Source organism: Dendrobates tinctorius, unplaced genomic scaffold, assembly GCF_039654945.1.
Source record: "Dendrobates tinctorius isolate UK_male_01 unplaced genomic scaffold, ASM3965494v1 ptg000018l, whole genome shotgun sequence".
Taxonomy (NCBI): domain Eukaryota; kingdom Metazoa; phylum Chordata; class Amphibia; order Anura; family Dendrobatidae; genus Dendrobates; species Dendrobates tinctorius.
The window spans coordinates 18477654-18621832 of record NW_027361686.1 but is presented as its reverse complement, the minus strand read 5'-3'; the positions used below and the strand labels follow the sequence as shown (position 1 = coordinate 18621832).

Below are 144179 nucleotides of genomic sequence, written 5' to 3'. Positions count from 1 at the left end.
ATGGACTTGACAGTGACCCCAATACTCACCTATGCAGATTTCTCACAGCCCTTCATCCTTCACACTGATGGAAGTTTACATGGTCTGGGGGCGGGACTATCATAAATGCAGGAAGGAAAGAAACGAGTGATGGCCTATGTGAGCCAGTCTCTTCACCACTCTGAACAGAACCTGGACAATTACAGTTCCTTCATGTTGAAACTGCTGGCGTTGGTGTAGGCAATGACCGAAAAGTTCACAGTGTATTTGTCAGGGTCCGAAGTCCTGGTGCGCACTGATAATAATCCCCTAGCCCACCTGGAGAATGCAAAATTGGGGGCCTTGGGACAACGATGGGTGGCCCACATAGCAAAGTATCAGTACAAGATCGCTTATCTGGCCGGGGCCAAGAATACACACACTGATGCTCTCGAGTGATTCATGAGCGGCCTGAACGCGACCAAGATGAAGAATTGGAGGCAGAAGAGATTCCTAGTTTTCGGGACCTTGCTAGGTCATTGGTGGGAATGTAGGGACAGATTGGAGAGGCGTCTGGAGAATGGGTGCTTGGACAACCTCGGGATGACTGGGTGCAACTCTAGCAAGCAGATAAAGAACTTGCCCAGCTGAGACAGTGGCTGGCCGTGAAGCAACTTCCGAGCTGGCGAGAGAGACACTCTGTCCCCAGAGGCTCTGCAGATTCTGAGACAGTGGGAGAGGTTCCAGTTGGAAGATGGATTGCTATACAGAAGAGTACAGCTAGTACGGGAATTGGGGGTCACTTGGCAAGTAGTGCTACCAGAAAAGTTGACCCGTGTGGTGGCTACAGCGGCCCATGAGAGGGGGGTCACTTTGGTCTGAAGAAGACGTTACAGTGGTTACAGAAACTATCACCCACCTGATTGAGGACTGCAGTAGAGGAGGCCTGTCAAAAATGTCGGAACGGTGAACTAGCTAAACCTCCAGAGCAGAGAACCTCAGTGCAGACCATCGTGACTTCTGCCCCCTAGAGATATTAATGATTGACTACTTAGCCATAGACCGGGTACATCTCTGGTATGAACATTGTCTGGTGATGACCGACCACTTCACCAAGTTCGCTGTAGTGGTTCCGACCCGGGACCAGACAGCTGAGGAGGCCATTTGCCAAGAATTCATCCGGGTGTATGGTTGCCCGAAAAAGATCCATTCTGACCAAGGCATTTGCTTCCAAAGTCGAGTGATGGAGGAGTTACATCGTTTGTACCAGATTGAGAAGTCAAGGACTATGCCCTACCATCCTCAGCGGTATGGAGCTTGTGAATGCTTCAATCAGACATTGATCCAGATGTTCCAAACATTGGAGGAAGATCGGAAGATAGTGGCCTGAGGTCGTGGCTTAACTGGTGTGGGTATACAACAATCAACTGCTCAGTACAACGGGAAACACACCGTAGACCTTGCTGTTCGGGCGAAAGGGACGGGAGATCACTGAGCTGGAGTTAGACCCAGGAGAAGACTACCCGCAGACGGGGGTGTCTTTCTGGGTTTGGGAACACCAACATCGACTACAGGCCCTTCAGCAGCTGCGCAGACGAAGTTCCAAGAGGTCCAGCACCATGAAACGACGCCTACTCGAGGGACAGATCTGAGAGCAGGAGATCAGGTGTTGATCCGGAACAAGTGGCCCTGGGGAAAACTGGAACACCAAAGGGAGAAGACCCCGCATGGGGTGAAATGCCGAGTCGGTTCTGACGGGCAGGTGTATGAAATCCAGCCTTAACGAGAAGGAGCACCTACAAGAAAAGTTCATCATAGCATGTTGCGGCCCTGTCTCTCCCAGGCTCCTGAGGAAAGGGAAGGAGTGCCAAATATCACCGATGCACCTACTTCTACAGTTCTCGACTTTGATGAAGAAGAGATGTTAGTCTCGCCCCCAGGCCTGAATAATTTACTGTCCACCGCCCACAGGGAAGTAAGCACTGAAGTGCCAATGCCTGAAGCAACAGAAACGGCAGACTCATCAGATCAAAATATCCCCTCGCCTTCTTTCAGTCAACCCAGATTGCAGCAATCGGCCGCCAGCAATACACGGACAGGAGATTATTGCTCCCTCACTGTATCAGCTGATCATCTCTGTGCTGTCACTTATGGCACCGCTGCATGGGAAAGCTCTCACACAGCAGTAGTGCCGTAAATGAAAGGACCAGAGCTAATGAACTCCGGTGAACTCTCACGGCAGTGCAGTGATATACTACGGGAGGGATTACGGGTAGAGCAGTCATCTCCCGATGTGACTGTTCTACGCGTGAGATCATCGTGGGACACTCGGTAAATGGACTATGTTGGACAGGGAGTATTATATGTTGGTTTATTATTGTATTTTTGTTGCAGGATACGGGGTAGTCGGGGATTAGGCGTTCAGCAAGTATGTTTAAGATTATTAAAGGAGTCTGTGATTATTTCAAATAAAGGACTTTATTCTGACTGTGTGTTTATTTACCATATAACTATAGGATTAGTAATGGATAGGTGTCTTATAGATGCCTCTCCATTACTAAGCTGTGGGCTTGATGTCACCAGACAATACAAAGGTACCATCAACCCCACAAATATTACCCCACTTGCCACCACTACAGGGCAAGTGGGAAGCGCAAGGCTAAGTGCCAGAATTGGCGCATCAATAAGATGCGCCATTTCTGGGGCAGCTGAGAGCTGATGTTTTTAGCCTGGAGGGTGCCAATATCCATAGCCCCTTCCCAGGCTATGAATATCAGCCCGCAGGTATCTTCCTAGCCTTTGCTTGTTCAATTTTATAGGGGGACCCCATGTAAATTTTTCTCTGGGGTTCCCCTGTAAAATAGACAGTAAAGGCTAAGCAAACATCTGTGAGCTGATATTAATAGCCTGGGACCCTTTATAGCTATTGGTTCCTTCCCAGAATATTAACATAAGCCATCGGCATTCCCTCTGCTGGTTCTGAAAATTACGTGGGAGCCCACGCAATTTTTTTTTCTTTAGAATTTTTTAAAAAAATAAGCAGATATTGCATTCCACGCAAATTTTGTATGTGTGTGTCTTTATTTAACTCGTTATGTACCGTTTTATTAATGAGGGTATCTGGCTGACACCCGTTCATTACTAAACCTCAGGATTGGTATTACATACATACATACATACATACATACATGATATAGATGTATTATATTAATCACTTATGTTTTATGTGTGTAAACATTATATTTGAACATGGTATGTAATGATATTATGGTCTTCTATGGAGAATGAAAAAGAAGAGGTTGAAGTAGGAAATTACATCACAATTTTTTTTTTTCAATATATCCTTATTTAGCTTACAATTCCGCATGAAAATCTGCATGAAAGAGAGGCAGAATCCACGCAGAAATATCCACAGGCAAATCTGCAATGTGCGCACATAGCTTTATGGAAAAATAGATTTCCTGATACCTATCAATACTCACGTTATTCAACAACACAACCCCTTGTCATGTATAGGTTTAGTGCTGGGAAATATGGCTATGGATCACCTGGTGGGAGATATTCAATATTTGCCTAGAGTCAGTTCAGATCACAGTCCTCTTCGAGTTTCACTCAAATTGGGCACAAACTCATCTAGGCTCTGGAAATTAAATCAGTTATGGCTACAAATCATAAACGTAGAAAAAGTGGCCGTAGATTTCAAAGAGTTTTTCCAAATTAATATTGGAACAGCATCTATTCCAACATTCTGGGAGTCTATGAAGGCCTATCTGAGAGGGATATTTATTTATGAAATATGTAGGAGCAAAATGAAAACTAAAAAAAAGTAGATCAGGCAGTATTTCAAGAACTCAGGCAGGCTGAAGTTAACGTGATAGATGATCCTACACCGAAGGCCGGTGTCCCACTTGCAACTGCTGCGCGAGTCTCTCGCCTCAATACCTGGCATCACCACAGGCACTCGGGACCGGAGTGTGCGGCTGCATGCATTTCCATATAGCTGAACGCTCCAGTCCAAACCACAGGCGGCAGTGCCAGGTATTGAGGCGCGAATTTCTTGCATTGCAGTTGCAAGTGGGACACTGGCCTAAGGCTCAAAGTAAGCTTAAAACTGACCAGTCCCTTGCTACATGGACGTTATTGCAAAAAGCTGAGAGGATAAGAGCCTTTCAGGGAATCACCTTTTTGAAGAAGGTCAAAGAGTAGGGCACTTACTATCTCGTTACTGCAGCGCAAAGGGATTTGTCCCATACTTATAAGCTTTGCTCTCAAAATGGGGATTGTGCAGAGTCTACGGGAGAGATTCTGTAGGTTCTGCTTTCATTTTATGAGACACTATACTCTTCAAAGGTTAGGCCTCCGGAATGAGAAATTTCTAATTTCTTAGAAATGGCCAGGTTGCCCACATTGTCTGAAGGAGAGGAGGGCTCTGGCTGGTCCCCTGTCAGTGGAGGAACTAGTTAATGCTCTATCTTCTATGCCAAGTGGTAAAACGCCAGGCGTAGATGGCCTCCCTGCGGAGGTGTATAAACATTTTAACAAGGTATTACTCCCAAATTTGTTACAGCTATACAACCACTCACTTGCTGTGAGTTCATTACCACAATCCATGAGAGAGGCAATTACTATTATCCCTAAAAAAGGCAAAGATCCTCAGCTTCCAGAGTCATATAGACCTATTCCTCTATTGATGGTAGATATCAAAATATTGGCTAAAATATTAGCAAATAGGTTTTCAGGAATGTCTAAAGTGATACATCCAGACCAAACTGGCTTTCTGTCCAACAAATCCACATCAATTAATTTGCGGCACCTCTTTTTGAATATGCAGCTCCCAGCTGATAACATTGAGCATAGAATAGTGCTGTCGTTAGATGCAGCAAAAGCTTTTAATAGCAGAGTGGAGCTTTCTCTGGGAAGTGTTGAAGAAAATTGGGTTCGGACCCACGTTTATATCATGGGTACAGTTGCTAAACTCCTCCCCTACCGTTAAAATCAAAGCAAACGGTGAGCTGTCTCAACGCTTCAGATTATATAGAGGTACAAGACAGGGGTGTCCTCTGTCCCCATTATTGTTTGCCATTGCAATAGAACACTCTGCGGCAGTAGTGAGGAATTCTTCTGAAGTTAGAGGATTTCAATATGGGAAAATAGAAGAGAAGATGCGGATGACCTGCTATTTCTGGGAGACTATGGTAGATCCCTGAATAGTGTAATGGATATACACTATTGTCAGGTCTGACTATTAATTGGGATAAATCTGTACTATTCCACTTAGATGACCCGGTAGACCGTTCAGACATTCATCATACCCAAATAGAGGTGGTTTCCCAGTTCAAATACTTGGGGTTGGTAATATCATCCTCTCTTAGGCTGGTTTCACATTTGCGTTTTTTAGCGCTGGAAAAAAACGCATACGTGCGCATGCGATTTTTCCCCTATATTTAACATGGGTGCGCATACCTGCGCGCTTGTAAGCGCATGTATGCGATTTTTCATGCGCTGCGTTTTTTTGGGGTGTGCGTTGGTATTTTCCAGACGCTGCATGTTGCATTTTTTGGTCCTTGAAAAAATCGCATGCGCACGTATGCGCACGTTTTGCGCTAAAAATGGCCATTATAGCCTATGGATGCGCATACGTGCGCACTGGCATGCGCAGGTATGCGATTTTTTAGCGCTGCGTTTTTTGGGTGGTGTCCACTTTTTATCCTAGTTAGAATCTTCTAAAGTCAAAAAAAAAAAGTCTATATAAAGGAGGTGCCTGCCAAAACTCTGCCACTACTACACTAGACAGATTGAAGAGCAGACATTCAACCAAGAACCCATTATATCAGCGAAGAATGTGAGTATATTACATTATATGCCTGTCCTTTTAAATTATGTATGTACTAATGATTTTTATTATTTTTACATGCAGTATGTCTTCAGAATCTGAGTATTCCCCATCGCGGCAGGAATTGGCGCAAGCAGACCGTGAGGTGATTATTTTCGTGCATCTGGTAAGTATATCTGCTGCTTCTCCAAATCTCTTACGTTTTTTTCAACTTTCAGACATCGTCATCATCATCTGTGGACGGGAATAGTGAGGGCGAAGAGCAGGAGCAGCGAAGCCAAGTCCCGGTGGTGATACGGAATGTAAGTATCAAATGATTTGTAATGTTCTTTATTTTTTTTTTATCTTCTATTTTTACTCTTTTTTTTGTTTCTTTTTTTGTAACTTTTTAGTCAATTTAAATTTGATTATTCTAATGAATGTGTTTTGTCTAGGTTCCACAACGGGATGAAGACGTCTACCTGGATAATGAGCAGCTCATCAGCCTGGTCCAGGAGCGTTCGCCGTTGTGGGACAGCCGTGACCGGCTGTACAAGGACAATGTGGTGACCCGGCGGCTATGGAATGAGGTGGCCGCAGCGTTGATGGATGGCTGGGACAGCGCCACAGCATCCGCCAAAAAGGCGTTTAGTGAGTATTTCCCTGCTCTGTATTGTGCCGCAGTGACTGTTGTCCTTGACGGCACTGTTGGGTTTCGTGCTAGGCGTATTCTAGCAGGAAACCCAACAGTGTCATCGTGGTCTACAGTGACTGCTTTGAGTGTTGTATTGCTACATTGTGACGCAGTGACTGTTGTCCTTGACGGCACTGTTGGGTTTCGTGCTAGGTGTATTCTAGCAGGAAACCCAACAGTGTCATCGGGGTCTACAGTGACTGCTTTGAGTATTGTATTGCTACATTGTGCCGCAGTGACTGTTGTCCTTGACGGCACTGTTGGGTTTCGTGCTAGGCGTATTCTAGCAGGAAACCCAACAGTGTCATCGGGGTCTACAGTGACTGCTTTGAGTATTGTATTGCTACATTGTGCCGCAGTGACTGTTGTCCTTGACGGCACTGTTGGGTTTCGTGCTAGGCGTATTCTAGCAGGAAACCCAACAGTGTCATCGGGGTCTACAGTGACTGCTTTGAGTATTGTATTGCTACATTGTGCCGCAGTGACTGTTGTCCTTGACGGCACTGTTGGGTTTCGTGCTAGGCGTATTCTAGCAGGAAACCCAACAGTGTCATCGGGGTCTACAGTGACTGCTTTGAGTATTGTATTGCTACATTGTGCCGCAGTGACTGTTGTCCTTGACGGCACTGTTGGGTTTCGTGCTAGGCGTATTCTAGCAGGAAACCCAACAGTGTCATCGGGGTCTACAGTGACTGCTTTGAGTATTGTATTGCTACATTGTGCCGCAGTGACTGTTGTCCTTGACGGCACTGTTGGGTTTCGTGCTAGGTGTATTCGAGCAGGAAACCCAACAGTGTCATCGGGGTCTACAGTGACTGCTTTGAGTATTGTATTGCTACATTGTGCCGCAGTGACTGTTGTCCTTGACGGCACTGTTGGGTTTCGTGCTAGGCGTATTCTAGCAGGAAACCCAACAGTGTCGTCGGGGTCTACAGTGACTGCTTTGAGTATTGTATTGCTACATTGTGCCGCAGTGACTGTTGTCCTTGACGGCACTGTTTTTTTTTTTTATCAACAGTGGACAAAGTCCGAACACGTTGGCGTTCGATCAAGGACCGCTTCAACAGTGATGTTCGTGCTGAGGGCCAGGTTCGCAGTGGATCTGCGTCAAGGACCAGAACTAGATACCGTCACTATCACGCGTTGCAGTTCCTAAGACCGGTCCTTGCCACAAGATCGTAAGTATTATACATTTTGGGTTTTTATTTTTATTAATCTGTGTTTTTCTAATCCACAGCTGATGCTTCTTGTAAAGGCATGGTAGTAATGATTTTCCTTTCTTCCACAGCACCTGGAGCAGCACCCTGCAACCTGGCCCTGGAGCGGTCCTTCCTCGGACGTCCTCTGACCCGTCCCAGCCATCCGACAGCCAGGAAGCACCTTGCAGGTCCCACACACACACAGCTGGTGACCAGGAAGCTGGGCCATCAGGTGTTCCCCTGTCCCAGGTCTCTGCCACTGGTTATGCGGGCACTACCCGCCAGCGGCAGAGGGCCTTGGACAGGAATGTCTTGCCCGAGTTTATGCATTTGAGCGAGACATTTAATTCCAGCCTCAAGTCACTGTCCGACAGAGTTGAAAGCGGTTTTGCACTGATGGAACGTGGTTTTAACCACTTTGAACACCGCTTCAATTCTGTAGAACAGCGCCTTGACCGTCTGGAGGCCGACCTCAACAGACCAGCACACCATTTTTTTAGTAAGATTGAAAAGGGCATGGCGGAACACCTTAGTCCTGATCAACAGCTGAATGTGCTGCAGGCCTGCAACAATGCTTTCTTGCAGGCTATGCAGCATAATCGGTACGGTCAGCAGTCAGTGGTGTCCTTTCCACCTGTGCCACCATTGACTCGCTTCACCTCACTACCGACTTGTGCTGCATACCACTGCACGGACACCTCTCTTCAAAGCCAGGACACCCACCGTTACACCACCACAAGTCTGAGTGCAGCTGGTCACTTCACCGACACCACCATGGCAAGCGCTGCTCCTGTCTGGAGCACCACCGCCAATCCCATGCATGCGTGGAGCTCAGCCACCACTAGGCAAACATGGAACAGCCCTGCCGCTACAACAACATGTAGTAGCCCTGCCACCACCACTCTGCAAACCTGGACCATCACTGCCGCCACCAGTCCTCCTGCAAGGACGAGCACTGACAACGAAGAGCAGCAGCAGCCACCTCAGCAGCAGCAGCCACCTCAGCAGCAGCCACCTCAGCAGCAGCCGCCACCTCAGCAGCAGCAGCAACCACCTCAGCAGCAGCAGCCACCTCAGCAGCAGCCGCAACCTCAGCAGCAGCAGCCACCTCAGCAGCAGCCGCCACCTCAGCAGCAGCAGCCACCTCAGCAGCAGCCGCCACCTCAGCAGCAGCCGCCACCTCAGCAGCAGCCGCCACCTCAGCAGCAGCAGCCATACCAGCAGACGGGGGACCTGCATTCCATATTTGCCCCTAGTTCAAGGCGAAATCAATCAAGGCGGGCATTGGGCCAAAGTCGGTCCAGGCACACAAGCCTACGGCGACATGCCATTACAACTAATGTACCTGAACAGATTTCCTCTCCTACAAGTGTTCCTACTTTAATTCCCTTAACTGGACTACCTTCCCCCACAAGTTTTGTTGCCCCTTCCCCTCAAACACCGTCTTCAACTGCAAGTGTTGCATATTCCCTGCACACCCCCAAATTGAAACCATCTGCCCCCAAACGCCGTAAAAAATAATTTTTAGTTTTATTTTTGTGATAAAAAATAAATTTACATTTGTGGTTCACCATTAATAAGTTTCATTAATGTTGTTTGCGCCGCTCACACACACTGATGGGTAAATACATGTTAAAAACAAACCCAAGGGCTAGTATAGTCATATGTGAAATACCACGGCCTAGTATAGTCATTCCAAGGCCTAGTGTAATAACTCTATTTTTACCAACTTGGATCTGGTTTCATGAAAAACAAACTGTTGAAACTTGTCTAAAAAATAAGTTTCTTTCTAGTTTCACCAGTTTGTTTTTTGTGAAACAAGATGCTAGTTGTTAAAAATCGAGTTATTACAGTAGGCCTTGGTATGACTATACTAGGCCGTGGTATTTCACATATTACTATACTACTAGCCCCAAGGCCTACTATACTCATATTTGAAATACCACGGCCTAGTATAGTCATTACAAGGCCTAGTGTAATAACTCTAGTTTTACCAAATATAATCTGGTTTCATGAAAAACAAACTGTTGAAACTTGTCTAAAAAATAAGTTTATTTCTAGTTTCACCAGTTTGTTTTTTGTGAAAAAAGATGCTAGTTGTTTAAAATCGAGTTATTACAGTAGGCCTTGGTATGACTATACTAGGCCGTGGTATTTCACATATTACTATACTACTAGCACCAAGGCCTACTATACTCATATTTGAAATACCACGGCCTAGTATAGTCATTCCAAGGCCTAGTGTAATAACTCTATTTTTACCAAATAGAATCTGGTTTCATGAAAAACAAACTGTTGAAACTTGTCTAAAAAATAAGTTTCTTTCTAGTTTCACCAGTTTGTTTTTTGTGAAACAAGATGCTAGTTGTTAAAAATCGAGTTATTACAGTAGGCCTTGGTATGACTATACTAGGCCGTGGTATTTCACATATTACTATACTACTAGCCCCAAGGCCTACTATACTCATATTTGAAATACCACGGCCTAGTATAGTCATTACAAGGCCTAGTGTAATAACTCTAGTTTTAACAAACTGTTGAAACTTGTCAAGTTTTGTGAAACAAGATACTAGTTTGCCAAAATCGAGTAGGCCTTGTGGCCTTGTTATGACTATACTAGGCCGTGGTATTTCACATATGAATATACTAGTAGGCACAAGGCCTAATATACTCATATTTGAAATACCACGGCCTAGTATAGTCATTCCAAGGCCTAGTGTAACTTACTTGTATTCCCCATGGACTTTCATTGGGGTTGGGTTTTGAGGGTTGTGTTTTGAGAAAATCACATACTTTGTTTTAAACTAGTTGCACAATTTTCGATTGAAAAAAAAATTGTTTCATGATTCATGGCCTGCAGCTTTGCTCATTCCAATATATTTCACGCAGACTAGCAATGCTGAATTTTAACTCATATGTGTATTTAACTGCCCAGGTGTGTGAACATAAAAAAATTCAGTTATACATGGGAAGTTTTTTAATTAATTGGAGTTTAAAAAATATAGTGCACTCAGTAATGGTATCAAATAAGGATTTTTATTACCATAAACAACAACATTACACCATTTCATCTTGCCAGTGCACCCGTCCTACATCAGAAATAAAGTAGGCCGCAAATTTGTCCCTCATTTGGCCAACTTCAACGGATGACCTGAGAGTGTGCTGAGTGAATTCAGGCAATGGGTTAGGAGCATCATCGTCCAGTTCAAAGGTCGGGTGCTCTTTAGCCATCACAAAGTTATGTAGAACCACACAGGCCTTCACCACCTCATCGACTGTTTCAAGTTTAAGATTAATGGCCGTGCCCAGAATTCGCCATCTGGAAACAAGAATCCCAAAAGCACACTCGACAGTTCTTCTGGCCCTGGTCAGCCTGTAATTAAATATTTTTTTGGTGTGGTCCAAGTCCCGGCTGGAGTAGGGTTTCAGTAAGTTTCCGCACATTTGAAAAGCCTCATCGCCAACCATTACAAAGGGCAGTGGCGGAGCTTCGGTGTGAGGAAGAGGCCGTGGCATGGGGAAATTAAATTGGTTGCCATACAACCTCCGGCCCATGTCTGAGTTTTTAAAAGCCTGCGAGTCATTACCACGGCCAAATGCTCCAATGTCCACTGCTACAAACATACATCCGGCATCCGCAATTGCAATGAGTACTATTGAAAAGTACTTTTTGTAATTATAGTACTCAGATCCCGTTCTTTGGGGTTTGATGATCCGTATGTGTTTCCCATCAACAGCTCCCAAACAGTTGGGAAAATTGCATACTGTCCAGAATTTGTCAGCAATTTCCATCCACTTTTCAGCGGTGGGCAGGGGCATAAATTCTGGGCAAAGAACATTCCAGAGAGCCCGGCAGGTGTCAGCAACAATTCCAGACAAGGTAGAGATTCCAATACGGTACTGGAAGTGTAGTGAGGATAGGGTTTCTCCAGTCGCCAGGAATCTGTGAACAAAGAAGTAAAATTAATATTTATGTATATTATTTTTAAAAACTATAAAATAAGATATTAGTACATTCACGAAAACTAATTACCCAAGGTTTTGAATACTAAATTTCCATAAAAAAACATCAGACCACACCCCTTTGTTTTTAAAACATACCGTAATGTCACCAGTAGCCGTTCCTCAGGAGGAATCGCACGACGGAGCTGTGTGTCCTGTCTCCGGATGGATTGTTGGACACGAGCAAGCAAATCCATGAAACTTTCGTGGGACATCCGGATATAATCATTAAATTTCTCCGGGTTTGCACGTAGCTCGCTGTAGAGGGTGTGGTATGCCCCACGGCTCTCCCGGAGTTCAACAATCGGATGTATCCACATACGCCGCCGTCTTCGCTGCCTCTCTCTCTTCCTTTGTTCATGGCAAGCAACTGCATACGCCTGAGCCATCGCGATGTCCAAATCCAAGTTGAAGTGAAAACTCTTCCAGCGCAGATCCATGGTCACGAGAAGAATCAAGCAAATGTGAAGAATACTGTAGACAAGGTCTATATATATTAACATACCACACCCACAATGAAGTCCCATTGGTCTTGTGTGTTGTTGAATGGTTGTATTTTCTTTTTTGTGGGGTTTTTCCAAAATCTGTAAAAAAACGCAAACGCACAAAAAACGCATACAAACGCGCAAAAACGCTGCGTTTTTTTCCTGCATGCGCATTAAAATGCTGGAAAAAAACGCAGCGTTTGTATGCATTTGTATGCGTTTTTTTAATGCGTTTTTTTGCGGGAAAAACGCGCTGCAAAAAAAAGCAAGTGTGAAACTAGCCTTAGAGATTATAAAAAACAGAATCTACTGCCTCTTCTAGACAACATTAAGTGCAAAATAATAGCATTGTGTAACCTCCAAATCTCTATGGTGGGCAGGTTAAATCTTATTAAGATGGTGTTGATGCCTCAGATTTTATATATTCTACATAATGCTTCCATTTGGCTCCCGCTATCTAGATTCCATAAGAGACTCGCTTTTCATATACTTGATCTGGCATAGAGGGCAGTCAAGAATAAGACAAGAAACTTAGCAGATGCCAAAAGATGACGGTGGCACTATGCATTGTTATATTTTCTGGCGGCTCAATGACAACATATGAAGGGATGGAAAGAAAGTGAAACGGACAGTTCAGTCTGTAAAATTATTCAAGACACTGTGGGACAGGGGCCCCTTATGGAAAGTTTAGAGGCAGGCAGCAGGTTTGGGGGTCTCTCAGTATAGCCTACATTGGACTTAATTTCCAAGGTTTGGCTTAAAATCATACAAATAAGAGATCAAACACTTATCAATGTACACACCTATTTGGAGTAACGACTTACTCAGAATTTGCCAAACTGAGTTTGGGAACTTGAAGAGCATGGGTATACAGTACGTTCATCAGGTGTTCGGCAATGAGGGACTTAAATCCTTTGACTGTAAAGAGTTCTATCTACCTGATAGTTGCTTCTTTCAATACTCAACTGAAACATGCCTATAGAGCCCAATGCAAAGTGAAAGATTAAAACTCATAGAAATGTGGTATTAGACACTATTTGCTCAGAGGGAGCCACAAAGGGGATAATATCCAGTGTCTATAGTGACCTTTTCTTTGTCTTCCTTAAGAAATTCCCTCTGTTGGTTAAAAAGAAATGGGAGACAGAGACTGGTGCTATCACAGATGAGTCGGCTTCAGTGCTGGAATACATACCAAATCTTTCACTTAGTGAACCCAAATGACTCTCGCAGCTCTATGTCATTCACAGAATATACAGATCACCTGAAATGATGTTTAAAATAGGTCTTAGAAATTATTCTGGATGCCCGAGGTGCGCCCAACATGAAGCAGGAATATTGCACGTTATGGTCATGCACGCGTCTGCACTCATATTGGGAAGCAGTTTTGGGCCATATAGAATCAGCCTATGGCTGCACAGTGACTAGTAATCCTCTGACCTGCATACTGGGATATGTAGATGAACGGTATACTGTTGAGACTGGGAAACTTGCCATAGCTTGATTACTATACATGGCTAGAAAACTGATTGCTAAAAACTGGATTTCTGCAACTCCCACGACAGGCAGTGTTTACTACTCAAGTTGAGTCACTCATATCATTGGGAAAAGGGGTATACCTCAAAAGGGATGGAAGTAGATATTTTGATAAATTACGGGGTCCCTGACTTGGAGGTAGCCAGCAATCAGCCTTGATAGGATCTTGTTAGATGTGTATCAGTTGCTATGGATTCACTACACATTGCACTTACAAATGCCAATCGGCTGTGTGCCTTTAGACATGACTGGTCTTGACCAGCCTGATTTATTCTGTTTTGTATTTTCCTATATCTTTGATATGGTATTCTGCATAACAAATGTTAGGGGAGGGGGGTGTTCAGGGTATGGGGGAGAGGTTTAAACACCTTGGTTGAGAATGTTATTTGTATATGTGTAACTGTTATAAAAGTAATGCAAATTTACTCGATTAAAAAAAAAAAAAAAGGAAAAAACTCATGGCCTGACTCATTTCTGGCATAGTATGATGCCATTAGTCATAGAATTTGATTTGATCCTATGACTAAGGGCTTCCCGGTATACCAGAAATGCGTCAGGCCACGAGGTGTTTTTCAATAAAGGAAAAAGTCCATGTCCTGTCCGGGCCACATAATAATGCCGACCCCAGGAGCACTCTGACTTGGCAATTCAGGACACTGCGCACAACCTTTGCTTCTAATAAAGGTCCTGCATAAGCCACACGCTCTGGGCATGCAGGATCTTGTTACAGTGTCCACATTCTTGTGATCGGTCGTAGGAGTCGCATGGAGCGCCTGTCACCGGCTGGGACAGCGCTCCAATCTCATCTGCTCACCGTGGTTCCTCCACAAAGTCAAGCTACAACACGGAAGACTTGCACCCTGCAGCATCTACTACAGATCGGACATCAACTCACCACGGGAAAGGCAAATCTACTTTCCCTATATCTTAGTCAGTTAGTCAGTACATCTATTCGTAGCTCTTTGAACTCAGGGTTTTGCCTGGTTGACTTTCTTTGAACCTCCAGGAAAACCTTTTATCAGACCGGGGGGGGGGGTACTCAGCTGTACCCCATTTTATTGTACACCATTTTATTGCTTGCCACCACAGATTGTGGGACAATCAGACTTATCACATGGGGTGTACCTTTAATATTTTTTAAATCCTATAGCTTCAGTTGCTATTACTGGCCTTTTAGTGATTTATCTCCCGCTCACGTGCGGGCTCTAACACGGTCCTATATAGGTCCAGATTACTTTTAAACTCCCATCAAGAAAGGTATTCTTTGTGCAAGTATAGCTATTATCTATACACTGTTTAATCTTGACGATTGTGTCGTTATTGTCACACTTGCAGCTGAATACTCTCCAGTATATGCCAGTGCCACTAATTATTTATAGTACTTTCTTTTTTCAGTAAAAGCCATTTGATTTTACATGGAGAAAGAGGGTAGTTTTTCAGCACCACAGTCCAAGCCCTTCAAGCTATATAAAATTAACTGGTGTATTTTTTTTTATTACTTTTTTTACTCAGTCACTGTGGGCTGTCATTTTTATTTGCTGGTCTGCGCACTAGACTTCCACACAGTAAATCCGGCAGCCACAGGGCAGATTGCGGTTGGTGCCCGCTTCTAACTCCTATACTATGGCTGTGTTAGCTGTGAACTGGGTGTGCAGATGTAAGCAGGTTGCGGGATGCAGTGACGAACAGGAGGCAGAGCAAGGGTTAACAGTTTTATTTAACAGAGGGATACTCCTGGCAGGGAGGTAAACAGTTAATTGGAGGACAAAAAATAGTTCAGATGCAAAAAAAGACCTAGAAGAAGACCTAGTAAGGTCGAAACGCGTAGTCTGCACGCATAAAGCAGCAGTGTGCCCTTTTTTTCTTCTGACCCCCTGTATATATTTGGGTTTCTGCCACATGGAACTATTTTAAAAGATAAAAATAAAATGGATTTTATGGCCAAGTAGGAAGCATCCGCTGGAATTATTTGCTGGTTTTTGTTTCTATTGCAACATGGGTGTGCCTCTCCCATTACAACTCCGTGCGGCTTCCTGGCAGTGAGCAGAACCACTAAGGACGTCTAACTGGGTGAGCTGGCTATAATTTTTCTTGTTTGAATTTGTAGTAACGATGGTCCATCTTCTGGCAGCAGCTGTTGGTGTCCGGTACCGTCCGCTGAGCCCCTAGTCCATATGCTGCAGTGGCTGACAAGGGTATGGGCCACAGTACTGCAGACCACGACCTGACAACGAGGGCAGCAGCGAACAGTCCTGTCCTCTGTTCTCCGGCAGCGTCCTAGCATCTGATCGGCCACGTGTCATTGCGACCTGGCTGCGCACCCCACGGAGCACGCTGTGCGCGCACCTTGCCTCTGTCACTGCCAGCGGGAAACTGCCCAACGCTATGCGCACTTTTACTTATAACCGCTCCCCCAGCTTCCGGGTCAGAGTCTCGGTCCGGTCCTCTTTGCATTCCCCCGGGAAAAAGGGACAAAGCCTCAACAGTTCCGGACCCGGCTCCGTACAGATACCAGCAACCCGGTCCTTCCTCCATACCCTCCCCTTTAGCTCGTCATTCCACAGGTGAGACCCCTTTGTGCTCCTTTATGTTCTTCAGAAGTGGGTCAGATGCCCACAATTCTTGCACCCATTTCTGCCTTTCTTACACTACGTTTTGCCAAAGAAAACTGTTCTGCGCATACCGCAGAGGCGGGACACCAGCGTGGTCACACTGAGTACTTTGAGGCTCCTTTTGAATTTGCTCGTTAGGAGTACTCAGAACTTCAGGTTGAGTGGTAGAGTATTGTAGTACATGCTGGTTCAATGAAGCAGCTATCTCTGGAGTTTCAGGCCTACATACTTCCCTTGGACTGGCGGGCAGTGAACTATCCATCTCTGGGAGCGAGGCAAGGGATTCACCATCGGGAACATTGGGAGTGAGCATTTCAGGGACACTTGATGCTCTCTCCCCTTCTTTAGGATCTTGTGGCAGGCAGGGATGCAACAGACTTCTGTAGACTATTCTGGTAGGGGCCCCTTCTTCCCCTTCGGGTTGATCCTCATACATGGGACCCTTGGATCCAATTTAGCGTTTCACCAGATTCGCCTCCACGCGACTGAGCAGTGCAGACATCTCACTGTAGACAGACAACTTCTCCCTCTCTTCTCGGCGTCCGACGCCATGGCTCTGCCTTGTTCTGGGTGTGGTTCCCCTCTTCTCACCGTACCATTTCTTCCAGTGGCAGTATTCTCTCCAGTAGGAATGACCTTCGGAAGGGTGAGCGAATCTTCGCCGTCGGCTGTCTCTTGTAGGACAACTTCTTGACAGGTGTCCCATTCTTCCACATGTCCAACACCCACTTCTGCTCCTGTCTGGTGGTCATTTTGGTCGGGATCGCCGTCCTCCACAAGAGGCATACCCCCTCTGTAATCGCTCTTCACACCAAGATATGGAATTAGATTCTGGGGCTGCTGCTGGGGTTGCTCTTACGTTGTTTCTCTCCTCTAGCTTCTCTCATCTCTTGCTGTAAGTTACCCCGGGGTATGGAATTGGATTGGACTCCAAGGTAGCAGCAAGGGCTTCCTTCAGGCTCTTGCTTTCTGCCCTAATTTTCCGCATTCTATGCCATAATTCGTGGGACAACTCTGGCTCTTCCTCGTTCGGTATAGGTACTTCGCAGCTCCTGATCATCCTTGCAAGGTTGCGGTCTCCTGCTCCCTTTTGCGTGCTTCTGCCTCCACTTTTGAAAAAGTCATGTGTGGATTATCTTTCAGGCGCTCACGCAAGGCTTGCTTAAGCAGTGAATCTCTAAAGCCTGCCACCAACTGATCTCTCAGAATTATATCGGGAGTATAGTTAGTGATTGCAGCGTGAATCTCCTGCAGTGCATTCATGTATTGGGAAACGGACTCCCCTTCCCTTTGGACACACCTAAACAAGCGCATTCGCAATTCTCCAACGTCCATGGGGTCCCCGTGCATTCCCTCTAAGTTTTGTAACACCTTGGTAAAGGTGTCCCCCTTGTGAGGGGGGCTGAACATGACTGAGCTCTCTGTCCAGGGCCATCATGACAATCTCTGCCTTCATCACAGGAGTCATGGGGTACATCCTTAACATAATCCTGACTTGCTCAGTCCAGTACGACAGCAGAGCCTTGATCACTGAAAACTTTGGGAGGTTGCTCAATATTGCCCCCAACAGTATACTGACTCTTGGGGCACCCCTGACCGCTTGGTCTGCCACCTCTGCACCCGTGGACTGCATCCTGCTAATTACACCAAGTGTAAGCATGTTGCGGGATGCAGCGACGGACAGGAGGCAGAGCAAGGGTTGACAGTTTTACTTAACAGAGGAATACATCATGCAGAGAGGCAAATAGTTAAAGGGAGGACAAAAAATAGTTCAGATGCAAAAAAGATGGCAGCAGTTGGTGTCCGGTACCTTCCTCTGAGCCTAGTCCATATGCTGCAGTGGCTGACAAGGGTGCGGGCCACAGTACTGTATGAGCCCAACGTGGCTTGGCAAATATATACCATCAGAATCAGGGTGCAAGTGTCTGTCCCATACCATGTACCTTTAATGTGGCACGTGCGCTGTACTCACGGTCACGAAGCACACGGCACCTCGCTCTCCTTTAGCTACCAGGCGCGCTGCACTCCTCTCTCTGTGCTGGCGCTGCCTGCTCCCACCAAGACAGAAGTGCCGACAACAGCTGGCGCGGTTTCTCCAACGATGACGAAGGCAGCAGCAAATAGTCCAGAACTCTTTCCAGGTTCTTAGGCTTGCGTATGACACCTAGCTGAACAGAGCTCCTGACTCTTTCCTTATTACTGCAGTGGGCTCCGGCAGCAGGTCGGCCGCGTGTCATTGCAGCCCCACTGTGCACCCAGCGGAGCACACTGCGCACACATCTTGCCTCTGTCACCAAACTGCCCTACGCTGCGCACGTTTTTACTTATAACTGCGCCCCCAGCTTCCAGGTAAGAGCTCCGGTCTGGTCCTTTTTACCTTCCCCGGGAAACAAGGGATGCAGCCTCAACAGTTCCAGACCTGGCTCCACGCAGGTACCCACAGCCCGGTCTTCCTCCTTACAGACACTGCTGCAGCGCTGGTACACACACACACACACACACACACACTTGCTTAGCACTCACACAGAATTACAGTGACCAGAGCACTGCAGTGGCAAAGATGTCTTCTCTGCTCTTTGAAAAGACCAGAGAGCAGTGCAGCACCAACAAACTGCCCGCTCCCCACCGCCACCTCCTGTTAAAGCAGTTGAAGATTCTAGTATCTGTTCCTGGGATCAGCTTTCCAAAGAACAAACAGCGGATCAAGAACCTATTTGTTCCAGTGACAGCTTTCCTAGGAATAGGTACAACTAACAGCGGATCTGTTCTTGGGAAAGCTGTATTCATGGAAGAGATTAACAGCTCTCCCAAGTACACATCTTTTCAAGGAGCAGATACAGGGTAGGACTGGGTGTCTGAGGCCCACCAGGGGAATGGACTCCAGGGGCTCACCCTACAGCCATGTGCAAATATCTGTCAGTTGTTATCCCTATTATAGTGGAGCATGGGCTGTAAAACACAGGCATCTCCTGCAAATCTACTGTGCGCCCCCATAACTGGGATGTATAATTACTGTAGTTTACATTAATGCGGTTCTTTGGTTAAAACAAGTTATCACCGCTCCATGAGCTCAACAGGATAGGTGATCGCTTAGATCGACCATTAGGAACTTTCCGATTGAAAGAATGAGTGCGTTTTACCATTGATAGGACACTTACCCCCATTTTAAATGGTGCGACAGGTGGGATATCTGAGCGCAGCACGATTCATTCTCTTTGGGGCTGCTATAAAAAAAAAAAAAAAAAAAAAAAAAAACAAGTGCAGCCACTGAGGGAATGAATAGATCAGTGGTCAAGTCGGACATGCCACTCCAGTCTAATGGGGACAAAAAGTTCCACATTTTGTTGAATGGGTCCAAGTAGTTAAACCCCCACCAATCAATACGTTATCACTTATCTTGTGGATAGGCGATTACTTTTTTCCACAGGAAACCTCATGTAAGTGCATCTCTGCAGCTGTGTACAAAAGTATTTAATCTCTAATGGAAATAGAGAATCTTCTAATATCAGAGAGAACAAATGACTGCCATACACAACACAATCCCCTATACTAAGACCAATACCACCACATACAAGGGACAAATACCACCACACCATGACCAGACCACATATTACCACCACATAGCGACCGAATACTACAATACTGATCATTAATACAAACCCCAATACTAAAAACATTATTACCACCAGTGATATTATACACAGTACCTCTGTATATAGTGTCAGTGTACAGGTAATGCAGTGATCACCAGTGACATTATACACAGGAGCTCTGTATATAGTGTTAGTATACAAGTAAATCAGTGATCACCTGTGACATTATACACTGTTATGATTGAGTCACCGTAGGAGGCAAAAACAGAAATGCTAGCTAAGTCCAGAAAACCAGAGAAGTTGGCAGCTATCGGATTGCAGACCCCTGAACCTATCAACACAACTAGCAATAACCGTGGGGGGTTCCTACGATGCCCTAGACCCCTCGATCACAGCCGGAGAAATAGCTAGGCCTAAAGAAAGAAAGGGGAAAACTAAACTGCCCCAGAGCAGACCCCAAAGCAATAGGCAGCCCCCAACATATAATGACGGTGAAGCAAGATGAAAACACTAACACAGGCAGAAAGATAGACTGAGCAAAGACGGGGCCCAATCTCGCTAGATAGGAAAGGACAGGAAGGCTTCTGTCTGCAATCCGTGAAAAACCCTATGAAAATAAGAGCCAACAGACTGACAGTGAAAAAGGCCCTGAAGACGCTAGGCTTCAAAAAAGCTATGTCAGTACTCAGGAATATTCTGAAGACGGAGCTACAGGCAAAAGGAGATTCAGCTCACCCCAGCAGGGAATGGCAGAATCCAGAAAAGCAAGGAAAACAAAAACAAAACACAAAAGCAAACAGGCAAAGCAGAAAAACTTAGCTTAGAGGAGCAGGAATCAGACTGGTGTCCTAGAAGTCCACAGAGAAATCACCTGCAGGGCAGAAGGGCGTCGTCAGCCTTATATCCAGTCCGTGACTCCACTCAGTCAGTCATCCTCATCAGGCCCAGGTGCCTGATAATCAGGCTCATTACCTTCCTTCACCAGAACAGGGAGTTCACCAGACCTCATTGACGAAGGGGAAAATGAACTCACAACAGTACCTCCCCCTTGAGGAGGGGTCACCGAACCCTCAACCACGCCACCAGGGCGATCAGGGTGAGCCCGATGAAAGGCACGCACCAATCTTTTGGCATGAATATCAGAGGCAGAGACCCAGGAATTATCCTCCTGACCATAACCCTTCCACTTAACCAAATACTGGAGTCTCCGTCTAGCCAGACGGGAATCCAGTATTTTCTCTACCTCATATTCCATGTTACCTTCAACCAATACAGGGTCCGGAGGTGCCACCCCAGGAACAACTGGTTCAGCAAACCTCTTCAACAAGGACTTATGGAACACATTATGGATTTTAAATGTGACAGGAAGAGCCAAACGGAAAGAGACCGGATTAATAATCTCCAAAATCTTGTAAGGTCCAATAAATCTAGGCTTAAACTTAGGAGAAGCCACCTTCATAGCAATATTTTTTGATGATAACCACACCATATCGCCAATCTTAAACTGGGGACCAATGGTCCTATGTCGATTGGAAAACCGCTGGGCCTTTTCCTGGGAGAGGGATAACTTATCCACCACTTGGTCCCAGATCTGGTGCATTCTTTCCACCACAGTGTCAACACCTGGGCAGGCAGAAGGCTCCACCTGCCCTGAAGAAAATCGAGGATGAAACCCAAAGTTACAAAAAAAAGGTGACATCAAAGTGGCAGAACTAGCTCTATTATTTAAAGCAAATTCGGCCAAGGGCAAAAATGAAACCCAATCATCCTGATCAGCGGAAATAAAACATCTCAAATACGACTCCAAGGTCTGGTTTGTTCTCTCTGTCTGCTCATTGGTCTGAGGGTGAAAAGCAGAGGAGAAGGACAACTGAATTCCCAGCTTGGAACAGAAAGTCCTCCAAAATCTAGACACAAACTGAACTCCTCTGTCAGATACAATGTTCTCAGGAATCCCGTGTAAGCGAACCACCTGTTGCAAAAACAGGGGCACCAACTCAGAGGAAGATGGCAACTTAGGGAGTGGTACAAGATGAACCATCTTAGAGAACCTATCACAAATCACCCAAATAACAGTCATTCTTTGAGAGACCGGCATATCAGAGATGAAATCCATTGAAATATGGGTCCATGGCCTCCTGGGGACAGGCAAAGGCATCAACAACCCACTAGAGCGAGAACAAGATTTAGACCGGGAGCAAGTCCCACAGGACTGCACAAAATTCCTGACATCATGAGACAAGGTGGGCCACCAAAAAGAGCGACTCACCAGATCTCTAGTACCAAAAATACCTGGATGACCAGCCAATGCAGAGCAATGAACTTCAGACATCACTCTCTTCTTCCACTTGTCAGGAACATACAACTTTCCACTGGGACAACGCTCAGGTTTGTCCTCCTGGAACTCTTGCAGAGCAAGTCTCAAATCGGGCGAGATGGCAGAAACAACTACCCCTTCGCCTAAGATGGTAGCAGGCTTGGTCACCACAGGAGAACCAGCAAAGAAACTCCTAGAGAGGGCGTCTGCCTTGACATTCTTAGTTCCAGGAAGAAAAGAGACCACAAAATCAAAACGTGTAAAAAACAAGGCCCACCTAGCCTGTCTAGGGTTCAAGCGTTTAGCTGACTCTAGGTAAAACAAATTCTTGTGGTCAGTGAGGACCACAACTTGATGTTTAGCTCCCTCCAACCAATGTCTCCACTCCTCAAATGCCCATTTCATGGCCAACAGTTCCCGATTCCCCACATCATAGTTACGTTCAGATGGAGAGAACTTTCGGGAAAAGAAAGCACAGGGATTCATTTTAGCTGTTACAGGATCCTTTTGGGACCAAACAGCTCCTGCACCAATCTCAGAAGCGTCCACCTCTACCTGGAACGGGAGTGAGACATAAGGTTGCCGCAAAACCGGGGCGGAGGTGAATCTTCGCTTCAGCTCCTGAAAGGAAGCAACAGCCTCCGGAGGCCAATTCAACACATCAGCACCCTGCTTAGTCAGATCAGTCAATGGCTTGGCAATACTAGAAAATTTTGCTATAAATTTCCGATAAAAATTAGCAAAACCCAAAAACTTCTGGAGGGCCTTCAAAGAAGTGGGCTGAACCCAATCATAAATGGCCTGTACCTTGGCCGGGTCCATTTCAATAGTTGACGGAGACAAAATAAATCCCAAAAATGAAATCCTCTGTACTCCAAAAAGGCATTTCGATCCTTTGACATACAGGGAATTCTCCCTCAAGATCCGGAACACAGTCCGAATATGTTCCACATGAGAATCCCAATCCTTGGAGAAGATCAAAATTTCATCCAGATAGATAATCAAAAATTTATCTACAAAGTCTCGGAAAATATCGTTCATGAAGCACTGGAAGACAGAAGGGGCATTAGTGAGCCCAAAAGGCATCACCAGGTACTCAAAATGTCCCTCCAGAGTATTAAACGCCGTCTTCCATTCATCCCCCTGCTTAATGCGGATAAGATTATACGCCCGCCTGAGGTCAAGCTTGGTAAACCAGCAAGCACCTCTAACTCTAGAGATAGATCCGAAATCAGGGGTAACGGATACTGATATTTAATAGTAATTTTAAAGAGGGCACGATAATCAATACAAGGCCTTAAAGAACCATCCTTTTTTGGCCACAAAAAAAAAAGCGGCACCTAAGGGTGAAGAGGATGGTCTAATATGACCCTTCTCCAACGCCTCCTTAATATAGGACCGCATAGCCTCGTGCTCGGGTACAGATAAATTGAAGAGCCGACCCTTGGGAAATTTACACCCCGGGCTTAGTTCAATTGCACAGTCATAACTCCTATGAGGCAAGGACGCAGACTCATTCTCACTAAATACATCATAAAAGTCCGCCAAATAGTCAGGAACATCATGCGACTGAGGAGAGGTGGAAAAAAACGGAGCCTCACTAAAGGTACACCGACAACCCCAACTCACCACAGACACAGATTTCCAATCCAAAACAGGATTATGAATTTGCAACCAGGGAAACCCCAGAACAACGGCATCATGCAGACCATGCAACACCAAAAATCTGCAATTTTCTTGATGGTCTGGGGCGACCCGCATGACCACCTGGGTCCAAAACTGAGGTTTATTTTTCGCCAAAGGAGTAGCATCAATCCCCCTCAAAGGGATAGGCGTCTGCAGAGGTGTCATCGGAAATCCACAACGTTTAGCAAAATCCAAGTCCATCAGGTTTAGCGCTGCTCCCGAATCCACAAAAGCCTTGGCGGAAAATGTGGACAGGGAGCAGATCAGAGTAATTGCCAGAAGAAACTTAGGTTGAACACCACCAACAGAAAACGTGTGTGCAAAGCGTTTCTCTCGTTTAGGACAAACAGAAATAATATGCGAGGCTTCTCCACAGAAAAAACACAGCTTATTACGCCTTCTGAACTCCTGACGTTGCGCCTTAGACAAAACTATCACATTGCATAGGTTCAGACATCTGTTCAACTGGTGGCAACACCTCTTGTGCAATCCTGCGTTCACGTAAACGCCGATCAACCTGAATGGCTAATGACATAGAATCGTCCAGACCAGAGGGAACAGGAAATCCCACCATAGTATCTTTTACGGCTTCTGACAAACCCTTCCGAAAGAGAGCAGCCAAGGCATTATCATTCCAGGTAGTAAGGACCGCCCACTTTCGGAACTTTTGACAGTACAACTCTGCAGAATCTCGACCCTGGTTCAATGCCAACAGGGTCTTTTCAGCATGATCAATAGCATTAGGTTCGTCATACAACAACCCCAAAGCCTGAAAGAATGCGTTCACATTAGTCAGAATAGGATCATCTGGTCTCAAAGAAAACGGCCAATCCTGGGGATCGCCACGCAGCAAAGAGATGACAATTTTAACCTGCTGCGCGGAGTTCCCTGACGAGTTAGGCTTCAAGGCAAAAAATAATTTACAATTATTTTTGAAACTCAAAAATTTAGATCGATCCCCAAAAAATACATCAGGTGTAGGGATCTTTGGTTCAACAGCATGCGAACGAGCAAATTCCCCGCACTTCCGCAGCGAGCTGCTCCACATGATCAGACAATTGCTTTATCTCCATTGAGAGAAAGAAAAAAAAAAATTCCCCCTACGGCCTCAGAGATATAGAGGAAAGAATATACACACACCTTTTTTTTTTAACACAATTCTTTCCTGCTATTGAGTACCCTAGGATCTGCGGTATGGCGGGTGATTCTGTTATGATTGAGTCACCGTAGGAGGCAAACACAGAAATGCTAGCTAAGTCCAGAAAACCAGAGAAGTTGGCAGCTATCGAATTGCAGACCCCTGAACCCATCAACACAACTAGCAATAGCCGTGGGGGGTTCCTACGATGCCCTAGACCCCTCGATCACAGCCGGAGAAATAGCTAGGCCTAAAGAAAGAAAGGGGAAAACTAAACTGCCCCAGAGCAGACCCCAAAGCAATAGGCAGCCCCCAACATATAATGACGGTGAAGCAAGATGAAAACACTAACACAGGCAGAAAGATAGACTGAGCAAAGACGGGGCCCAATCTCGCTAGATAGGAAAGGACAGGAAGGCTGCTGTCTGCAATCCGTGAAAAACCCTATGAAAATAAGAGCCAACAGACTGACCGTGAAAAAGGCCCTGAAGACGCTAGGCTTCAAAAAAGCTATGTCAGTACTCAGGAATATTCTAAAGACAGAGCTACAGGCAAAAGGAGATTCAGCTCACCCCAGCAGGGAATGGCAGAATCCAGAAAAGCAAGGAAAACAAAAACAAAACACAAAAGCAAACAGGCAAAGCAGAAAAACTTAGCTTAGAGGAGCAGGAATCAGACTGGTGTCCTAGAAGTCCACAGAGAAATCACCTGCAGGGCAGAAGGGCGTCGTCAGCCTTATATCCAGTCCATGACTCCACTCAACCAGTCATCCTCATCAGGCCCAGGTGCCTGATAATCAGGCTCATTACCTTCCTTCACCAGAACAGGGAGTTCACCAGACCTCAGTGACGAAGGGGAAAATGAACTCACAGCAATACACAGGAGCACTGTACACAGAATATAGTGTATAGTATGTTTGTACATGTAATACACTGACTCGCCAGTGACGTCTGTAGTTCAAGTCCTTCATCTTCGCTTTTCTTCTTCAACCAGTACAGATCGCCGTCACTTCCAGCCAGGACTTGTCTCTGCAAAAAAAATAACAGTCATCAATAGCTGATCACTTCCAGAGCACTTTCCCTACATTTCCCTGATTTTTACATTACGTCAGATGAAGAAAAGTGATGTAGTGCCACCCTGCAGAGTAACAGGACCCCCCTTTTGTTCCCTCCATGGAAAGGTTTCCTAAAAAGTAAATTATATTACAGTAGTAATAATGTCCCTAATTGGACCCTAAAGAAATTATGTTCTCCACTTGTCACCTTAAACTAATATAGCATGTTCCTCATTCTAGCCCTCTCACAGTAATTAAGTCCCTCATCCTGGTCCCCTTTATTTAATAATCCAACCCCACCTGGCCCCCTACATTTTATAATATGCCCCAGCCTGGCCCCCAGATATACATACTGGTCCTTATATGTCCCTTGTCCTGCCCCACTATATATCTCTCCTGGACCCCCATATATCCTTCCTGGTCCCTTGTCCTGGCTCCCTCATATATCCATCCTGGCCTTTTCATATATATGCTTCCTGGTGTCTTGTCCTGCCCCCCATATATCCATCCTGCCCCCCATATATATGCTTCTTGGTGTCTTGTCCTGCCCCCCATATATCCATCCTGCCCCCCATATATACAGTTGTGGCCAAAAGTATTGACAACCCTGCAATTCTGTCAGATAATACTCAGTTTCTTCCTGAAAATGATTGCAAACACAAATTCTTTGGTATTATCTTCATTTAATTTGTCTTAAATGAAAATACACAAAGGAGAATGAAGCAAAAAGCAAAACATTGATCATTTCACACAAAACTCCAAAAATTGGCCAGACAAAAGTATTGGCACCCTCAGCCTAATACTTGGTTGCACAACCTTTAGCCAAAATAACTGCGACCAACTGCTTCCGGCAACCATCAATGAGTTTCTTGCAATGCTCTGCTGGAATTTTAGACCATTCTTCTTTGGCAAACTGCTCCAGGTCCCTGATATTTGAAGGGTGCCTTCTCCAAACTGCCATTTTTAGATCTCTCCGCAGGTGTTCTATGGGATTCAGGTCTGGACTCATTGCTGGCCACCTTAGAAGTCTCCAGTGCTTTCTCTCAAACCATTTTCTAGTGCTTTTTGAAGTGTGTTTTGGGTCATTGTCCTGCTGGAAGACCCAAGACCTCTGAGGGAGACCCAGCTTTCTCACACTGGGCCCTACATTATGCTGCAAAATTTGTTGGTAGTCTTCTGACTTCATAATGCCATGCACACGGTCAAGCAGTCCAGTGCCAGAGGCAGCAAAGCAACCCCAAAACATCAAGGAACCTCCGCCATGTTTGACTGTAGGGACCGTGTTCTTTTCTTTGAATGCCTTTTTTTTTCTCCTGTAAACTCTATGTTGATGCCTTTGCCCAAAAAGCTCTACTTTTGTCTCATCTGACCAGAGAACATTCTTCGAAAATGTTTTAGGATTTTTCAGGTAAGGAAAACTCCAGCCTGGCTTTTTTATGTCTCGGGGTAAGAAGTGGGGTCGTCTTCCTGGGTCTCCTACCATACAGTCCCTTTTCATTCAGACGCTGACAGTATGGGTTGACACTGTTGTACCCTCGGACTGCACGGCAGCTTGAACTTGTTTGGATGTTAGTCGAGGTTCTTTATCCAACATCCGCACAATCTTGCTTTGAAATCTCTTGTCAATTTTTCTTTTCTGTCCACATCTAGGGAGGTTAGCCACAGTGCCATGGGCTTTAAACTTCTTGATGACACTGCGCATGGTAGATACAGGAACATTCAGGTCTTTGGAGATGGACTTGTAGCCTTGAGATTGCTCATGCTTCCTCACAATTTGGTTTCTCAAGTCCTCAGACAGTTCTTTGGTCTTCTTTCTTTTCTCCATGCTCAATGTGGTACACACAAGGACACAGGACAGAGGTTGAGTCAACTTTAATCCATGTCAACTGGCTGAAAGTGTGATTTAGTTATTGCCAACACCTGTTAGGTGCCACAGGCAAGTTACAGGTGCTGTTAATTACACAAATTAGAGAAGCATCACATGATTTTTCAAACAGTGCCAATACTTGTGTCCACCCTCTTTTTTATGTTTGGTGTGGAATTATATCCAATTTGGCTTTAGGACAATTCTTTGTGTTTTTTCATTTAAGACAAATTAAATGAAGATAATACCAAAGAATTTGTGTTTGCAATCATTTTCAGGAAGAAACTGAGTATTATCTGACAGATTTGCAGGGGTGTCAATACTTTTGGCAACTGTACATGTATCCTGGTCCCTTGTCCTGCCCCTCTCCCCTATAAATCCATCCTGGCTCCCCATATAACCATCCTGGTCCCTTGTCCTGCCCCTCCCCCATATATCCATACTGGCCTCCCATATATGCATTCTGGCCCCCTCATGTATATCCATCCTGCCCCCCACCATATTTCCATCCTCATCCCTTCTCCTGCCCCCCATATGTATCCATCTGGCCCCTTGCCCTGTCCCCCCAATATGTATCCATGTGGCCCCTTGCCCTGTCCCCCCATATCTCCATCCTGGCCCCCATATGTATCCATCCAGCCCCTCTTCCTGCCCCCCCCATATCTCCATCCTGGCTCCCCTCGTATGTGTATCCATCATGGCCCCCCGGAAGGGGCATCCATCCTGGCCTCCCGTATGATCGAGAAAAAAAATAACATTGCTCTTATCTGCCTGCGCTCCCAGCAGCGTCTTCCTCCTCCTCTGCAGGTCCTGCGTGCTCATAGTAAAATGGCCGCCAACATAGCAGAAGACGGCGTTGAATGTGGGCGCACACTTACCAGTATCCATCGGACGTACGCCGTGGCGGTTCAGGCAATGAACACTGAATGCACGCGCCCCTGCACATACGCGGCCTGCGCTTTTAAAGGGTCTGTGACCCTAAAAACCGATGACTTTTTTTCCTTCTCCTACTCTCCTTCCCACAGCCAAGGGCCCACCGAGGATTTTTCCGGAACCTTGCACGTTGCAGTCACCAACAAAATGGTGCTGCTCGTTGATCCTTTCTTGTCCTTATGCAAACACCAAGAAGGGAGGAGTGGAGATATCACACGTGATCAGACCCCACCCACATTTACTGCAGTCATAATGTGAGCTAGATGTGTTGTACACTAGGCTTTCATGACAAATTTCAGCAGCTGCTCCCCCTAGCGTTTAAAAGTGGAAAACTTTTTTTTTAATATTATACCATTTAAATAAAGTATAAATATTAAACAAAAACCTTTATTTCCAATTGCTGAAATACATATTTTTATGGCACAGTCCCTTCAATGAATTAGACACATCTTGCTCAATGCCCCATCATTATGGCTGTACAGTGCCAGAGTTAATAATTGGGTCCTAAATGTTTATGCTGGGTCTGGTGTGGGGGTAAGATGGCTTTACCTTTTTTAGCCTTTGCCATAAGGAGTTTTGGCACAAATATTACACTGGATAAATCTATGAATAGTATTCTATTTTTGTAAAGAAAAGGTTAGTAAAGCAGCTTAACTGAGGGGTACTACATATGAAAACAACAAATCACAAATGTCATGTGTTTATATTTTCCTGTAGCTTTTTCCAATTTGCAAGTAACACAAAAGCCCACCCAACCATATGCATATAAAAAATGTTTACTGGCATAGGTTTGTACCAATATAGAATTATGCATTTATTTGTACAAAATATGCAGAGATGCTTTAATATCATAATCAATTTGTAACTTCGTACATTGGCAGTATATTTTCAAACTAGTACAGAAAATACAAATTAACAAGATACCATATAGAAAAGTAAAAACATTTTGAATTGTTTGAAAAATAAATGTATTCCATATACAATTCTCATATGATGACATAACTCTCTATCTTCTTTATGCCTGCGCTCCCAGCAGCGTCTTCCTCCTCCTCTGCAGGTCCTGCGTGCTCATAGTAAAATGGCCGCCAACATAGCAGAAGACGGCGTTGAATGTGGGCGCACACTTACCAGTATCCATCGGACGTGCGCCGTGGCGGTTCAGGCAATGAACACTGAATGCACGCGCCCCTGCACATACGCGGCCTGCGCTTTTAAAGGGTCTGTGACCCTAAAAACCGATGACTTTTTTTCCTTCTCCTACTCTCCTTCCCACAGCCAAGGGCCCACCGAGGATTTTTCCGGAACCTTGCACGTTGCAGTCACCAACAAAATGGTGCTGCTCGTTGATCCTTTCTTGTCCTTATGCAAACACCAAGAAGGGAGGAGTGGAGATATCACACGTGATCAGACCCCACCCACATTTACTGCAGTCATAATGTGAGCTAGATGTGTTGTACACTAGGCTTTCATGACAAATTTCAGCAGCTGCTCCCCCTAGCGTTTAAAAGTGGAAAACTTTTTTTTTAATATTATACCATTTAAATAAAGTATAAATATTAAACAAAAACCTTTATTTCCAATTGCTGAAATACATATTTTTATGGCACAGTCCCTTCAATGAATTAGACACATCTTGCTCAATGCCCCATCATTATGGCTGTACAGTGCCAGAGTTAATAATTGGGTCCTAAATGTTTATGCTGGGTCTGGTGTGGGGGTAAGATGGCTTTACCTTTTTTAGCCTTTGCCATAAGGAGTTTTGGCACAAATATTACACTGGATAAATCTATGAATAGTATTCTATTTTTGTAAAGAAAAGGTTAGTAAAGCAGCTTAACTGAGGGGTACTACATATGAAAACAACAAATCACAAATGTCATGTGTTTATATTTTCCTGTAGCTTTTTCCAATTTGCAAGTAACACAAAAGCCCACCCCACCATATGCATATAAAAAATGTTTACTGGCATAGGTTTGTACCAATATAGAATTATGCATTTATTTGTACAAAATATGCAGAGATGCTTTAATATCATAATCAATTTGTAACTTCGTACATTGGCAGTATATTTTCAAACTAGTACAGAAAATACAAATTAACAAGATACCATATAGAAAAGTAAAAACATTTTGAATTGTTTGAAAAATAAATGTATTCCATATACAATTCTCATATGATGACATAACTCTCTATCTTCTTTATGACTTTTTTAGCTACAGCAGTCACAGTTTCTTCTTCTGCTGGGTCTAAACAAGTATTGGGAATGCCAGGTGGAGTGTAGCAGTCCGGATACTGAGTTCTTTCTTTGTCCACGCCAAATGCTTTCAATTGACTCACTTCATTGTGAATGCTTTGAAGGCTGCTACAGTAAGAGGATACCTTTTTGGCTAAACAAACAATAGTGTCATCTTTGTTTATTTTTCCTACCTTAATGTATTGTGCGGCAAATAAAGCTTTCTTTACAGCCTGGTGCACTTTGAAGAACACCCACTCGGTATGGCCATGACCAACATCATGTTCTGCAGCTTTAAGATCACATACTGCCTGCCTTAACCACCTATCCGCTTCTTTAGGTTTTGGGTGGGTGTGTGTACTGTGGTATCCCCAAAAATCATAATTACATCTGGTTGTTCTGGAGAAGTGTTCACGATGGTGCTTGTGGTTGGATGCTTGACTGTCCCATTGTGCCCAAAACGTAGAAAAACCACCAGCATTTCTAGAATAATTAGTTGACGATGGCGAGCCAGTATGGCTTTTTCTGGATCCCATTTCCTTAATTCTATTCTGAAGATATTTGCACAAGTCTGTGTAAAGTTTCTCTTGGGCCATGTTTTTGTCTGGATGGTATTTTAGGTAAAGTCGTCTTATGGCTCGCTTGCGTTGACTTTCAGGCAATCCCCATATTTTGCTCAAATAAAGATCAATCTCTTTTTTCATGTGTTCAATTGAATAATTCTGAATCTTTGACTGCATTTGAGGTTGAGGATTTCCAAGCAACAGAAGAGCTTTCCAGCTTTGGCCTTCAGATCTTTTGAACTGATATAAATCAAGAACACTAACCTCAATGTTATCATTTTGACCGATGTCTACGAGATACATTTCAACTTCACAGCTTCCAAAAGTCTTCTTACCAAGTTCCTCAACAATCACAGCATATAAGTAAGATTCCTCTTCAGTGGGAATCATGTAACCCACATAGTCACCAACTTTGAATGTATTCATAATGCTCATATCCAAACAATCATACCATTCAGTAGAAATTTTGTCACCTGGGCTCGGTAAAGAAAAAGTACTTTGAGTACTAATCTTATTCCACAAACCATTTTCCTCAAGCAAATCAGTTATTTCATTGGGATTATCACAGGAGAGCATTTGTTGAACAACATCTAATGATTTTGGCGTTAGTACATTCTCTATCATATTGTTTATTTCTTGTGCAAGAACTTGTACAACTTGAATCAGCTTTGTGGCCCGCAGTGAGTCACTATGTTGGAAATAGATTTGACAACCATTTTCATTGTTTTTTGCTGCAAACACAGTTTTTTTCATTTGAGTGCCAGCCAAAGGTTTGTCTTCATACATTAATACAGTTTGTAACTCAGAGCAACATATTATTTCTATTGTCTGAAAGATAAGGTTCCAGTTCTTTGAAGCTTCCTCTTGCACAAGTTTTCCTTTGTTTTGGTTTTGAAGAAGGCAAACCAAAGCATCTTGAAATACTGAAGAGAAAAATAGTTTTTCAAACCTTAATTTTAATGGGCATTCATTACCATAAGAACACAGGTTTTCTGAATCAAAATTAAGAGACTCCTTTGTAATGTCTGAAAGCATCATAGGACAAATCTTTTTTGGTAAACATTTCAGAAGTTTTTCATGTGACTCACCTTCACCTGGCATGCAAACAAATTTAAATGAATATTGCAATTTGTCTTGTACAATAGGACCTCGGCAATTATTAAAGACCAAAGTACTTGACTCATAGAGTTTACCATCCACTGCTAAAAGATGCAGAGAAGTAATCTGTGGAGTATCTGGATTTTCTCTGAATAAATTGAAAAGCTGTATTGTAGATTCCTTAACAGTCTTTTTTAGATTTGCATGCAAAGATGTCTTATCTAATGTCTCTGTATAAATTGTTGAAAGTATATTGGCAAAATGGAGGACAGTCGGCTCAGCTTCAACTCCTACTTTTTGGAAGAGCATGCTATAACATGCACTGTATGGAGACAACTTGTACAAATATGGTGAAAAATGGTTTTCCTTTTTGAGGCTGAAAACTACTTGTCGTGGCAGTGCAATATTTTTTTCTTCATTTACTAAAATGAATGGAATATCCTTTAAAGGAGTAATGTCAAATGTATCGCCTTTGCTTTGAAGGAAGGTATAGGTTTTCTTCAAAACCTCACTTCTGGTTTCCTGCAAGTCTTTGCTACCACATGAAACTTTGCATACATTTTTTATGTTGTCAATTAGTTTTCCAATAGGTGGCTCAAGCAGCACTCCACATTGTTTAAGAAATTCAGTGATCTTCTTGTTGCATTTAGAGCTGTTGTTAAGTAACGGCATGGACGTCCAAGCCAATGAATCATAACCTTTGCAATTCAGTAATGAACCGTTAAGTGCAACTGTAGCAACATTCTCTGTACATGAAGGGTGAAAAGCTTTTAGTTTAGTGCTTACTTTTAATGGATTGACAAAAGCAATTTTCCCCACTTGACGAGCAAACGTGCAGCTCATTTCATCTAAATTCATGGAAATTAAATACTTATACAAAGCTTCAGCCTTAATATGAAGGGACTTCAAAGAAGGAATAACTGTTGCATTTGTCTCAACCTGAGTTGCAAGTTCAATAAAATCTGTTTCTGTAAGTGAACATTTTAATCCAAGACTTAGAAGAAACATATGTAAATTAACAATCTCATGCTTTTCAAACATCTTCCAGAAATTATCAGGGATGAAACACTCCTGAAGCTCTAAGATACAGAACAGTTCTACTTTGTGATAATAGAAATATGACACCTTTTTAAGTACGCCACGTTTATCTCTGATCAGCGGCACAGATTTGAGTGATGTGATAATCTGATCCTTCTTCTTGTGGAAACCATTGCAATGTTGCAGTTGTAGTACCATTCGTAATATTTGCACTAACTGATTTTCATTGAGGATAGCAAGATCCAAGAGGAGATAATCAGCAAGTAATTCCAAGTCATTAATGTTTGGGATATTCATATACTCACTAACCCTCAAGTTAAGATTATTACTTTCAAGATAAATTGTTGAAGGATGGAGATCAGAAAGTTGAAAAAGTTTCAAGTCAAATTTTGTGTTAAGCAGAATAATCTTTTTGCAGCCAAGCAAATTCTGCCTGTTGCCTTGAATCGTTTCAAACAAGGGTAAAGACTTGAGCTTCTGTAATAAAATGCCCTTGTTTTTTTCTGATGGCAGTTTATTTAAGATGCAAGAAAGAAACCCATCAATTTCTATTGCCTTCATAAGTTGCCAGTGAAGGTCATTTCTAGAACCTAGTTGTTCTAGCACCAGTTCAAGATTTTCTGTGTTCATTGTATAGGGCTTAAAATGTGGAATAATATGAACATCAATTACAGAAAAATCTAATTCAGGAAATCCTAGTTTCAAAAGGCACTCATACATATAACCGTCGCTTGGAAAGCAAATATTTTTGAGATCAGCAAAAGGAAGAACACTTTGGTTACATTGTTTACCAGATGACATTTTAAATTTGACTGGTATAATTGCCCATTGCTCAAAAATAGCACAAATCTCCGCAAAAAGTTCCTTTTCCTGACCAGCTTTCTGCAATATTAACTCACTCTTAAAGAATAACCATAAACCTTTCAACCAATCTGCTGTATATTGTGAAAGTGGAAGATTGGGTACATTTGTTTTTGAAGAAATTTCATATGTTGGGCCCAGGTGTTTCTTAACTAAAGGAACAGAACTCTTTACATCCAAACGTTTTACAAAGCCATATTTTTCTAAAGAACTATCCTTGTGTTTTATGAATTCACTGCTTGCACCAGGAAAAAGTTTAGAAAAATATGAAAAAAATGTTGGTTTTTCTTTGTCAAAGTAATGAAGCATGCTGTCTACAGTAATTAACAGAGGAACTCCTTGAAAATCAATTTTTTGCTGGGCATCGAATTTCAAGCAGAATTTTAAAAGGGAGATACAGTTTGCCTCATTTTTGAATATAGAACTACCGACAGGGGCAGGTAGAGAATCTCTACTAGGTAGTAAAGGGATTTTCCTTAAGAAACAGCACAGATTTTGTGGGTTTAATTCAGTGACATCTACACCAGCTTCTTTAAAAGCATTACACACAAAACTTCCATAAGCTAGCAGCATGTTTATACTGAGCAGTACATGTTCAATCTCTCTGATTTTTTCTGGCACTACAAAGAATGGTTCTTCAGTGATGGAGGATTTTCCAACATTTGACCACTCAACAACTATACTATTTTTCTTAGATTTTGTTTCTGTACTAGATTCTTTGTAAACAGGAATTATTTGCAATCGTTGCTCAAAGATAGTCAAATAGACTTGTTTAACTACATTTTTCCACAGTGGTGGCACATGTTCATTATTAGTAGGGAAAAATGATAGATAGCAATCAAGAAATGGCTTGCAAGAGTCAAAACATTGGAAATGCAGTGATTTTTTTGAAAATAGTTCATGTAGACACTCAAGAAGATAGCAGTAAAGTGGTGCTGTAATGTTTGATAGCAGAAATACGTTCCATGCGGTCTTTGGGCTGTCACCATCTTCTTTGCAGATATCTCTACGTGCTGCATCCACAATAAAATTTGCATTTATGTGTACTGGGAGACCCGTTTCTAGAGGAAGGGGCAAAGTGCAGAACGCCCTACCTTTTGTTGGTTTATAAAGACAAGCAGCTATTGAGCCATGCGGGACAAGGACTTGACGTAAATTGTGTGAAATATCCTCCAAAGTGTTGAAGCCTCTTTCGCCTTCGATCCCCTGTTGTCTAACTATAAGCCAGCAGGTTGTAGTGTTTGAGCTGCTGCGTTTTACTTCAACCACTGAAGATATCCTGAATGGTAAGCTTCCAGACAAATGACCCTCACTCTTATTACTGTTGGAGAGTCTTTGTTGAAACAAAGATATTTTCTTTGAATGAGTCTCATCAATTTTAGTTTCAACATAAAATTTTTCTTCCACATTTCCTGTGCTTGAAATCTCAGAGAAAGTTATTTTTCGAATATGATTTAAAAACAGAATCATGTTAGCATCTTTATCAAGTTCTTCACACATACTTCTGATCTCTTCGATTGATGAAGTTTGGTCACTTATTTCTGATTTTGACACGGTGTTTGCCATTCTAAGTGGTAAACGGAAAACTGTTCCTTTTTGTAGACTGAACATGGATGGTAAAAAGGTGTCATAAACGTCCTGAAATGTCACCTTGAACTCATTATTAACAGTAAACATTCCACCTGGGCTGGTATCCTCAGAGGATTCCAAAAACATAAGGTTGGGATCAAAGGCACACATAATGGTATCATCACTTACAAAAGAAGGGCAATCTGTTATGTGGTACACAGAATTAAAGCCAAGCCCAAACTTTCCTGTTTTGTCTAAATTATTTTTCTTGCCACCTATGCCAAGCTGTTGAATTCCATCAATATCTTTAGAAGAAAATGTGTTGTTGTTGTAAACACAAAGGGCAGGACCTTGCAGTGGGCGCCATTCATGTCCAAACACTCTTTTTGTTTCATGCTTTCTGCAGTCCAACACAAAATGAATTTCAGTAGCCTCTGCATCATCTGCATTCTGAAGCAACTCTTTAAGTATGTCTTTTTTTAAAGAATATTCCTTCAAAATATTTTTGATGCGTGTAGTAATCTTTTCCTTTGCACCAAATTGGGAAGCCCATTTGGAAAGATTTGAAAGTTTTAATTTTTGAAGTGTATGATGGATTCTTGTTCTGATTCCTAATTTCGACACCACTGCTCGAGGAATTCGGTCATTACAGAAATTAAGTTCTTTGTCGCAGGGTAGCCATGGAGTGTCATTGTAAAAAATTTTGTCTACATGGCGTAATATACACTTCTGGTCTGGCACAAAAATGGGTCTTGTGTCAATTGAATTACTATCTGGTATCTTCTCAAGGCAATGATTTATCAAATTTACTACCATAGTAAGTTCACTTTGTGAAAGTGAAGTTCCTTGATGATTAATAGCCATTTGTTCCAAAATGGAAAAGTATTGGTGAAAAGAGAATTCTTTGCAAATTTCAACACTATCCCACAGTTTTTCAAAATTTTCAAAATGTTTTGATAACCTGTACAAATAAGGGGAAGCATCAAAAGGAATTCGGTGTGCAACCACATTCACTGGTACAAAGTCATTATCAATGAACACAAAAGGGAAAGCAGAGGCTTGTTCCTTTATAAGGCCAGCAAGGTTCGGTTCCTTTTTTAGGAGTTTATTCAAATAACTGTAGCACTCTTTTGCAATGTGAAAGGACTCATCATTATTCAGCAAATTCACTCCCTCAGAAGCTTTCTGCAGTTGAGACATAACAACCTGGAAAGAAGGTTGACGATCAATGCCAAGGAAAGACATCACATTATTAGTCAATTTAGGGTTTATCAAATATAGTTGGCCTAGAATTGGGTGAATCATAGATACAAGAGCCTTATGTTTGTAGTGATAAAGATCTTCTGCTTTCATTAAAGTTAGATCTTCAAGATCAGTAGCATTGCTTTGTGGAGGCACTGCAGGAAAGAAGGCAATGACTCTAAAGTCTCTGTTATCAATGGAGCCATGCTCTTGAAGAAGATCGTTTAATAGTTCCAGTGTGCAAACAATTTGTTTTAATGCCTTCTTACGATCATATTTCCAGGTATTTTTGATTCTACATGCTCTCAATATCAGTTCTTTTAGAGGTAGTTTGTCCTTCAGTAAACCTAGAGTACACAGATATTCTAACCTCTCCATTTCAAGGAACTCTGCACCTTGAGGAAAACGTCCTTCCTCTGGGTCATACAGTGCTGACACTTTTCCTGTTGGGTGTACCAGATTAGTTATAAATTGTAAGTTGTCGTGTAAAGACGATGGGATGCAAGGTTTTAATAGCAATAAACTGTTTAGCTGTTTATTTTTAAGATCGATTGCATAAATGATTAAGGCATTTCGGTCTTCTCTCTTTAGATGGTCCAAGTTTTCAAATACTATCTCCCTGTAGAATCTTTCACAGCTGTAAAAGTGTTTTTCTAGTTCGCTATGGCTGTTACTCATGCTGAAGCTGTGTTTTACCCAGCCTGGGAGGTCAACTGCCAAGTAAGGCTTTTTTAGATGCATGGAAAATACTTTTTTGGCAAGTTTTTGAATGGTTTCATCTTTGAACATTTCTAGATCTAGAAAGCATGCATGTTCTATTGTACAACATTCTTGCCCGTTGTTAAACAGATGGGGTAAATTGTTCTCTAACCCAAAGGCTATTGCATGGTAAAAGCTTTTGACCATTTCCATGAAACGAGTGTTCACTTTTGTGATGTCAGGCCAAAATGTGTAATAGTAGTAGTCCTCTATATCACCATTTTCATTCAGCGCTTGTAGCTGCAGTAATGCAGTTATAACAGCAACTATCAATGCATCACAGAGTAAATGTTTATTCCATTCACCTTTTGCTGTTGTCTCCCATAAGGTTTTTCTATTTGACATCACAGAGAAGGATCCATTAATATGAAAAGGCAGCCCGGTAGAAACTGGAAGGGGGAGGAAACAGAACACCATCCCTGTAAAATCTTCTAAATCAGAGGACCATTTTCCAGTACTATCATTTTTCTTTAAAGGAAGAGCAACTCCAGCAATCGGTGGACAAAATATGTTTTCATTTTTCATTATACTCTTGACAGATTTTTTTACTCCAAGGCCTGACTGCATAATGTAGAATTTAGTGTCAGTTGTGTTACTTTTCTGCATGCAAATTGACACTATGTTTGTGCATTTAAAATCCGAGCTATCCATATGCTCACATAACTGTTCAGATACATTGAGCTGCTCCTGTTGTAGTGGCAAACCTTGAGAAACTTGCAGTTTTTGAATTATTTCTTTTTCAAGATGTACTTTTGTGGTCTGAAATCCAGGACATGTGTCATTAGACAAATAACCTAAGCTTACTTCTTTTACATTTTTTAAGAAAATTAGAAGAGTTTCTGAAGAATTGTCAAAATCCAGCATAAACAAGTTTATTTGTTCTTTCCCAAATGTTTGGTGACAGATTTCTGATTTTTTAGCTTCTTCTTCTGTTCGAAATGGTAAACGAATAAGTGTTCCATTAAAGTTAAAAGGCTGTGAAAGTTTACAACCAAACACATTAGAGTATGGCTGAAATTGGTCAGAAAACATATAAAGCAATTCAGAATTATTTTGGAGATTCAACTTCATGCCTGGACTTCTCTGTGAAATGTGTTTTTGCAGATGGTTTGCATTTGGGTCAAATATGAGAAGGTTTGATCCACTCATTATAGAAGGTACATCTGTGATATGGTATACAGTGTTAAACCCTAAGCCAAATTTGCCAATTTTCTGCACCTGGGTTTCTTTAGTAGCTGCTCCAATGCGTATAATATTGGTAAAATCAGCATCTGTAAATTTACTGTTGTTGTAAGACCATAGTGCTGGCCCATGACAATCGTCCATTCCAGGGTCTATTAATTTCTTCCTTACTTCAGAATTCTGTCTCATATCGACCAAAAAATGGCAGGCTGTAGCATCTGCGTCATCTGCATTCTGAATCATTTCTTTGAAAAGTTCTACATGTTCACTGTATTCTCTAAGAATATTTTTTATTCTTAGAGTCACTGGCTCAGATGGTCCCCAGGGCTCAAAAAACTCTGGCTTCAATACCTTGGTGCTTAGAAACTGAATATTCAGGTATTTGGCTGTGGCCATTGAAATGTCTTCATGTACAATATCAAAGTCTGTACAACTACCAGAAGAACTGGTTAAATACTGTTTCTCCATGTCACAGAACAAAGTTTTAGACAGTGGTTTAAGAGTAAAACAATTTTTGTCAGACTGCACTGGTATAGGGAGCTCATCTGTTCCATTTACAGAGTTAACCTTCATCCAGTCCAAGATGGAAATTACAAGCTTCAAGCCTTTGGGAGATCCAGAATTGGGATAGTCCTTGTCAATACAATCTTTTAATGTATGCAGAATGTCAATGACTTCATTGGGTGGTAATGTGCTTTTTACTCCACATCTAGAAAAAAGATTTTTGTAAGGTAAAAAGTCAGGTGACACTTTATTGACACAGGAGGAGAGATCCAAACCGTCAGGGTAACATAAAACAGTCTCATGTGGGCAACAAAAATCATTTCCAGTCCATATCACAACTTCATTGAGTGTATCACTATGAAAATCTTTAATATGATCCTGTAGATACTTGTAAATGTCATGGAGTTTCCTATAAAAGGAGTACTGGTCCATAGACTTGTACTTAAGACTGAGCGCTTGAAGATTTTCCACAACTTTTTCAGGGGGAGGAGGGTCATTTAAGCCAAGAAGATCATTTGCTTTTGCAGTAAAGTGATTGGTTAGAGGCATTGATAGGTCAACTATATTACAGTACATCATACTTCTAATATTTTTTGGCTCAATTAGTGTAGTTTGCAAATCCTTACAAACAGGGACCCAAGAAAGGCTACAGAGTACCTTTAAGTTCTGCGAGTTAAACTTTGTTAAAACCACAGTGTTGTTGCAAACTTCAATAAGAGCATCAGCTTTTTTAAAGGAAGAAGGCACATCCTCTTCTTGATTTAATTGTTCAGCAATTTCCATCACTTCCTTCGGTGTGATCTTATGAATGGAATCTAGCAAGCCTATCATTCTTAGTGACATTAGTATTGAATCTTCATGGTAGTTTACTGGTGGAAATTTATCAGACTCAAACAAAACTCTCAATGTCTCGATTTTTGGATCATAAAGGACAGATGGTGGTTGAAGTCGTCCATTGCAAGGTATGAAGTCAAGGTATCTGCACATAGATTTCAGTTGTTCATTCTGAGTGAATAATGCATATCCATTTCTCAAAATCCAGAACATCACGCATTGAAATTCATCTTGATTATTAATGTAAGAGCCTTTTTGACCAGCTTTAACCATCAGCACAGCAACATCTTCTGCATTTAGAAGTTTAATGTTCATTAGTTGTAATAGCCTTCTATCGGATTCATCTCTACATTTTATCATAACATCTGGGAACACTAAGGTGTCTGGCACAGATGGAAGAGTGTTGGAGTCCAAAGCAGTAAAGCACCTGGAAGCCGCCAGCTTTGTTTGAGAAGATGTAATGGTTTGGACACTACAAAAGATGGGCAACTTGTGTAAAATATTCAGTTCAGGTGAGGAGAATTTGTAAGCCTGAGAAAACAAGTCGCAAAACATCTTCATATTTTCATTTGAGCCATTCTTGAAGGCTTCCAAAATTTGATTAAGATTTAAGCTGGAAAGTGCCTTTAGAATATTATTTGGTGTTGGAGAAAATATAAACAAATGTAGGTTTTTGTGCCACATCCAAGTATTCTTGTCTTGTATTACAGTGCAACCGGCTTTCTCCAATAGTACAGTTGTGCTTTCAGTGATGCTGTAGCCATCATGGTTTTTAAAAAGAATCGTTCCCCTTTTCAACTTTGCAAGTAGAATGTCATTTGAACTTTCGTTGATTAGTGTTAATGGTACAATTGGCTGGTTCTCAAAGAAATCTAAAACGTCATCATATTGCTGGAGGAAGGTCCAGATTTCAACAATCCATTGTACAGGTGGGTTATCTGAGTTTCCTGGATACCAATGAACTTTGTCAGTAGAATTATGCCATTTCAGGGGAAGGGCCTCATTTAGCGTCTTGCATATGACATCTTTAGTCAAGCACACCAGATTCTTAAATGTCCCTGCAAAAAAGAAAACAAAGAGACTAATTTAAAATGTGCTAAATAAGTCATTTTTTAGACTTTAGCTAATATTGACTATGATAGCAAATGGGTATTATTTAAACACAGCTACAATTCTAAGTGAGATCGCACTAGGTGGTATGTAGTAAAAATGTAACTTAATATAATAACTTAAAATATATAGATCTAAACAATTAAAATAACCTTCTGTACGTAAAGTGCAAATACAAAATAGTACCTACATAGGGATACTGCAGAGGACTAGGGTTTAATGTCCCATATCTTATCTGAGGCAAACAAAACCCAGAAATTATTGAAAATGGGGGAAAACAAAAAATAAAAAAAAAGTCCTCAGACACATCAATACCCTATAAGATAAATGAAGATGTGGTGAGAACAATCAGGTAGCCAACAGTGATGAGCGAGCATACTCTGTAATGCTCGGTGCTCTCCCAAGCATCCAGGTTTGCTTGGCGGGAGCTCGGGTCCCGGGCCTGCATGTTTGGCGCTCTTTAGAGAGCCAATGAACATGCATGGATTGTCTGCCATGCACTGTAATGCCACAGACATGTTGGTTGTGGCATTATAATGATTGGCTGTCGGCACAGCGTCGTCAGGTCTATATCAGACCTGGCGCCACCCTGCTCGTCTCATTCAGCTCCGGTATCAGATAAGTGTAGGGCGAATTGCTGCCGAGATAGGGTCAGATTTGGGGGTTTCAAAGTTAGTGTAGGTATACTATAACACTGGTCAACAGCATTTTTGGTGCCAAAGATATTTAATCGAATTTAGGGTATTTTTGGGGTGCTGATTCTGAATATGTCATCAGTTTTGCCAGATTGGCTCAAGTTTTTGAGATTTTTGGTATCTTATTTATAGCACTTGTTGGTAAATGCGACGCATCATCTCATTAATTTCTTTGGATTAGTACTTGAACTGAGCAGTTCTCAATATAGTTTTGTGTTAATTAGTGTTCTAAAAGTTTGTTCATAGCTTGATTTTTGCACTAACTTTATGTTGTTGTCTGTTTTCCAGTGAAAAGCATGAACTCATCAAGAAGAAGTTGTCTTAACGATCCAGACTCATTCTGTTACATTTGTGGTGAATACACACTGCCAAAACATAGAAGAAACATAACAGACTTCGTAAAAAAAGTGTATTTTGCCTATTTTGGGGTTATGCTTGGGGACCAAGACAAGTTTTGGGCACCACACATAGTGTGCAAAGCATGTATCGAATTATTACGAAAATGGAGCAAAGGACAAAGAAAAAGCTTCAAATTTGGTGTTCCAATGGTGTGGAGAGAGCCAAAAAATCATCATGATGACTGTTATTTATGGTAAACACAGGTACAGGCACATCTTCACAATGAGGGACAGGCCTTCTTGCAGATTCCATGTTACTCCCATTTTCGTTTCTTATGCTTATTGAATCCTTGCACTTGCACTGCACAGAAATAACAGTCATCATGATGATTTTTTGGCTCTCTCCACACCATTGGAACACCAAATTTGAAGCTTTTTCTTTGTCCTTTGCTCCATTTTCGTAATAATTCGATACATGCTTTGCACACTATGTGTGGTGCCCAAAACTTGTCTTGGTCCCCAAGCATAACCCCAAAATAGGCAAAATACACTTTTTTTACGAAGTGTGTTATGTTTCTTCTATGTTTTGGCAGTGTATATTCACCACAAATGTAACAGAATGAGTCTGGATCGTTAAGACAACTTCTTCATGATGAGTTCATGCTTTTCACTGGAAAACAGACAACAACATAAAGTTAGTGCAAAAATCAAGCTATGAACAAACTTTTAGAACACTAATTAACACAAAACTATATTGAGAACTGCTCAGTTCAAGTACTAATCCAAAGAAATTAATGAGATGATGCGTCGCATTTACCAACAAGTGCTATAAATAAGATACCAAAAATCTCAAAAACTTGAGCCAATCTGGCAAAACTGATGACATATTCAGAATCAGCACCCCAAAAATACCCCAAATTCATTAAAATATTTTGGACACCAGAAAAAAAATTTTTTTTCGTTGACCTGTGTAATTGAATACACAAATCCAGCTAAATCAGCAGTCTTTCTAAGGACTAATTACAGGGTATATAGATTACAGTGCTAGAAAGGCAGGGAGTGTATGTAGGTAGGAATATACATACCAGTGCAAAGCATGCAGGCACTGTATGTGGGTATATAGATATCACTTCTAGTCAGGCAGGCATTGTATGTAGCATACTTCATTGCATACATCAAGAAGGTCCATTCAATTACTGTCTGCAGCTGCCTATTACATATATTGACCGTATTTACATAGCCCCTGGTATCATTGGCCAGAATAATTTTTTTGCCTCTTAATCCTGATTATTTTACTCAAAAGCAATCCAGAGCTCCTTTCTTTTCTCCATTTGCTTGTTTATACTGCAGAATACAGCCAGATCCTTTTCATAGTACAGCATGACAATCCAGTTATTTTAACCCCTTAAGCCCCAAGGGTGGTTTGCACGTTCATGACCGGGCCAATTATTACAATTCTGCCCACTGTCCCTTTATGAGGTAATAACTCTGAAACGCTTCCATAGATCCCGGTGATTCTGACATTGTTTTCTCATGACATATTGTACTTCATTTTAGTGGTAAAATTTAATTCATATCACTTGCATTTATTTGTGAAAAAAATAAATTTGGCGAAAATTTAGAAAATTTCGCAATTTTCCAAATTTGAATTTTTATGCCCTTAAATCACAGAGATACGGCACACAAAAAAACTTAATAAATAACATTTCCCACATGTTTACTTTACATCAGCACAATTTTGGAACCAAAATTTATTTTTGTTAGGAAGTTATAAAGGTTAAAAATTGACCAGCGATTTCTCATTTTTGCAACACTATTTTATTTTTACGGACCACATCACATTTGAAGCCACTTTGAGGGGTCTATATGATAGAAAATACCCAAAAGTGACACCATTCTAAAAACTGCACCCCTTAAGGTGCTCAAAACCACATTCAAGAAGTTTATTAACCCTTTAGGTGCGTCACAGGAATTTTTTGAATATTTAAAAAAAAATGAACATTTAACTTTTTTTCACAAAAAAATACTTCAGGTTCAATTTTTTTTTATTTTACCAAGGGTAACAGGAGAAATTGGACTGCAAAAGATATTGTGCAATTTGTCCTGAGTACGCGGATACCTGATATGTGGGGGGGAACCACTATTTGGGCGCATGGCAGAGCTCGGAAGGGAAGCAGCGCCGTTTGACATTTTTTGGCTGGAATTGAGATCGGACGCCATGTCGCGTTTGGAGAGCCCCTGATGTACCTAAACAGTGGAAACCCCCCCACAAGTGACACCATTTTGGAAACTAGACCCCCCAAGGAACTTATCTAGATATGTGGTGAGAACTTTGAACCCACAAGGGCTTCACAAAAGTTTATAACGTACAGCGGTACAATTAAAAAAATCATATTTTTTCCACGAAAATGATCTTCTCACCCCCAGTTTTTAGTTTTCTAAGGGTAACAGGACCCTAAAAGTTATTGTGCAATTTGTCCTGAGTGCGCTGATACCCCACATGTGGGGGTAAACCACTATTTGGGCGCATGGCAGAGCTCGGAAGGGAGGCAGCGCCGTTTGACGTTTTTAGCTGGAATTGAGATCGGACACCATGTCGCGTTTGGAAAGTCCCTGATGTACCAAAACAGTTGAAACCCCCCACAAATGACACCATTTTGGAAACTAGACCCCCCAAGGAACTTAGCTAGATGTGTGGTGAGCAATTTGAACCCCCCAGTGCTTCACAGAAGTTTATAACGACCGGGCGTGAAAATAAAAATATCGTATTTTTTCAACAAACATCATCTTTTAGTCCCCATTTTTTTTTTTATTTTCCCAAGGGTAACAGGAGAAATTGGACTCCAAAAGTTGTTGTCCAATTTTTCCTGAGTACGCTGATACCTCATATGTGGGAGAAAACTACTGTATGGGCACACGTCGGGGCTCGGAATGGAAGTAGTGACGTTTTGGAATGCAGACTTTGATGGAATGGTCTGCGGGTGTCATGTGCGTTTGGAGAGCCACTGATGTACCTAAACTATTGAAACTCCCCACAAGTGACCCCATTTTGGAAACTAGACCCCCCCACGGAACTTATCTAGATGTGTGGTGAGCACTTTGAACGCCCAAGTGCTTCACAGAAGTTTATAACGCCTGGGCGTGAAAATAAAAAAATCATTTTTTTCCACAAATTATATTTTTGCCCCCAATTTTTTATTTTCCTAAGGGTAACAGGAGAAACTGGACCCCAAAAGTTGTTTTGCAATTTCTCCTGAGTAGGCTGATACCCCATATGTGGGGGTAAAACACTGTTTGGGCGCATGGCAGAGCTTGGAAGGGAAGGAGCACCATTTGACTTTCAACGCAGAATTGGCTGGAATTGAGATCAGACGCCATGTTGCATTTGGAGAGCCCCTGATGTGCCCAAACAGTGTAAACCCCCCAATTATAACTCCAACCCTAACCCCAACACACCCCTAACCCTAATCTCAGCCCTAACCCTCGCCCTAACGGTAAAATGGAAATAAATACATTTTCTTTTAGTTTTATTATTTTTCCCTAACTAAGGTGGTGATAACGGGGGGTTTGATTTACTATTTATGGCGGTTTTTATTTTTGGCAGCTGTAATACGCTAAAAGACGCTTTTTATTGTAAAAATAGTTTTTGCATCACCACATATTGAGAGCTATAATTTTTCCGTATTTTGACCCACCGAGTCATGTGAGGTCTTATTCTTTGCAGGACGAGTTGACATTTTTATTGGTACCATTTTTAGGTGCGTGACATTTTTTGATCGCTTTTTATTCCGATTTTTGGGACGCAAAATGAACAAAAACCAGCGTTTCATGAATTTCTTTTGGGGGGGTGCGTTTACACCGCTCCGCGTGCGGTAAAATTGATAAAGCGGTTTTATTCTTCGGGTCAGTACGGTTACAGCGATACCTCATTTAGGTCTTTTTTTATGTTTTGTCGGTTTTATGCAATGAAAACTATTTCATATAAAAAAGAATTATTTTTGCATCGCTTTATTCTGCGAGCTATAACTTTTTTATTTTTTTGCGGATGATGCTGTATAGCGGCCCGTTTTTTGCGGGACAAGATGACGTTTTCAGCGGTACCATGGATATTTATATGCGTCTTTTTGATCGCGCGTTATTGCACTTTTTGTTCGGTGGTATGATAAATAATTTTTTGCTTCGTTTTTTATTTTTATTTTTTAAGGGGTTCGCTAAAGGGGTTAACTAATGGGACAGTTTTATAGGGCGGGTCGTTATGGACGCGGCGATACCAAATGTGTGTACTTTTATTGTTTTTTTTATTTTAAAAAAATGAATTTACTGGGGAATATTTTTTTTTTTTTACTAATTTGTTTAGCGATTTTTTTAAAATTATCTTTACACTTTTTTTTTTTTTTTTTTAACTTTAATACATTGTCCCAGGTGGGACATCACTGTCCTGTGACAGATCACTGATCTGTCACATCACAGATCACTGTGACAGATCAGCGATCTGTCACAGGCAGTGCAGCAGACTTCCTCATGCCTGCGCTTTGCAGGCAGTGAGGAAGTCAGCTCCCTACAGGCCCCCAAAGGTCCCCGTCGCCATCTTGGTTGCGGGGGCCTGTAGGGAAAGAGCCCCCCCCGCAGCAGCGCTGCACATTGCGCTGATATGGGGGGCTCAGGGAAGCACGGAGGGAGCCCCCTCCCTGCCGATGCTTCCCTTTAACCCCCGGTACACCGCGATCGTGTTTGATCGCGGTGTACAAGGGGTTAACGTGTCGGGGGCGGTCCGTGACCGCCCCTGACACATTGTGCCGGGTGTCAGCTGTGGTAATCAGCTGACACCCAGCTGCGATCAGCGGCGCTCACCACATGAGCGCCGCTGATCGCTATGACGTACTATCCTGTCCCTGGGAATTAAGTCCCAGGGCACATGGACGGGATATACGGGATATTTTACAGCGTGGTATCTCCGTCACATGCCTCACCTAGCTGTGGGCTAAAAATTGGGGCATTTTTGGGCTAAATTGAACTGTTTTTGTTGAGTCTTAGTCTAGCTATTGATACCAGTTTGCTTACAAAAAAAAAAAAAAAAAAAAAAAAAAAAGTTACCTGCAGGCCAGATGTTTTAAACTCTGGATTTTCCAGCAAACGGATCACATAAGTTTTCTCCAAATTCATTTTTAGTGAACATGCAAAATATTGTAGTCCATTTAAAATGGGCAAGGCGCGTGGCAAGGGACGGGGAAGTGGACGTGATGGGGCATGTAGAGGGTGAGGCAGAGGACGTGGGCAATCTGGGATTGGCCCACAACAAACACCCACATCTTCTCACTTGACCTTCCCTGTCACAATTACTAGGGGACCGCAGCAGCCCACCACTATTGAATCCAGAGCAGTGTCAAAAGGTTGTTGGTTGGATAGCGGATAATGCTTCAAGTCACTTTGCCGCCACCACCCTGTCTTCCACACGGTCAAGTCTCAGTAGCCACGAGTCTGGACCGCATGTTCCTCACCTTGACCCTCCTTCCTCCCACCATGCAGAGTGCCCAGGAACAACTGATCCAACACATGGACACTCTGAATAGCTGTTCGCTTTTCCATTTAGAGATTCAGGCCTCTCTCCTGTTGCACTTGAAGTGGGGAAAGAGGAGATCACATGTAGCAATGCCCAAATATTTGAGCAGCCACGTTCACACGAAGGTGACGGTGGGAACGTGTCACAAGACGTGGACGATGAGGAGACATAATTGCCAGAAAGTCAGGAGGAGGACCAGGGTGCTGAAGTGCAAGAGGAGGTGGTGGACGCTATAGTAACTGATCCAACCTGGCAGGAGGACATGCACAACGAGGTAAGCAGCACACATGGGGAGGGATGCGTAGCACCCCAACATGCAGGAAGAAGCAGTGTAGTGGCCTCAGACAGAAGATGGGCAACCGATCCCTGTAACACCAACACGATGGAACTTGCCAGTACAAGTGTTAGGTCTTCCCGAGACTGGGGTTATCGGCAGAGTTTTTAAAAAACAACCAAACAGGCCATTTGCACCACCTGCCATGCCCGCAGCAGGAGTAGCAAAACTACCAGCTTGACCACCACCAGCATGATCAGGCACATGGCAGCAAAGCACCCAACTTTGTGTGCCGAACCTCAGGGTCCAGGATCACTGTCTGCGGGTGACACCACTACTTCTTCCGCTGTTGTGCGTGGAAGCCAATCCCCTGTCCATGGTGCCTGCGAAGATGCCTCCTGCCCTGCAACTGTCGTTGCACACACTCAACTAGCACCATCATCAAGCACATCCACATCCTTGTCCCAGCGCAGCATTCAGTTGAATATGCCCCAGTCCTTGGAACGTAAGCAGAAATACACTGTAAAGCCCCACAGGTCACTCTACTAAATTCACATATTTCTGATCTGCTTGCGCTCGAAATGTTGCCTTTTAGACTCGTGGAGACGGAAGCTTTCCGCAACCTGATGGCGGCGGCCTTCCCAAGGTACTCGGGCCCAGCCACCATTATTTTTCCTGGTGTGCTATCCCCACATTACACAAGCACGTGTCCCATATTAGCTGTGCCCTCAACAATGCTTTTACTAGGAAAGTCCACCTAACCACGGACACGTGGACAAGTACTTGTGGGAAGGGAGGGTACATCTCGCTGACTGCACACTGGGTTAACTGTTGTGAGTTCATTCTCTGGTTCTCCAGTTGTGAGTTCTCCTTCCAGACTCCCTCTGGTGGTAACAGGAGGTAGTGAGGCTGATTTGATCAGTGGAGATCTGCCACCTGAGAATGAGGATGACGATTGGACCTCAGGAGTCTCAGATTGGATTTAAGACAGCCGACGCGCTATTCAGTTGATGGCGATTCCTTCTGGCTTGTCAGCTCTTGGTTTTCAACTCTGTTCCAGTCATCTAAAGCTAAGTTTTTCTGCTAATGTTCACACTTGATTTTGTTGGGTCTATTCAGTTTTTTTGTGTGGTCAGCCAGCCCCGGCTGGGGGCTGTGCTGAATTTCCACTCTTATTTATCAGTATTTTGCCAATTTGCTTTTTGTCCCTTACTAGTTTGGTCTCTTTTTGCTCTGTCTCAGAATATTTCAGAGTGCTGATATAGTGGGAGAAGTCTAGTGCCTTCAGGGTTAATTTTGCTATCAGAAGTGTTGGACATTATTTTTGTAGGGTTTTTTGCAGGTTGCAGACAGTGTCTTTCCTTTCCTTTCTTATTAGTTAGGCCCCATCATTTGCTCAGCCTATTTTCCTGCCTGTGTTTGTGCCTTCATCTTGTTTCACCATCAATACATGTGTGGGGGGCTATCTATTCCTTTGGGGTCTGCTCTGGGGCAGTTAGTTTTCCCCTTTTCATGCTTCAGGCTTATTTAGTCCTCCGGCTGTGACGAAGCATCTAGGAACATCGTAGGTACGCTCCACGGCTGCTGCTAGTTGTGTGGTAGGATCAGGGATCTGCAATCTGCATAGTTACCAACCTCTCTGGTTTTCTGTGACTTAGCTTGTTTTGCCTTTTTCTCCTCGGTGACCCCTTCATAACAGTTAACATAGTGGAGGCCAGGGCCCTATTGGACCTTGGGATAGAACACATCCTCCCAACACCGAGGATTGCGGGCCCTACATCAATCAGGGTTGCCCCCACAGTCTATAGCTCCTGCACCTCCACCTCTTCAGCCTCAATCTCTGAAATGACCACATCAGTCACAAGCTGGAAGCACTGCAGCACTGCCTCAGCCAAGCAGCAACAGGCTGTGCTGAAGCCAATATGCTTAGATGACGAACCGCACAATGCTGAAGAGATGTGGACAGCTCTGAAAGAGCAGGCAGATCGGTGGCTGACACCACTGAACCTACAGCCAGGCATGGTCATGTGCGACAATGGATGGAACCTTGCAGTGGCTCTGAGGCGAGCTCACATACATACCATGCCTGGCCTATGTGCTTAACCTCATGGTTCAGCGGTCTCTCAAAACCTACCCGGAGCTGCTGGATCTGCTTGTGAAAGTACGCCACCTGTGTGCCCATTTTAGAAAGTCAGCTACAGCTTCCGCTGCCCTTGCCGTGCTTCAGCAGCGTTTGCAGCTTCCGGCTCACCGACTGTTGTGTGATGTACCCATGAGGTGGAACTGTACACTGCATCTGTTGGAAAGCATTTGTGAGCAGAAGAGGCCAGTTGTTGACTACCAGCATCAACAAGGCCATCGGTATTCAGTTCAGACTCCACACATAAGACCTCAGAAGTGGACATGGATGTCAGACATATGTACCATTCTGCAAAACTTTGAGAAAGCCACCAAGATGGTGAGCGGCAATGATGCCAAAATTAGCATCACCATCCCGATTCTCTGTGTTCTGAAATGCTCTCTGCTCACAATAAAAGAGGATGCATTGCAGGCGGAGCACGAGATGGATCAAGGAACCATACAGGGTGATTACACACAGCCCAGCCTCAGGTCATCCCAACGTGTATTGGTTAAATCAAGAAAAACACATCCAGCCCATAAACGGCAGCGCTTCCCAGGACTCACATCCAAAGATGATATTCCATATTTTTTTATTTCATAGGTCCTGGGAAGCGCTGCCGTTTATGGGCTGGATGTGTTTTTCTTGATTTACTCATCCTGTGTGAGCCTGAACCTGGCTCTTTCACTTGGATCCACCCGAGGCAAGCTGCAAGCCCTGTCTTCTGAGAAGTATCCCAAAAGGAAGGATTTTTGAGGATACATAATCCAAAGCTATATTAGTCTATCAGGTGAGTGCATAAAATTGTGCACCCTTTAAAGACTACAATATTGTGTTTACGCACTTAGGGCGCCGCAAATTGTCTGTTCTTCTCTCCCAAACAGGGGTTTTTTTGCAACGTGTATTGGTTGACAATGAGGAAAAGGATGAGGAGAACAGGAGCTACTTTCATGCGCTATAGACAGTACTACAAGCACAACTGTCAGCGTGGATGGCCTGAGGACAGGGAGGAGGAGAGCATGGTCAGTCATCCTCTTGGTGACACTCATGGCTGACTTTATGTTGTGCTGCCTTTCCCATGACCCTTTTATTCGCCAAATTTTGGGTGACAGTCATTACTGGCTGGTGACACTTCTAGACCCACGCTACAAGCAGAACTTTCAATCTCTTCTTCCAGAGGCAGACAAGTGTACTAAAATGGTGCAGTACCAGTAGTCCATTGTTGCGGGAATAATTTTAAAAAAATCCCATCTGAAAACGCTGGCGGCAGAGGTCACAATTCGCTGAACAACCAAGGAGTACAGGCGAGAGAGACAACTCCAATCCATCAGAGGCAGGGGAACACTGGCAAAGTTCTGGGAGAGTTTTCTCAGACCCTCCCATCGCACTGGCCAAGAAGCAAGGGGTACTGTCACAAGAAGTGCAACGTTTTGGAAGATGCTGAGGGAGTACCTTGCTGACCGTACCAATGTCCTCCGTGATTCCTCTGTGCCTTATAATTATTGGGTATCCAAGCTGGACACGTGGCATGAACTGGTTTTCTACGCCTTGGAGGTCCTGGCCTGCCCTGCCACTAACGTTTTGTCAGAACGTGTTTTTAGTGCCGTTGGTGTGATTATAACTGATAAGAGCATCCGCCTGTCAACTGAATATGCTGACTCTTATAAAAACGAACAAGGGCTGGATTGGGCTAGACATCTCTACACCACCGTATGATAACAGCGAAAAATAACATCAAATCCGGTGTCATTTTTTGGGAGGTATATTCCCATGCACCTCTTCACACCCACACATGGGTATACGCTTCCTGATTTTGCCTATTTCCTGCCATCCTCCTAATTCTCATCCTCATCAGCCACCACCACTAGATCACCATGGTGACCGTGGTCTGTGATGCAACAGCCATGTTATTGTGTTAAAGGGTGTTTTGATGCCTGTAAAAATTTTTTTTTTTTTTTTTTTTTTTTTTTTTTTTTTTTTTTTTACACATTAAAGTTGATGTGTACCCCCTTGTTTGTGAGCCCGTATACTTATTGTACGGTCATTACAACCATAGGAGACCAGCTCCTTTAAATTGGTGAAAGATTGTTAGTAGGCCATCCTCCACGCCTCTTCCGACACCACCACTAGGTCACCAGGGTCAACGTGTTCCGTGATGCAACAGCCAGGTTTTTTTTTGTTTTCCCAAGGGTGTTTATGATGCCCATATACAAAAAAAAAAAAAAAAAAAGTTTACACAGTATGTTGATGTGTACCCCCCAGGGGAAAATGTTTGTCAGCCCATACACTTACTGTATGGGCATTACAAGTATAGGAGACCCGCTCCTTTGTAATGGGAACAGATTTTTAGGAGTCCCTCCACGTCTTGTCGAAGGGATATTGGGGTGCATCCAAATTTGTGGCAGGCCTTGCATTCACTGCATAGGCAAACAGTATGAGAGACCCATTTCCTAAAAATGTGAACTTTGCTGTTTCATCAGCTTCAACAATGCAATTCTCCACTGTCAGTTCTTCAGCCTCAACACAAATTCTCCATTGCTGGTTCTTCAGGCTCAACTATGCAATGCTCCAATGCAGGTTCTTAGCCTCAACACTTACATTCATTTCATGGGAAAACATTATGGGACTACCAGATGAATAATGGGAACTTTGGTTTCATGTGGCCATCCAGTACGTTGGTTCAAAGGACTATATTGGTGCATGTAACTTTGGTGCAGGGCAGGAGCAGGCCTTGCATTCAATGCATAGGCTAACATTATGGGAGTAGCTAATTAAGAAAAATGGGAATGTTTGTTTCATGTGGCCATCCAGTACGTTGGTGTCCAGGGTTATTGGGGTGCGTATAACTTTGGTGCAGGGCAGGCCTTGCATTCTAAGCATAAGCAAGCAGTATTGGAGTACCAAATGAATAATGGGAGCTTTAGTTGCATGTTGCCATCCAGGACATCTGTTCAATAGTTTATTGGGGTGTGTAAAAATTTTGGGCAGCCCTGCCACTCACTGCATACGCAATAACAGTATAAGAGACCCACTGCTTAATAATGGGAACACCAAACATAGCCGGCTGATGGCTCTCTAAGAATAGTGAGGGCCGACTGCTGGCCCTATAAAAATAAACTTTGTGACATTCAGAGTCCCTCCTTCATAAATGAAACAGGATGTGTGAAGTGTCACACACCACATGGCCAAATAAGGTTGTAAAATGTTAAAATGACATTTACCAGTGAACGCATTTGTCTTGGTTGAAAGCAATGCTAAAGTTGAAAAACGCTATGAGTGAACATAACCCAAGTGGTGGAGGAACATTTTTATTTTGGGTTATTTATTTTGCCTTATATACAAGTCATTACCCTGGAAAGGATGTTGCTTAACATATTTCCCAGGAAAATCCATTTTGGTTTCATTTTTTATGTTTTATTGTGCGTCTATAAAGTGACGTAAGACTCTGACAACATTGTTCACAGCTGCAACCTGGGAGTCACAAATGCTTCCAGGGGTCTTCCCCATGATGTTCCCATGTCATTTGAGCACCGTTCCCATCAATTTCCGACGTTTTTAGACCCTAGAAAGACCCCAGAGAGAGGGGTCACGGCAAAAATGCTCGGGTTTCCCATAGACTTACACTGAGCACGGGTTGAGCACCCGAGCATTCCAATTTGCTCGCCCATCACTAGTAGCCAACAATCAACCATATAAAATACAAAAGTTGGAACAGTCTCACCTACAGTGGTGTGAAAAATTGTCCCTTTCCCGATTTCCTTTTCTTTTTCCAAAACCTGTTCTCACCTCCATGACCTGGCCAATTTTTACAATTCTGATCACTGTCAGTTTATGAGGTAAAACTCTGGAACGCATCAATGGATGCCACAGATTCTGAAACTGTTTTCTCGTGACATATTGTACTTTGTAATAGTGGTAAAATTTCTTTGATATGGCTTGCGATTATTTGTGAAAGATGGAAATTTGGTGAAAATTTTGCAATTTTCGAACTTTTACATTTTATGCCCTTAAATCAGAGTCATATCGCACAAAATAGTTAATAACTAACATTTCCCACATCTACTTTACATCAGCATAATTTTGGAAAGAATTTTTTTTGGGTTAGGAAAGCTGACCAGCGATTTCTCATTTTTACAACAAAATTTGCAAACCATATTTTTTAGGGACCACCTCATATTCGAAGTGACTTTGAGGAGCCTATATGACACCATTCTAAAAACTACAAACTTTTATACCATTGGGCAGTGAAGAAAAAATTATTTACATTTTTACCATCAAGATTGTGTGCTAGCCCCAAGTTTTGCATTTTCACACTGGGAAATGGGTCAAATTGGCACCACAATTTGTCCCACAATTTCTGCTGAATGTAGAAATACCCCATTTGTGGCTGTACAGTACTACTTTGCCATACAGAGTGACTCGGGAGGGACAGAGTGCTATTTGCCTCCTGGAGCGCAGATTTTCTTAGACTAGTTTGTGGATTCCATATAAAGAGCCCCTAAGTGCTAGAAAAGCAGAATCCCCCCTCAAATGACCCCACTTTGGAAATGATAACCCTTTGGGAAATTAACTACAGATGTAGTGACAATTTTGATTCCATGTGTGTTTTCCAGAAACAGGCAGCAGTGGCTGTTGCTGAGTGAAAATTGCAAACTGCCATTGTAGTGGCCAGCACGTTATGCCCAGCTCATGCTTCTTGAGACATGCACCTGAAAATTAGTTGGGCGCACATCACTACAGAAATGCCAAACATGTGGGAGCTAAATGTTGTTTTGGCACACTGGGGCTCAGAAGGGAGGGGGGCATTTGCTGTATTTCTTTTGGTGGGTGAGGAGCCATTTCGCTTTTCCAGAGCCTTTGTGCTATCAGTAACGTGGAAGCCCCCTATATTTCTATTAACAGATGATAGATCTGAGTGGGTCTTGGGTTTTTTTGTGGATTGAAAGGAAACGTTTATTGAGAACATTTTACATAACATTTGGGATCAGTGTTATCCAGCACTCAACGCTGACCACTTACCGTACTTTGGGGTTTCCATTTAAATCTCTGAGTGACGTGATTCAGATGAAACCCCCAATGGATCCATTCACTATAATGAGGCAGTAGAGTTACTCTGGTCTCCGTCTGGCCTCTGTTCCACCCTGTCCTTTTCAGATGTGCAAAAAACTGTGGCTGACGGCACTTTTATGCAAGTCTAAAAAGACGGCTACTGCCGGATCACAGGTCCTATGACATCCACAGTGCCTGCATCTGCCTCATAATAGGGCATCTTCCACCAGAGGTTCTGTCTGAATCACGTATTTCAGAGATTTACACGGAAACCCCAGTGTAAGCGCTCAGCGCAGAGTGCAGGATAAATGTGCGCCAAGCCTTACTGCGATCTTTGGGAGGTAGAATGAAAAAAAAAAATCAACAGCATATGAAGAATTGTGTTATTTTTTATACCGTTCTTTGTGCGGTATAAGTGATTAGGCGACTTTATTCTTTGGGTCGGTGTGATTACAGCTACACCAGATTTATATCGGGTTTTTATGTTTAACTGCTGTCACACACTAAAAGACGCTTTTTATTGTGAAAACTAGCTTTTGCATTACTATATTTTGAAAACTAATTTTTTCATATTTCGGCTGACAGTCATTGTGAGGGCTAGTTTTTTTGCGGGACAAGCTGATGTTTCTATTGGTATCATTTTCGGGCACATGACATTTTTTGATCCGGTCGCTTTCTCTATTCCGATTTTTGGGAGATGGAATGAACATAAACCTGCAATTCAGGAATTGCTTTTTTTTATTTTTTTTTATACCGTTCTGCGTGTGGTAAAATTGGTAAGACAGCTTTATTCTTCGGGTCAGTATGATTACAGCGATACCTCATTTATATTTTTTTTAATTTTTGGCACTTTTTACACAATAAAAACTATGGTATTTTATAGAAAAAAAATAATTATTTTTGCATCTCTATTCTGAGAGCTAGAACTTATTTTTCCGCTAGTGACGCTGTATGGCGGCTTGTTTTTTGCAGGACAAGATGTTTTCAGCGGTACCATTTTTAGTTTTTTTTATCACGTTTTATTGCACTTTTTGTTCGGCAATATGATAAAGCATTGTTTATTGCTTTGTTTTTTATTTATTTTTTATGATGTTCATTGAAGGGGTTAACTAGTGGAACAGTTTCAAAGAGTGGGACGTTATGGACTTGGCATACCAAATGTGTACTTTTTTACATAAATAAATGGATCCATTGGTAAAAAATTTTTTTCTTTATTTGGGGATTTTTTTTAACAAATCAGCAGGCGCTCACAAGCCACCTTCCCTGCAGGACCCGGAAGGAACCCGCAGCCATCTTGGTGCCAGGGATCTCCATGGAGACCATCAGGACAACACGATAGCATCGCGTTGTTCTGATGGAAGCGCGCAGGGAGCCCCCTCCCAACACAGTGTTTCACTATGCTGCTGTCACTACTGATAGCGGCCAGCACTGATCGTGGGTGTTGCTGCGGGATGTCAGCTATGACATACAGCTGACACTCACATGCAATCGCCACGGCGCTCAGCGTGAGGCCGCACGATCGGTGTGCCATACTAGCACTGCTCTTTGCGCGAACACACCTCATGCAGAGTAGTACTACTATGGCGCATGTTGCGAAGGGGTTAAATATTTCAGATCACCAAATTTCAATATTAGCATATATTCCTAAACAATAACACAGATGTTGTGTATCTACTGGAATTATACAACCTTAAAATATGATAATTTAAACTTGGATGTGTAAATTTTCATTTGGTTTCAAATTACATTTTGATAAACTGAGGAGGGAGAGGAAAAAAGGAAAAACCAACAAGTGGGAAAAAAAGTGCAGGATGATGAACATGCACAAAAAATGGATATAAGTAGCTACAACAAAAATGAATACATGATCCAAATGGATAAAAAAGTGATAGTAAATGCAGTATTTAAATGCCAATCTAATCCAATAAAGTTAATAAATAAATAAATAGCAATTGATGTGATTAAAAAGCAAGCACAATAACTCAGCACAAATAAAGTGCATCATGTAAACGGATCCATATACTGTAAGTAGAAGCTTGAAATGTATAATGTAAGATGTGCAAAATAACAATTAGATATGATCAGCAGCTGAGGACATGTACCCATCTATGGATTATAAGTCGCACACAGTGATGGTTCCCCAGTCTAGTAGGCAGTATTTGCTCAGCTTCTGTAAAGGTAACAAAATGCAAAAATTATGGTTGAGTCCATATGAAAGACTGCTTACATGGGAGAAAATGCATCTGTATGATCGTGTGTCACCATGGCAACGATCAGCCCTCTGACGGCTCCTGGAAAGCTGCAATTGCGTTCAATTGCAGCATTTTGAGTGTTAAAGTGCCGGGAGCGGTGGTGCATGATTGCTCCTGGCATTTAGTGCCGGTGTCAGAATAAATTGTCATCAATCAGTTAGCAGTGCTACATCACACTCTGACCTGCCTACCTTTCTAAAAGTTAGCTGACGTAGTTGGAAATGGCATAAGAAAAAAACAATATTGCAAATAGTGTGTGACAATTCAAGGTTTTTATTTTTACACTAGAATTTTGGTGAAAACACTGAGATAAATTTGGCAACAAGGACTTAGGTAGTACGAGTATCCAGTTTTATTCCTACATTGGCGTTGTACCCACTGCAGCACAATGTCTCAAGGTAAACGCCCTAAATACCAGTGTACGTTATATTCCTACATGGCTAACAATAGCGACTTTTTACGGTTCTTCTTTTCTATATTAATCATTACTGACAATTAATCCTAGTCAAATCCCTGCTCTTCGGTCAGTCAGGATCACTACTAGATTTCAAGAATGTGTAATATAATACTAGGCAGTGATACATTTCTGCTTTTTTTCCCCCTCATCAGATTCCTAGAGGATGAGCAGTTTGCAACGTTTTTCAAAGCTTTGCCTATAAATTGTCTAACTTGGGTCAAACATTTCAGATAGCTTTCCACAACCTACCCTCATAATGTCAGAACTTAGTTTCACCAGTATTGTGAGGAGAAATTAACCAAAGTCCGGCTTGTAGGACTCCTCGCTCGTATCTGTTTTGCCCATAATTTTTCTGTAGTATTTATGTAAAAGCTGTTTGATTGTCCATTACACTCCTGTGCTTAAAAGGGGTTGTACAGGCTGTAGAGCAAAATCTGCAGACTTCTTGATAGCGTGTAGTGCGCATACATGTGGTCACGTGCCAGCTAAACGAGTTCAGATTCTCTCAATTCACTTCCATTGAAACAAGCTGGAGGAGACAAGTCAGCTGTTGACCCCTAACTCACACCATCAATCCCAAGGGATCATAACAGCATGCAGGCGCACCAGAGACACTGTGCTCTTAATCCTTGACAGCCCCTTTAAGCCACTGATGTTCTTAGTTTCTATTAATTGTGTCGAATCCCTCAAATACGATGGGATGTTGAAAACATATTTTTGTAAAAATAGGTCAACATAATGAGAATGTGAGCTTGTGTGTATAGATCATTCAGATCAATATGACAAGGAACATAACAAATTGATTGAAGACGCATACAAATCACTTTTGCATTTAATTATATTTTAATTAAAAAAGAAAAAAACATCTCCTTACTAATTCAGCTCCAAAATGGGTAATATTCCATCATCTACCCAAAAGTACACAAATCATCAAAAGTATTCCCCTGGACATTCTATTATTTCGGTGGTAGGCTCACTCCCGAGCTCCCTTTCGCATTGGTATTATCATCTATCAACCCTTTTGCGACCTCCACTGTACTAGTACTGCGCAGATCGTCTCCCTTCCTTTGATGTGGGCTCCAGCGCTGTTTTGAACAGCTGACATGTGCCCGCAATAGCCACAGGTGGAATCGCGATCCACCCCTCGGATATTATCTAGTTAAATGCCGCTGTCAAACATTGACAGCGGCATTTATCGCGCGCTTCCAGCCATCGGGCCGGAAATCCTCCCACCGGTGACCCCCATCACGTGATCACGGGTTACCAGTTTGTTGGTATGACAACCAGAGGTCTCCTGGACCTCTATGGTTGTCAGTTACGGATTGCTATGAGTGCCGCCCAGTGGTCGGTGCTCATAGAAAGTGAGTAATTCTACTACATAGAGGCGGTGATCATCGCCTGTATGTAGCAGAGCTGATCAGGTTATGGCAACTTCTAGTCACCCATGGAGACTATTGAAGCATGCTAAAACTAGAAAAAAAACAAAAAAAAAACCCTCTCTGCCATCTGACGCACGATCCCGTCCATGTGCCTGATCATGGATGAGATAGTACGTCATGGCAATCAGCCGCGCTCACGGGGGGAGCGTGGCCAATCGCGGCCAGGTGTCAGCTGATTCTCACAGCTGACACCAGGCACTAAGTGCCAGGAGCGGTCACAGACCGCTCCCGGCGCTTTAACCCCCGGACCACAGTGCATGTCAGGAAGTCTCTCAAGTCAGTGTGCACCGAGTGCAGCGCTGACAGCTTCTATAGCATGCAGATGCTACTTCATCTGCATGCCATATATGCGATCAGCCTGCACAAAATGATTGTCCCATAGTGGCACAAAGTGAAAAGCTTAGAATTAAAAAAAAAAAAAAAATGTTTAAAATGTAAAAATATTAGGGAACTGAAGGTAACTGGATAGTCACTGTAAACAATGTTTAGGTTTGTTTTCACTCTGACCCCTATAATCCTTCACTTTCTGCTAACCCCCCTAATTCCTACACCAAGTAAGGAACTGTTCATCTCTTCTTCAATCCTCCTCATTCATCTCACCTCTTCCTCAGTTCTGTTTCTCAACATACAATCCTCTGTCTCCAAACACAGACAGCCCCCTCATGCCCTCCCCTGCTCCCACCTGCTAACACTCTCCCTGGTCCTCCTCACCACATTCCCACAGTCATTCTACATCCCATCCACGCTCAATCACAACTTTCCAGTAACCTCTCCAACCTTATACCCATTCACCCGGCCCCAGCTTCTCCAGTCCCACTAACAGGAGCTCTGTGGAACACTCGCTCTGTCTGCAACAAACTTTCCTTCATCCATGATCTTTTTATTACTAACAAACTTTCCTTCCTTGCCATCACCAAAACCTGGCTCACCCCCTCTGACACAGCCTCACCTGCTGCACTCTCGTATGGTGGATTCCTCCTTCCCCACACCCCCCGCCCCAGCAGCAAGCAAGGTGGAGGAGATGGTTTTCTCCTGTCATATAATTGCTCCTTCACCCCAATCCCACTCCCACCCTCTGTTACCCTCCCTTCCTTTGGAGGTGCACTCTGTGGGCATCTACTCCCCCTCCAACCTCCAACTAGCTGTCATTTACCGCCCCCCAGGGCCAGCCACCACCTTCTTTGACTACTTCACCACCTGGTTACTTCATTTCCTTTCCACTGACATCCCCACTATCATCTTGGACGACTTCAACATCCCCATTGACACTTCCCTCTCAGCTGCCACTAAACTTCTATCCCTCACTCAATGGTCTTCTGCAGCCACTCACAAAGATGGCCACACACTAGACCTCATCTTCACCCACCTCTGCTCCCTATCTAGCTTCTCTAACTCACCTCTTCCTCTTTCTGACCACAACCTACTTACATTCTCTTCCCTCTCTTCTCCAGGTCCACAATCCCCACCCCACAAACTTGCACACCCTCGCAGCAATTTTCGACACCTCGATCTACATTCACAGTCTGAATCCCTCCTCCATCTTACAGACATTAGTTCCCTACACAATGCGGATACATACATCTGTGACCTCACCTACCGGTACTTACCTACACACAAACTCCGATCCTCACAAGATCTCCCTCTCTACTCCCCTCTTATCTCCTCTTCCTACAATCGCATACAAGATTTCTCCCGCTCATCCCCCCTACTCTGGAACTCTATACCACAACATATCAGACTCTCGTCTACCATGGAAAAAGATCCTGAAGACCTACCTCTTCCGACAAGCCTACAACCTGCAGTAACCACCGATCCACCAAACTGCTGCATGACCAGCTCTACCCTCGCCTACTGTACCCTCGCCTACTGTATCCTCACCCATCCCTTGTAGATTGTGAGCCCTCGCAGACAGGGTCTTCTCTCATCCTGTACCAGTCGTGACTTGTACTGTTTAAGATTACTGTACTTGTATTTATTATGTATACCCCTCTTGACATGTAAAGCGCCATGGAATAAATGGCGCTATAATAAATAATAATTTATGAAATAAAAATTTTAACGAGAGTTACTCTAACGACGGTTACTCTAAGTTTTTGATCTATACAAATGTACTTACTTGACTTTCCAATATTCATGAGAAACAAGTGAAGATCATCAGGCAGGTCTTCTGGAATAAATCTTTGCGCAAGTCTAGGTAATAAGGTCCTACCAAAAAGGAGAAAATTAATTTAGCTTAACATTTACACTTCAGCTGTGATAAAACAAGTTCTATTTTTTCTATACTTTTCCCTCCCAATAAAAATCTTCGTCATAGTTACTGCCTGCACTCTAGCTTGTTTAAAAGGAGATTTTCCCATAAACAGCGTACATCACCCATCTACGGGATAGATGATAACATGGGCTTCAAATAATAGGGCTCCTATCAATCCTAACATGGGTCCTGAGACACCTGTGTATACGAATAGTGGTGCTCATACATAACCATCATTACATTCACTTCTGTAGAATGACCAAGATAGCCACGCAGGCAGTCTTTTGAAAGCGGTCACACATGCACACTATCACTCCATGCATAAGTAAAGAGGGTCAGGGCCTAGCCCTGTAGATGTTGTTGCTACTAGTTACCTGTACATGATTACCATATGTGTGTCATGTGTATAATATATATAAAAAAAAAAAAATATATATATATATATATATATATATATATATATATATATATATATATATATATATATATATATATATATATTTGTGTGACGTATTTACGTATGTGTATTGTATGCAAGTTATGGACAGTGCAGTTAGGGAAAAGGCCCCTAGATGGGGGAACTGAGTACACTGCATAATAGAGCACAGTTGTAGGACACTTTAGAGGTTAATTGTAGGAGTGGTAGCTGGGAATTAGCTGGAGAGATTTCCTGATTATAGTCAGTGCCTGAGCTGTATAGCTGCCACACGGTGTGAAGTGGAATCCCTAGCCATCCATAGTAGATGTGGAAGAATTGAGCAGTGCAAAGAAGAGTGAAGTGTAGGACACTTTAGAGGTTAATTGTAGGAGTGGTAGCTGGAATTAGCTGGAGAGATTTCCTGATTATAGTCAGTTGGAAGTAGACCCCTGGTGCGGCTCAGACGGTCCTGTGCCTGAGCTGTATAGCTGCCACACGGTGTGTGAAGTGGAATCCCTAGCCATCCATAGTAGATGTGGGAGAATTGAGCAGAGCAAAGAAGAGTGAAGTGTATGGTATTTGCGGCAACGTAGTGAAGAAGTCACTGATGAAGTGTCAACAGAAGTCTGGGTGCTGAAGTAGTAGTCGAGTGGGCCACCAGCGAGTGTGCGGGCAAGATAACCAAAAGGGGGTGGACGACCTAGTAGATTATTTCCGTGTCTGGAGTGAAGTAGGTTCCAGGGAGATAGGTCAAAGTGCAGTTTTCATGGGCTCCTTGTCCCGTAGTGACTTTTTGTTTTTAGTTGAAGAAGCTAGGGAAAGCTGAAGACATATTGCTGGTACCATATCAAGTGTGCTAAAGGTGTATTGGATGTGCTGTGCCCTGAAGAGAATAAATCTTTAATGTTTTAAGTTATCCTGGGTTCTGCCTCCAGTCCTTTGAACTCCAGGAAGAATGTGGGACGCACCAGGGAAGAAGCAGCTGCCAGCACAGTGAGTATGGAATGTGCTGATGTGTCTACCCCCAGCCGTATTATTACAAGTAGCGTAGTCAGCAGGATCTTGCTGCCCCAGAGATGAAGAATATGGAAGGAGCGAAACTGAATGCAGTGAAGCGTAATGTACAGATTGAAGAATGTGACGAAAAATATTTCAAATTGGACGTGACTAAAGCAACTGATTTGACTAAGGAAGAGCTGTAGAGTGATCCTGTAGACCCCAAGATGGCGACCACCAAGATGGAGGGCTGTGATACCAAAAAGGACTGTCCCTGTTTACAAGGTGCGCTTCGTGGGCGTGACAGCATTTTGATGGAGCCAAACATGAGCTGTCAATGTCGGGTTCACCCCTGAAAGTAGTGGTATGTGCAGATGGACGTTCGTCCTTTTCCACCTAATGCCCGAAAATGGGTGGAGAGGACGGCGAGGGCCCCGACCTGGAACGGGAGTGGCCCTGCAGAAAGTGCTGAGTGCAGCTGTCTGGCGTCATTAGGACACGGGACGTTAGACACGATGTAGCAGTGTGCGGCTGCAGAGGCATCGGGCGAATGGAGTGGCGGTGGCGGCAAGAAGAAGAGGCTAGATGTCTTATCCGCAGTTTGGAATAGAAGGAGCACCTACCACTCACCCGAGGTGAAGACCCACAGCAGGAGATGGAGCCCCCGACAACTGGGCCTGTTGAACCGAAGTCAGACGACAGAACAGAGATGCGTCTGCCGGTAGCACAGGCTGTGTTGGAGACACGGAGGGATGAAGCGCCGCTTACTTACCCCGAGGAACAAGTGAGCCCAGAAGTAGTTCCTGCCATACAGCAGGAAGAAGAACACCAGCGCACCCCAGATGCCAGTTCCGGTAGTGACGGCGAGACGATGGAGCCCGCCTGGCAGGAAGAGGCCACCGAGGCGGTGGAGACCATGGCCTCCCGCATGCACGAGTACTTGAGGGGACAGAGAGCAAGCCAGAACGGGGCAGCCAAGTCAATGGAGGTGAGTGAACCTCAACCCCAGCTGTCGGCAAACCATGTAGCCCCTGTGCTGTCACCCTGTGCCGGCACCAGGCCCAAGGTCCGCATCACCACGCCCCAGCGCACCTGTCAGGCATCCCCAGAAACTACCGGGCCCCTGTCATCCGTTTATCCGTCTGTGTGGATCTCGGACATTATTGCTCAGAAAAAGGCCAAGGAGCGGGAAATATGGGCGCTCCTCCATCAGAAGGGGGAAGCCGCAATGCCTGCCCGTCGCACCTATGGCCAGCTCGTGTACACCAACGTTGAGCATGGCTATGGCTTTATTGAGGAGGCCGACACCCGCAAATAAGGTCTACATTAATGCCGCTTCCATCAAGCATGGAAGAGCCCTGCAAGTGGGAGATTGGGTCTCCTTCTATAAAAAGTACTGCCCACGAGGCTACCACACCGTGGCAGTCATTCTGTGCCCGGAGGAAAGCGAACCCTCCGGAGAAGATGCAGACCCACGTGCAGAGGCAACTGAGGATGCCTTTGCCCCTGATCCTTCTCCTCAGTTTGGAGACACTGCGGCTGCAGAGTCCTCTTTGGCCCACGCCAGGGCTTTAAGCGAAAACACAGCGCAGGATGTGCGCCGCTGAACTCTCCTTGGCATGCTGCACCTCTCAGGGACTGTTCCACGTCCCCCCAGGGTAGGGAACCATGCAATGCTCCAACAGAGAGCTGAATATGGTGCACGTGACCTTCTGAAATTTTTTTTTTTTTTTTTGGCGCCTGTTGCGCCCCTGTAGCAGAACTGCTTCTGGAAAAGTGGACACTACCAGTACTTCGAAGTGAAGTGTGGACATATGCTGTGCTCCCCTCAAAGGATGGGGGAGGGCACCTTTTCATGTGTGGACATTGTTTTGCAAGTTTTCTACCTCCCATTAAAAAGAAAAAAAAATACACTATTGTTTTTCTTGTGTGAAGTATCTATGTGAAGTATAGAGGGTTTGATATATTAAAAAAAATGTGCGGTATATTTATCTTTTGTAGGAGAAATGTTAGTATTGCTTTTACATTGTCGGGGACGACAATGATTTTAGGAAGGGGGTATGTAAGAGGGTCAGATGTTCCTACTAGTTACCTGTATGTGATTATATTATATATATATATATATATATATATATATATATATATATATATATATATATATATATATATATATACACACATACATACATACACACACAGTGCCTACAAGTAGTATTCAACCCCCTGCAGATTTAGCAGGTTTGATAAGATGCAAATAAGTTAGAGCCTTCAAACTTCACACAAGAGCAGGATTTATTAACAGATGCATAAATCTTACAAACCAAAAAGTTATGTTGCTCAGTTAAATTTTAATAAATTTTAAACATAAAAGTGTGGGTCAATTATTATTCAACCCCTAGGTTTAATATTTTGTGGAATAACCCTTGTTTGCAATTACAGCTAATAATCGTCTTTTATAAGACCTGATCAGGCCGGCACAGGTCTCTGGAGTTATCTTGGCCCACTCCTCCATGCAGATCTTCTCCAAGTTATCTAGGTTCTTTGGGTGTCTCATGTGGACTTTAATCTTGAGCTCCTTCCACAAGTTTTCAATTGGGTTAAGGTCAGGAGACTGACTAGGCCACTCTAACACCTTGATTTTTTGCCTCTTGAACCAGGCCTTGGTTTTCTTGGCTGTGTGCTTTGGGTCGTTGTCTTGTTGGAAGATGAAATGACGACCCATCTTAAGATCCTTGATGGAGGAGCGGAGGTTCTTGGCCAAAATCTCCAGGTAGGCCGTGCTATCCATCTTCCCATGGATGCGGACCAGATGGCCAGGCCCCTTGGCTGAGAAACAGCCCCACAGCATGATGCTGCCACCACCATGCTTGACTGTAGGGATGGTATTCTTGGGGTCGCATGCAGTGCCATCCAGTCTCCAAACGTCACGTGTGTGGTTGGCACCAAAGATCTCGATCTTGGTCTCATCAGACCAGAGAACCTTGAACCAGTCTGTCTCAGAGTCCTCCAAGTGATCATGAGCAAACTGTAGACGAGCCTTGACATGACGCTTTGAAAGTAAAGGTACCTTACGGGCTTGTCTGGAACGGAGACCATTGCGGTGGAGTACGTTACTTATGGTATTGACTGAAACCAATGTCCCCACTGCCATGAGATCTTCCCGGAGCTCCTTCCTTGTTGTCCTTGGGTTAGCCTTGACTCTTCGGACAAGCCTGGCCTTGGCACGGGAGGAAACTTTCAAAGGCGGTCCAGGCTGTGGAAGGCTAACAGTAGTTCCATAAGCCTTCCACTTCCGGATGATGCTCCCAACAGTGGAGACAGGTAGGCCCAACTCCTTGGAAAGGGTTTTGTACCCCTTGCCAGCCTTGTGACCCTCCATGATCTTGTCTCTGATGGCCTTGGAATGCTCCTTTGTCTTTCCCATGTTGACCATGTATGAGTGCTGTTTACAAGTTTGGGGAGGGTCTTAAATAGTCAGAAAAGGCTGGAAAAAGAGATAATTAATCCAAACATGTGAAGCTCATTGTTCTTTGTGCCTGAAATACTTCTTAATACTTTAGGGGAACCAAACAGAATTCTGGTGGTTTGAGGGGTTGAATAATAAATGACCCTCTGAATAAACTTTTCACAATTTAAAAAAAAATTAAACAAAGAAATAACATTCTTTTTTGCTGCAGTGCATTTCACACTTCCAGGCTGATCTACAGTCCAAATGTCACAATGCCAAGTTAATTCCGAATGTGTAAACCTGCTAAATCTGCAGGGGGTTGAATACTACTTGTAGGCACTGTATATTATATATATATATATATATATATATATATATATATATATATATATATATATATATATATATATATATGCGACGTATTTACATGTCTTTGCATTATATGTAAGTTAGGGACAGTGCAGTTAGGGAAAAGGCCCCTAGATGGGGGAACTGAGTACACTGCATAATAGAGCACAGTTGTAGGACACTTTAGAGGTTAATTTTAGGAATGGTAGCTGGGAATTAGCTGGAGAGATTTCCTGATTATAGTCAGTGCCTGAGCTGTATAGCTGCCACACTGTGTGAAATGGAATCCCTAGCCATCCATAATAGATGTGGGAGAATTGAGCAGTGCAAAGAAGAGTGAAGTGTATGGTATCTGCAGCAACGTAGTGAAGAAGTGACTGATGAAGTGTCAGCAGAAGTCTGGGTGCTGAAGTAGTCGAGTGGACGCACCAGGGAAGAAGCAGCTGCTAGCACAGCGAGTACGGAAATGTGCTGATGTGTCTACCCCCTGGCCATATTATTACACATACAGGGGTTTTGAGGACCCATATCCTTAGGATCAGAAGTGATTCTAGTTTGACCTCAAACAAGGATACGTTTATCTGCTATCCTGTGAATGGATGATACATGTTGCTCATGGAGCCATCCCTTTAACAGAGCATCATGCATATTAGTCCAACTCTAACAGCAATGGCTGCACTACATGAAACCAAGGGTTCCCCATGTGATCTGTGATGTCATTCTTGCAACCCTCAACTATCTGGTCACCTACTTGTCTATGGCTGATACCTGCTCACATGTATTTTCAATGGAAAAGATAAAGAAGCTGGGTACTCAGTGTTAGAGCAGAGACACTTCTGTATGGAGCAGGTGATGTTTAGAGAGTTAGAGGTGGCCATACACATATGCAGCTACCATCTTTGTTGTTTAATGGGAGTAATTAAGCTCTTGGACTGTTCAGCAGCTCGCTTGGTTTACAATGGAGAGAGCTGCATGCAAGGTCTCTACCTTTGTGCAGTATGAATGGGGAAGAAGAGGACCCTTATCACTCAGTTCCAGGTTGGAGTCCTGGAATTAGAACCCTCATCTGTTATATATTTAGAGCATATTCTTCAATACACAAGGCCTCAGAAGGAAATATCCTTTTAAAATTTCATGGGGTTAGAAGATAGAGGCATCTGGTTACACGAACCCCTGCACTAATTAGAACTTTTTCACCAGCCTATTAGACAGGTCAGGTTTTCGTTGCTCTGTCATTGCAAGGGTTAATCAATTCAGTTGATCTCCTGGAGCTCTCCATCCTGAATAGTCTCAGCTGTTCTGTGTTGCCCACTCTTCTCTGGTATATTTCCTGACCACTGGCACTCAGGAGTTGCCAGCGATAGCTACAACTTCCTGGTTTGAGTTGGAGAAAGCTCAGCATTTGGAGTAGGCAGTTTAAGAGTTTTTCAAAAGATATCTGCATGGAGTTGATTTGCGTGTTTATCCTTATCCTCTCCCTAATTTTCCTCCCCCAGTTCCCACTCTGTTTTGTGAGTGTATTTGAATGATGTGTTTATAAAGATCTGTAATGCAGACACACAGTCATGTACTGAATGAATATTACAGATCACTAATACTTCTAGAGCGCCTCGTTGAAAAACAGATGCAACAATGATGGCTCATGGATCAAATTTGGATGCATCTGTTTTTTTAAACGTTTTCTGCATGCCTCTTTATGAATTTGGCTCCTTTTATTCCAGCGCATTCTTCATCAAGGCCATCTTCATGAATCAATGACAGTGGTTTTTGTCGCAAAATATTAAACACTTAGTTGTGGCTTTGCTGAATTTTTGTATTTTGGTTTATGCTTTTTTTTGCAAAATGCACATAAGGAGCCGTCTTGCACCACATGCCCATACTAGAAAGCACCTGTCTTAATCCTGCTCATTTAGACACTGTTCATATGTTCAGGTTTTAAATACATTAGATAGGGACTGCTTCAATACGGGTTACCTTGACGAGGTGGAGCAGCTTGGCATACATTTTTTTGCAAAAAAACGTATCGACTCAAATACCCTGTATTTGTTATTACCTTTTATCAGCACTTGCTGACTACTATCATATGTCTTACTGCAAGGTATTTTTGCACATTTGTCATTCTGTGCTTTGTTTGTGTTTTTTTTGCCAAATGTAGCACGTTTTGAATATGTATGGCTTCTCTTTAAAGCATGTTCCTAAAGGCTCCTCTATAAAAAAAAACAAAAAAAAACCCACCACAATATGCTTGTGTAAACAAAAAGTCCCCAAAAAGGCACTGAAAATGCTTGTAATTGTTGAGAAATTTCTTTAATTCAATACCCATGAATTCATTGCCAGCCTTTCGTCATCCCTTAGGCTACGTTCACACGTAGCGGAACGCTCGTGGAAATTACCGCGAGAATTCCGGATTCCATTCCGCGGGAAAAATCGCATTTTAAATTCCCGCTATTTTCCCGCGGAAAAACTAGCGTTTTGCAAGCGCAATTGTCTTGCAGAATGCTAGCGTTTTCCAAGCGATCTGGAGCATCGCTTGGAGAACTCATTGCCAGGTTGGTCACACTCGTCAAAGTCAAACAAGTGTGACCAACTTTTTACTACTGAGGCTGCCTATGCAGCCTCAGTAGTAAAAGATAGGATGTAAAAAATAATAAAAAAAATAAAATTGTTATTCTTACCTTCCGGCGTCCCACGCAGCCTTCCCGCCTCTCTCCACCCTCCCGGTCCCAGTAATCCTTTGCGAGAATGACCGCGATGGCATCCGTTCTCGCAGGATCGTGACGTCTCGGTCATTCGCGCTCCGACGTCATCGCGAATGACCGCGAGATGTCGCGATCCCGCGAGAATGGACGCCATCGCGGTCATTCTCGCAAAGGATTACTGGGACCGGGAGCGTGGAGAACGGCGGGAAGGCTGCGTGGGATGTCGGAAGGTAAGAATAACAATATTTTTTATTTTAAATTCTATTCTTTACAGGGATATGGTACCCACAGCCCGGAGGACAGTCTCCTCTCCTCCGGACCGTGGGTACTATCCGCAAATGTTGTGCTTATTTTCCGCATGGTGTGCACAGCCACATGCGGAAAAGTAAGCAGAACAATGCATTCCTATGGGTGCGGGATCTCCGCGATTCCGCTAAATTAATGAGATTGCTGCGTTTACCGCGAAGCAATTCCGCCGCGGAAAAAAACGCAGCATCAGCACAGCATTGCTGAACCCCATAGGAATGCATGGGATGCATTATTTTTCGCGGCAAAATCACGCGTTTAAAACCGCCGCGAAAACGTGGAAAAAAAGGTTCCTGTGAACTTATCCTTACAGTCTGCAATCTGCAGCTAGTAGTGAGCCAACTGCAAACAGGCAACCCCTGTCCATTCCAATACCCCAAGCTGGACCCTGACAGAGATAGTAATTTTACAGTAGCTGAGTATAATGCAACTTAATTTATGCATATAGGAAAATTAATATCAAGTGTACAAATCATGCTTTACCTTGGCAACTCTTTGCTGTCAATGTAGAAAACGCCGTTTAACTCTGTATTTTGGAAGCATGTGAATGATCCATCAGATAGTGGCAGCAGTTTCAGGTTCAGTAGTTCATCATGTCGTCCATCACTGATTGTGTACTTCAGAAGCAACAATTTCTTCTCAGCTGGAAGCTGGAGCCAATCATCCTTATGCAAAAGGTTTCTCACAAACTTTGGAGACACAATATTCAAATCGGTCCTGTCTTTCATAGCCAACTGAAGAATGTCAATGACATGACTTGGAACTTTAACAAGAGGAACATTTAAAAGGAGAAGCAATTCCTCTAAACAATTATGGATGTCCATGTTTTCAACCATCAAGAACACAGCTTCCTTTGCAGTTATCCACTCGGCGGTATCCATTGTTTGCAGTACTCTTTCTTTTTTGAGGCAAAGGGCAATCTTTCCTACTATATGGTGCCATCTTGATTTGTGTGTGGTATTTTCAGGAATTGGCCAAATGCTGTATGACATGTCCACTGTAATCTTTGATGCCTTCACTAAAGACACACTATTTTTTACTGCCTGTAGATAAATCAAAGGTAAGACTTTTTCTACTAAGATCTGGTTCCATTTAGCACCTTCATCATGCTGTTGGTCAATTTCAGGCCACTTCAAACTTCTCCTGTCATCAGTAAGGTCAAAACATCCATTAATAAGGCATGGCAGTCCAGTTTGATTTTCTTCTTTGTCAGGAAGTGGGAGAATGCAATGCAGGCGACCCCCAAATAAATCCCTATCATGCTTCGATAATGGGAAGGCCAGATCTAGGACAGGTCTGTTGCACAGTTTGTTGCTTAACTCTGTCAGTTCTAGAAACACATTGTCTTGATCTTTGCTGGTAGTTACCAGCCATTTACATTCTTCCACTTTGTTGTCCATGTGCTTTAGAGAAACAACTTTACAAACTGTTTGTATTGGAAATCCTGCACATTCTGTGCCTAGTAGGTTTTCAGAACATACATTAACGGTAAGAAGAGTTTCCATTATTCCATTTTTTCCAATTTTCTTCAAAGAAATGCTTGTAACATGTCGAAGAAAAAGAAGGGCAATACCAGAATCTTTCATAAACGATGCAAATAGTTCTTCAACCCTTTCGAAACTATATAAGTTCTCAGATATCTCTGATGAGCACAGTCGAAGAGGAAAGCAGAAGAGAGTTCCATTAAAACAGCCCGACTCAAGGATTTCCTCCCAACAACCTAAACCAAGTTTGTCCAAAACATTTTTGAATGGTTGAAATTGGTTCCTTAAATCTTCTCTATACTGATCTTTTTTTTCAAGGTTCCATAAACGACCTCCTCGGTAGAATAGATTTTCTTGTGGATCAAGAATCCCTATATTTTTTCCACTGAAGATGGCTGGATAATCTGCACAAGACAAAAGTCAAAAGAATATATACAAATCTTTAGAAAATGTATGTAATAACACATGCACCCTGCGGACTACTGTATGGTGCCTCCATGAAGCCTTGTATACTTTCTTATAAGCAATGCTTTTTGGGGAGACACCTGTATTTGCTAGCATAGGATGAAAGATGACAATTTCTTTGTTTTCATAGATTATGAAAAAAAAAAAAAAAAAGTGTGCACAGTCATAGGAAAATGGAGGCATGGGTGCAGCATGGACCCATAGCGGTCTATGGGTGCTATATTACTTGAACCAATCAAGCTTTGTAATACAACCTAATGCATCAATCATAAAAGTATGCAATTTTTTTTTAAACCAACAAAAGGCATTAGAGAAAGAAGTGCAGAAATTTGGCATGTCCACGTCACATCTCATCAAACTTTGCTGTTATTACTGTACATGCAGGTAACATCAGTAAGGTCCAATAGGTGGGATGGAAGTCAACTATTAAATGGGTTTGCCACTTTATTACAACATTTCTTAACAGGTCATGAGCTGCCATGTTGTGTCTCTCAAAGTATAAATTCACCTAACCCTAAAACCTGTTAATGTATAGGGTCCCTGTTGCCTGTAACAAGGCATGGCAATGGTCTCCGAATAATCTGATGTCAGTGGCAGTGAATCATAGGACTGCTTCCCAGTTTTTCTTTGCGGTGACCATTTCTGCTGTCTGTCCATGCTAGATGCGTCCTGCGCCTATGGAAAAGTGGCCTAATCCACAGCCAGCAGGGGCCCTTAGGCTATGGGCCCATGTAGCGTTTTAAAACGCACAATGAAAACCGGACTCCTTCCCAGAAATCGCGTGTTTTTTTCCGCGCGATTTCACAGTGATTCTGTTCGCGATTTTGCCGCGATTTTCTCAAGCACTTTCCAAGCGATTTAAAGCATCGCTTGGAAAGTGATTGACAGGTTGGTCACACTCGTCAAACATAGTGCTTGACAAGTGTGACCAGCTTTTTACTATTGAGGCCGCCTATGCGGCATCAATAGTAAAAGATAAAATGTTAAAAATGATAAAAATATTAAAAAAAAAAATAAAATAAAAAAATCTGGGTATATTTACCTTCCGACGTCCCGCGCTGCCATCCCGGGCCTCAGCGTTCCCAGCGATGCCTTGCGAGACCTGTGATGACGTTGGTCTCGCGTTACTATAGCGATCTCGCGAGACCGCTAGAGTCTCGCGAGACTTCGTCATCACAGGACCTTGCCACAAGGCATTACTGGGAACGCTGAGGCCTGGGAATGCAGCGCGGGACTTCGGAAGGTAAATATACCAAGATTTTTTATTTTTACAGAGGTATAGTACCCAGGGCATGGAGGAGAGTCTCCTCTACTCCACACCGTGGGTACCAACCGCACATGAGACGCTTAACTTCCCGCATGGTGGGCATAGCCACATGCGGGAAGTAAGCGATTCTCATGCATTCCTATGGGTGCGGAATCGCGGCAATTCTTTGCGATTCCGCACAAAAGAATGATCATGCTGCGATTTTTTCCGCGATGCGATTCCTCCGTGGGAAAAAGCGCAGCATTAGCACAGCATGTGCGGAATGCCATAGGAATGCATGGGGTGCGTCCTGTACAACATTTTTAAACGTTTTCGCGCCGAAAATCACATCGTGGGCACACAGTGATCACTTGGAGTAAGAGATACTAGAGGAAAATCCGCAACACTGGCAATTTGAGAGCGTAGCTGTACACCTCTATAGACTTGATCCTGCAGCCATCATGTGACTTGTCCTCTCCATTAAGCTGTTCACATGTAATAGAAAAGCTCATTTGAATAGAAACTTTGAAAGGGAGGATAAGTCATTTTATTTTTTTTTCCCACTGGATGCGTCATTTTCCTATCCTTTAACCTTTATTCTGCAAACGGCCAATTGGGTATTTATACGATCCTTCGGGGGCTCCACAAAATCATCAACTTGACAATTATCCTGATATATTTGGTCAACCATTTAATTAACTCCACCTTAATGTGATGGCTGGAACAGCTTCACTTTGGTGCAGCTGTGATGTTAGACAACATTGATGATGTTTCTACTCGTAACTCATTTTCCAAGTTCATGTCAGTATGGAGTGTAGGTGACTTTGTGATAAGTTTTGTAAAGAACGTGCCACAGTAAGTTGTACCAAACTCGAATCTATTGCACTGCAGGTCCCTCACTGCTCACGTTACATATATAGAACTCAAGCAGTGGGAGGCCTTCAGTATATACATCATATAGGAGACACCGATCATGTCATATACACATAGGAGACACAAAGAGCGTTGTATACATCACATAGACAAAGACTCCTGTATATGCATCACAGGAGATGCTGAGGCTGTAGCATAGACATCATGGGATACATCTGTAGGACGGGAGTGCTCTGTCAACAAAGTACATCTTGACACTGGCACCTGAGGACATAATCTTTCATTGCATGTGCCGCAAAGTTCAGTAGTAAATTCTGTGTGTGCGAGCTCACAGAGCAAAATGAAATTAAGGGTCTGGCAGCCTTCAAATTGCAGCTGTCACCCAGAGCAATGAAGTCTGCGTGAATCTGCCCGGGGGCCAGCGAAAAGATCATCTCAGGCCATCCCCACCTCTGCTTTGAGAGATTAGGTAAGATAAAGGCGGATGGGTGTGTATTTTTGTGAAACCTAACTTAAGACCTGCGCTCAATGAGTACATGGGGGGGGGGGGAGCTGTGACAGAGTGGAGTCATATGGGTATGGATATCTTTGGTGCTGGTGCTACTTTGAGTTTGCTATAAACAAAAGGCTTTTCCAATGGGTATGTTAGGAGGCTTATAGCAAACTCCAATTACTAGCTTAATTTGCCACAACGCCACTACAAAATGCAATAAGAAGTGATGTACACTTCATATGTCGCACATTTTTGTATCACCAAGAACTCATACAGCCCAATCAACTGAAAAACTAAAAAAAAAAAAAAAAAAAAAAAAAAAAAAAAACACAACACCTTTATGGGTCTCGAAAAAAGGAGAAACAAACCAAATGCTGTCACTGCATAAGGAAATAGTATGGGAGTACAAAATGCATAATGTGAGGTGGATTTTCCAGGGCCCATCCTGTATGTGGGTTCCAAGGCGTATTGGAGTGCATATGACTTGGCAGCAGGACATGCCTGTCAATGCCTACAGAAAGAGTACGGGAGTACTAAATGCATAATGTGAGGTGGATTTTCCTTGGCGCATCCAGTATGTGGGTTCAAAAGCTTATTGGGGTGCATATGACTTGGTAGCAGGGCAGGCAGGCATTCAATGCAACATTTTTTATGGAGGCCCTCCTGGACATCTCATGAAAGGGGTATTGGGGTGCATCGTAATTCTTAGCAGCCCATCAACTAACTGCATAGGCTACAAAAGTTTAGGAGACCTACTGTTTAATAATGGCTCTTTAAGCAGATTAATGCTGCCTGATGTCCCTGTAAAAATAGCCTTTGTGACTTTAAGAGTCCCTCCTTCATAAATGAAACAAGATATGTCTGCTTATGTGTGTCACACACCACATGGCCAGCTAGGGTTGGTAAATGTTACAATGACATTTCCCAGTGAATGCATTTGTTTTGGTTGAAAGAAATGTTAAAGTGGAAAAACGCTTTAAAAATGCTGCGTCTGAACATAGCCCAAGTGGGGGAGGAACATTTTAGTCAGGGGTTATTTTGCCTTATATACAAGTCATTACCTGGAAAGGATGTACCTTAACATATTTCCCTGCAAAATCCGTTTTGGTTTCATTTTGGTATGTTTTTTGGTGCACCAGTAAAAATGACATGAAACAATTGGTTAAAGCTGTGAACTAGGAGTCAAATGCTTCCAGGGACGATCCCCATGATGTCCCCGTGTCATTTCAGAAGTGTTTACATCATTTTCAGATGTTTTTAGAGCCTAAAAGGACCCCCGGGGGATCGCGGTAAAAATGCTCAGGTCTCCCATAGACTTACATTGGGCTCGTTGTTCTGTCCAAGTACCCGAGTATTTCAATTTGCTTGACCCGAACAACAAGCACCCGAGCATTTTAGTGCTCACCCATCACTAGTAGCTATCTTCCTTAAAAATAGCTTAAAACTGCCAGGCGTTCTGCACGCTGTTGGGCTGTGAACACAACCCCCATCTGTGGACGTCGGGCACTCAGACCATCCTCATGGAGTTGGTTTCTAACCATTTGTGCAGACACATGAACATTTGTGGCCTGCTGGAGGTCATTTTGCAGGGCTCTGGCAGTGCTCCTCCTGTTCCTCCATGCACAAAGGCTAATGCAGCGGTCCTGCTGCTGGGTTGTTGCCCTCTTACGGCCCCCTCCACGTCTCCTGGTAGCGCCTCCAACCTATGGACACTATGCTGACAGGCACAGCAAACCTTCTTGCCACAGCTCGCATTGATGTGCCATCCTGGATGAGCTGCACTACCTGAGCCACTTGTGTGGGTTGTAGAGTCCGTCTCATGCTACCATGAGTGTGAAACCACAACCAACATTCTAAAGTGACCAAAACATCAGCTAGAAAGCATTGGTACTGAGATGTGGTCTGTGGTCCCCACCTGCAGCACCACTCCTTTATTGAGGGTGTCTTGATAATTGCCAATAATTTCCATCTGTTTTCTATTCCATTTGCACAACAGCATGTGAAATTGATTGTCAATCAGTGTTGCTTCCTAAGTGGACAGTTTGATTTCACAGAAGTTTGATTTACTTGGAGTTATATTCTGTTGTTTAAGTGTTCCCTTTATTTTTTTGAGCAGTGTATATAGAGTCATTACACACAGAGTGATCTATATCAAGTGTTTATTTGTGTTAATGTTGATGATTATGGCTTACAGCCAAAGAAAACCCAAAAGTCATTATCTCAGTAAATTAGAATACTTAACACCAGCTTGAAAAAGGATTTTAAAATCTGAAATGTTGGCCTACTGAAATGTATGTTCAGTAAATGCACTCAGTACCTGGTCAGGGCTCCTTTTGTATCAATTACTGCATCAATGTGGCGTGGCATGGAGGCAATCAGTCTTTGGCACTGCTGAGGGGTTATGCAAGCCCAGGTTGCTTTGGCAGTTTTAAACCAGGAATTGGTACTTTTGGCAGTATGGACAGGTGCCAATTCCTGCTGGAGTGTAATGAGGTGGTGGAGTACCTTATTGCCTTCCCACTCTCCTTCCCGTGCACTTTGTGGGGTACTCGGATAGTATACTTACGTTTCAATGTCTTCCTGGGAAATGTCTGTATATTATTGATGTGCTCTGTTTGCATTGTTTGACTATGTAGAGTTCCCCTTTAATTGTCTTGTAATGTATGTGCTGTGATGCCTTTTGTGTTTGCATGGGGGAGGAACAAGAAGTTGCTTGAAAATCTACGTATAGGTATTCATATACCACATTGCACCTAGTGTGAAAATGTGGGTAATGAGTATGATAATCTGGGAACCGTCATTTTTTTATAATGTATTTCATTTAGTATGCACTACCATTTTTATTAAATGCTGTAATCAAATTTTTTGGTTGGTGGCACTTTCATATTAATTTAATTATATTGCACCATCACTTTAAAATTGATATATGCATAGTTCCATGATTACTCATGTTTTTCTTTTGATTAAAAATTAGACTCTTGATATATTTTTATGCTTAATGGCACTGTATTTTGTCTATGTTAATATTAATTTCTTTGCACTATCACTTTGCAATGCTCCATGATTATTCATGGGTCTCGCTCATTAAACTTTGGATTTTCTGCTTATCATCATATTTAATGACAATATGTTTTTATTTCAAATGTCACTACAGCGTTGTTTTCTATAGAACCCATTTCAGGATTTTTCTTCATTTATCTATCCATGGGAACGCCCCCCCCCCCCCCCCCCCCCCTATTTTCTACTACATCAATACACTGCAAGTACAATTCCCCATAGTTCGTTACCGGCATATCCGTTTACTTCATCCATGGTAGCGGCCCTTTTTCACGATACGACTGCCGTCTATCTCCACAATCACCTATAGACGCTCACCTCTCATTGGTGTCAGTTTATGCGCATGCCTGCTCTAACGTCGCCATGACTTCCGGTCCTGTGCATTATGAAATGCCATGCGGTCCACGTATGCGTTCCAGCGCGGCACTACCGGAAGTCACATTTACCATAGGAAGGATGTTTTGAACTGACATGCGCCGACATCCGCTGACCACCAATGTGTTAGCCAATCACTACACTTCAATGGGATATTTAAAGACACGTTATTAGCTGAAATACCACGTCCCTTTTGAAAAAGCATTAGGCAAAACGGCGTTGTCGGGGTAGTGGCTTGCTGTACCTACATTTAAAAGACACTGGGCACGCTGTAAGTATCTTTGCTTTATGTGGCTCTATTTAACCGATCTTGTACCTTACATTAATACTTGCAAACAATCTAACTTTATATAGCCTCTTAAACTAAGCACTTGCACTTTAACACTACATGTTTATGGTAAAATTGCTTCATAGCATGGTACTTTGGGGTGGACTGAGTCAGGATAAATACAATTTTGCTCCACTATGAAGGCTCCATACAGGATGCACCATTGAATTCCTTTGTTAGCAAGAGATTTTTGTTCCATCTGCTTGAATTTTTAAGATTTTGATTTAATAAAATTATTTAATTGTAAAATTAATTATTGTGCATTGGACCCTCTTTTCTTCCCTATATGTATTTATGTGGGAATGTGTTTTGATACAATGTTATATTTAGTGTAAATTAATTATTTTAATTGCCGGGAAAAGGACAAATTAACGAATACAACTTTGTTGCCCGTGAAGGCTGGTTAAAAGCTTGAGATGTAGTTGCTTATTGATTGAGGCAGCTGTGCCGATAGACTTCACCAAAACTGCATTGCATGACCTGAGTCACACTGTCACCGAGGTTGTCTGGTACCACGCTGACGGCGATGCATCTGCATATACCTGTTGAGACTTCTGCATGATCGGCCGGTCTCATGCATGCAACCTATTATAATGAAAACAATAGCTGGACAATCCCCGTCGATTCTGACTCCATAACTAGGCTGTGAGTGTGGGGTTCTTGAGACCGCATTGCTATAGATTTCTGTATTTAACTAGTAGTCACACCAAGAACGTCATCAGATAGCTGTAACTCGACTGCAGAGGCATGTATGAAGATTCCAGAAGTTTATTCTCTGGCTGAATTCTTGTGTTACGCACAATAGTAACAGCAGTAGCTGCAGTAGATAAAAAGACAATTCTGATCCAGATATATACAGAGATGAACCTAGCAAAATGGGTGACAAACACTAAATGGGGAAGAAGGGAGGGGCTATATACATCAGAGCTAGGCTACAGGGAGAGAGACAGGACAAACCTCTAAAAGGGGCAAACTGGTTCAAAGCAGCATAACAATACAATAGGATTCCTAGTCATGGGACAAGACAGTCGATTGTACACGTGTCCCATAATTGTTTTTTTTTTTATTTTGTCCAGCAGAAATCAAACAATTCAGGAATACACATGGAATAGATTTCAGACTAACCTGTCATGTGATATACAGAGTTAAAGCCCAGTCCAAATCTCCCCACAGTGTCCGGGTCTTTGCGTTTAATGCTGTTCCCGGGTTTCTGGATTCCTTCCCAGTCACGGTCACTAAACATCTCATTATTGTAAACCAGAAGTGAAGGACCTGCAACAAAAACAAATCTCAGAATTCAACTCTTTCACTTATAGGGTCTTTCAGCTTTCTCTTGATTTAGAGAATCAAACATTTAAGTGGCGATGTGTTACCAGGAAAGTCAGCATTAATGGAGGGCATCCAAGGTGAGCTTTACCTGTAAGTGATTGCATCATACAAAAACTGTTGCATCATAGCAAGTCAATGCCGCTTGTTAGAGGGAACAGGAACTAAATATTAAGCATGACTGTACGTTTGATTGGCGTGAGTTACAATCATTGCTGTTTAGCCATTTATAAGATGCAGCTAGTCACTAGCACGGGAGCTAATGGGTTGCAATGGCAGCCAGGAGCCCTTGGTGCTTCTATGAAGGTGATCTCCTTTTCATAGCAGATCAGTAATATTCCTATATACTGTAATATTATGGACTTGCAGTATATAAAACAAATTAATATATATCCCTAGTTCAAAAATTTAGAAATAAACATTTAACAATGTTCATAAGTCAGATCAAAATATCAAAATGACAAACTGCACATTAGATGTTTAACAAAAACAAAAAAAAAAACAATTGAAACTTTTAGTGGCTATATTTCGGAAAAAAAATATTCAATAAAAAGAAATCCGAGAAATCCGTCTTGCATTTCTTTTTTTAATCTGTGGTTGAATTTTTAAGTTAATGAAACGCTTCATTCCAAAGAAGTTCCTGATACTGGGCTCCCCCTGCAGTCTGTGTCAGAGGGTGGTCTGTGTCGGCACGGTAATAGTCATTCCCAGCTTTACAAAAGGCGATAACACCATAGAAATGATAAGAATAATAGATCTCAGTTACCACAACTGTCTACAAAGAAAACTGTTGCTCATAGCAACCAATCACAGCTCAAATTTCATCTTTTAAACAGCTCTGGTGAAATTAAAGATGCTTACTGATTGCTTGCTATGGGCAACACAGGAAGTGTAACCTGTTGTGGTCAAGAAGATGTGCCTATGAAATATATATATTAGATATTTATTATACAGGGCTTTGCGTGTGGAGTGAGTGGGGCTATGTAGAGTGGGCGTGGCTTGATATTCAGTTTAATTTATATAGATTACATAGTGGAATGTGCTGAGAACAAAGATTTACAACTGGAATATTTTATTCAGCAATATCTAGGATGTGGCATTTAAATTGTAAAACGTTTAAGCTGCACTTACTACAGATTTCTGACCAATATGACAACTCACAAAAGATTATAAAGCAAGTCTAAGTTAGGCTGGGTTCACATTTGCGTTTGGGGGCTTTGCGGACGGCTGCATACTTCCTCTCTGAAGCTCCGCCCACTTCTGCATTTCTTCCGTTTAGGTCCACCTACTTATGCATGCGTCCTTATGCTTAACATTGTGTATGTAGGACATACAGATGTATGTGGATGCATCGTTTTGACGTGCCCGCCGACCGCAAGGGAATGCAACTTGTTGCGTTCCCGTGTGGTCGGTGGGTGCGTCAAAACAACGCATCTGCATGTCCTGTGTACACAATGTTAAACATAGGGGCGCATGCAGAAGTAGGCGGACCTAAACAGAAGAAATGTGGAAGTGGGTGGAGCTTCAGGGAGGAAGTACGCAGCTGTCTGCAGAGCCCCCGAACGCTAATGTGAACCCAGCCTTAAATCATTTACACCAACAGATATTCTCCTCTTCCTTATCTGTTGTAGTCATCCTAAATGAATACCCCTTAGTTCCCTTATAATGTTGTTGTCTTTCAGATATTTATTTCTATGCTACAATCATTATGTTTGTCAGTCAGATTTTTTTTCTTCTATACACAGCCACCTTCAGACAAACTATCAGCAGATTTTGGAAAAGAAAAGGGTGGTGTCACACCACTACATGGCTTGGTGGGAAAAACAATTCTTCTTTGTTGATTCCAATCCATTTTTTGATGACATTTTTTGGTTTGGCAGATAAGTGGACGACCTGATATTTATCTGGCAGGGTTCCCCATCAGATTTGGTTAAATTTCATAATTATTTGAATTCTAATGATTTAAATTTATCTTTTACCATTAGTGATATTGGGGACAAAGTTCCGTTTTTGGATACATTTATAACGCGTGACACAATTGCACAGAAGATACACACTTCTGTGCACAGAAGTGTGTAATTCAGGAAATGCCTTACTCCTTTCTTCCTCTTCCCATCCCAAACATACAATTAAAGCGATCCCTTTTGTGAATTCAGTAGGGTTAAACAGTTATGTTCTGATCAAAGTATTTTTTCACAAGAAAGCCAAATTGTTAATAAACAATTATAATCTGACAGAGGCTATAGTAGTTATGATATCAAAGCGGCACTTAATAAAGTATGCAGACAACCTAGATCTTTATTTTCCAATAGATCTTATTGCAGAGTCTGAATATCTGGAAGAACATGCTCCACTCCATACAGTCCTCAAGTTCAATTGATTAAAAATATTTATCGGTGATGAACCAAGACGATAAATTACGCCAGATCATCAGCACTGGCTGCAGATATATAGGGGTTTCAGCTTAAGCAATGCCTTTTTTCTCAGTCTTCTAAAACAGCACTCAAGTCCCAAGACATGGTTATCCACAACCGGCTTTTACAAATGTGCCGGTAACCGCTGCAATGTATGCGCTTATGCAATGGATAAAACCAAATTCATTAAATCCTCTTCAGGTTTTTCACAGGATATCACGTGTTTTATCAATTGCAATACGTGGTATATTGCATTTATTGTTCATTATGCAGAATGCAATATGATGGTTACACCACACGAAAAAAAAAAATTAAAAAAAAAACGCATAGCCGAACATCTTACTAATATTCAAAATAAAAATGTTGTTTAGGCTGGTGCTTCTAAGCACTTTGTAAATGTCCATCAGGGGGATAATACAGCTCATTTTACTTTTTTTGCTTTTGAGAAAGTTTATAATCCCATTCGGGGTGGAAATAGACAAAGACTGTTAACCACACAAGAGGCTTTTTGGATCTTAAAGTTGGATATGAAATATCCGAAGGGAATGGACTCAAGAAATGATTTGTTTTAGATCTATTAACTCTGTTTTCGTAGCAGTGTTTCACTCACACACCTTGCACATATGTAATTAATGATATAACATTTTTTTGATTGGTTCTATGTTTTTATATATTCTCGCTGTTATTTTAGTTTTATATCCTATGAGTAAAGCTGCATCTCACGCACCTGAAACGCGTCAGGTTCACTACATTTTATCGTTGGCTCGATATGCCTGAATAAAGTTTTAGGGATTTTACCTATAGTGGTGTGCCGCCACCTGTGACGACTCCTGGAGTGGACCCTTTGGGTCGTGGCACCAACCCTCCCAGGGCGAGCTGACCTGGTGAGGACCACCCCCTATACAGGGAGTGTCAGGGGCAAGGCCATGGGGTAAGGTACCACCACTGCTGGCACCAGGTGGCCGGCTCACAGGAGACACGAGTGAGTGTATAGCAACAGGGGATGTGCAAAGCATGGACACGTAGGGTACAGGGCGAGTGTATGGAAGCACGGAGAGTACTGGACAATACAAGGTGTGTACACGAGTGCGCGCTAGAAACAGGGTAGTGCAAGGTGGGTACACGATGGCACGTATGGCATGCACAGACAAGCACGCCCGTGTGAGAGCAAAGCAGGGCACGTGCAAAGGAGCACACCAGAGTACTGAGTTAGACAGAGCACAGAGCAGAGGCAGAGCATGTGCAGTGATGCACAATAGAGCACAGAGCAGAGTGTATGAACGGAGCACAAGGCAGAATTCAGGAACAGAGGACAAGGCAGAGGACCCGAATACAGCGCACAGCCAGGCAAGGACCCAAGCAGACAAAGCCATGAAGCACAACAATAATCAGGCACCTCCCATAGGAAGAGGTAGCCTGATATAGGGCAGGAGCACAGGGACTTCCTTATCAGGTCCTCCAGGACCATAGAGAGGACAAAGCTGCAGCTAGAACCAAGAAGAGCGCACTAGTTACTTTGTGCAGCCATGGAACTAAGTACGAGAGGTGCGCGCTCGACGGGACCCCCAGAGCGGCCGTGGCGCCAGAAGTGGTTACGTCGGACGCGGGGTCCCACCCCCAGGTGAGAGCGGCGTGAAACCACCCTTTTCTTTTCCATGGTATGCTGTGGTCGCCAGAAGGATAGGCACCCACCTGCTTTCCTGATTGAACTCGACCTATTTGGCTCTACATGGTGATTCCGTTGAAGCTCCCAAACCTCCATCAGCAAATTTGGCTTGCAGTCAATGCATACTGCCAATGGTGGCAGGCCTCGTGGCTGTTATAGGGCGTGCGAGTCGCGGGGCCCTGTGCCACAACTGGCACGGGACCCATCCCCACCCATCATTGCACATTCAACTCTATTGGTATGCTGGATGCCTAAACAGTTAAAAGAAATTATGGAAGAGGAAGCATCAGCTGACACTTTTTCCTTAATAATCATTCTTGCTGGGCGTTTGACGTCTCAGCGCAGTACACGCGATTACATATCTACATGAAACCTGCTGCTCTGAGGTATGTGGCACTTCAGAACGAGAGGCAAGTATTGCATTTTTTTTCCCCCAGTTGTGGTGGCCATAATACTATGCGCACTATGGGGAGTTAAGTATACTATATGGGGAACTATGCGGAGCGCAGTATACTATATGGAGGACTACAGGGAGCGCAGAAAACTATATGGATAACTACGGGAAGCACAGAATACTATATGGATGACTATGGGGAGCGCAGTATACTATATGGAGGACTATGGAAGTGCATTTTACTATATGAAAGGCAATGTGGGGCTCAGTATACTATATGGAAGGCTATATGGTGGCCATAATATTTGGAGTGCTATGTGGGAGCCAATATAATATTTGTAGGGAAATGTGGAAGCCTTTACTTTATGGAGGGCTATGTGGGGGGATTATACTGTATGAAAGCAGCTATACAGTGTGAAGATTTATGTTGGGTTTATCACACTGAGGAGGGCTAGAGGGGGCAATTATACAGTGTGGAGAGGTGTGGGGCCATTATACTGTATGTAGGAAAAATGGACCAGGTTGCAAAGTTTTGAGGCAGATCTCAACAGCGATCAGGACAGCGACGACGCAGGTAACAAGCGTGCACATCGCTTAGTTCCCCGCTATGTACCTTAGATACCAGCGTGCTGGTGCAGGGAGCTGGTATCTAAGGTAAACAGCGGGTTTCTAAGCGTCGCGCGGTGCTTAGAAACCCGCTGTTTACCTTAGATACCAGCTCCCAGCACCAGCACGCTGGTATCTAAGGTACACAGCGGGGAACTAAGTGACGCGAGCCCTTAGTTACCCGCGGTTTACATTGGAAATCAGCGTCCAGCTCGCTGATCGCTAGTCTCCCGTGTTATGATTGAGTCACCGTAGGAGGCAAAAACAGAAATGCTAGCTAAGTCCAGAAAACCAGAGAAGTTGGCAGCTATCGGATTGCAGACCCCTGAACCTATCAACACAACTAGCAGTAGCCGTGGGGGGTTCCTACGATGCCCTAGACCCCTCGATCACAGCCGGAGAATTAAATAGGCCTAAAGAAAGAAAGGGGAAATCTAAACTGCCCCAGAGCAGACCCCAAAGCAATAGGCAGCCCCCAACATATAATGACGGTGAAGCAAGATGAAAACACTAAACACAGACAGAAAGATAGACTGAGCAAAGACGGGGCCCAAGCTAACTAGATAGGAAAGGACAGGAAGGCTGCTGTCTGCAATCCGTGAAAAACCCTATGAAAATAAGAGCTAACAGACTGACAGTGAAAAAGGCCCTGAAGACGCTAGGCTTCAAAAAAGCTATGTCAGTACTCAGGAATATTCTGAAGACAGAGCAACAGGCAAAAGGAGATTCAGCTCACCCCAGCAGGGAATGGCAGAATCCAGAAAAGCAAGGAAAACAAAAACAAAACACAAATGCTAACAGGCAAAGCAGAAAACTTAGCTTTAGAGGAGCAGGAAACAGACTGGTGTCCTAGAAGTCCACAGAGAAATCACCCGCAGGGCAGAAGGGCGTGGGCAGCCTTATATCCAGTCCATGACTCCACTCAGCCAGTCATCCTCATTAGGCTCAGGTGCCTGATAATCAGGCTCATTACCTTCCTTTACCAGAATAGGGAGTTCACCAGACCTCAGTGACGAAGGGGAAAATGAACTCACAACACTCCCGCCTGCCACACACAGCGATGCGTGCTAGCCAGCAGGAGACCAACGATCCAAAAAATGTCCAGGGCATTCGAGCATGATCAGCAATACCCAGCGGGGGGGGTAACTGTATTTTTTTGCAGCCCATGACAGCACCATGAGAGAGGGGATCCGCCATTCAGTGACAGGAAGCCTACAGATATAAAAGGGCAGCACCTCTCCCACGCATCAGTTGGATTACGGAGCCTGAGAGGACCTCCATGGTTTATGGCAGAAATATATACAACAAGATGAAGAGCCCAGCGTTGCCCAGGCATAGTAACTAACTGTGATTAGTTATAACAAATTATAATGGTTATATTGCACATAAAAACATTTCACATCATATATTCAACACTACAGATTTGCAACACAAATTAACTAAACAATTACTTAAGTATTGATCGTATTTTATTTTCAACTCATTCAAGAGCCTTTTGATAAACATTTTAGGTTTTTCCTTTTGGTGCAAAGATGAACAGATTTTTGGCAGTTCCAACTCTTGAACAGGCCACGTAAGGCTGACCATGAGAAAAGCATGGAGATTGCAAATCGATTCCTACTACTTTCAAGGACTGTCCCTGAGCCTTGTTAATGGACATTGCAAATGCAGGTCAAAGTGGAAACTGGAGGCGTTTAAAATTAAAAGGCGAATCAAATGTAATGAGTGGAATTCTTGGAATGAAAGTGTCCTCTCCTTTGGCACATTCTGTTGCTGAGCTGTGTATCTAATCCTATGTGATACCATCTGCTGAGCAGTGTACGTGTATCTAATCCTATCCCGTGTGATACTGGGCTGTGTATCTAATCCTATCCTGTGTGATACTGGGCTCCCCCGCGGTCTGTGTTAGAGGGTGGTCTGTGTCGGCACGGTAATAAATTGTGTTATTTCCAGCTTTACAGAAGGAAGATAACACCATAGAAATGGTAAGAATAATAGGCCTCAGTTACCACAACTGTCTACAAGGAAAAATGTTGCTCATAGCAATCAATCACAGCTCAGCTTCTTTTAAACAGCCCTGGTGAAATGAAAGATGCTTAGTGACAGTGGAGTGGGCGTGACACACATATATATATATATATATATATATATATATATATTATATCCTAACACCCAACAATTTCACACACATGAAAACTTACAAGAGGAAGTAGTGCACACCCACACATGAAGGGAGAGAATGTAAGGGTGCTGTCATGGGCTCCGAAAAATACCGTTATCGGTAAGTAACTAAGACTTTATTCGGTCTCCCTTGACAACACCACGAGAGAATTACCAAGAGATAATTTCCTAAGGGAGGGACCACAGCCTGCAGCACTCTTATACCAAAGGTGAGATCTGAGGAGGCACCCATATCTAATCTATAATTATTATAAAAGGTGGAAGGAGAAGACCACGTAGCTTCCTTTCTATCTGATTTGTAGGATTGGGGAGGAAGGAAGAGAGAACTATCTCTTGTGACCTGTGGAATCTGGAGACTACTTTGGGCAAGTAAGCTGGATCTGGCCCAAGCACCACCCTCTCATCCAGCAACTGGGTATATGGAGGGAGTTTATAAAGAGCCTGGATATCACTCACCCTCTGCGCCGATGTTAATGCAACCAAGAAGGCCACTTTAAGAGAGCACCTTCACCAAAGCGGAGATAATGGGCTCAAACAGGAGCTCTGTCATAGATGTGAGAACCAAGTTCAAGACCCATGGCATAATCTTTCTTTACGAATGGGCCTAGATCTACTTGATGCTTTAATAAATATGGACACCCAGTAATTACCTGTGATGTCACAGCTAAATACAGCCCCCAGGGTATTTGTGGAAAGACCCATCTCCAGACCCTTTTGCAGGAAGTCCAGAATTTGACCTATCAGAACCGCCTCCCCAACTCTAAATTCTGAGGTAGCTAGGAATTTCCTCCAGGTCCTGGTGTAGATCCTGGTCCTAATTACCTTCCTACTCTATCAAACTGGGGGAAAATCCCTTATCCCTCAGTAATGATCTCTCAAATTCCACGCCGTCAGGTGAAGCCCCACCATTTGTGGATGGTAGAATGGCTCTTGGGAGAGGAGATCTGGATGCTCCGGAAGCACCAACGGATCGGAGACCGACATGGTCCTTCGCCACAAGAACCAAGCCCTCCTGGGCCAAAAAGGAACAATCACTATAATTCTTGCCCTGTTCTCCCTGATCTTCCTCACCACTAGAGGTAAAAGGGTCAAGGGGGATAGGCATAACCCAAGTTGAAGTCCCACTTTCTTAAGAAGGCATCTCACACCAGTGGCTTCTCTCTGGGGTTCAGAGAACAGAACCGCCTCACTTTTCTGTTCTTCGTGGTGGCAAAGAGGTCTGCATCTGCACAATCTGGTTGAAGATGGCACTTTTCAGCATCCATTCTCCCTGCCTTAGTAGTTTGCGGCTCAAAAAGTCTGCCCTGATGTTGTCCTTTCCTCTTATATGCAGAGCCATCAAAGATAGCAGAGGAGCATTTTCTATTTGAAATAGCTGCTCTGTCACTTCCATTAGGGGTCTGGACCAAGTTCCACGCTGTTGGTTGATGTAGGCCACCGCAACCCGATTGTCGGAGAGGATCCCAACGTGATTACCCTGCAGGTATATAAGGAGCCCCTTAACTGCCAGTTCTACTGCTGTCAGCTCCTTCAGGTTAGATGAACTCTAACTGTTGCTCCTATTGGCTCTGGACTACGACCTCCCCCCATCTGTGCCCTCCAACCTGTAGGGCTAGCATCTGTGGTGATCACCCAGGTTAGGTGATTTTCCCAGGGACCCCCCCCCCCTGGACAGGTTATCCCGGTCTATCCACCATCTCAAGGAACGTATAGAAGAAGTGGACAAGGTCACCAGTCTCTGCAGGTACCCCCTAAGGGCCCTATCATTAACCAACATGTCCCATTGTGAGGTTCTTGCATGAACTGCGTCCACCAGACTGCTGGAATGCAGGAGGTTAACGAACCCAACAGGGACATAGCCCGCCTAAAGGACATAGTGGGATGGTTTGATGCTCTTAATACTTGGTGCCGAAGGTGAACCAACTTATCAGGCAGATGACACTCCTGCCTGAGTTCAGAAAGAGCCCCAGAAACTGCTTCTCTTTTCAAACCATTCAGAATGCAGGAGCCAAGTTTAATTTTCTGTCCATACAGCATGTTAATGACTCCACACTTTGCCAGTCACTATCCTAGTTGCCCATTCAATTTAAAAATTCTAACTCCATATCTTTGCCTGCCGCAGAGCGCCCAACTCTACACCCTGCCACCAATCGAATTTTTTTCGTGCTGCCCCACTTCCCTGGATAATCAAATTAATTCTCAACATCCAAATTTTTTAAAGGGAATCTGTCACCCCTTTTTTGAGATATCATATGATATCATTCAATTGTGTGTCACATAAGGATTCTCTCAGTACTTTTGCTTCCCCGTGACCCCGCACCTTTCATGCATAAATACCTTTTTTATATCGGTTCAGATGTATGTAAACTGCCGCTGTCCGGTCCGCTGGGCGGAGCTTAATCACCTGCTCCTCCCCTCCCTGTCTTGCTCTATGCATTTCTTCTTGTGTAGAGCAGGGGAGGGGGGGGGGGAGCAGGTGAATAAGCCCCGCCCATCGGACCGGACAGCGGCAGTTTACATACATCTGAACCGATATAAAAAAGGTATTTATACATGAAAGGTGCGGGGTCAGGGGGAAGCAAAAGTACTAAGAGAATCCTTATGTGACACACAATTGAATGATATCATTATATGATATATCAACAAAGGGGTGACAGATTCCCTTTAAGGTCTTGAGCATTTCCTAGAACGGTCTTTTATTATATTTTATGTCTATAGTTTTGGTGCAGTTTGACCCGCTCCACAACACAGAATTAATATAGCATACTGGTGGTTTGGGCCCGCTGCCATCTCTAAACCATTTTTGGATTTCCCACTGCTTATAATAATATACCTTGGATGACGTGCGGGTCCATTGCATACAGAACATCTGTCCCATATTCCCCTTCATTATAAACAAAGATGACTTCGCTGGCTTTGGCATCATCAGCATTCTGTATTAGCTCCTGGAAAAGAATCAAATATTTCAGAATAATTTCTGCAGACATTTCTATGTCAGCAAACTATAAGTAGAAATACATCATAGAGATCTGCGGAGATGCGTGCACGATGGGCAGGTATCATTCACATGCCTTAGGCTGGTTTCTCACTTGCGTTTTTTTGTGCTTGCTTTTTGCGCAAAAAATGCATGCATTTTTTCCTATACTTTACATGGGTGCGCATACACATGCGTTTGTACGCGTTTGTATGCGCATGCGTTTTTTTTGTAGTGTGCGCTCGGGCGCACAAAATGCATCCTGTTGTATTTTTTGTGCGTCCGACTTGTCCCAAAAAAACGCATGCGCACGCAATGCATTTTTTTTCACCCAAACACCCATTATAGTCTATGGGTGCACTGACGTGCGCATGGTAATGCGCACGTCAGCGCAAAAAAAGCATGCTTTTTTTAAAAAAAAAAATGCTCAAAACCGCAAAAAAAGCACACAAACGCATGATGCGTTTTCTATGTGCGTTTGCATGCGCACGGTGCGCAGCACAAAAAAACCGCAAGTGTGAAAGCAGCCTAAGTCTAGTAAGCAGGACGTGCTTGATACTTGTACATGTGTCTCAGCCACATCTGTGGCGTTGTAACTTTATGATGTGGAAATGAGCAGATCTAGATGGCACAGGACAACCAAGACTCTCAAGACTTATCTTTCAAGACTCTCCCTCCTCCTGTATGTAGGAGACAGGGCCAGTTTTAGGCAAAGTGGGGTCCTGGGCAAAAGTTTAACCCCTTAGTGATGGGACCAATTTTTTAAAATTTTGACCAATGTCATTTTATGTGGTGATAACTTTGGAACACTTCAACAAACCCCAGTGATTTTGAAATCATTTTTTGTGGCACATTATAATTTATGATACTGGTAACTTTAGGATATGTTGTGCTTATTTATAAAAAAAATCAGAAATTTTACAAAAATGTAAAAAAAAAAAAAATATTTCAATTCTCAAATTTTGAATGATTATCTCTTTAATCCAGATAGCCATACCACAGAAAAACATTAATAAATAACATTTCCCACATGTCTGCCTTATATCAGCATCATTTTTAAAACGCTAATTTATTTTTTTAGCCTTTTAGGTTTAAAAGTGTAGCAGTAATTTTTCATTCTTTCAAGGAAATTTACAAAGTTTATTTTTTGAGGGACCTCTCCAGGTTTGAAGTGACTTTGGGGGTGCTATATATTGGAAAACCCTAAAAGTTATACCATTTTAAAAACAGTGCCTCCTGACATCTTGAAAACTTCTGTCAGGTAGTTTATTAACCCTTCAGGTGTTTTTTAGTAATTAATGAAAAGTGGAATAGCAGGAATGAAAAAGTGTTTTTTTACCACCTAATGTCACCAACTTCTGAACAGGCCACTATAGCCGGGAGACTCTAAAGGCCCCGTCACACTAAGCGACTTACCAACGATCCCGACACCGATATCAAGGTGTCAGGATCGCTAGTAAGTCGCTATGTGATCGCTGGTGAGCTGTCACACAGACAGCTTCACCAGTGATCAGCACAGCGATGCCGAGCGCTGTAAAAAATAGAATCAAAATAAAAAATATAGTTATTCCCACCTTCCGACGTCCTGTTCAGCCATCCTGCCTCTCTCCACGCTCCGGTCCCAGTGATCCTTTGCGAGAATGACCGCGAGATGTCACGGTCTCGAGGGATAACAAAGTCTCGCGGTCATTCGTTCAACGGCTCACTGGGACCGGAGAGTGGAGAGAGGCAGGATGGCTGAACGGGACATCGGAAGGTGAGAATAACTATATTTTTTTAATTATTTTTTACACCTGATCGCTGGTCTCCCGCCTGTCACACGCAGCGATTCGTGCTGGCCAGCGGTAGACCAGCGACCAAAGAAATGTCCAGAGGTTTCATCCAGCGATCAGCGATACCGGCAGGGGGGCCACTCGCTGATCGCTGCCACACACAGCGATCTCGCTGGTGAGATTGCTGTTACGTCACAAAAGTTGTGACTCAGCAGCGATCTCGCTACCGAGATCGCTTAGTGAGACGGGGCCTTAAGGCCGCTATTTGGCCATGAACTGCTATGGCAAACATCAGGACCACACAATCATGATCTCGGTGTGTCAATTAGATTAAAGCAGAAGCCCCCACAATCTATTAACCATGTATTTGATCTAGTCACTTTTAAAAAGCAGCAAGGGGTTAAACAGATATGGACGGTGCCAACACTGATCATTTTGATACAGCAGGTTGTCAGCTATAGTGTACAGCCGACCGCTGCTGGATTGTCACCTGTATGGGGATGATATTCTCATATCTTAGGTCAGTAAAAAGACATATTGGCTGTCATTAAGGGATTTAAATGGGCCCCAAATGCTGACATATTGCACATCACACAGAAGCATTTCAGTTGTATTTACACTAGCTGAGTTCAGGCCGCTAAATAAGAGTGATGGACAATATTGAAGTCGTTCGACGCTTGTTTCCTGGCCTCTTTCCACCGGCTGAGTAATAATGATGGGGACAGAACAATCACTAATAAATCAATCTGTCCCCATATTGGGCGATGTGCTGTAGAGAACAATGCTTTTTGTTATGGCATAAACAAGCCAATTACTAGATGAATAAGCAGTATTTTGCTTGTTTAGTATAATACACCCCATTGTCCTCCATATACCGTAGTATAATTCACACGCCATAGTCCTCCATATAATATAATGTGCCCCATAGTCCTCCATATCCTAAAATACTTTCGTCATAGTCGTCCATATATTAAAACACACTTCAGTCCGCTATAGAGTATAACACACTCCTCAGTCCTCCATATAGTAAAATACACTCCTCATAGTTCACCATATAGTATAATGCACCCCCATAGTCCTCTATGTAGTAAAATTCACTTCCCATAGTATAATGCACCTCATAGTTTTTCATTTAGTATAAATGTATTTCCCATAGTCCTTGATACAATATAATGCAGGTCCCATATAGTACATATAGTATAATGCACTTCCCATAGTCCAATAGAGTATAAAGCAGCCACACCACATAATATACTGTAGCCCCCTCATAGAGTATAGTGCAGACCCCGCATATAAAATAATGTAGCCCCCTCACAGAGCATAATGCAGCCCCATAATATAATGTTGCCTCCTCATAAGGTATAATACAGCTCCCCCATAGAATGTAATGTAGCACCCCTCAAATAGTATAATGCAGACCCCCCCATAGAATATAATGCAGCCCCCCTCATATAGTATAATGCAGACCCCCATAGAATATAATGTACCCTATATACTCGCATATAAGCCGAGATTTTCAGCCCATTTTTATGGGCTTATACGCGAGTCATATACCGGGGGGGGGGGGGGGGGGGGGGAGTCGGCCAGGGAGGGGGAGCGGGGGGTGTCGGAGATCATACTCACCTGTCCTGGCATGACTCTGCAGCCCCCCGTGCTTGTTCCATGTTCGGCGCACTGTTCTTCCTGCTTTCAGTGGCCACGGGTACCGCTCATTAGACTCATGAATATGCGCATATTCATATGAGTGAGCGGTACCACATGACCGCAGAAAGCAGGAAGAACAGCGCGTTGAACATGGAAGCAAGCACGGGGGGGGCTGCAGAGTCATGCCAGGAGAGGTGAGTATGACGGGGGAGCCATATTCACCTGTCCCCCGTTCCACCGCTGCGCGTCGCTCTGCTGTCTTGCATCCTCTGGCAGTGATGTTCAGGTCAGAGGGCGCCATGATGTAGTTAGCAGGCGCCCTCTACCTGAACAGTCACTGCAGAGCCGGCAACGCTGACGAGCAGCAGTGACGAGGTGAGTATATAGGTTTTTTTTTTTTTGTTTTTTTTTTAAATTGAGGCAGCGGCAGCAGCATTATAAGGGGCCACTCATCATTGTGCAGCATTATAAGGGGCCACTAATTACTGTGCAGCATTATAAGGGGCCACTCACTGTATTTACTTTTATTCATATCCATTTTTATTTTTGAAATTTACCAGTAGCTTCGGCATTTTCCACCCTAGGCTTATATGCGAGTCAATAAGTTTTCCCATTTTTTTTTTTTTTTTTTTTTTTTACAAAATTTGGGGGGGGGGGGGGGGTCGGCTTATACACGGGTCAGCTCATACACGAGCATAGACGGTAACCCCCTCAGAGTATGATGCAGCACCCCCCATAGAATGTAATACAGCCCCACAGTCCTGTACTTCATACTTTCCCTGATGAAGCTATCTTGTAAAGTGATACACGTGGGCTCTCCCCCACACCCCTGCTTTTCATTTTGACTGCCCATTATGGCAGTGCCTCGGCATCCTCCACATGCTCCAAGGTAGATATGCCTGCTGATACTTCTGCCCAGCTTACTGGCTTTTTCCTACAAAGGTGCTTGACCTCCCACTTGATGCATACACACAAATTCTTGTGATCACTATTTTTGAGTATAATCTCTTTATTGCTCCGAGACCGCCATACCATGCAATCTTATATATAACCTGTATACAGGGATTTATTTTGTACAATATTTCCCCAGATTTGTTGGGCACTATATGCACCTTATAGACATATTGTGTGGGCTGTTATTTTGTATGTAGGTTATTTTGCATACTCTGGGACTAACCTCACATATTAGTCCCTGACTGTTTGCATTTATTATTGATTGTTAATTGTTTACTGCTGGCTCAAGCTTCATATGTGTATTTTGATAAGGGATGCCATGTCTCGACCGTTAGGGGTATTGGCTGATCATCGTGTTGTATATGTGTTTCAATTGTTTTTATGCGTTTGTGGTTTTGTATGTTCCAGGGTTCCACTAAAGTCATACATTTTATGCTATCTATTTACATCACTGAATCAGGTGTGCACACCAATGTGTTTGGTCTTTTGTGTCTCTTTTCAAATCAGATATCAGGGATTTTTCTGGTATGCCAAAAAATGTCCTGAGAGCGAGGTTTTACTGTCTAAACTTCATCAGCGATTTTCACATATGAAAAAATAAAATAAATGACAAAGCTTCTGCTGTACATCAATGTTAATCACGGCCAGCACATGGACTGTACATTAATGCCCCCATGTGTGGTCCATGATGAATTTTGATCTTTTATGAATATTTAGATACTAGTAAAAATAAGACATGTCCCAGTGATTTTTTTTTTTTAATTGCAGACACATGGTCAGCAAAAAAAGTTACATTTGAACAGCCCCACAGATTATAATGAGTACATAGTCTGTGAAATTACAATTCCTTATAACACCAGCTTCAAAAATGATTTTAAACTCTGAAATGTTGACCTACTGAAATGTATGTTCAGTAAGTGCACTCAATACTTGGTCGGGGCTCCTTCTGCATCTATTCCTGCATCAATGCGGCGTGGCATGGAGGCGATCAGCTTGTGGCACTGCTGAGGTGTTATAGAAGCCCAGGTTGCTTTGATAACAGCCTTCAGCTCGTCTGCATTGTTGGGTCTGGTGTCTAATCTCAATCTTGACAATACCCCATAGATTCTCTATGGGATTAAGGTCAGGCAAGTTTGCTAGCCAATCAAGCACAGTGATGCTGTTATTTTTAAACCAGGAATTGGTACTACCGGCAGAGTCCAAGTCCTGCTGGAGAATGAAATTTCCATCTCCAAAAAGCTTGTTGGTAGAGAAAAGCATGAAGTGCTCTAAAATTTCCTGGTAGACGGCTGCGCTGGCTTTGGTCTTAATAAGACACGGTGGACCTACACCAGCAGATGAAATGGCTCCCCAAACCATCACTGATTGTGGCAACTTCACACTAGACCTCAAGCAGCTTGGATTGTGGCCTCTCCACTCCTCCAGACTCTGGGACCTTGATTTCCAAATGAAATGCAAAATTTACTTTCATCTGAAAACCACAACTTGGACCACTGAGCAACAGTCCAGTTCTTTTTCTCCTTGGTCAAGGTAAGACGCTTCTGGCGTTGTCTATTGGTGATGAGTGACTTGACACAAGGAATGCAACACTTGTAGCCGCCCATGTCTTGGATGGATATGTCTGTGTGTGGCGGCTCTTGAAGCAATGGCTCCAGCAGCAGTCCACTACTTGTGAATCTCCCCCAAATTTTTGAATGTTCGTGGAACGGAGTCTGAGCAACAGCTAAAGACGTTCCACGAACAGTTTAATCTATTTCATCCCACCATCAACTTAACGCTCAACTACTCCAGCACTGAAATTAACTTTTTGACACCATCATTAAGCTAAAAAATAATGAAATAGAGACATCTCTGTATCAGAAGCCAATCGACCGTCCATCATACCTTAAATGGGACAGTTTCCATCCAAAACACATAAAGAACTATTATCCATAGCCAAGCCATCAGATACAATCGTATATGTTCCAACCCCATGGATAGAGACAAACACCTTGGTCGCCTAAAAATGACCTTTTTGAATCAGGGCTACCATCCAAGAACAATTGAAAACCAAATTACAAGAGCCACCAGAATGTCAAGGAATCACCTGCAACATTACAAAGCTAAAGAAGAAAATAACCGGGTGCCTCTAGTAGTCACCTACAACCCAAATCTGGAAGTGCCAAGGGGACCTGCACGGAAATTACAACCTTTACTACAAAAAGATGCCCGATTGCAATCCATTTTTCCAGACCCCCCCCACTACTGTGCTTTAGGCAGCCCCCAAATCTAAGAAGCATCATTGTCAGAAGCTCCCTGTCCTCTCAGCAGCTGCAGGAACCTTTCCTTGCAACCAGAAAAAATGCAAAACCTGTTCATTTATAATGACCACGGACACGATAAAGATCCCCAATTCACATCAGGCCTACAAGATCCCAGATACTTTTAGCGGCAATACATCTAATGTGGTGTACTTAATTATTTGTACTAAATGTCCAACTGGGGGTCTGTATGTGGGGGAGACAGGGCAAACGCTTAGAACAAGGATGAATGCTCATCGTCACACAATAAGAGAAAAAAGAATGGATCTACCTGTGGCAAAACATTTTTGTATGCCTGATCACAACAACACCATGGATATGAAATTACTGGTATTGAAAAGTTACTTCACATCTCTGAGAGACAGGAGGGTCTGGGAGTATAAATTTATGACTACCTTTGACACTCTCAGTGCTGGAATGAATGTGTCGCATGGATTTATGTCTTTTTACATCAATTAAGGAATTTGCTCCTAAGACCTTGTGGGGGTATCACAACACTTTAGGAGACCCCAGAGGACAATAAAACATCCAGACTCTTTATCTATGAACTAGTCCAATATTTATGTTTCTCCCTATCCCATAATGATAATTCTGCTTCACGTCACTTGTCTTATCTATTGCATTTTTTTCTGTGCTGTGTTGTGCATATATATATGTGATTCTTCAGATGTTGTATTAGTCAATGCCTGATGAAGAGACCTGAGTAGTCTCGAAATCTTGCAATGTGTTACCATCTTTTCAGTTAGCCATTAAAAGGTATCAACCACTGAGGACTCAATTCTGAATATTTTTCTATGCTTGGATACAGCACTCTTAACAGCAAGCTTCTTTAGCAATGACCTTTTGAGACTTTCCCTCCTTGTGGAGTATGCCAATGACAGCCTTCTGGACATCTGTCAAGTCAGCAGTCTTCCCCATGATTGTGGAGCCTACTGAAACAGACTAAAGGACCTTTTGAAACATTTATGAAGCCTTTGCAGATGTTTTTTGCTAATTATTCTAACTTACTAAGATAATTACTGTTGGATTTTCATTGACTGTAAACCACAATCAACGTTAACAGAAATAACCACTTGAAAAGATCACTGTTTGTAACGATTCTATATAATTTATGAGATTCACTTTTTGTATTGAAGAACTGAAATAAACTAACTTTTTGATGATATTCTAATTTTGTGAGAAGCACCTGTATATGACTCACGGATGCATGATGGAGGCCCAATGCTGTATTTCCACAGCACTCAGCAGTACATACTGCACTATTTGGGCCAGATTTTGCGGCTGCAGATTTTCCAGCATAAACATTTTTTAGGCTGCGTGCACACTATGCATTCTTATGGCGTTTTTTCCGCATGAAATTGGCCCCAAAACACTAGGGAATCCTTCTGCTAGCAAAGTCAATGAGAATCCTGAAGTACTGTGCACATGATCAGCAATTTTCCTTTCAAGATTTGTGCTGCTTTTAAATCCACAGCATGTCAGTTCTTTGTGCGTTTTTGCCATGTTTTTCACCCATTGACTTCAATTGAGTAGGTCAAATACGAAGCAAAAATGCAGGTATAAGATGGTTTGCGGATTTCCTGACTTTTTGCTTGCAATTTTTACAAAATTCATATCCCATACTGTCACCTGTGTGACAGCGAGAAGAAACACCAGTGTGGCTGTTCTGATCGGAGGTAACGTTACCACCGGCAAGATCCTTATTGTTGGTCAGAGCGCATGTCACTGGTGTCAGCTGATGAGACTACTACTCCAATCAGCTGACACCTGCTGTTACTGATTATAGAGGGAGCAGGCATTGGCTGATGGGCGTAGTCAGCTGGAGCCTGTGCTTAAAGTCAGGATCGTTGAGGGACATTATGGATTATTATCTTCACTTCAGACAGGTGAGGAGCATTATTGTTTATTATCTTGATTCATTTACAGGAGACATTGGCTTCAGTGGACTGGGCGATAACCTGAGTATGGTTTAATTTAGATTCAATAAAAGGAGTCTGTCATTTCAAATAAAAGGGACTTTATTCTGGTTGTGTTTTTTTTTCTTCTTCACTATGGGGTTAGTAATGGGGGGTGTCTTATAGACGCATCTCCATTCCTTACCTCTGGGCTTGATGTCACCTGACAATACAAAGGTGACATCATCCCACTTGCCACTGCAGCAGGGCAAGTGGGAAGAGTGAGGTCAAATGCCAGAACAGAATTGGCTCATCTTATAGATTATGTTTTTAGTCTGGGGCGGGGCCAATATCTTCTCAGGCTACTAATATCAGCCTACAGCTGTCTGCCTAGCCTTTACTGGTTATTAATTATAGAGGGACTGTCTTTTTGTGGGTCCCTCATTTTAATAGCCAGGAAAGGCCAAGTATACAGCTGTGAGCCGATATTAATGGCCCGTGAAGCTCTGTGAGTATTACCCCCTTCCTAGGTTATAAACCTATGCCTCCAGTTGTAGGCTTTCCCTCTGCTGGTTATGAAAATTACGCGGGAGACCACGCCAATTTTTCCGAAAAAGCATTTATTACTTAAATACATGTACAGTAAGCTGGACACACTGTACTAGTTGTATATGTCACTGACATCTTTATATCCCTCTATGCTATGTGTATATCCATTCCATTCTGACTCGTTGCGCTCTGATTTTAGTGTACGCGATTTTTCCCTCATACCCATTGACTCGCATTGGCGAGTCTCGTCCGATATGGAAGGACAATCGCAGAATGCCAAGATTCAATATTTTCGGTGTGTATATTTATTTAACTTTTAACTTACAAGTTTAGTAATGAAGGTGTCAGAGAAGTGCCAGAACTGGCGCTTCAAATATGAAGTGCAATTTCTGGGGCAGATGAGGGTTGGGCAACTAATCAGCATGAAAAAGAAGGTGTTTAACAAGGAAATTACACTACAAAACTTTTTTCCCCAAATATCTCTATTTAGCTCCAAAAACTATTGCATTGCTGTACAAACAAAAAAAAAAACATGCAAAAAACACGAGGTTTTTACCGTTGCGTTTTTGCTGTAAACAAATAACGTGTGCACATAGCCTTGATATTCAAACATTTCTTGGATCACAAGTATTTTGAGCAGATTACGCATATCATAAGCATTAAATATGACTTATGATGTAACTGCTTACCAATATGGTCTACAACTACACAACAGTCCAAAAAAGGGTAGACTTAAAGGGAAACTGAAAGCATACATATGATGGTCGATCCACAGGCAACATGTATCAGACATTGGCTTTATAATCTTATCCATACGTGTTTGATTCAAATGCTGCTGCATTTCAGAGAAAAACACACTTTAAAAGCTGCCAGGGGCAAAGCTGCACAGTAGACTAGTCAGATGGGCGGGTCCTTGGTGGCATTTCCACACCCATTGCCAGTGACTGACAGGTTTCTCCCTTTGTGCATGTATATATAGAGAACTGCCACTCTAGTGGAGTGGGTGGGGAGAAGTCACCAAGGACCCACCTATTTAACTAGTTTCCCTTGTGGCTAGGTCCCCACGATACCCTGAGAATTAATAACACACGGTCAAAATTGCTGGTACCCCTCGTTTAACCCCTTCGCAACCCAGCCTGTTTTCGCCTTTCTGAACAGGCCAATTTTAACAATTCTGACCACTGCCCATTTATGAATTTATGAGGTAATAAATCTGGAACGCTTCAACGGATCCCACTGATTCTGAGACTGCTTTCTCGTAACATATTGTACTTTATGATAGCAGTAAAATGTCTTCGATATGACTTGCGTTTTTTGGGGGAAAAAAAAATTTGGTGAAAATTTTGAAAGTTTCTCAATTTTCCAACTTTTAATTTTTATGTCCTTAAATCAGAGAGTCATATAGCATAAATTGGTTAATAAATAACATTTCCCACATGTCTACTTTACATTAGCACAATTTTGGAACCAAAATTTCTTTGTTAGGAAGTTATAAGGGTTAAAAGTTCACCAGCGATTTCTCATTTTTTCAACAAATTTTACAAAATCATTTTTTTTTTTTTTTTGAGACCACATCACATTTGAAGTGACTTTCAGGGGTCTACATGATAAAAAAAATACACAAAAGTGACACCATTCTAAAAACTGCTCCCCTCAAGGTACTCAAAACCACATTCAAGAAGTTTATTAACCCTTCAGGTGCTTCACAGGAATTTTTGGAATGTTCAAAAAAAAAAAAAAAAAAATTAACATTTAACTTTTTTTCACAAAAAATTTACTTCAGATCCAATTTGTTTTATATTACCAAGGGTAACAGGAGAAATTGGACCCCGAAGGTTATTGTACAATTTTTCCTGAGTACGCTGATACCCCATATATGCAGGTAAACCACTGTTTGGGTGCATGGCAGAGCTCGGAAGGGAAGGAGCAACATTTGACTTTTCAATGCAAAATTAGCTGGAATTGAGATCTGACGCCAAGACGCGTTTGGAGAGCCCCTGATGTGCCTAAACAGTGGAAAACCCCCACAAGTGACACCATTTTGCAAAGTAGACCCCCTAAGGAACTTATCTAGATGGGAGTTCAACATGCTCACCACACAAGTGCTTCACAGAAGTTTACAATGTGGAGCTGTAAAAATAAAAAAAATTTTTTTTCACAAAAATGATCTTTTTTCCCCCAATATTTATTTTCCCAAGGGTAACATGAGAAAGTGGACCCCAAAAGTTGTTGTGCAATTTGTCAGGAGCATGTGGATACCCCACAGTTTGACTTTTCAATGCAAAATTGGCTGGAATTGAGATCAGACGCCATGTCGCGTTTGGACAGCCCCTGATGTGTCTCAACAGTGGAAAACCCCCAATTCTAACTACAACCCTAAACCCAACACACCTCTAACCCTAACCCTAATGGGAAAATGGAAATAAATACGCTTTTTTTATTTTATTATTTTTCCCTAATTAAGGGGGTGATAAAGGGGGTTTGATTTACTATTTATACCGGGTTTTTATGTTTGGCAGCTGTCACACACTAAAAGACGCTTTTTATTGCAAAAAATAGTTTTTGCATCACCACATTTTGACAGCTATAATTATTCCATATTTTGGCCTGCAGAGTCATGTGAGATCTTGTTTTTTTGTGGGACGAGTTGATATTTTTATTGGTACCAATTTTGGGGCAAATTACATTTTTTGATCACGTTTTATTCCGAATTTTGGTAGGCAGAATGAACAAAAACCAGCAATTCATGAATTTCTTTTTGTGGGGCGTTTACACCGTTCCACGTGTGGTAAAATTGATAAAGCAGTTATATTCTTTGGGTTAGTATGATGACAGCGATACCTCATTTATATCTTTTGGCGCTTTTATACAATAAAAGCTATTTTATATTAAAAAAATAATTTTTGCATTGCTTTATTCTGCGAGCTATAACTTTATTTTTCCAGTGATGCAGCTATATAACGGCTCGTTTTTTGCGGGACAAGACGTTTTCAGCAGTACCACGATTATTTATGTCTTTTTGATCGCGTGTTATTCCACTTTTTGTTCGGCGGTATGATAAAAAAAAAAAACAAAAAACAATGCTTTAAGTGTTCACTAAAGGGGTTAACTAGTGGGAAAGTTTTATAAGTCAGGTCATTTCGGATGCGGCGATACTAAATGTGTACTTATTGTTTTTTTATTGTTTACATAAATGTTTTTATTGGCAAAAAAAATTTTCTCTTTATTTGGGCATTTTTAAAAAAATATATTTTTACACACTAATTTTTTTTTACTTTATTACATTTTCTCAGCTTGGGACATTACTATATAAAGTCAGATCGCTGATCTGACACTTTGCACTGCACCGTGTCAGATCGGCAATCTGACAGGTAGTGTAGGAGGCTTGCTGGCGCCTGCTGTCAGCAGGCACTGACAAACCACCTCACTGAAGGACCCGGAAAGACCCCATGGCCATCTTGGAGCCAGGGGTCTCCATGGAGACCACAGGAAAAAATGCGATCGCATTGCGTTGTTCCGGTGGGAGAGCTGAGGGAGCCCCCTCCTTACTCGATTGTTCTCAGAGGGGTTAAATGGCCACGATCGGTGCTAGCACCGATCGTGGGCATTGCTGCGGGGTGTCAGCTGTCACATACAGCTGACACCCGCGGCATTTAGCGTGAGGCCGCGGTGATCGTACCGCTGTACTAGTACTGCTCAGGACAGAAATGCAGTTTCCGTAAAGCCGTACTAGTACGGTGAAGGTCGGGAAGGGGTTAATGACAGAAAAACCCACAATGGTGACAGAAATAACTTGAATCTGACAAAAGTAATAATAAAATCAAAAATCTATCAAAATGAACAAATGAAAGTCAGACATTGCTTTTCAACCATGCTTCCACAGAATTTAAAAAAAAATAAATAAAACTCATGAAATAGGCCTGGACAGAAATGATGGTACCCCTGAAAATAATGTGACAAAAGGGACATGTTAAATCAAGGTGTGCCCACTAATTAGCATCACAGGTGTCTACAGTCTTGGAATCAGTGAGTGGGCTTGTATAGAGGGCTACAGATACTCACTGTACTGTTTGGTGACATGGTGTGTATCACACTCAACAAGGACCAGAGTAAGCGAATGAAAGTTGTCTCAGGAGATTAGAAAGAATATTATAGACAAACATGGTAAAGGTAAAAGTTATAAGACCATCTCCAAGCAGCTTGATGTTCCTTTGACTACACAGTTGCACATATTATTCAGAAACTTAAGCTTCATGGGACTGTAGCCAACCTCCCTGGACGTGGCAGCAGGAGGAAAATTGATGACAAATCAAAGAGGCGGATAATACGAATGGTAACAAAAGAGCCCAGAAAAACTTCTAAACAGATTAAAGGTTAACTTCAAGCTTAAAGAATAGTGTCAGATCACACCATTGTTGTATGAGCCAAAGTGAACTTCATGGGAGACAACCAAGGAGGACACCATTGTTGGGAAGAAAAAAAAAAAAAATCATAAAAAAAAAAGCCAGACTGGAATTTGCCATACCACATGTTGACAAGCCACAAAGTTTCTGGGAGAATGTCCTATGGACAGATAAGTAAAAAAAATGGAACTTTTTGGCAAGGCACACCAGCTCTATGTTCACAGACAGAAAAATTAAGCATATCAAGAAAAGGACACTGTCCCTACTTGTGAAACATGGAGGTGGCTCTGTTATGTTCTGGGGCTGCTTTGCTGCATCTGGCACAGGGTGTCTAGAAACTGTGCAGGGTAAAATGAAATCTCTAGACTATCAAGGGATTCTAGAGAGAAATGTGCTGCCCAGTGTCAGCTTGGTCTCAGTCGCAGGTCATGGGTCTTTTAACAGGATAATGACCCAAAACACACAGCTAAAAACACCCAAGAATGGCCAAGAGTACATTGGACTATTCTGAAGTGGTCTTCTAAGAGCCCTGACCTAAATCCTATTGAGCATCTTTGGAAAGAGCTGAAACATGCCATCTGGAAAAGGCAACCTTCAAACACGAAACAACTAGAGCAGTTTGCTCTTGAGGAGTGGGCCAACATACCTGTTGAGAGGTGCAGAAGTCTCATTGACAGTTACAGGAATCGTTTGATTGCAGTGATTGCCTCCAAAGGTTGTGCAACAAAATATTAAGTTAAGGGTACCATCATTTCTTGAGTTTAATTTATTTATTTTTTTTAATTCTGTGGAAGCATGGTTGAAAAGCAACGTCTGACTTTCACTTGTTCATTTTCATAGATTTTTATTTATTATTTTTGTCAGTTGGGTTTTTCTGTCATTAATCGAGGGGTACCAACAATTTTGATCATGTGTATATAATATATACATACACACAAGGTTAAACTGCTGTATATACATCAAGAAGGATACCCGAAGTCTGTTTTATACATCACATATGCTACACAGACTGCTATACACACACACACACACACACACACACACACACACACACACACACACACGGGATACATATTCTGTTGTGAACATCAGTTCTGTCACGGATTATCACTAGCAGAGAGGAGCAAGAGTATTGTCATGAAACTGTCATTTTTGGGAATATAGGCTGCTTTAGATGAACCCTATCAGAGGGGTAGAAGGAATCAAGATGGAAGATAACCCAAACATAGCACATTTAAATAAAATGGATGTACACAGGGCAACCACAGAAAACCCTACAGTAATTTTTATAACGTTAATTATCTTTAACCCCGCTCTGACATCAGACGTACGATACCCGTCCATGTGACCTGGGCCTGTCTGACCATGGATGGTATAGTACGTCATATCTTTAATACGACCACCGCGACTGATGTTGTGGTGATCGCATTCAAATTCCGACACCATCTTACCTCGGGGAAAGATGGCGTCGGCATCCCGGAGATGATCCCACCCACCCTCACTCACGATCGCTGTGATTGGCTATTCAATTCTGAACAGCCAATCGCTGCCTCTCTCATTGAATGAAACAGTGATGTCCCAGCCTAGGATCAAGTACCAATGTACTCAATCTTAGGCTGGTGCCTGGCAACAACAGGCATTGGCAAAGATTACTCAGATTGGCACGACCAACGATCGCGACAATCGCATGGCACAGCCGTAATGTTACCGCACTGTGCCCTGCCGGCGACCTGCCTAGCATCGGTGCTTACAGCACCGATCCCTAGGCCGATGCCTAGGAAAGGCCAAGCATGGCCTGCAGCTGCTGATTGGCGCAATCGATGCCACAGAAATCTGACATCACAATCCCTGCTGAAGACAGAAGAAAGAAGAGAGACTACAACCATAAGGGCTCATATTCACTTGCGAGAGACTCGCACGATTCTCGTGCAAGTCTCTCGCATGAAAACCTGGCACTGCCGCTGGCAATCAGACCGGAACGTGCAGCTACATGTATTTATATGTAGCCGCACGCTCCGGTCCGAGTGCCGGCGGCAGTGCCAGGTTTTCATGCGAGAGACTCTATGTGTCCATAGAGACATCTACGTGGACGAGTCGTTAGTTCATTTTAAAGGAAGGCTCAGATTCTGTCAGTACCTGCCCAGCAAGAGGGCCAGGTAAGGAATTAAACTCTACAAACTGCATGAGAGTACCTCAGGGTACACCAACAGGTTTAGAGTTTACGAAGGAAAGGACACCAGGATTGAACCCCCCTGAATGTCCCCCTGTCCTGGGAGTGAGTGGGAAAATTGTGTGGGATTTGGTGCACCTACTGCTGAATAAAGGTTATCATGTCTACACTGAGAACTTTTATACCAGCATCCCACTTTTCAAATCTCTTTCTGCTGGTGGTCAAGTACAAGAGGGATGTCATTGTCATGACCACCATACACGGTGATGGCAACGCCCTCAGCGCTGTACAGGGTACCTCTGCACAGGTCATCAAACCGACCTGTGTACTGGGGTACAACAAAAACATGGGGGGGGGGAGTTGATCTCTCTGATCAACTCCTCTAGCCGTACAGTGCTTTGAGAAAGACCAAGGTGTGGTACAAGAAGCTAGCCGTGCACATCGTACAGATGGCAATGCTCAACGATTTCCTGCTGCCACGATGTGCACGCCACACAGATACGTCGTACCTTCAGTTCCAGAAGTTAGTGGTTAAGGCCCTGATATTTGGCACTCAGGAAGGAGAGGGCCCCAGTACTTCCGGAACTGAAGGTACTCGTATTGTACCAGGTCAGCATTTCCCGGGGGTGGTCCTGCCAACTGGAAAAAAAAGTTAAGCGGCAAAAAATGTGCCAAGTGTATTACAAAAGGGGAATATGTAAGGACAACATTTATCAATGCAACACCTGCCCCTGAAAAACCTGGCATGTGTATGAAGGATTGCTTCAAATTGTACCACACCTCTATTCACTACTAATTTACTTAAATTTACATAACAAGAAACAGTAGATTACTTCCAAAATGGGGGCTCATCTAGTAAAGTTCCTTGGGGGTTTAGTTTCCAAAGAGGGGGGCACTTGTTGGGTATTGCCACTGTTTAGGCACATCTAGATTAGACCCCCAAGGAACTTGTTTCCAAAAAAAAGGGGCACTTGTGTTTTTTCTTTTTTTTTTACCGTTTAGGCACATCAGGGGCTCTGCAAAGGTAACATGATGCCAGCAGACCATTCCATCAAAGTCTGCATTCCAAAATGTCACTACTTCCCTTCTGAGCCCCGATGTGTGCCTAAACAGTAGTTTTCTCCCACATATGGGGTATTAGCGTACCCAGGACAAATTGGACAACTTTTGGGTCCAATTTTTCCTGTTAACCTTGGGGAAAATAAAAAAATTGGGGACTTAAAGATCATTTTTGTGGAAAAAATGTGATTTTTTTATTTTTCTTTATAAACTTCTGTGAAGCACTTGGGGGTTCAAAGTGCTCACCACACATCTAGATAAGTTCCTGGGGGGGGAGGGGTCTAGTTTCTAATATGGGGTCACTTGTGTTTAGACACATCAGGGGCTCTCCAATCGCAACATGGCGTCCGATAGCAAATCCAGCCAATTTTGGTTTAAAAAAGTCAAACGGTGCTCCTTCCCTTCCGAGCCCTGCCATGCGAACAAACAGTGGTTTTCCCCCACATATGGGGTATTGGTGTATTCAGGAGAAATTGCACAACAACTTTTGGGTGTCCATTTTCTCATTTTACCCTTGTGAAAATAAAAAAAATTATTGCGAAAAGATTATTTTTGTGACTAAAAAGTTAAATGTTCATTTTTTCCTTCCACGCTGCTTCTGCTCCTGTGAAACACCTGAAGGGTTAATAAACTTCTTGAATGTGGTTTTGATCAGCTTGAGGGGTGCAGTTTTTAGAATGGTGTCATTTGGGGTATTTTTGGCCATATAGACCCCTCAAAGTGACTTCAAATGTGAGGTGGTCCCTAAAAAAATGGTTTTGTAAATTTTGTTGTAAAAATTAGAAATCGCTGGTGTAAATTTTGTTACAAAAATGAAGAATTGCTGGTCAACTTTTAACCCTTATAACTTCCTAACAAAAAAAGAAAAATGGTTTCCAAAATTGTACTGATGTAAAGTAGACATGTGGAAATATGTTATTTATTAACTATTTTCTGTGACATACCGTATTTCTCTGTTTTAAGGGCATAAAATTTCAAAGTTTGAAAATTTCAAAATTTTCGCCATATTTCCGTTTTTTTCATAAATAAACGGAAGCTATAGTGAAGAAATTTTACCACTGACATCAAGTACAATATGTCACGAAAAAAAAAGATTCAGAATCGCTAAGATGCAGTGAAGCGTTCCAAAGTTATTACCTCATAAAGTGACAGTGGTCAGAATTGTATAAATTGGTCCGGTCATTAACGTGCGAATGGGGGTAAAGGGGTTAATGATAACAACATTTAATAATCTTTGATAATTACCTATGCCGTACCATATAAGCAAAAATAAATTGTTGCAGGCATCTTTAAGTGTTATTTTGCTGAGATGTATTTGAAATATAAAACATCTTTCAAATATTGTAATTTTTTGCTATTGACATATACAAATAAGACATTACACGGTACACTTTAAGAAGCACATATATATAGCTAAAACATAGTGAGAAACAAAAATCATACTTTAAGTATTTGTCCTCCATCTGGGTATTTTCTCAAAATATTCTGTAGCTGGATGAGAAATGGTGGAGCTCTTTGAAAGAAATCTGAAAAACAAAATTTTCCATAAATGTAGCATGATAATCACCTTGCATACCACATCAAAACAGACCTACAGGTGCTTCTCACAAAATTAGACTATCAGAAAGATAATTTATTTCAGTTCTTAAATACAAAAAGTGAAACTCATTATATAGTCATTACAAACAGAGTGATCTATTTTACGTGGTTATTTCTGTTACTGTTTATGATTATGGCTTACAGCCAATGAAAACCCAAAAGTCATTATCTCAGTAAATTAGAATAACAAAAAACTCCTGCAAAGGCTTCCTAAGCATGTAAAAGGGTCCCTTAGCCTGTTTCAGTAGGCTCCACAATCATGGGGAAGACTGCTGACTTGACAGATGCCCAGATAGGAATCATTGACACTCTCCACACTTGAAATAGATCACTCTGTTTTTAATGACTACATAACATAGGAGTTTCACTTTCTGTATTGAAGAACTGAAATAAATTAACTTTTTCATGATATTCTAGTTTTGAGAAGCACCTGTGTATGCTACATTCCTATTAATATTTAGTTGCACAAATATAAACACTTCGTATTCCATTCTATACAAAGCTTATTGGGGTTATTCCTCCTATGGGGTTAAGAAATTACAGACAGGTGGTTGCTACTGTAACTATCTTCTTATTCTGCCCAGCGATAATCTCTGCCAACACAGATTGTGACTCTCCTGCTTCAATTCACCTCACATCAACAAGGCAGCTCGTTTTCTTTTGGTCTGCTCTGTCAATGTGCGTCATTCGTGTATACCATCCATGTGTTAGGTACCGGAATAGAAATTACAGATGTTATGATTAGATAGAGCCTTGCGAGTGTTGCCTACTGTACAGGTGTTTATTAGGCTAACCTATTTAAAAAACTGGTGTGGGTCCCCCTCCCCCCCCCCCATTTTTAAAAACAAGCAAATGTAAAGCAGACAGATGTGAGTTTATATTATTAGAATGGGAAGGTCCCTGGTTAATGGGCTCTTTTCAGCATTAAAAAAAAAAAAAAAAAAGCCTGCAGCAGCCCCAGTAGATGCACCAATTCTGTTGCTTCGCCTTCACTTTTCCAGAACACAACACTTTAAGGGGCGACGAAAAGCTTCCCAAACAGCTAAAATCAGGAGCATATACCATGAAAAGTGGCATTAATGGACCCACAGTAGACATTTGCAAATGGCACAGCAGTAGTCAGAGGAAGCGACCTCTCTGCACTGTGACACTGAGAAAATGGTGCCAGCAAAACAAGATGTCCTCTATTTATATGGCCAGGGACATGTGACCTCAGCAACCAATCACAGAAGACCTTGTGTCATGACATTGTGGATGGTTTCTGTGCCTTGATTGGCTGCCAAAGTCAACACACAAATCTAAGGGAGGGGAAAAAAAAAAAAAAAAGGGAACGCGCAGCTGCTTTAACCTCTCCACACCCCTCCCCTCAAACACGTCCCTTCCGCTTATTATACAGCACTACTATCCTAGCCAAATTAATAATAGAAGCATTATTAGAAACAAAATGATTTACCGAATTTTGCAGACTGAGTAAAAATGCTTGTGAAACTGGACATGAATCCAAATGTGCTACATTCGTGCCGAATTTGAGATTGGCGAACGTTTCCCTGAACAAGTTTGCTCACCTCTAGTGAACAGCAGTAATGTTACTGGGGGTGCGATAGACACCTCTCCATTGCCAACACCAGCTTGATGTCAGCTGTCTTTTAAGACGATTCACAGCTGATATGAACCCCAACTACCATTACCCCGATTACCACAGCACCAGGGCAAAGTGCCAGAACTGGAGCATCTAATGTGATGCACCTCTTCTGGGGCAGCTGTAGGCTGGTATTTTTTTTTTTAAGGAGTGGGAAGGGCCCGATAACCATGGACCTTCCCAGCCTGATAATATCAGCCCCCAGCTGTCTGCTTTATCTTTGCTGGTTATAAAAAATAGGGGAACCCTACATATTTTTTTTTCATTTATGTCTATTTTGGTATGGGTCACACAGATGTGACTCTTAGATCATCTAGGGTGGGACGTATTGAAGGCCGTGCTGTCAGAAAAAAAACAAAAACGTGTGTGTTGGCACATGGGCACACGATATGACTGAAAAGTACGCAGCCCCACAGATTATAATGGGTGTGCGTGTGTGAAAACAGACGCAACTAGTACTGGAAAAATGGATGTGCTGCAGAACTTAACAGCATTTTAGGGGTTAAACAACCAGGATCAAAGCAATTGCAGCAGGACCCCAGCTGGATGCTATAGCTTGATCCAGATACCAGCTCAGCTCCTGAGTCTTTTACGTTATAAACGTCCTACTTGGAGCGCTAAGCGTTTCCCACCCATAATATAAATGTCATATACCAGGAAGGTGCTAACAAAGCTTTCTATTGGTTTCAATTCCAAACATATAATGCAAAAGGTGTCTTTTTAACACGTTTGCTTCAGTGAGGAGCCAGAAAGAGTGCCCGATGCAGAAAAAGATGTTCCAAAAACACAATGAATTTTGTTAATGTGAATTTTTCTGGCTGAATGTTTCAGTCTGAAAAAGGTTTCTGTATAACCAAAAGTATATTCTTCCATGTATTTATGCAAAGTAATAAAAGGGAGACACCATATACAAATTATATGTGTAAATTCTTACCCATATTTTCTGTAACTTCTTGCTACTCTTTCTTCAAAACTGTAACAGAAGAAATCAACCTTTTAATATAGGACAAGATATGACGATTACTGACAAGTGTACATGGTTGGTTTCTGATAAAAGAAACAATGACTAGTAATGGTACGTACACTAGTGTGAAAGGGAATGACATCCACAAGAAATGACTTTAAATTCAAATTGATGCTTTAAACACTTTCCATTGAGGAAATTGTGTTCTGTGCATTTTCTCCTGGCCTCTAACCCCTTGCCACCCAAAGCTCTTTTTTTTCCCCCTCACAGCCCCATTGTTCAAATCAGACAAGTGTCATTGAGGTAATAACTAGTAAAACAACTATTTTTTTTTTTTAGGGTCCACATCGCGTTTGACGTGATGTTGCGGGGCCTATGTAACAGCAAATACCCAAAAATTACACCAGTCTAAAAACTGAACCCTTTAAAGTGCTTTAAACCACATTCATGGAGTTTATTAATCCTTCCATATGCTTTGTGCTTCACAGGAACTCTAGCAATGTGGAGAGTAAAAAATGAAAATTTAATTTTTTCCTGCAAAAATGTTTATTTAGCCTCAAATTTTGCATTTTCAGAAGGGTAACAAGAGAAATGTATAATTTGTTATGTAATTTCTTTTGAGTACGCAGATATCCCATATGTGATGGAAAATACTGTTTGGGCGCACGACAGGGCTCAGAAGGGAAGGAGCACCATTTGACTTTTGCAACACAAAATTGGCTGGGATCAATAGCAGATGTCAGGTCGTGTTTGCAAAGTCCCTGATGTGCCTAGACAGTGGAAAGCCACCACGAGTGACCTCATTTTGGGAACTACACCAATCAATGAACATATCTAGAGGTGTGGTGAGCATCTTGAACCCACATGTACATTCCAGAATTTTATAAAGCTGAAATATGAAAATTTAAAAAAAAAGTTTTCCCCACAAAAATATTTGCTTCAAATTTTTCATTTTCATAACTGTAACGAGAAAATTTACCAAATTTGTTATGCAATTTCTCATGAGTACAGGACTTAAGTGTTTGCCAATTTTTCAATAATGTTGTCTACAATTTTTGGATAAATGGCCCAGAAAAAAAAAGTCTGCAATTATTCACAATAAGTTGTAAATAAGTTTTCATGTCATCCAGGGTCCTAGGATCCTGTATAATCCCACCTCCACCACTGATTAGCAGCTTTCTGACTATGCGCCGGCATACACAGTTGTTTGTTATGTCCCGGAAGTATTTCGCAGCCATGTGCACTACTGATTTTCGGCTTTGCTCTCAGTTGGGCAAAGCATACTGCGCACGCGCGAGGTCACATTTCAATGCGCACGCGTGACATCTCTACGTGATCTGTGATATTCACAGCAAAGAATGTGTACAGCAAGCCGAGGAAGGGTGGAGTGACGGAACAGAGGCAAAGCCCATCAGACCGGACCGAGCAGATTAACATACAGTGCGGGACAAATAATCAAGGGTTTTTATGGGTGATATATGGGGAGTCAGGGGGTTTCAGAACTAGTTGTGGAACGCATAGCTAACACTCAAATGATATTTTTACTTAGTAGGCCAAAAAAGTGGTGACAAGTTCTCTTTAAAGAGAGAAAGGAACCCATAGATCACTGCTGAGCAAGCAACAAGGGCTTCTCTATCCCTCGTTTGAGTTCTACTAAAGAAACTGGTGAGTATAAGTGTGTGTTCTTTAATTTGTCAGAGAACGTAGCAGCGCAAATTAGTGTGTGCCTCCTATGTAATGTATATACAGAAAGATATCAAGTGTCTCCTATATAATGTACATGCCACACTTTATAGACACTGCACAATACCACTTTATCTTTTGTGTTGAAGCATAGGAGACATTGGACTTGGGTAGTGTCAGTATTGGTGTGTTTATTATTTTCAGTGTCTACAAACCTAATGTCACGATATGTGACTGGCCCTGCGTGGCACCACCCGACGATCGGTCGGTCACCAAATAAGACAAACAAGCAAGGGAACACCGGAGACACAATTACAACGGTGGACCCTGCTATAGGGAACGAGGATAGGGGCATCTCCTGCACTGTGCTAGGGCTGAGTCCTAGACTAACCTGACATCCCTAAACAGGGTCTTTCAACCTGTCGCTGAGCAGGATACCTTGTCACTCACTTACCCTGCACCTATTCCTCACTAGGGAATTGGTAAGTGCGACACTGGTCCCACAGCTGCACTAATAAACATCAAGGAAAGATAACAGACAAGGTAAGACAAACAACACTTAGCTTTCTCTGCCGCAATGCACCGAGCAGCAGAGTAAGGCACCAGATCAGCATTCAGCAGAAGCACCACTGCTCACAGCCAGCTCGTCTTGACCACGGTTGGTATTCAAAAGGAAATCTATCACCAACCTCGAGCTGCAGCACCAGGTGGCCTTATAAAAGGGAGGTGGGAGTGGCACCCACCTGCATAGATAATTAATCACAATGCAGTAACACCAGCGGCCACCAGGGAGAAAAACCCACCAGCAGACTAACTAAAATTGTAGTAACACAGGCGGCCACCGGGGGGAAAAACTGACATTAACCCCCCCCCCCGATGGCCAGAAAGGAAAAAAGTTTAAATGTGAGCAGCCCAAAACTGACACAGATCCAAATGTGGATCGTGACACCTATTGACAAATAAGTTAATCCTGGAAAATCTGTGTAAAGGGCTTACCTAAAGTTTTGACGTTATTCCCTATTCACGAAAAAGGGGATAACTTCCCAGTCACTGGGGGTTTGAACTCTGGGAATCCCACCGATTACGAGAATAGGGGCTCTGAAGAGCCATTGTGAATGGAGCTATGGTCAATCATATTCACTCCAATTCATACGGGCACTTCAGAGTCCTGGTCTCCAGGATTGTTGGGGATCCCAACAATCGGACCCCAGCAATAGGAATATGTTATCCCCATTTCTATTCCAAACTAGAGACACCCCCTCAAAGGCGTCATGAGGCGCATGAACAAGTGTAAAGTGAAATTTGCTAATCCCTTCATTGTGCCTTGATTGGAGGTGGTGGGTGGATTATCGCATGTTGGCCGGTAGGGTTTTTGTAGGTTTGTTTTGCTTTACCAGGCTGCTACTTTGTACCAGTCTGGCCCTGGCAATATGGGCTTTATAATTAGTTCATGGATGGCCCAAAAAACAAACAGCTATTTTCTCTCCATTGTGTCCAGCAAAAAACAAAATTGTGATTTTTTTTTTCCTTTAACCCCTTCACCCCCAAGGGTGGTTTGCACGTTCATGACCGGGCCAATTTTTACAATTCTGACCACTGTACCTTTATGAGGTCATAACTCTGGAACGCTTCTATGGATCCCGGTGATTCTGACATTGTTTTCTCGTGACATATTGTACTTCATGTTAGTGGTAAAATTTCATTCAAATAACTTGCGTTTATTTGTGAAAAAAATGGAAATTTGGCAAAAATTTTTCAAATTTCGCAATTTTCCAACTATGAATTTTTATGCCCTTAAATCACAGAGATACGGCACACAAAAAACTTGATAACTAACATTTCCCACATGTTTACTTTACATCAGCACAATTTTGGAACCAAAATTTTTTTTTTGTTAGGAAGTTATAAGGGTTAAAAGTTGACCAGCGATTTCTCATTTTTACAACACCATTTTATTTTTAGGACCATATCACATTTGAAGCCACTTTGAGGGGTCTATATGATAGAATGGTGTCACTTTTGGGTATTTTCTAAAAACTGCACCCCTTAAGGTGCTCAAAACCACATTCAAGAAGTTTATTAACCCTTTAGGTGCGTCTCAGGAATTTTTTTGAATATTTAAAAAAAAAAAAAATGAACATCTAACTTTTTTTTCACAAAAAAAATACTTCAGGTTCTATTTTTTTTTATTTTACCAAGGGTAACAGGAGAAATTGGACTGCAAAAGTTATTGTGCAATTTGTCCTGAGTACGCTGATACCTGATTTGTGGGGGGGGGGGGGGGGAACGACTGTTTCGGCGCATGGCAGAGCTCAGAATGGAAGGAGCGCCGTTTGACTTTTTCAATGCAAAATTGGCTGGAATTCAGATCGGACGCCATGTCACGTTTGGAGAGTCCCTGATGTACCTATACAGTGGAAACCCCCTACAAGTGACCCCATTTTGGAAACTAGACCCCCCAAGGAACTTATCTAGATATGTGGTGAGAACTTGGAACCCACAAGGGCTTTACAGAAGTTTATAACGTACAGCGGTACAATTAAAAAATCATTTTTTCCACAAAAATGATCTTTTCACCCTCAATTCTTATTTTTCCAAGGGTAACAGCACCCTAAAAGTTATTGTGCAATTTGTCCTGAGTACGCTGATACCCCACATGTGGGGGTAAACCACTATTTGGGCGCATGGCAGAGCTCGGAAGGGAAGCAGCGCCATTTGACGTTTTTGGCTGGAATTGAGATCGGACACCATGTCGCGATTGGAAAACCCCTGATGTACCTAAACAGTGGAAACCCCCCACAAATGACACCATTTTGGAAACTAGACCCCCCAAGGAACTTATCTAGATGTGTGGTGAGCACTTTGAACCCCCCCAGTGCTTCACAGAAGTTTATAACGCCCGGGCGTGAAAATAAAAAATTCGTATTTTTTCCACAAACATGATCTTTTAGTCACCATTTTTTTTTATTTTCCCAAGGGTACCAGGAGAAATTGGACCCAAAAAGTTGTTGTCCAATTTGTCCTGAGTATGCTGATACCCCATATGTGGGAGAAAACTACTGTATGGGAACACGTCAGGGATTGGAAGGGAAGTAGTGACGTTTTGGAATGCAGACATTGATGGAATGGTCTGCGGGTGTCATGTTGCCTTTGGAGAGCCCCTAATGTACCTAAACAGTGGAAACTCCCCACAAATGACCCCATTTTGAAAACTAGACCCCCTAAGGAACTTATCTAGATGTGAGGTGAGCACTTTGAACCCCCAAGGGCTTCACAGAAGTTTATAACGCTCGGACGTGAAAATAAAAAAAATCATTTTTTTCCACAAAAATGATATTTTTGCCCCCAATTTTTTTATTTTCCTAAGGGTAACAGGAGAAATTGGACCCCAAAAATTGTTTTGCAATTTGTCCTGAGTAGGCTGATACCCTACATGTGGGGGTAAAACACTGTTTGGGCGCATGGCAGAGCTTGGAAGGGAAGGAGCACCATATGACTTTTTCAACTCAGAATTGGCTGGAATTGAGATCAGACGCAATGTTGCATTTGGAGAGCCCCTGATGTGCCCAAACAGTGGAAACCCCCAATTCTAACTCCAACCCGAACCCCAACACACCCCTAACCCTAATCTCAGCCCTAACCCAAGCCCTAATGGAAAAATGGAAATAAATACATTTTTTTAATTTTATTATTTTTCCCTAACTAAGGGGGTGATAACGGGGGGTTTGATTTACTATTTATGGCGGTTTTTCTTTTTGGCAGCTGTCGCACGCTAAAAGACGCTTTTTATTGTAAAAATAGTTTTTGCATCACCACATACTGAAAGCTATAATTTTTCCGTATTTTGACCCACCGAGTCATGTGAGGTCTTATTTTTTGTGGGACGAGTTGACGTTTTTATTGGTACCATTTTCGGGCACGTGACATTTTTTGATCGCTTTTTATTCCGATTTTTGGGACGCAGAATGAACAAAAACCAGCGTTTCATGAATTTCTTTTGGGGGAGTGCATTTACACCGTTCCGCGTGCGGTAAAATTGATAAAGCGGTTTTATTCTTCGGGTCAGTACGGTTACAGCGATACCTCATTTAGGTCGTTTTTTTATGTTTTGTCGGTTTTATGCAATGAAAACTATTTTATATAAAAAATAATTATTTTTGCATCGCTTTATTCTGCGAGCTATAACTTTATTTTTTCGCTGATGATGCTGTGTGGTGGCTCGTTTTTTGCGGGACAAGATGACGTTTTCAGCGGTACCATGGATATTTATATGCGTCTTTTTGATCGCGCGTTATTACACTTTTTGTTTGGCGGTATGATAATTCATTATTTTTTGCTTCGTTTTTTATTTTTATTTTTTAAGGGGTTAACTAATGGGACAGTTTTATAGGGCGGGTCGTTACGGACGCGGCGATACCTAATATGTGTACTTTTATTGTTTTGGTTTTTTTCTATTTTCAAAAAATGAATTTATTGGGGAATATTTTTTTTTTTTTTTTTTTTTTACTAATTTGGCGATTTTTTTAAAATTATTTTTACACTTTTAATTTTTTTTTACTTTATTACATAGTCCCAGGTGGGACATCACTGTCCTGTGACAGATCGCTGATCTGTCACATCACAGTTCACTGTGACAGATCAGCAATCTGTCACAGGCAGTGCACAAGGCTTCCTCATGCCTGCGCTTTCCTTGGAGGAAAGGAGTCCCCCGCAGCAGCGCTGCACATTGCGCTGCCATGGGGGGCTCAGGGAAGCACGGAGGGAGCAAGGGGTTAACGTGTCGGGTGTCAGCTGTGATAATCAGCTGACACCCGGCCGCGATCAGCGGCGCTCACCACGTGGGCGCCGCTGATCGCGTTAGACGTACTATCCCGTCCATGGGCATAGGGGCCCGGGTCCCATGGACGGGATAGTACGTCTGATGTCAGGAAGGGGTTAAGTTTGCACCACTCACGAGCAGCAACTAAGAACTTCTAAGGCTGGTTTCACATTAGCATTTTTTAGCGCTGCGCTTCGGGCGCACCTTATCGCATCCGCCCCTATGTTTAACATGGCGGGCGCATGGTGTTGCGTTTGCACGCGATCGTCTGCGTTATTGTGCACATGTGCTTTTTCCAGGTGTGCGCCTAGAAGCAACATGTTGCATGTTTTGTTCCGCCCAACCTTGTTAAAAAAAACGCATGTGATCGCTGTGCGCACGGAATGCGCCAAAGAAACACATTACAGTCTATGGGATTGCACGCGTGCGCATGTACATGTGCACACCCTGCGTTTTTGATCGTATGCGATTTTTGGGTAAACATGTCTAGACACTGGTTTAAACAACCCCCTGCACAAAGAAATATTGTTTGGGGGGGGGGTAGTGTAGATAAAAGGTGTTTGCACTGGCAGACCACTAATCTACAGACAACCTGTAAGAGAGACAAGAGCATCCAGAAATTTTAAGAGAAGCAGCAACTTCAAGAATGTGAGAATTCTAACCTAATGTCTGCCTGTCCTTTTTTAAATTTATTATGTTATAATGTATTTTTTTTTTTTTATTGCAGCATGTCTTCTGGAGAGGAGTACACACCGGCCCATGGTGAACTGGCCCAAGCAGAGCGTGAAGTGAGAACCTTCCTGCCCTACAGTTTGGGTAAGTATTCGCTGCTGCATCTACACATGTACCAAATTAATTTTTCTTCTTTTTCAGACGTCATCGGCCACGGTTTCTGAGGACGAACAGCAGGAGCAGACAGTCCAAGTGCCGGCGGGAGATGGCCTGTAAGTACAGACTGGACTGTGATTGTATTTTTTTTCCTTGACTGTTTTTCATCTTCAATCTTGCTTTTTTTCCAGTATCTTTTTCATTTCCAATTCTTTCCAAGTTTATAATGTTTTTTTTTTTTTCTAGGCTCCACAACGGGACGAAGAAATGGCCCTGGACAACGATGCCCTAATCAACCTAGTCCAGGAGCAAGTCCCGTTGTGGGACAGCCGTGATCCGCAGCACACGGATCATGTGGTGACCCGGCGGGTCAGGAATGAGGTGGCCGCAGCGCTGATGGATGACTGGGACAACGCCTCTCCCGGGTCCGCAAGGATTTTCATAAGTATTTCAATGTTGTGTGATCTGGCAGTGTCCTTGGCAGGATCACACAAATGTGTGTGATGCAAGTGATTTTCTAGCATCACACACATTTGTGTTATCCTGGCCTACAGTGCATTTTCTAAATTTTTTTTTTTTTTTTTTTTTTTTTTTAATTTCTTTTTCCCCACAGTGAACAAAGTCAGAACCCGTTGGCGCTCGATGAAGGACTGCTTCGACAGGGATGTTCGTCAGGAGGGCCAGGGTCGCAGTGGTGCTGCTGCAAGGACCAGAACAAAATACCGACACTATCGGGCGCTGGCGTTCCTAAGACCGGTTCTTGCCACCAGAGCGTAAGTATTTTGTTGTATTGTATTGTTTTTTTACCATCATGCATTTACAAGCGCCAACTGCTGTGGAATAGAAAAGTGCAGAGTAATGTTTTTCCTTTCACAGCACCTGGAGCAGCACCCTGCAACCTGTCCCTGGAGCGATCCTTCATCGAACGACCTCGGACCTGTCCCAGCCATCCGACAGCCAGGAAGCAGCTTGCGGGTCGGCAACACAGACAGCTGGAGACTAGGAAGCTGGTATGTCAGGTCTTCCTCTGTCCCAGGTCTCTGCCACTGGTTTTGCGGGCACTTCCCGCCAGTGGCAGAGGGCCTCGGACAGGAATGTCATGCCCGAGTTCCTTCACTTGAGCTCGGTCTTTCAGAATGGCATCAAGGCGCTGTCATACAGAATGGAAAGTGGTTTAACCCTCATGGAACACCGCTTCCAGGCTGTCGACAGTTGCCTTGACCGTCTGGAAGCCGACCTCAACAGACCAGCACACCATTTTTTCCACCAAATTGAACTGGCCACAGCAGAACACCAGCTCTCCAGATGACTGTGATGCAGGCCTGCAACACTGCTTTCTTGCAGGCTTTGCAGCAGAGTCAGTAGGTGCAGCAGTCAGTGGAGTCATTTCCAACTGTGCCACCACTGACTCGCTTCACCTCACTACCGGCTTCTGCTGCATACCACTGCACGGCCACCTGCATTGCAAGCCAAGCTGGACACCACCCCAAGGCCGAGTGCTGCTGGACACTCCACCGCCACCACCATGGTAAGCGTTGCTTCTGTCTGGACCACCATCACGACTCCTCCTGCTCGGAGCACCGCCACCACTCCTCCTGCATGGAGCGCCACCACAGCCCCTCCTGCATGGAGCGCCACCACAGCCCCTCCTGCATGGAGCGCCACCACAGCCCCTACTGAGCAGCTGAGGGGTGACGCCCATTCCATTTTTGTGGAAACATACCCAAGGTCCACCAGCTCCAGGCAGTGAAGCAATTCAAGGCAGTCACACAGTGCCAGAAGGTCCAGGCAGGACACCGCAAACAAAAAAACAAACAAGAAAAAAAAAAACCCTGTCTGTCCCTCCCCCCTCTCCTCACACTGTCTCACCCTGCCTCAAGTTCCATCCCTGAGCTCCCTTCCCCCACTACTTTTGTCGCCACTTCCCCTAGAACCCCTTCCTCCCCTTTAAGCCGTTCCTCGCCTCTCCACACCCCCAACTTGCCACCATCTTCCCCCAAACGTCGTTTCCAATAAAAAAAAAAGTGTTTTTTTTTGTTTTTTTTTAATAAATGTCAATTTCTGGTTTACCATAATAATGTTTGATTAATGTGTCTTTCACCGCCTACACACACTGAGCCGTACACTTTGTGTTTTTTTGCCACCACATAGCTCCATTACTGACACGTTTCTTGTGTCATTCCTGGAGATATGTGTAGTCAAAAACACAAATATATGACTTGTATTTTCAAACCATTACGGTCTTCAGTCTGCTAATATTGCACAGACTGAATAGAGGAGGGTGTTGAGTGCAAGGCATATCTATTGTTACCTTGCTAGGTATCATAAAGAGTGAATTGAGGATGGTGCATTTTTACCATCATTTCACTCTTTGTGACACAAGGCTAGGGGATTCTAGATATACCTTGTAATTTTCCACATCCTCTATTCAGTGTGTGGTGAATAAACTGAAGAGATGATGGAGAAAATACACATCATATCTAAAATACCCTGGCCTCGTATCATAACTATTTATCACACCTGGCCAGGTGAATACACATTATTATTTATTTATTTATATAGCATCATTGATTCCATGGTGTTGTACATAAGAAGGGGTTACATACAAATTACAGATATCACTTACAGTAAACAAACTAATAATGACAGACTGATACAGAGGGGAGAGGACCCTGCCCTTTCAGGCTTACATGCTACAGGATGGTGTGGAAGGAGTCAGTAGGTTGGTGGGTTGCAGCAGTTCCAGTGTTAGTTGAGGTGATATGGGTCATATTGAGGTCATATGAGTTAACCGGCAGCGTTGCTTCAGTCTGCATTATCTATTGCACGCAGACTGGAGAGATGCTGGAAGTTAACTCATATGTGTATTCACCTGCCCAGGTGTGATAACATTCTGAAGTCAGGATGCGTTTTTTTGGGAGTCCTCACTTCAGCATGACACCAGGCCTGGGAGTGTAGAAGTTGTATAAACTTTATCATCTCTCCAGTATGTGTTCATACTGAAGCAACAGTGGATATCATACAACTAATATTTAGACTCACATGGTCAGGTGTTATAAAGAGTGCAGGATACTATTGCATCCCAAAAATCACCATTTGTAACATCAGGCCAGGTGATAAAAATATTAGTTGTATTATCGCCACAGTCGCTGCAAACTTAACACAAACTGGAGAGATGATAAAGGTCATACAACTTGTATGTATGTATACTCACCTGGTCAGGAGTAGTAGTAAATTCATGATGCACAAAACACCACATTCTGAATTCACTGGCACACCTGTGCAGGTGATTATTGTATTGGAGTGTATAAAAACAGAGTGCACTCTGTACAGGTATCAAAACAGGTTTTTTTTATTAACATACACACAAGAAAACAATTTTAAACCATTTGATCTTGCCATTCCACACATCCTACATCAGACATAAAGTAGGCCACATATTGGTCGCTCATTTGGCCAACTTCAACTGATGACCTGAGAGGGTGCTGAGTGAATTCAGGCAATGGGTTTGCAGTTGGTTCATTGAGTTCATAGTTAGGGTGCTCTTTAGCCATCACAAAATCTTTCAGCAATATCAATTCACTTTTCCGCGGTGCGCAGGGGCATAAATTCTGGACAGAGAACGTCCCACAAAGCCCGGCAGGTGTCCGCAACTATTCCCGAGAAGGTTGATATTCCAAGCCGGTACTAAAAGTGGAGCGAAGAAGGGTCTCTCCATTAGCCAGGAATCTGTGAAAAAAAAAATTAATATTTATGTCTAGGGTTTTTTTAAAACACTAAAAAAAATATTAGTTCATGGCATAACAATAATTCTGCAGGCTTTCGAATACTACATGGCAAAACAAAAAATTATGCAGGCATTGGTTTCTAAATATTACGTACCGTAATGTGACCAGTAGCCGTTCCTCAGGAGCTGTGTGTCCTGTCTCCGGATGGATTCTTGAACACGAGCAAGCAAATCCCTGAAGCTTTCTTGGGACATCCGAGTATAGTCACTATATTTCTCGGGGTTCCCTGGAGCTCGGTGTAGAGCTTGTGGTACGCTCCATGGCTCTCCCGGAGTTCAATAATCGGATGTATCCACAAACGCCGCCACTGCCGTCTTCGCTGTCTCTCTCTCTCTCCCTTTGTTGCTGACAAGCAAATGCAAAAGCCTGAGACAGCGCGATGTCCAGATCCAAGTTGAAGCGAAAACTCTTCCACCGCAGATCCATATTCACAAAGGAAAAAGCAACAAAATCTGAAGAATTCAGCTGTAAACAGGGTCTATATAAAGAATTCCCAGGACATGCACCCACTGCTGTCCCATTGGTGGAGTCTGTTTCAAGACTTTTTCAAGGATTTTCCTCCTGTGAAATATGACACCTAGAGAACGCATGCGCTTAAAAACCGCAAACGCATGCAAAAATGCATGAAAACGCATACAAATGCTGTGTTTTTGTTGTGATGAGCATACTAATGCAAAAAAAAAAAAAGTCGCTGCTTTTACACGAGCTTTCAAACGTTTTTTGCTTGCGTTTCATGTGAGCGCAAAACAGCACAAATGTGAAAGTAGCCTAATGCAGCCGGAGACAAAAGTACTTCATCAGTCACTGCCCTGCAGAGAGGAGCGGGCAGCGAATGCTCACAAGAGATGATCGTGTAGAGGTGGCAGCCGGTTACTGAGCACGGACTAATGAAAGAAAAGAATAATGGTGCCGAACCCAGGAGAAGGCCGCAGTCACGTACATCGTCCGAAGATGTGGAGGTGTCTGTGTACTATGTCTGCTATCTGTACACACGGAGGATCTGAAACCTGCTGTAATGCACCAGACTAAGGCTGCATTCACACACTGCTGTCATTTTGCGGCTTTTAGCCACAACATTCCTGTACCACCGCGGTCCATTCACTATCTAGGAGATAAACAATTGTGCAATGTAATAGTTGAAAAGCCATGCAGACTTGCAAGTGAGAAAGCCGTTTCCCTGCCAGTGACACCAGGCATATGACCAAGTTTCTCTAGGTGTTGCGATTCATTTATATTGTAAGGTGCTGCATTGCAGTCAGCTAATCATAAAAAAATCTAGGGCAGCTGGACTTGTTGCAGTATTCTCGGGGGTCGCAATGTGACCCCATTCACTTGTATTGCACGGCCACACAGCAGGAAAATCTACCTAACATTGGTCACAAGTAGAGTTGAGCGACTGGTCGGATCGGGTTTCATGAAATAAAATTTGAGTTGGATGAAACTGGTCCAACTAGGGCAAAAAAAGGTCGGAGTTTTGTCCGAAACCCGTCCCCAATGCAAGTCAACGGGGAATAAAAGTCAGCATTGAGCAGGTGACATTCATCCGCTCAATGCCGACTTTTATTCCCCATTGACTTGCATTGGGGTCGGGTTTCGGAAAAAACTCCGACCTTTTTTTGCCCTAGTTGGACCAGTTTCATCTGAAACAAATTGTGTTTCATGAAACCCGATCTGACCAGTCGCTCAACTCTACTCACAATTGTTCGCTGTGCAGTCTCAGTAATTGTGCAGGGAAGTAATGAAAAGACCACAGCGGCTGAGGGTTGTTCCAGCTAAAAGCTGCTGAATGGCCGCTGTGTGTGAACACAGTCTAAGGGCTGTGGGGTTTGGGTGATTGCATTCAGGGGAGTGCCTTACAGAAAAGGGTCTGCCAATATGTGCATTATAATTTGGGGCCGAGGTGTTCAGAAAAAATAAAAAAGGATATTTGGCAATCCAGAATAGGGGGGTCTATGGACATGTTAAGCACAGGTGGTGGCAGCGCACACACCAAGTATGCAGGGAGCACAGCTGAATGCAGATTGTTCTTTGAGCAGTTAACATACCTGCACACAAGTATAATAATGAAAAAAATAATGAAGTTATTGATCTCAGAGAAGGGTGGCCCAAATCAGTTTTTATTGTGCAAAAGTGAAATAAAAAAATATTTTGTATCACTAACGATAGTGTCCCTGGACTGGAAATAAAGGAGTTTTCCCAGTACTAATCGCTCACTAGCCCCTCACTCTCCATAAAGCACACTGCCAGGCCACCAGTACTCACCAGCAGGCTTACTTCCACCAGTTTCTGTGTGACGGATTCTACAGCATGGCGGTGGGGGAGACTGCATCACTTGTCACATGACCTCTACTTGATGGGGGGAGCTATATTTTCTGCAGGATTCCTGAATTTCCTGTAAGCCACACCTCTAAAAATAATACTGTCCTGTTCTGGTATGAACGGCGCTTACAGATATGGCAAGTTACAGAGCCGAGTTTGTTATGTTTTATCAGTACTTTTTTTTGTCTCCAATTTATTATTGCACTTGTGCCATTTTTATGTTGAGCTTAGTGTTTTGTACTTTTTTCTTTGCACCATATTCATCTGTCCCTTTGCATCTCTTTGAACTCTATTTTATGTGTGCACTCGTGTTATTTTTTTTTGGTCCACCACTGTGAGCGGGAGCTTAGGAGTTTTATATGTTTTTGCCAGATTCACCAATTGTCACTTTTTGAAAAGTTGTAAACCATGTACTTTGGCATCTCCATAGTGATTTTATGTTCACCAGCTACTTTGGAGCAATTTATGTAGCATTTTGTAAATGAAAAACATGCGATTTAGGCCTCATTCAGATGTCAGTGATTTTGTCTTAGGCCGGGGTCACACTTGAGTGTGATGCGAGAAACTCGCTCGAGTCTCTCGCATTAATACCCAGCACTGCCGCCAACACTCAGGACCGGAGTCTGCGGCTGCATGTATTTCTGTGACCCCGGCCTTAAGGCCCGGTCACACATAGCAATCTCGCTAGCGAGATCGCTGCTGAGTCACAACAGCGATCTCACCAGCGAGATCGCAGTGTGTGACAGCGATCAGCGACCGGCCCCCCTGCCAGTATCGCTGATCGCTGCAAGAAACCTCTGGACATTTTTTTTCGTCGCTGATCTCCCGCTGGCCAGCACGCATCGCTGCGTGTGACAGGCGGGAGACCAGCGATCAGTTGTAAAATAATACAAAAATATATATATATATATATATTGTTTTATTCTCACCTTCCGACGTCCCGTGCAGTCTTCCCGCCTCTCTCCACGCTCCCGGTCCCAGTAATCCTTTGCAAGAATGACCGCGAGACTTCGCGATCCCGCGACAACGGACGTCATCGCGGTAATTCTCGCAAAGGATTACTGGGACCGGAGCGTGGAGAGAGGCAGGAAGGCTGCGCGGGACGTCGGAAGGTGAGAATTACAATATTTTTTTTATTTTAATTCTATTTTGACATGAATATGGCATCAGCGCTAACGAACACAGCGATGCCGGGCGCGCGGCGTCGCTGTGCTAATCGCTGGTGAAACTGTCTGTTTGACAGCTCACCAGCGATCACATAGCGACTTACCAGCGATCCTGACACGTTGATATCGTTGTCGGGATCGCTGGTAAGTTGCTATGTGTGACTCCAGCTTTACAAGAAAAACAGTTCGAGTTTCATCAGTGATTTTGATCTCAGAGTTTTTTCACTGATGAGAAGAAAAAAAAAAAAGTTTCTGCAGCTTCTCCTATCGGTTCATAAAAAAAGTGGATAACACTCAGAAGGTATCTGAGTGCTGATTTTTATGTTTTTATTTTTTTTCGCGGATTCATAGACTTTCATTGCCACGTTTGAATCAACACACAAAACCATATTGGACATGGGTCCGCAAAAAAAAAAAATCAGACGTCATGTGAATAACCCCATAAACTATCATAGGTACAAGTGATATATGTGAAAAAACATGGACCGCATTCATACGTGAAAACTGGACATGAGAACGAGCCCTTATTGTTTTAAAGAGAAAAAAGTTCAAGACAAAAATAAAGGCCCCAATTTATCATTTGGGTTTTTTTTTAAGTCACTTTGTTTTTTTCTTGCCCTGAGGCACTTATTGCCATTTGTTGTACCAAATTCTTCAAGATACAATTTATGAATTTTGCTCAAGGTTAAAAATTGTCTTTATTTGTGTCTTTTACCTTTTGTGACTTTCAAGTACAAAACATTGTGTCAAAGTAGCTGTTAAAGTAAAAATCACTATAGGGTTTGTAATGTGACACAGATAAAATCAGCTGCGTTGCCCCTCCGCCCACACTGACTCAGGCCGGTTTCACACGTCCTGATATTTCCGGTACCGGAGATATCAGTGTCCGTATATCTGTGTCAATTTGTCACATTGTGTGGCATCCATATGTGATCCGTATACTGTCCGTGTATTGAAACAATTTGTTTCAATGTTAACCCTATGACTATTAAAACGGACACGGACGGCACACAGACGCCATCCGTGTGCCGTACATGTTTAAACGGACCCTTTGACTTGTATGGGTCCGTGTGATCCGTGCTGTCGCTCAAAAACGGACATGTCAGCGTGTTTTGCACAAGGACACACGGTCCGTGAAAACACGCTGACCTGTACATAGACCCATTCATTTGAATCGGTCTACGTGTGTCTCCGGTACATGAGAAAACTCACAACACGTACCGGAGACACTGACGTGTGAAACTGCCCTCATACTGGATGTCTGACCAGATCAGGGCTGTCTGTCATTATTGGTCTCATGCACTGAGAAATCTGCTCTAAGCAATGATGGGACGGTGCTCTTCTTTCCTTGAGTGTTGCTGCTTGCTTAGGCTATGTGCACACGTAATTTTTGGTGCTGCAGATTTTTCCGCACAGATTTTGAAAAATCCGCAGGTAAAAATGACTTGTGGTTTACCTGCGGATTAGGCTGCGGTTTAGCCCTGCGGTTTCACACCTCTACAATGGAGAAGGTGTGAAACCGCAGCGGATTCCGCACAAAGAATTGACATGCTGCGGATTAGAACCCGCAGCAAATTCGTGAGGAAAAATCTGCAGCATGTGCACAGCGATTTTCAGTTTACCATTGAAAACAATGGTACTGTACAACGCAACTAAATCTGCTGCGGACCCGCAGGGCAAGAAACACCGCAGATCCGCAGCAGAATCCGCACCGTGTGCACATGGCCTTAGAATTGGTCAGCAATATACAGGGAGAAGTACATAACACAGGTAAAAACTGATAACTTTATTTTGTTAACTCATTAGGTGTCAAAAAAAAATCAACTCTGTATCCACTATTACATCCTGTGTCACGTTCAACATGAAAAAAATTGGTGAAAGTTCCTCTTTAAAAGAAGAGTTCAAATGAAAAAAAGGAAAAAACATCAAAACCTACAAAAGACCATTTGACGAAAATAGCAATGAATAACAAGACAAAAAGAGAAAAAGACAGAAAAAAATACAAATGATGAAACAGTGTCTTACTCATTTTGTAAAATGTAATTATTTCCTCTCCCCATGAAAGATGTAATTTACGCGTACATTAAAAAGTTGCTAGAAGCTTTTCAGTGCATTATACTGTATATACCCCTAACTGATGTAAAAAATACAATAATCAGACAACTCATCTTACATAAAATTGCTTTCCTAATGCAATAGAGAGTGAAAAATTAAAGTTGTTACTCTCTAGGAATGAAAAAATCTCTGTGGCCTAAAATAGCTGCACTTTTAATGGTTACATATACTTAGACATGTAAAAAAAAATTACTTTCACACGTGTGGGTGACTACTGAATGTTTTTCTGTTTCATGGGAAATATAGTTCGTAGATACATGATTTGGAGGGAGAGACTACTGTGGTGCCACCGCCGACCTGTTCCTCCCTGCCATGCTTTAGTTGATTAACAAGTCCCTATTTACGCCCATGGGAGAGATCTGTCAAACACCTAGAACGAGGCTGGGATAAGCCATGATATGGCGGCACTGTACTAGTTTTGTCTCTTCCTATATGTCCTGTGTTCACCATAAAGACGTGGTGACATGCAGGGCTGGCGTTAGACGCACGCACACTAGGCAGCTGTCTAGGGACTCCACTCTCTCGGGACGCCAGCCAGTGGGCCCAAGAGTCAGGGGGGGCCCAGTGCCAGCACCGCCCCCGAATTCATCTGTATCACAGATGCCAATACAGCTGAAAGCAATATAGGAGAGAGCGTCAGATGGCGCTCCCTCCCCCATCATTCCTCTCTGCCTCTGACACAGCAGGTGTCCGGCAGTGAAGCTGCTGAGATGCCCTGCAGAGCCAGGATCAGCAGAGGAACAAGGAGGGGAGGTGAGTATTGTATTTTTTTTAATATATAATCAGTATCCACTACTAGGGGCTGCATTATATTTTATAGAGGGCTGCATTACACTATATGAGGGGGGCTGCATTATATTCTTATCAAGGACTATGGGCAGTGCATTTTATTATATGTACTCTATGGGACCTGCACTATGCTGTTTATAGGATTATGGGAAATGCATTATAATATATGAATAATTATGGGGAGCATTATACCATGGGGAGTGAATAGTGCTACATGGAGGACTGTGGAGTATATTAGACTATGGGCAGTGTGTTATAACATATGAAGGACTATGGGGAGTGTATTATACCATATGGAGGACTATGGGGAGTGAATTATACCATATGGAGAACTTTGGCTGGTGTATTATACCATATGGAGGACTATGGGGGTGTATTATTGCATATGAAGGACTATGGGGGTGTATTATACCATATGGAGGACTATGGGAACATATTATACCAAATGGAGGACTATGGAGTAATGTTATAGTATATGAAGAACTATGAAGAGCATTATACTATGGTGAGTGCATTGTACTACATGGAGGACTATGGGGAGGGTATTATACCATATGAAGAACTATGGGGGTGTATGATGCCATATGGAGGACTATGGGGGTGTATTATACCATATATTCTATGGGGGATAAATTACACTATATGAGTGGGTCTGCATAGTACTCTGGGTGGGCTACATTATATTCTATGAGGTTTCTGCATTATACTCTGTGGGGTGGCTTCATTATACTCTTATAGACTATGCACAGTGCATTGTACTATATGGGACCTGCATTATACTGTATCGAAGTCTATGGAGAATACATTATACTATATGAATAACTATGGGGAGCATTATAATATGGGGAGTGCATTGCACTACATGGAGGACTATGGGGAGCGTATTATCCATATGGAGGATTATGGGGAGTGTATTATACATATGGAGGACTATGGTGAGTGTATTATACCATATAGAGGACTATGGGGAGAGTGTTATACTATATGGAGGACAATGGGGAGAGTATTATACTATATGGAGGATTTTGTGGAGTGTATTATACCATATGGCGAACTATGGAGGTGCTATACCATATGGAGGACTATGGGGAGTGTTGTATTCCATATGGAGGACTATGGGGAGCATATTATACCATATGGAGGACTATGGGGAGGGTGTTATACCATATGGAGGACTATGGGGAGTGTTATACCATATGTAGGACTATGGGGAATGTACTATACCGTATGGAGGTGTCTCGCTCGCGCCCTGACTGGTGGGAGTGAGCCAGGGGGTTGTGGCCCCACTGTGCCCCAAACCAGCCTCCCCAGAAAGGGGTGTAACTAAAACTGCTGCCTTAGTTTTCACTGGAGCCTCTGATGGTGAGGTCAGCTGCCAGGTGCCACTCCAGGGTGGTGTCTGGCTGTGGCTGCTGATCCCACTTGGGGAGACGGTGGCACAGCTGAGACACTGGGCAGGCAGGCGCGGCTGAGACACTGGGCAGGCTGGCGCGGCTGAGACACTGGGCAGGCAGGCGCGGTGTATGAAGGAACAGGTAGAGCACTGTTCACACAGTGGGTGCTAGTACTGGTACAGACAGGAAAGAGTGGAGTATAACGGAACAGGTTTGGACCTGTTCATACAGGAGGAGCAGGTACTGACAGGAAAGAGTGGAGTATGACGGAACAGGTTTGGACCTGTTCACACAGGAGGAGCAAGTACGGATACAGGCAGGAAGGAGTGGAGAATGAAGGAACAGGTTTGGACCTGTTCACACAGGAGGAGCAAGTACGGATACAGGCAGGAAGGCGTGGAGAATGAAGGAACAGGTTTGGACCTGTTCACACAGGAGGGGAACCGCAAGGCTGCGGAGAATAGCTGGAGAGCAGCAAAAGTACAGATCACAGGCAGAGCCTACAGAGCAGGCAGAGTCGCAAGAGAGCGGAGCACGAGCAGAGCTGCAAGACTGCAGAGAAGAGTAGTAGAGCAGCAAGAGTTTCTGCAGCAGCAGAACCAAGCAGAACCGCAAGAGTATGGAGCACAGGCAGAGCATACAGAGCAAGCAGAGCTGCAAGACTGCAGCAAGAGGTTCTGCAGCAGCAGAACCGCAAGAGTATGGAGCACAGGCAGAGCCTACAGAACAGGAAGAGTTGCAAGACTGCGTAACATAAGCAGACAGGGCGGACTGTTATGGAGGACTGAAGGGAGTGTATTATACCATATGGAAAAATAATGGGGTGTATTATACCATATGGAGGACTATGGGGGTATATTATTCCAAATGGAGGATTATGGGGAGTGTATTATATTATTTGAAGAACTATGGGGAGCATTATGTCATATGGAGGACTGTGGGGAGTGTATTATGCTGTATTGGAGGACTATGAGGAGTTTATTATACTATGTGGAGGACTATGGGGAGGGTATTATGCCATATGGAGGACTGATGGGAGTGTATTATACCATATGGAGGAATAATGGGGTGTATTATACCATATGGAGGATTATGGGGAGTGTATTATATTATTTGAAGAACTATGGGGAGCATTATGTCATATGGAGGACTGTGGGGAGTGTAATATGCTGTATTGGAGGACTATGGGGAGTGCACTGTACTTCATGGAGCAGTGTATTATACCATATGGAGGACATTAGGGAGTGAATGATACCATATGGCGAAGTATGGAGGTGTATTATACCATATGGGGGTGTATTATGGAGTCCTCCACCATCCTACTGTTGGTGGAGGACGCCATCTGGGTGCCAGAGATTCACACTGCCATTGTAAGTTACTTTCCACTTTGGATACAATTTATCATTATTATTTCAGTGTGCATCTATACACACCTTATTCTGTGTTACACTATGTATGTGACTTCTTCAGAAGGAGCATTTTGAATCTACTGACCCACACTTTGATATTTATCATGTACTTGCATAAATTGTGACTTTGATTTCCTCTTTGCTTTCACAAGCACTTTTATTCTATTTTTTTCACTTTTTGTGTTTTTTTTTCACCACTTGATAACTGTTTTTGCATATCCCCCCCTGGAAATTCTATTTAGTACCTCATCTTCCTAGGTGCGTCCTTAACTGTATGTTTTATGTAATTTAAAAAAAACAAAAAAACTTTTTCTGTTATTGCACCTGTTTAAAATATTATTTAATTTTTCATATTTCAATATATACGAGACTCTTTGGTGGGGTTTTCTGTGGCTCTTGCTTTTTGTTCTTTTCAATTCCCAACTGACCGCTAGTCACTACTTTGGTCCGGCTTCTTGGTTGCAGGGTTATTACTCTTACTTACTTATTTCATAATTTGGTATACAGTTTTCCCTGCCACCATAAAAGCATTTCGTAACTTTTTTTATTCTATACCGTATGGAGGACTATGGGGAGGATATTATATCATATAGGGGTGTATTATACCATATGGAGTACTATGAGGGTGTATTATACCATATGGAGAACTATTGAAGTGTATAATAACATATGAAGGACTGTAAGGAGTGTATTATACCATGTGGAGGACTTTGGGGTGTATTATACTATATGAAGAGCTGGGGAGCACATTGTACAACATGGAGGAATGTGTGGGATGTATTATACCATATGGGGGTGCATTATACCATATGGAGGACTATGGGGAGTGTTCTATACGGTATGGAAGACTATGGGAGTGCATTATACTGTAGGGAACACTATGGGTCTGTATTATACTGTACTAGCTGAAGAGCCCGGCGTTGCCCAGCCATAGTACCTAACTGTGGGTCCCACTGTCTTCCTTAACAGCCCCACTCTCCACCTGCCATCACACTCTCTCCTTCCGCAGCCCCGCTCTACATCAGTGTCCCTCCACAGCCCCGCTCTCTTCTTCCACAGCCCTGCTGTCCCGCTCTCTCCCTCCACAGCCCCAATCTCTTCGTCCACAACCCTGCTGTCCCTTTCTCTCCCTCCACAGCCCCAATCTCTTCGTCCATAGCCCTGCTGTCCGGTTCTCTCCCTCCACAGCCCCAATCTCTTCGTCCACAGCCCTGCTGTCCGGTTCTCTCCCTCCACAGCCCCAATCTCTTCGTCCACAGCCCTGCTGTCCGGTTCTCTCCCTCCACAGCCCCAATCTCTTCGTCCACAGCCCTGCTGTCCGGTTCTCTCCCTCCACAGCCCTGCTGTCCGGTTCTCTCCCTCCACAGCCCCAATCTCTTCGTCCACAGCCCTGCTGTCCGGTTCTCTCCCTCCACAACCCCAATCTCTTCGTCCACAGCCCTGCTCTCCCCCTCCACAGCACCGGTCTCTTCGTCCACAGCCCTGCTGTCCGGTTCTCTCCCTCCACAGCCCCAATCTCTTCGTCCACAGCCCCAATCTCTTCGTCCACAGCCCTGCTCTCCCCCTCCACAGCCCCGGTCTCTTCGTCCACAGCCCTGCTATCCCGCGCTCTCCCTCTACAGCCCCGCTGTCTTCCTTCCTCCACAGCCCCGCTCTCCATGCACTACATGCGGTGACGCCGGGACCAGGAGAGAGAGGTGCGCAGATTGTTCGTTCGGCCGGAGAGGGCGGAGCTAGAGTGGAGCTGCAGCGCATGTGATTGGGTGGCCTGCAGGGGACGTGGCCTAGCGCGGTTGGCCGGAGTGGGTGGAGCTAAAGCGGATCTACAGCGTGTGTGATTGGGCGGCCTGCAGGAGTGTGGCCTAGCACTGTAGTAGGCCGCAGTAGAAGCCGGGGACTAAATTTAGTCCGGGAAGCTGTAGGGGAGAGGGGGATAGCGCAGTTGGCGACGGGGAGCGCCGACTGAGCTGGGACAGGGCTGGGAGGGTGCTGGCACTACTTGGCCCCTGTCCTGAAGACGGTCTTCCTCCACAGCCCCGCACTCCATGCACTGTCCTTCTGTATTCGTCCTTAGCCCCGCTCTCCATCCGCGTCACACTCCGCTGCTTCGTGATTGGTTGGTGTCCCACTCTTCTGCTTCGTGATTGGTTGGTGTCCCACTCTGCTGCTTCGTGATTGGTTGGTGTCCCACTCTGCTGCTTCGTGATTGGTTGGTGATACACACACATTCATTTTTATATAGAGAGATGAAGGACTATGGGGTGTATTATACTAAGCAAGCAAAATGCTGCCTATTCATAGAGAGATTGGATTGGTTATGCCAGAACAAAAACTATTGTCCTTAGCAGCACTTTGACGGTTTAAACCAGGGTTCCCCAACTCCAGTGCTCAAGGCCCACCAACAGATCATGTTTTCAAGATTTCCTTTGTATTGCACAGGTGAAGCAATTATCACCTGTGCAATACTAAGGAAATCCTGAAAACATGATCTGTTGGTGGGCCTTGAGCACTGGAGTTGGGGAACCCTGGTTTAAGCTGCAGATATGCTGCTGATAACATGATTCTGTATGGGGACAGATTGATTTGTGAGTGATCATTCTGTCCCCATCATTGCTCCTCAGCCGGTGTAAAGAGGCCAGGAATCAAGTGTCGAGCGACTTCAATATTGTTGATCACACTCGTTTAGAGTCCTGAACTCAGCACATGTAACTACAACCGAAATGCTTCTGCGTGATGGTGCAATATATTAGCATTTGGGGACCCATTTTAAACTTTTGCCCAGGGTCCCACTTTGCCCAAAACCAGCTTTGGTGACGTGACCGCATGTCTTTATACCTACGGTCTCATGCCTACTATATTCATCTGGCTTCTCTTGATTCTTCAGTCTCTTCTACTGAGAGATACTGGGTGAGACTAGTTGGCATGTGACTGCAGGTATAAGAATCATATATGTGGTCACGTGACTGCTCAGTTATACAGGGAATACTGGGGACTCAGTCTACACATACAGTAGTGACGGCAGACTTCTCTTCCGAGACCGGAGAGCCTCTTCAGCAGACGTATACAATGTAGGAGGATTTGGAGTCCAAACATTTCTAAGACTGATGTTTCAGTAGTCCTTATTTTCCCCCATTGTGCTATGTTCAGTACTTCTAACAGGATTAGATTTCTTAAACTGCCTACATACCTTATGGAATGGTCTTGTAACCACACTACTAGTTGGGAAGTGCGGGTGCCATCATCCACCCTGAAAAAGACATCATCACAAACCATTTGCACCTCCTGTTTCAGATGCACTTACAATAGTAAACCTGCCATCTACAGCAGTCTCGCCCCTCTCCAGTGTGTAGTCTGGAGGTCCCTCCTGTGCACAGCGGCAGTCTAATCCACAGCCCACTTGTCTCTTGTATACATTTATAGAGGCGCCCATGATCCTGAGGACTTTTACAACAGGAGAGCACAGTGGATGTGGACCACTAAAACACATTCCAGCATACAGCCTCCAGGAATGGGTTAATGCACTTAGAGGAAAGTTCTAATAATGGCAGATACGGATGTGTGCCAAGAATGGCTTGGGCTGCCACTGGCCGTCCAGGAGCCAGCAGGGCTGTCAGCGTGTTCTTACCTGCCGCCCGGTGACCGCCGCCTCCTCTCTGAGATGCTCGCCCATTACACTCAGCTTTTATAGGACGCTCTGGCTTCAGATTCGCAAAAGCGAAACTCAGATAGGTTTCATTTCTGTCTTATTCCCTGCATAAATGTCCCGAAAAGGGGTGGGCGCTTTATTTCATCATGTGTTGTGACTTGGTTTTGTAGCACTTGTTGCTGTATACATTTTACATGTTCTCTTCACTTCACCTTCAGCTCCTGCTCGAATTATGACAGAAGATGGAGCTTGTGAGAGGAACCGTTCATCAGCATCATTTACTAGAGAAACAGCTTTCCCTTATGCAGTATGCAGAGACAGAGCTATCCCTGTGCTGTCTGTAGTGTTATCTAGGGTTGGGAATTATATAATCTGCAGTCATATGTAACACCACAAATGACACAGTGATGACTCTGAGTATAGGTAATGTAGTAGAAGTCACCTGCAGTCCTATGTAACACCTCAGATAACACAGTGAGTACTCCTGAGTACAGATAATGTAGTAGAAGTCACCTGCAGTCCTATGTAACACCTCAGATAACACAGTGAGTGTTCTCTGTGTACAGATAATGTAGTAGAAGTCACCTGCAGTCCTATGTAACACCTCAGATAACACAGTGATTACTCCTGAGTACAGATAATGTAGTAGAAGTCACCTGCAGTCCTATGTAACACCTCAGATAACACAGTGAGTGTTCTCTGTGTACAGATAATGTAGTAGAAGTCACCTGCAGTCCTATGTAACACCTCAGATAACACAGTGATTACTCCTGAGTACAGATAATGTAGTATATGTCACCTGTAGTCCTATGTAACACCTCAGATAACACAGTGAGTGTTCTCTGTGTACAGATAATGTAGTAGAAGTCACCTGCAGTCCTATGTAACACCTCAGATAACACAGTGATTACTCCTGAGTACAGATAATGTAGTATATGTCACCTGTAGTCCTATGTAACACCTCAGATAACACAGTGAGTGTTCTCTGTGTACAGATAATGTAGTAGAAGTCACCTGCAGTCCTATGTAACACCTCAGATAACACAGTGATTACTCCTGAGTACAGATAATGTAGTAGAAGTCACCTGCAGTCCTATGTAACACCTCAGATAACACAGTGAGTGTTCTCTGTGTACAGATAATGTAGTAGAAGTCACCTGCAGTCCTATGTAACACCTCAGATAACACAGTGATTACTCCTGAGTACAGATAATGTAGTATATGTCACCTGTAGTCCTATGTAACACCTCAGATAACACAGTGAGTGTTCTCTGTGTACAGATAATGTAGTAGAAGTCACCTGCAGTCCTATGTAACACCTCAGATAACACAGTGATTACTCCTGAGTACAGATAATGTAGTATATGTCACCTGTAGTCCTATGTAACACCTCAGATAACACAGTGAGTGTTCTCTGTGTACAGATAATGTAGTAGAAGTCACCTGCAGTCCTATGTAACACCTCAGATAACACAGTGATTACTCCTGAGTACAGATAATGTAGTAGATGTCACCTGCAGTCCTATGTAACACCTCAGATAACACAGTGAGTGTTCTCTGTGTACAGATAATGTAGTAGATGTCACCTGCAGTCCTATGTAATACCTCTGATAACACAGTGATTACTCCTGAGTACAGATAATGTAGTAGAAGTCACCTGCAGTCCTATGTAACACCTCAGATAACACAGTGAGTATTCTCTGTGTACAGATAATGTAGTAGATGTCACCTGCAGTCCTATGTAACACCTCAGATAACACAGTGATTACTCCTGAGTACAGATAATGTAGTAGAAGTCACCTGCAGTCCTATGTAACACCTCAGATAACACAGTGAGTATTCTCTGTTTACAGATAATGTAGTAGATGTCACCTGCAGTCCTACACCTCAGATAACACAGTGATTACTCCTGAGTACAGATAATGTAGTAGAAGTCACCTGCAGTCCTATGTAACACCTCAGATAACACAGTGAGTGTTCTCTGTGTACAGATAATGTAGTAGAAGTCACCTGCAGTCCTATGTAACACCTCAGATAACACAGTGATTACTCCTGAGTACAGATAATGTAGTAGATGTCACCTGCAGTCCTATGTAACACCTCAGATAACACAGTGAGTGTTCTCTGTGTACAGATAATGTAGTAGATGTCACCTGCAGTCCTATGTAATACCTCTGATAACACAGTGATTACTCCTGAGTACAGATAATGTAGTAGAAGTCACCTGCAGTCCTATGTAACACCTCAGATAACACAGTGAGTATTCTCTGTGTACAGATAATGTAGTAGATGTCACCTGCAGTCCTATGTAACACCTCAGATAACACAGTGATTACTCCTGAGTACAGATAATGTAGTAGAAGTCACCTGCAGTCCTATGTAACACCTCAGATAACACAGTGAGTATTCTCTGTTTACAGATAATGTAGTAGATGTCACCTGCAGTCCTACACCTCAGATAACACAGTGATTACTCCTGAGTACAGATAATGTAGTAGAAGTCACCTGCAGTCCTATGTAACACCTCAGATAACACAGTGAGTGTTCTCTGTGTACAGATAATGTAGTAGAAGTCACCTGCAGTCCTATGTAACACCTCAGATAACACAGTGATTACTCCTGAGTACAGATAATGTAGTAGATGTCACCTGCAGTCCTATGTAACACCTCAGATAACACAGTGAGTGTTCTCTGTGTACAGATAATGTAGTAGATGTCACCTGCAGTCCTATGTAATACCTCTGATAACACAGTGATTACTCCTGAGTACAGATAATGTAGTAGAAGTCACCTGCAGTCCTATGTAACACCTCAGATAACACAGTGAGTATTCTCTGTGTACAGATAATGTAGTAGATGTCACCTGCAGTCCTATGTAACACCTCAGATAACACAGTGATTACTCCTGAGTACAGATAATGTAGTAGAAGTCACCTGCAGTCCTATGTAACACCTCAGATAACACAGTGAGTATTCTCTGTTTACAGATAATGTAGTAGATGTCACCTGCAGTCCTACACCTCAGATAACACAGTGATTACTCCTGAGTACAGATAATGTAGTATATGTCACCTGTAGTCCTATGTAACACCTCAGATAACACAGTGAGTGTTCTCTGTGTACAGATAATGTAGTAGATGTCACCTGCAGTCCTATGTAATACCTCTGATAACACAGTGATTACTCCTGAGTACAGATAATGTAGTAGAAGTCACCTGCAGTCCTATGTAACACCTCAGATAACACAGTGAGTATTCTCTGTGTACAGATAATGTAGTAGATGTCACCTGCAGTCCTATGTAACACCTCAGATAACACAGTGATTATTCTCTGTTTACAGATAATGTAGTAGATGTCACCTGTAGTCCTATGTAACACCTCAGATAACAGTTATTACTCCTGAGTACAGATAATGTAGTAGAAGTCACCTGCAGTCCTATGTAACACCTCAGATAACACAGTGATTACTCCTGAGTACAGATAATGTAGTAGATGTCACCTGTAGTCCTATGTAACACCTCAGATAACACAGTGATTATTTTCTGTGTACAGATAATGTAGTAGATGTCACCTGCAGTCCTATATAACACCTCAGATAGCACAGTGATTACTCCTGAGTACAGATAATGTAGTAGAAGTCACCTGCAGTCCTATGTAACACCTCAGATAACACAGTGATTATTCTCTGTTTACAGATAATGTAGTAGATGTCACCTGCAGTCCTATATAACACCTCAGATAACACAGTGATTACTCCTGAGTACAGATAATGTAATAGAAGTCACCTGCAGTCCTATGTAACACCTCAGATAACACAGTGATTATTCTCTGTTTACAGATAATGTAGTAGATGTCACCTGCAGTCCTATATAACACCTCAGATAACACAGTGATTACTCCTGAGTACAGATAATGTAGTAGAAGTCACATGCAGTCCTATGTAACACCTCAGATAACACAGTGATTACTTCCGAGTACAGATAATGTAGTAGATGTCACCTGTAGTCCTATGTAACACCTCAGATAACACAGTGATTATTCTCTGTTTACAGATAATGTAGTAGATGTCACCTGTAGTCCTATGTAACACCTCAGATAACACAGTGAATATTCTCTGTGTACAGATAATGTAGTAGATGTCACCTGCAGTCCTATGTAACACCTCAGATAACACAGTGATTACTTCCGAGTACAGATAATGTAGTAGATGTCACCTGTAGTCCTATGTAACACCTCAGATAACACAGTGAGTATTCTCTGTGTACAGATAATGTAGTAGATGTCACCTGTAGTCCTATGTAACACCTCAGATAACACAGTGAATATTCTCTGTGTACAGATAATGTAGTAGATGTCACCTGCAGTCCTATGTAACACCTCAGATAACAAAGTGATTACTCCTGAGTACAGATAATGTAGTAGATGTCACCTGTAGTCCTATGTAACACCTCAGATAACACAGTGAGTATTCTCTGTGTACAGATAATGTAGTAGATGTCACCTGTAGTCCTATGTAACACCTCAGATAACACAGTGAATATTCTCTGTGTACAGATAATGTAGTAGATGTCACCTGCAGTCCTATGTAACACCTCAGATAACACAGTGATTACTTCCGAGTACAGATAATGTAGTAGATGTCACCTGTAGTCCTATGTAACACCTCAGATAACACAGTGAGTATTCTCTGTGTACAGATAATGTAGTAGATGTCACCTGTAGTCCTATGTAACACCTCAGATAACACAGTGAATATTCTCTGTGTACAGATAATGTAGTAGATGTCACCTGCAGTCCTATGTAACACCTCAGATAACACAGTGATTACTTCCGAGTACAGATAATGTAGTAGATGTCACCTGTAGTCCTATGTAACACCTCAGATAACACAGTGAGTATTCTCTGTGTACAGATAATGTAGTAGATGTCACCTGCAGTCCTATGTAACACCTCTGATAACACAGTGATTACTCCTGAGTACAGATAATGTAGTAGATGTCACCTGTAGTCCTATGTAACACCTCAGATAACAGTGATTATTCTCTGTGTACAGATAATGTAGTAGATGTCACCTGTAGTCCTATGTAACACCTCAGATAACACAGTGAATATTCTCTGTGTACAGATAATGTAGTAGATGTCACCTGCAGTCCTATGTAACACCTCAGATAACACAGTGATTACTCCTGAGTACAGATAATGTAGTAGATGTCACCTTTAGTCCTATGTAACACCTCAGATAACAGTGATTATTCTCTGTGTACAGATAATGTAGTAGATGTCACCTGTAGTCCTATGTAACATCTCAGATAACAGTGAGTATTCTCTGTGTACAGATAATGTAGTACATGTCACCTGCAGTCCTACGTAACACCTCAGATAACACAGTGATTATTCTCTGTGTACAGATAATGTAGATGTCACCCGCAGTCCTATGTAACATCTCAGATAACAGTGCGTATTCTCTGTGTACAGATAATGTAGTAGATGTCACCTGCAGTCCTATGTAACACCTCAGATAACACAGTGGGTTTTCCCTGTGTACAGATAATGTAGTAGATGTCACCTGCAGTCCTATGTACCACCTCAGATAACACAGTGATTATTCTCTGTGTACAGATAATGTATTAGATGTCACCTGCAGTCCTATGTAACACCTCAGATAACACAGTGAGTGTTCTTTGTGTACAGATAATGTAGTAGATGTCACCTGCAGTCCTATGTAACACCTCAGATAAAAGTGATTATTCTCTGTGTACAGATAATGTAGTAGATGTCACCTGCAGTCCTATGTAACACCTCAGATAACACAGTGAGTATACTCTGTGTACAGATAATGTAGTAGATGTCACCACCAGTCCTATGTAACACCTCAGATAACACAGTGATTATTTTCTGTGTACAGATAATGTAGTAGATGTCACCTGCAGTCCTATGTAACACCTCAGATAACACAGTGAGTATTCTCTGTGTGCAGATAATATAGTAGATGTCACCTGCAGTCCTATGTAACACCTCAGATAACACTGTGATCATTCTCTGTGTACAGATAATGTAGTAGATGTCACCTGCAGTCCTATGTAACACCTCAGATAACACAGTGAGTATTCTCTGTGTACAGATAATGTAGTAGATGTCACCTGCAGTCCTATGTAGCAACTCAGATAACACAGTGCTAACTCCTGAGTAGAGTTGAGCGATACCAGCCGATACTTGAAAATATCGGATCGGAATGGATCGGCCGATCTTAAAAAAAAAAAAAAGTATCGGTATCGCCGATTCCGATACCGGGAACCAATGCAAGTCAATGGGGCCAAAATATCGGAATTAAAAAAAACCCTTTCTTTCCTTGTAGGTTAATTCTACATGAAGAAAAACAACTAAGAATAATGTAGAATGTATTGTGGGAGGTGGAGGAGACATTAAAGCCATAGAGGTTTAGCCCAATCAAATGGAATAGCAGGAATTAAACTTTTTTTTTTTAAAGACGTTAGGAGTTACAAAGATATTGACTATGTTAGCCTCATTTATATTTTGCCAGACATGTATGTCTTCTTCTTCTTTCTTCTTTCTTCTTCTTTCTTATTCTTCTTCCTTTTTTTACCTTCTTCTTCTTCTTCTTCTTATTCCTTTTTTTACATTCTTCTTCTTCCTTTTTTTACATTCTTCTACTTCCTTTTTTTACATTCTTCTACTTCCTTTTTTTACATTCTTCTTCTTATTCCTTTTTTTACATTCTTCTTCTTCCTTTTTTTAAATTCTTCTACTTCCTTTTTTTACATTCTTCTTCTTCTTCCTTTTCTTACATTCTTCATATTCTTCTTATTCAACAATTATTATTCTACATATTCAACTTCTTCATCTTCTTCCTATTCTTCTTCATCATATTCTTGTTTGTGTCAGGCATTCCTGTAGTTGTTATCTAGAAAAGTTATAAGTTTACACCTTCCGTTCTGCCTGTCACAAAAGATTTACAACAGGATTTGTCCGCGTTCAGTTTGGCCTGCAGCAGCAGGCCTTTTCCAGGGGCACCACGAGGAGGAACGGACTCACCCCCATACACTGCTTAGTCTTCTTCTGCTTATAAATAAGATAATATCATTTGCTCAGAGTATTAGTCTTATGCTTAATGTTCTTCTGCTTTGTTTTTTTTATGCTTCTTTGTCTTCTCTCTCTTGTTGTTCTGCATCTTGGTGGTTGTCTTCCTGTTCTTTGTCCTCTTGAACCAGCTGACGGTACTGGCACCCGGAGGGGCAGCAGAAGGAACAAGAGCCAATGGCACTACCGAGGACCAGCTGACGGTGCTGGAACCCGGTTACTAAGCAGGAGGTACCTGTGCTACAAAGCACTACCAAGGACCAGCAGACGTTGCCGGAACTCGGATACCGAGATGGAGGCACCTAGGCCAAAGGCTCTGACGAGAACCAGCTGACGGTGCTGGAACCCGGAGGGGTAGCATAAGCTGCAAGAGCAAATGGAAATAGCGAGGACCAGCTGACAGTGCTGGCACCCGGAGGGGCAGCAGAAGGAATAAGAGCCAATGGCACAACCGAGGACCAGCTGACTGTGCTGGAACCCGGTTACTAAGCAGGAGGTACCTGTGCTACAAAGCACTACCAAGGACCAGCAGACGTTGCCGGAACTCGGATACCGAGATGGAGGCACCTAGGCCAAAGGCTCTGACGAGAACCAGCTGACGGTGCTGGAACCCGGAGGGGTAGCAGAAGTTACCCCTGAAAAGCAAAGTTGGCATGCCGCAAGCTGGCCGCAGTTACCGAATCACACAGTCCTACAGGGGGTGCTTGTCCTACTGGCACTACGGAACAAGCCTTTCTTACCAGAACCCGCAGTCCACATAGGAAGCACCTAAACTGCTGGCACCCTAGCCTCGGCTAACCCAACCGCAACACGACATGGCAAACTGACATTGACACTTCCCGGAAACAGCAGGCAGGGCTGGAACCAAGCTGGGCAGGAGGGAGTACCCGTGCCAAAGTCAGTTATGAGCAGCAACTGGCGATGTTGGAGCCCAGGGACAAGCACTTAGCAGGCTGAGGCCTGATGTGCTGTCAATTGGGAGGCAGCAGGACAGATTGCCATCAAAACAGCAGGGGAACAGCTGACGTTACTGAACCCCACAAACACAGGAGCTAGTGTTTTACTCTGTGAAGACGGCACTTCCGAGCAACAACTGGCTGTGTTGAAGCCCAGGGACAAGCACGGAGCAGGCTGAGGCTGCATTGAAGAAATTTTAAGATCGGTTGTAGACTTCTACTAATTTTAACCAAGCTCCACTTAGGCCTGTGGCTTCACTGATTTTCATATTTCCCCTGTCCTCCAACCCCGCCAGTTACAGCTCCGAAGTGGCGTCTGCACAATCCACACTTGTTTCTGTATTACAGGTGTTCAGTCCGGTCAGTTAATCCCCTGATGTGTGTCCGGCAATGTCGCTTGCTCTGTCCACATTCCCATAACTAGTTATGGGAATGTGGACAGAGCAGGCGACATTGCCGGACACACATCAGGGGATAAACTGACCGGACTGAACACCTGTAACACAGGAACAAGTGTAGATTGTGCAGACGCCACTTCGGAGCTGTAACTGGCAGGGTTGGAGGACAGGGGAAATACGAGAGACAGTGGAGCCACAGGCCTAATTGGAGCACGGTTAAAAATCAGTAGTGGTACGACTGTGTAGGCAGCAGGAGACTTTGCCATCCACACAGCAGGGGATCAGCTGACGTTACTGAACCCCACTGAGACACGGGAGCAAGTGTCTCTTTCCGTGTGGACGGCACTTCCGAGCTACAACTGGCTGTGTTGAAGCCCAGGAAATAGGAGGGTGTAGGCAGAGGCCTACTGTATTTGGAA

General features: G+C 43.0%; 1 protein-coding gene across 2 annotated transcripts; it reads right to left on the bottom strand.

The window, feature by feature from the left end:
• Positions 1–29247: 29247 nt before the first annotated feature.
• On the bottom strand, positions 29248–124843 carry LOC141082567 (sacsin-like). Of its 2 annotated transcripts, XM_073566538.1 has the most exons (8): positions 124733–124843; positions 111323–111361; positions 108594–108676; positions 90264–90375; positions 79969–80115; positions 71006–72410; positions 62173–62261; positions 29248–41821 (listed from the first exon to the last, which is right to left on the bottom strand). In XM_073566538.1, exons 2-8 carry the CDS (start codon positions 111324–111326, stop codon positions 31050–31052), a joined length of 12612 nt encoding a protein of 4203 aa, XP_073422639.1. In that variant the 5' UTR covers positions 111327–111361; positions 124733–124843; the 3' UTR covers positions 29248–31049. The 2 variants fall into 2 exon arrangements, with proteins under 2 accessions (XP_073422639.1, XP_073422640.1); XM_073566539.1 differs by lacking the exons at positions 71006–72410; positions 79969–80115; positions 90264–90375; ... (1 more) ...; positions 111323–111361; positions 124733–124843 and adding an exon at positions 58011–58078 and having other exon boundaries at positions 62173–62231.
• Positions 124844–144179: the final 19336 nt, after the last annotated feature.

Excerpts from the sequence above, each read along its gene's own strand:
- LOC141082567 (XM_073566538.1), bottom strand. Across the intron at positions 90,376-108,593 it reads ATGGAGGACAAATACTTAAA|GAGCTAATACAGAATGCTGA; the intron begins GTATGATTTTTG and ends ATTCTTTTCCAG. Across the intron at positions 62,262-71,005 it reads GACAGCAAAGAGTTGCCAAG|GACCTTATTACCTAGACTTG; the intron begins GTAAAGCATGAT and ends CCTTTTTGGTAG.